The sequence below is a fragment of the Callorhinchus milii genome, unplaced genomic scaffold, assembly GCF_018977255.1.
Source record: "Callorhinchus milii isolate IMCB2004 unplaced genomic scaffold, IMCB_Cmil_1.0 Scaffold32, whole genome shotgun sequence".
NCBI lineage: Eukaryota > Metazoa > Chordata > Chondrichthyes > Chimaeriformes > Callorhinchidae > Callorhinchus > Callorhinchus milii.
In genome coordinates, this window is record NW_024704773.1 from 95,518 (window position 1) to 217,413 (window position 121,896).

A 121,896-nucleotide genomic window follows, 5' to 3' on the forward strand; every position below is an offset into this window, starting at 1 on the left:
GGCTCAGGGCAACAGCCCATCAATGTAAACATTGGCCCTGTCTCTTTGCCCAATCCTACTGACCCGGATGAGATAAAGAAACTGCCATCACACCACATGTGTTTTATTCAGTAACAATGTGAATTGTTGTAAATTTGTTGCTGTGTTATCTGTTTGGTGCAATAGGTGAAGTTGTGTTGAGTGGGGGAGAGGGGAAATAACCACATCATAAATGACGTATTTTTTCCCCCTCGCCATAGTGCCCAGAAGGTTAAAGGCATCCACTTTCACCTATGAGAGCCTTTCCCTGTGAACTCTGGACGAGTCTGGCTGGAAAGACCTGATGCTTAGTGCAAAAGTCCTAGTTTTTGCCTCCAGGTTTCGTGTCATCTGGTCTTAATGCAGGCAGCTTGAGGAGCTACCCACTCTGACTTCCTGTTTTGTTTTGAATGAATGAAAATTGCCCCACTTCCCTCCTTGCTGTCCAGACCCTAACCTTTCGAACTTCCTCCCCCTACTATTCTATTGGACTGGCTCCCCGAAAGGACTAGAGATTTTCAGGGAAAATGGAGGCCAACTCATGGTAGGGGAGGCACTAATTTACACCGGTGCCTAATTTGGTCTTAAACCCTCTGTGCATTTAAAAGCTTTTTGAGGGCTTAAAGAGGAGGACAGGATTCAGGTGGTGATTTGGCTATCATAGGCGAGGGTGACGCCTGGTCGATGATTTGCTGCTCGGAGCTTTCGCTCAACCGATTATCAGGCTCTGGGGTGGTAAATTTTGAGAGCCAATTATGGGGGAGCTCAAGAACCATTCACAGGGTCATTCAAGAAATGACCTACTTTCCCACAGAGCCAGTCCATCCGTGTCCCTGTCTCACCCTGTCTTTATTTGCCTTCAAATCCTGCCTAAAAACCTACTTGTTTAACCGCACCTACGGTCACTTCCCCTTTCCCCCTCGCTGAGAATCTGACACCGTCATTGGGAAGTGCTCCAAGACTTTATGCTACACGAATAAATACTTGTTGTCGTTGTTCAGTCCATTTGGCATGTGGATAATTGCAAAGTATGTGTCAATACTGTTTACTAATGTGGTATTAAATAATCGGTGGTGGGGAAGGGAAAGAAAGAGGACACAGAGGGGGTAAAATTAAGAGCTTTCCACCTTCTCCCCGACAGAGTTTATAAATACTCATCTTGAGCTCATTTGCAAAAAGTATCAAAATTTGGGTGATGATAAATTACAGAAGAACAAAATAAAACGAGCCATGTTGCAGGCACTGTATCCACTCCGTTCCGGTCTTTCCCTTCCTCCCAAGCAGCATCCTTGTCCGGGGAGCAACACGTAATTTTATTTTCATGCTGCTGCTGCTGCCGCTACTTCAAAAAAAAACCCCTGCTGTATCATTTGTTTTTATTCAAACTGTGGTTTGAGCCAACGTGTGGGTTTTTTTTTCAACGTTGCTCTTGAACTTGGCCAGTGATAATGGATTAATCAGCAAATAAAATTCTTGTTTCCTTTCAATTTGAATCAGTCACGTGGTTCCAACTGTCTTTTGGGTAGCCCTGATGTTGCTACTGCTTCACTTGCTACTTGGTGAACGTCTCTCTCTCTCTCTCTCTCGCCAAATTGTGAAAGACATTTATGCCAGTGGTTTAATTCTGGACAATTCCTTGAAGAAAAGCAAAAGCCAAGATTTTACAATCAAGATGCAAAGGTAGAGCCCTCATTGTCTGAATGCTGTCCTGTTTTCAATGTCTGTATACATTTATTTATTTATTTTTTTGGGGGTGGGAGGTGGAGTGCGGATGGGTCTTATGGATTTTTGATGTGTCTTCCCTCCCCACCATGTGCCCCCCACCCCCCGGCCCCCCTGATCCTCCTCACACCTCCCAGTGCATTGGCACAGCTGCTCGCTCCTCTGAATGTCTTAACTGTCCACAGGGTATGTGGGGGGGGCATGGGAATGTTCAATAAAATAACTATTTTGATTTAAAATTAATAACTGCATTCGATAGGATGATTATGCTTTCTAAGATAGAATATACTCTGTGCATCCTGGCACACTGTGTACTTTACCACATAAACTAGGGCAGCTGCAGTTGCAGCTGAAGCGCTCAAAACCTCAACTGCAAATGCCCTCAAGAAACCATAAATAAAGCAGGGTTCCGAGATATGTCTAAGTGAAGTGCACTGTTATGGTCTGGATAATGGTCAATGACAGGAGCTGTATTAAAAATGACTGCCATCAGAGGTAGAGGTTGTTTGATTGTGATTGCAGTTGTGTGGGAGGAAAGTGACATCTTTATACACAATGGATGGGACCAATGCTCACCTAATGCCATACAAATAATGAGGTGTAATTTGCAGGTTAAGCTAACCATGTGCAAACTGACTTGTAGAGAAGGGTTTCACTTGTCCTTAATTCTGTTATAAGAATAAATGTAAAGGGATACAGAATCTCCTGAAATTCTTTTCAGTGGTTGTTCACTGCAGAATTAATAGAAACCCCCACTATGCACGTGCATTTACATATGGTTAGCACAACACGCAAATTAAATACCAATTTCCATATAGGTGTACAAATGCAACATGGCATTAACAACGGCACGTCGCATTTTACAGGATAGTTTGAACTATGAGCAAACCTTTAGCCCCGTAAAACCAATTCTTTGGGGACAGATAATTTTAACAGGAACAATTCTCATCTAAATAGTGCCTTTTAGGTTAGGAGGACATCTCAAAGTTCATCACACAGCTGAGTGATAACCAAAACTTGGGAGGAACTGAGGAGAGTGGGGAGAAAGGTAGCTGAAAGTGTGGTTGAAAAGTAGGTGTGGTTTGAAGGAGGGGAGGGAGAGGCAAGGAAGAGGGACCCCATGTTGGAGACCCAAAGAACGAGGGCAGAATGGCTGAAAGCTCACCCACCAAAGGGGGATTGATCAGATGGAGGACATGAAGCAGTCCAATGTTTGCTGAGCAGAGAGCGCGGCCTGAGCAGTGGGTTTTTGAAGGAGGTTGCAGAGGTACAGTGGGGATTGGAGAAACTTGAATTCCATCTGCTGGGGAATGGGAAACCAGTGGACCCCAGTGAAGATGTAAGTGATAGGCCCACAGAGCCTGGTGTATGGGAGAGGACATGGGTTGCAGAGTTCTGTATAGTCTGCAAGCGTGTGTATCTGAAGTGTTCAGTAACAGGGTATTGGAATATTCGAACCTGAACGTAATGAAAGTGTGGATGGTCTTGATGCTCCAGGTAACACTGCGGTAACACTGCAATTCTTAAATCATTACAAGGCATCCTCAACCCGAGTAAAGTCACATCCAGTCCATGACTTAATCAAATGGTGGCTGGCGGTGGTAGAAAGTCAATGGCGTGAAAGTCAGTCGTTGTATTATGCAAAATTCTGCACTATAAAAAGTAACTGAGCTGTACTGATACGGATGCAAACATTATGAATATTCATTGTGAGAACACAATGTTGAATACTGTAGTGTGTTCTACAAACCAGTTGTCCATTATTGGAATATAGTTGTGCAATATTTTGAATGATGTTCATCAAATGGTATTATGTGTACAAAAGGGATGTAAATGCATTTTTGTAAAGGCTCCAGGAGAAGACATCATCCACATGATCATTGTTAAAATTTCTTGCCTGCCTCCAACCTTGAAGCAAGTTGGTGTTGCACCCTTTATGTATCTGCCAGGCTGAAGAAATATAAAATGCAAATGAAATGGGTTTGAAGGACTCACTGCAAGGAAGAAAGGAGGACACTGGAGACATAATTGAGAAGAATGTACATCTTTTACTTTGACAACTAGAAAAATATTGCAGGTAAATAACATTATTTAGTGTAAAAAAAGTAATAAGATTTATAATTGTACTTATGCCTGCTGTAATCCACTGTAATTTATGCAATTTTACAGGTGATGTGGGTTCAATGTGCAGCAATGTATAATAGGATTCCTTAATAAGGAAACCAGATATACAATACACTGAATGATGGGATATCCAATTCAAAGCAATCACTTTTAATCTACCGGAGTTTTTGTGGGTTGGTATAACATGGTGCTGCAGACTAGAAGGAAATTTCACTTGGATTCTTTCCTAAGGAATTTGTCGAGTAGGGCATTGAAATAATTGAGCCTGAACATAATTAAATGTTCCTCATTAAGGAAACCTATAGAAATCACCAGATATTAGACTTCAATAATAATCATAACCCTTGCATTTGATAGAGTGCCTTATCACAGCTTCGAGACGTCTCAAAGCGCTTCACTGAATATACTGTAAAGTGTAGTGACTGTTTGTTCCATGGGCGAAACGCGACAGCCAAAATAAGTAGAAATATCTCAAATGTCTGCCTTAAATTTGTGATTCCGTGCAAAGAAATGTACAAAATAGAGTACAGGATGCATGGCTCTAAGGAAAACACTAATACTCTTCTATGTTTCATGTTTGAGAGGTTCGCCTTGCCAAGCTTTGGGAGGATGGTTCTCAGCGGGGTTCCTCCCCAGCCACAGATGACATAATTTCCTGGCCCTAAGCCGCCACACAACGATTTCCAGATGACCCCAAGAAATTCAGGCCGGGTGTATCCCAGAGCAAGATGGAGGAGTGATACTGGTGTGCTTATACCAGTGGATGTGATGGGACAGAATCACTAAAGAGCCCCATCAGCTTTGTCAACTGTGCAAAGCTCAACTGCATGCTATTAAGCAGGTGACCTATTTCACTGGGTATCTGGTAGTTGCGGAGGCACATTGGCATAACAGTTATCTATATTCTGCTTCAGAAGGTCTTTGGCCTCCTCTGCAAAGCTCTGGTGCATTGGAGGAAGAGATATTCCAGAGGCTATATCTATTTTGTACAAATGCCAGATCCTCAGCGAAGCATGTGGTACCTCCAGCGAGGCACCGCAAGGCATGATCCCATTCGCTTCGGTCACAAAGTGGTGAATTCCCTGCCCTGGGTGGCCACAGATAAGGTCTCATCACCAACGAATTCCTCTTCCTGATGTCTTCTAAGTATACAAAAATGGCTCTGGTCACTGCAATGCACAGGATGGAGCTGAAAAAAATTACGACTCAGCTGTAAAAACAAAGAGAACACAACAGAACCTAATGCCAACCAGCATATGTACACTGAAAATGGACATGGTTGTTGATTCCATTTTAATAATATAACAATAATCCTTGCATTTGATATAGCTCCTTTCAAGTCTGGAGCATTTCTCAAAGTTCTTGACATGATTTACTGTAAGCACATTTTGGAAAAAAGTTGCATACCCAAGTAATGTACAACAATAAACTACTGTACTTATATAAGATGGTTTCTTTTTGTTTCTGCATAATTTCCATTGAGGTGCTGCTAAAGTTACATTTATGCCTAGTGCTATTCACAAGATCACAAGATAAGTCTGGATGAAGGAGGCCCTTTGGCCCATCCAATCTCATCCTTCTAAAGCACCCACCATATCGTCTCCACAGTATCAAGCTGCTTTTTAAATGAGCCCAATGTCGTAGCTGCATCCACCATTCCTGGCAGCCTGTTCCAGCTGTTGATTATCATCTGAGTAAAATAATTTTACTGTACTGGGAAATACATAAATGAGAGAGTGAAAAAGGCACAGAGGCCCATCAAGATTCTCCCCAAAGATTCCCTGCACTGCAGCAACCACACACACACATCTGCTGGTGCTGGCTATGGAGTGGCAAACCTCCCCAGAGAAAATCAAAAATTTTTACGTGAAATATTCCTCCTGACTCTAGGCAAGCAACTCCAGGAAAGGACCAAGCTACCACTGTCACAAGAGCATTGCTCAATATCCCCTTTGCCCTGCAAAACAGATAACAATATCACTTGCAGATTTGGTTTCCAATCTGTGAATACTGATATTATTCCAATAATAATCCTTACATTTGATAAAGCACTTTTCATGTCAGGAGGATGTCTCAAAGCAATTCACAAGATTTACTCTAAAGTGTAGCAGTTGTGTAATTTGTACACAAATACGGCAGCCAATTTTGCGCACAGCAATGTCCAACAAACAGCCATGAAGTGAGAATCCTCCTGGCATGTTCAGGATCTCAACAAAATTGGTCCTCAGTCCCCTCAGCTTCAGTGTGAACATGCCATTTTCTTGTCTCTCTCAGTGCATTGCATCGAAGGAGAAATAAAGTCATTTTTATTTTGTTACACACAGGGACCAGGCAAATGGATAGCAATAGTTTTTCCAGTTCCGAATGGGATTCACCAATAGTGGCTCAGGATCACCAACAGGGAATCCTGTCTTGTAATATGCCACAGCCAATTCACAAGAGCCCTGGTCCATAGCACTATAAGTAGATGCCCAGGATCCCTATTTCTTCCACTAATGTGCCAGTTACCAGCAGTTTCCTGATGCAAACTCTGAATTATTACAATACTGTATTAATGAATCTCACTATAACCTTTGCTTTTTCAATCTGTGCCTAAGTAACTATTTCTAACAGGATGTTCATAGTTCCCCCAACGAGAGTTAACAACATACTATATCACACAGTTTGTCACAGTTCTGTGTTCTCGCTGATTGAGAAAATGAATCCAGAAGCTATACTTTCAGATACACCAAGGCAACAGGACAAGCAAGCATGGATTCAGGGTAGTGAAGGACAATTTTAGCAATTCTTTATGCAGAGAGTAATCCATACCTGAAGTTTGTTACCTGAAAGAAAGCAGAGGCCAGGAAACTGGACTTATTTAACAACTAACTAACTGTCATGGAATGTGATAGTATGGTGTTCGGGAAGGATGAGATCAAATGAGTCCAAAAGGCTTCATTCATCGGAACCTCTCGTGATTTTGTGAAGATTATATGGAATAGCAGATAGCTGACAAGTGCTGTAATTCAATCAAGGGCCTTTGATGAGATCATAAGCCATGAGTGGGAAAAAAACATTCAGCAGTTTATGAATGTCAGCAAAACCCTGAGGTTGAATTGCAGCTTTAAACTCACTGCCAGCCATTTATTATTGTTCATGCTATCTACTAAATCACTAATATTTTTGTTTTTAAAAAGGAGTTTTCGGCTCTTCATGGTGTCATGTGTTGCGCCCACAGTGTACGTTAGCTGTTTCGTAATTTAGGTGAAAGAGCAATAAAGCTTGTTGTGATGTTTAACCAGAAGGTGTAGAGCATCACATGACTGAGTGTTTTCTTTTTAGCAGCAGAGTAATAGTATATAAATTGCTCAGTGTGGAGAAAGATGACTAATAGTTTCACAAGACAGTAACCTCATAGAAAGGTTCAGACCATTCCATACATTGTGTGGGAAATTCCCAATTAATTTGTAGCCCTTATCTGTACCAATAAGCAAAATTCCATCTTTGCAATGACATTGTCTGTTTTCCCCCAGTGTCCTGGCCAGTGATCCTCTACATTAATTGATGATTCACCTCATGGCTGTTTGTGGGACCTTGCTAGCACAAGAATCATAGAACCTTATAGCACAGAAGGAGGCCATTCGGTCCATTGTGTCTGTGCCGGTTGTTTGAACGAGCTATCCAACTAGTACCTCTCCCCTGCGTATTCCCCATAGCCTTGTAATTTTTTCCTTTTCAAGTAAATCCAATTCCCTTTTGAAATGTATTATTGAATCTGCTTCCACCACCCTTTCAGGCAGTCCATACCAGGATTGTAACAACTCGCTGGGTAAAAAATTTCTCCTTATCTCCCCTCTGGTTCTTTTGCCAATTATCTTAAATCTATGTTCTCTGGTTACCGACCCACATGCCTATGGAAATAGTTTCTCCTTATTTACTCCGTCAAAACTCCGCATAATTTTGAATACCTCTATTAAATCTCCCTTTAACTGTCTCTGCTAGAAGGAAAATTAATGTTACAAATGAGTGCTATTTTGATCCACAAAAACAGTCACTTACTTGACAGTAATTACCTGTGGAACACTTTGAGATCTTTTGTTATGATTAGAGTGTTGTAAAATTGTCAGCTCCTTTTTCTTTTACTCTGATACTTTTAATGGGGTTTTAAAGTTTATGTTTGTACATATTTTTGGAAAATCCTTATGCATTTTGATTCCATTCGCTTATGGACGCCAAATCCAGCCAAAACCCTCATGACCTTAAGGTGACCTTATTTGTCACCTCTTATCAGGATTAGTAAAACACACTCCTCGCCGGTCTCCCCAGCTCCACTATTCAAAATATCCAGCTCATTCAGAACTCTGCTGCCTGCATACTGACCCGGACCAAACTCCGTACCCATATTTCACCAGATCTCACCAGATTTTGCCCACAAATATACGGTCAATTTACTTTACAGTATAGTTTGTGAAGCGCTTTGAGACATCTAGAAGATGTGAAAATCGCTATATCAATTGCAAGGATTATTATTATTATCTGACCAGGCTCTACTGGCTCCCTATCACTGAACGGATCGACTTCAAGATCCTCACACTCGTGTTCAAATCCCTTCACTCCCTGGCACCTTCCTACCTCTCCAACCTCCTCACTCCCCATTCCAACTCCCGGCGTCTCCACTCGACTGGCACCGGCCTCCTGCTTGACCCTCACATCCTCTGTTCCGCAATCAGAGGTCGCGCTTTCAGCCGCTATGCCCCCAAACTCTGGAAAACTCTCCCTCTATCCCTCCGCCTTACCACTTCTCTCCCCTTTTTCAAGTCCTGCCTGAAAAGCTTCCTTTTCGCCGTAGTTACAGCCACCTCCCCCCACTGGCTCGGAATCAGGCTCTGCCACTATTAAGCTCTCTGAGACGCTACCCTGTGTGGAGTGCGCTATACAAGGGCAAGTTGTTGTTGTTGTCACTCCACTTTACACTATATCTTGTGAAGCGCTTTGTGACATCTTCCAGATAGGAGAGGCACCATATCAAATGTAAGAGTTATTATTATTACTTGATGGCGGAGGGAGATGATATTGGTGGATTAAGTTTGTTGGTGTCATAGTAATGTGTTTTGAGCAATATCTTCAAGTATTGGGATTCAATTGAACCCCAAAAAGTATTTAATGAGCCAAATTGATATTGATGGTGGGTTGTATACTGGGATTAGTCTATTTGCTTTGTTGGCAGTGGCATGGGAGGCACTTTGTGTAGCTGATGTAGGATGGCATCTTTAATGGAGGATTAAACATCATGACATGATTGCCGCATACTTATTAAGAAACAAAGTGGTCTGCTTCCAGGGAAGTTTTTTTTCAATAAAATAGTGTCCAATTATTTTTCAACTTTTCTTCCACTAACGTATGCTTCTCTGCTCCCATTCTGGCCTCCTCTTGCTGGGTTGTGGTTCTGTGGGCTCTGTTGTTCTCCAAAGTAGCTATTGTGTGAGTCATATTATGGGGGTTTGCATTTCAAGGCACTTTTTCTAGCAGCAAAGCACTAACTGGTCATATTATCACTTTCTATAGGAGTATTTTTACAATGTTTAGCAATCTGCTTTTTGAGTTATGAAGATCAATGCAGAGATAAATCATTTCATATTGTGCATGATGCAGTATAAAACATGTCGTGTTTTTACTCTATTAAAGAAACTGTATTTAAATTACCGTGGTTGTGTGTCTTTCTTTTTCCAATGAAGAGACATCAAATATCAGAGAGGAGAATAACACTTTTGCTTTGGCAAACAACAACAACAACAACAAGATTCCATTTATAGAGCGCCTTTCACGTCGGGAGGACGTCCCAAGGCGCTGTACAGTTGGGTCAGGACCCGAGTNGGGGGGAAATGGTCAGGGTGAGGGGTGGGAAGGGAGGGAGCGAGGAGGGGGTAGAGAGTCGAGAGGGGAGCTGAAGGCACGGTCAAAGAGAAAGGTCTTGAGACCGGCCTTGAAGGAGGAAAGGGAGGAGGCAAGGCGAAGGTACTGGAGGATAGAGTTCCAGAGCCTCGGGGCTGAGAGGCTGAAGGCCCGGCCACCGATGGTAGGGCGGTTGGGGCGGGGGATGTGGAGCAAACCGGAGCCAGAGGAACGGAGGGTACGGGCAGGTAGGTAGGGGGATAGTAGGTCAGAGAAGTAGGAGGGAGCAAGGCCGTGAATGGCCTTGTAGGTGAGGATGAGGATCTTGAATTCGATCCTCTGGGGGATGGGGAGCCAGTGGAGGCGAGCGAGGGTGGGAGTGATGTGGTCCTGGTGCGGGACAGTACACGAGCTGCAGAGTTCTGAATGACCTGCAGCTTGTGGAGGGAGGTGCCGGGAAGGCCGGCGAGAAGAGAATTCCTATAGTCCAGCCTTGAGGTGATAAAGACGTGGACCAGAGTTTCAGCAGCGTGAGGGGTGAGGTAGTGCCGTAGTCTGGCGATATTCCGGAGGTGGTGGAAGGCGGTGCCAGTTGTAGCGCGGATATGAGGGAGAAAGGACAGCTCAGGGTCGAACAGAACCCCGAGGTTCCTGACTGGCTTTGAGAGGTGGAGAGTGCAGCCTTGGATGCTGATGCTGTCAGCGCCTGAGGTGCGGAGTGATGGTGGCAGTTTTTAAGAGAATGGGAATAGAGCCAGAGGAGAGGGACAGGTTGACGATGTCTGTGATATGTGGGGCAAGGAGGTGGAGCTGGGAGATAAGGAGTGGAGTGGGGATGGGGTCAAGAGAGCAGGTGGTGGGTTTCAGGGATAGGATGAGTTTGGTGACAGAGGGTGGGGAAACGGGTACGAAAGTGTGTAGGGGAGGATGGGTAGGAGTCGGAGTGTGGGAGGGAGGGGGTGGGTGGATGTTGGAGGGGAAGTGACCGCGGAGCGAATTCCCTTGATTTTGGATTCGACAACCTCAACCTCAATTAAAGACAACTCACCTTGATTAATGACAACATATCACCTTGAGATGAGCTTACTAAACATGCTTTTCAAAATCAAACAAGCTTTGCTTTCATCTTTTCAAATGAATTCAACAAACTATGATACTGCATAATTTGATGAATCCTTGCCACAAAACAAGTTTTTAATTCAGTAGTTCATGAATGGGACCTTCTCTTCCTTTAAGCTTCTCTCCAATCTATTGCAGCCGTTGATAAAATATTACAAACCCAGGTTTAAGTCTATATTACACTGAACTCAACAAGTTCTGAATAAAATATTACTCTCTATGTAATGCTGCAGCAGCTTCTTTTATACACAGTGACAGTCTGATAAAATCAGAAGGTCCAGGCAGGATGACTGTTTGTGGGACACTCCTGTGCGGTATTGGCTGCCGCATTTCACGAACAAAATATACAGTCAAGTCATTTTACAGTAAACTCTGTGAAGCACTTTGAGATGCCTCAATGATGTGATAAGACACCATATCAAATGCAAGGATTATTATTATTATTAATGTGCCTTGCTCAGTGATAGCACTCTCGCCTGTGGGTTAGGGGTTGTGGGTTCAAGCCGCACGTTGGGACTTGAGCTCATATACTGTAAGCGGACCCTCCAATGCAGTGCTGGGGAATGTTGTGTTGTTCGCGGTGCCATTCTTCAGATGAGCCATTAAATCGACGGCCTCATCTGCCTAATCAGGTAGACCTTTAAGATCCCATGACACTATTCCAGAAGAGAAGGGAGTTTCACCTGAAGTCCTGCCAACAATCCCCCAAATAAAATTGGTAATTTGTTCCATGGCTGTTTGTGGGTCATTGCTGTGCACAATTGGGCTGCCCCATTTACTTACAAATACGCAGTAAATCCTGTGAACTGATTTGGGTCATTCTCCTGATGAGAAAGGCTTTGTATTAAATGATTATTATTATTATTTTGAAATGCTTGTGGAGATAAAGATGTGTGGAGATAAAATAAAACATTTTAGCTTTGGTATAGAATCTGGTTTGTAAGATTCATTGATCCCAGGTTATGACTGGAAGGTCAGGTCAACCCTCCACATAGAGGGTTGTAAAGATATGGACTGCTCTCTCCAGAAAGCAGTAGAGGCAGAAACACTAAGGATGTTTAAAACGATATAGACAGCCAGTTGGGTAGGAGTGGTATAAGGTAGTGATCCTCCCGACGTGAACGACGCAACACAAATGTAATTTGCTGTTGTTGGTGAAAGGGCAGTGCCAAGCTCTGCCAAGATTTAATAAACTGGTAGAACGGAGTTGATTGGTAGAACAGTAGGACTGAATGACCTTTTCTTGTTTTCTGTGTTTCTTTGACTGTACTAACCACTTTGCAACTTGACTCAATCTCACCTGGAGATATGACATCATCTGGAATCCAGCATCACAAGCTCCCTACACTTTTCTCCCCGTACAAATGTAGGCAAGTTGAGACAAGGGAGCAATCTTGCTTACTTGGTGAACATTTTCTAACTTTGTCCAAGTGAAAGATGTTTATTGTTTCTGTTTTGAAAAATAAATTCTTATGACTAAAGCTCCATTAGGATATTAGTATGGGGCCTAACAACAATAATGAATAGAAGTTATTGTCGATGATGATGTGTGTAACACTCAACAGAATGTTTCCCCACTTGGCTGATATCTTATATTAATACATTAATTTATTAACTTTGATTTAATATAAATAGCTTTGAACTGATACAAATCAAAGTTGATTAAGAGTAAAGTATTTGTAATTTACTCAGTTATAAATCTAATCTCATTGTTGCGATAAGTTATAATTTTTCCGAGGTCAGTCCCAAGGAGATCCTACTTATTCCCCCAAAAAAGAACGTGAATAAAAAAATGAGAGAGAACCTTATTGAGAAAGTAAGCACAAAACAATACTCTCAGATACTCCAAGGCAACAGGACAAGAGTGCACAGATTGCAGGTTGTGAAGGAAATGTTTTAGGATAGACATCTGGGAAGTATTTATTTATAGAGAGGTAATTGTGGAGTCCTGCAGCTCAGTGGTTAGAGCACTCGCTTTGCAAGCGAGAGACCCGAGTTCAATTCCAGGCAGGGCGAAACCTTGGGCAAGTTTCCTTACTCCAAATGCCTAATAATAATCCCTCCAAAAAAAAACAATAATAAATTGGTCATTTTCAATCTACGACTGTTTGTGGGACATTGCTTTGCGCAATTGGCTGCCGAGTTCACCCACAAATATACAATCAATTCACTTTACAGTGTGTTCTGTGAAGCGCTTTGGGACGTCCTCCCGATGTGAAAAGTGCTATATCAAATGCAAGGATTATTAATTAACAATTGAGTGGCTACTGGGAAAGAATGGTGGAGACTAGGTTGCTGAACATATTTAAGAAACAGCTTGATGCTGTGATGGAAGTCAGTAAAATAGATATTATGGAAAGTTAAGGTCAAATAACAACAACAAAATTACATTTTTATAGCATGTTTCACGTCAGGAGGACGTCCCAAGGTGCTGGACAATCAGTGTTTAGGACCCGAGCTGGGGGTTAGGAATGGAGAGGGTGGAGGGCAGAGGAGGAAGGAGTGTGATCGAAGGCACGGTTGAAAAGGAGGGTTTTGAGATGGGTCTTGAAGGAGGCAAGAGAGGGGGCAAGGTGGAGGTATTGCGAGATGGAGTCCCAGAGGTTGGGGGCAGAGTTGCTGAAGGCTCGCCCCCAATGGTGGGGTGGGGGGGATGCGAGGCAGAGGATGTGAAGCAGACCGAAGGCTACTGAGTGGAGGGAGTGGGCAAGTTGGTAGGACCTTAGGAGATCACAGAGGTAGGGGGGAGCAAGGCCATGGAGGGTATTAAAGGTGAGGAGCAGGATCTTGAACTGTATTCTCTGTGTGATGGGAAGCCAGTGGAGTCGGGCGAGGATGGGGGTGATAGGATCACAGGGCCTGGTGCAGGAGAGGATATGGGCTGCAGAGTTCTGGATGGTCTGCAACCTTTGGAGGGAGGAGTTGGGGAGGCCGACAAGCAGGGAGTTTGTATAGTCAAGCCTGAATATTATGAATGCGTGTATGAGTGTCTCAGTGGCCTGCGGTGTGAATGGCGGAGCTGGGCAAAATAGACAGAAACTCTGTTTTGTCCATTCCTCCATTGTCATTTTGTGAAGTGTGTGATGATCATTTTTTGGGCTGTTTAATGGTAATGAGGCTCCAGTGAATCTTCTAGTTGGGTGTCCCATTGTGATGGAGCAATACTCAGCTTATGGGTAAATTAGTTGTGAGGAGCTTTCAACTTTTATTTTTGCAGAATAGTTTTTTTTGTTGAACCAAGTGAAACATGTGGCAGGGCCAGAGTGCTGTCTTCAGGAGTGGGAGTTTTCTGTTTATTTTCAAAAACATTCAAACTAGATTTTCTTTTGGTTAGCCAGGTGTCAGGCACCTGCAGAAACCAGATCACCATGCTTAAGAGTATGCAAGTTAAGCAAATTTACACATATGTCACTTACCCATGGAAATGTCAATGTCTGGAATGGAATGTGTTCTCTCTCTCCCAAAGGGATGCACCCTGCTTATCTAATGCTGACATATTACCTAATGCCAAGTATTAAACACAAGTTGGTAAGAGGCCAAGACTTGATGGGATATTACTGGAGTTTGATCAGCTAAATCCAACCAGCTTACAATTGAGAGTACTGGCTGGCAAGCTTTCCTACTGCTTGTCCAGCTAGAACCACCCACAACCTTTGGGTTATGACTTGCTGGGTAAACAGGAGCTGAGTGGGAAGAGTCCCTGAACCCCCTGGCAGGTTTGTTCTGCCAAGTCCTGGAGATGAGCCAGTCTGACTGGACTGTGGTCCTCCCACAGGGAGACCCACCTACCTCAGACCGAGCTGAGGAAGCAGACTACCTAGACCACCACAGAGGGTTGACTCCATTCCAATATTTTGTTACCAAATGCATCACTTTGGAGCCAGCTCAGCTCCAAGGAGATCCCAATTTTCGTCCACAAAATATACGTCCATTAACTTTACTGTGAAGTGCGTTGAGATGTCTTGAAGACGTGATAAGGCGCTAAATCAAATGCAAGGATTATTATTATTATTGGCATCTCACACCACAGGAGGATAGTTATTTATTAAAGAGCACACTGTATGTTTCAAAGTAACTATTTATTATGTGTGCTTTGATCCATTGGTTCAGGATTTGGGGAGTAAATAACATACTTGGTAAATTCTGCATCAAAATATTGTGATTAACATAATCTAGTCATGTCAAAAATGTAGATGCTTTCTTTCTTAAAGCAATGGAAAAAAAGGCAATGATATTACAAACACTGATCCATAATCTTAAAGGTTCATAAGAGAACCTTGTATTCCAAAACTATATTTGCTTTAAAAAATCAGAAATCTGCCATTCAAATTTTATGTTTGGGAAATTTAGAATATTGAAACAGGGATCTCTAATATTTTGCATCAATGACAGGTTGCATCACCACTTTTTCAACAAACTATATTGCTCGGGAATCTGTCCTTGAACAATTAAAAGCAAAGTTATTTAACAGTCCCGCACACACAAGCATCACCATAAACCCTGACATTAATTGTTATAATTTTGCTTTTTGAAATGAGGCCGAGGAAGGTAACCTATCTCTAATCTCTACTGATATGAATGAGAATTGGTGAATCATCAGGGTATCACAGTGCCTTGTGAGATGTACGTAAAGATATCATTCAGATCAGGCCACTCTTGTTGATGTTTAACTGACAAATAAAAAGCCTTCCTGTAGTTTACAGTTCCTTTCTTGCAATGACATTGGACATTGGTTTGCTGGAATAGACAAACTTCTGGAAATGCGACCAAACTCCCCTTCCCTCTTGCACTATGTGTCCAATCTTCAGGATCGTGTGATTCAATTGAATATTAATATAAATGCTACACAACTATTACACACTGAACACGCCAGTCTTTAGTTTGTAGCACGATTTTAAAACACATCTCATCACGATTCATTTGCAAGGTTCTTTTTTTAAAAATGTGCATAAACCCCCTGCCCTATGAGCTATATTTTTGATTATTTGTGCTGACTGCACATTATGGTTTACTGTCTTGTGGGAGAGGGGATAATGCAAATATGAATGGACAGACAACTTGAAACATGATATATTTCGCTATCAAACAAGCAACGGTCCTTTTGTTTGACAAAGGCGATCGCCCTTTGTGGACCTTTTGCACCTTACTCTGTTTTATTTTAATTGGCAAATAAAGCCAAGTCCAGATGTTGGCGCGAGTGTTACTGACTGCAGGTCCAGGACTCATCTTCTAAATGTTAACAAAATAGTGCAATTTCAATTTTGAATTACAAATTTTAAAAAAAAAAAACGAGCCTGTAATCGATTGGGTGTTAATTTCTAGCCTGGTCTGGTTATTGTTTCGATAGGTTAATGTTAATTTGTTTTCTCTGCCAGTCTGCAGCCTGGATTCAAAAAACAGGAAACCCCTTACTTCCTTCAGAAGCACCGCTAGAGGCAGCATAAACTATCCATTGAGTATCCAAGTCGCTTCTGTAACTAAACATTTTGGGTTACAATAGTGTATTATTTTTAAGCATGCTCGAACCCCTCGCCCTCCTTATTTCTGACGTGCTAGAGATCAACCCAGCTTTACGGTAAGATATTATGTACATTGCATTCAATGCAAAACAACTTTAGCAGGAAGTGCAATAACTTATGACAATAAGTCAGTGTCAGGCGAAATAGTATTGTAACATATGTGCATATGTAAAATAGTTTGCAAATAATATATCAAAATAGTATGTGCTATTATTGATTGATCTGATTTCGGTATAAAATGAACCAAATGAATCATCTGAGATACTGAATTGAATGTTCCCCACCACCGAGAGCGATACTCTTATTTGCTGAAATTATTTAAGTAAGTACAGATCGGCAGATAGAGAGACAGAGAGATCATTAATCCACTGAAGCAATAATCAGACCAGGTTAAGTCTCACAGACATTGACGTCCAGTCTATTGCTTCCACGTTTGTAGAAAAAATACATCTCGGCGGTGTTTAAAATCCAAAGTTTAATTTGCGATATTTCTTTAATGCATAAATGTCCAAAAAAAGACACAATCAGCAATCCTGTAATTATTTTAAATAGATGTCTTATTTCCCTGCGGTAAATTGCATAAATGTGTTCGTAACTGTGTTAAATCGAGCACAAATCGCGTGCTATAGTGAAGCACGCAGGAGAAATGTTTTCCCCCGTCTGCAGGAGTAGGATCATAAAGTTACTGCTCAGTGGAGGCAATAAACTACCATCTACTGCAGACTGATGAGAAATCGGGATTTTCTAGTTAAGTGTTACATATTTTTTTCTGAGTGGAAGAATATTTCGTAGGAAACAAATGTATTTGGGACAGTTATTCCCCTGGCGTCCTGTAGCTTAGTGGTTAGAGCACCTGGGTTCAATGCCCTGGCAAGTTTGCTTAATAATAATAATAATCCTTGCATTTGATATAGCACCTTATCATGACATCTCAAAGGGCTTCACAGAATATAATGTAAAGTGAACTGACTGTATATTTTGTGGGCGAAACATGGCAGCCAACTGCGCACAGCAGTGTCCCACAAACAGTCATGGATTAAGTAACCAATTTATTATTTTTTTGGGGGAAGAAATTATTACCCATGGAAAAGCTATCTGCCAATTGACTAACAACCGGGTTCCTACTTACTGCCCGGTAAACAGAGGCGTGTGGAGTAAGGAAACTTGCCCAACTTTTCACCCTGCTGAGAGTCGAACACAGGTCCCTTGCTTCTGAGGCAAATTCTCTAACGACTGAGCTACAGGACTCCATATGCCTCTGTTTTCCTAGCAGTAAGTAGGAACCTGCTCATCAGTCAACTGGCGGATCGCTTTTCTGAGGGTAATAATCTCTTCAATTAAAAAATAATAATAATTTGATCACTCAATCCACGACTGTTTGTGGGATACTGCTGTGTGTTTCCCCCACAAAATACAAAGTCACCCCATTTTACAGTATATCCTGTGAAGGATACGTATCCTTTGAGATGTATGAAAGACATGAGGTGCTATATCAAATACAAGGATTATTATTATTATTCATGAATCACACTAACTATATTATTATTATAACTATGCACTACATGGAGAATTTTTTGTGATAGTTTTTGTGATAGGCATTTTCTCCTCCTTTCAAAATCACTCCTCTCTAGACACTTGCTAAATGCCCTGAAGCCATTGCCACATGATGAGTGGGTATTGTTCCACTGGTCACTATTTGCGGGCTTGCTCAAGTGGCCATTCTTCATGTGTTACACTACATTGTATAGATTGTGGAGCACCGAAACAGGCCATACAATTGCTGTGCGCAAATTGGCTGCCCCATTTTGCCACAGAATTGAGTAATTCCATTTTACACTATATCCCGTGAAGCATTTTTGGGACGACTCAACATTGTGATAAGGCTCCACATTGAGGAGTCCTGTAGCTCAGTGGTTAGCCCACTCGCTTCAAAAGCAAGAGACCTGGGTTTTCTTCCCGGGAGGGCAGAACATTGGGCTAGTTTCCTTACTCCACACACCTCTGTTTACCTAGCAGTAAGTAGGAACTCGGTTGTTAGTCGATTGGCGGATCACTTTTCTGGGGGTAATCATTCCTTAAAAAAAAATGGTCGCTCAATCCATGACTGTTTGTGGGACACTGCTGTGCGCAATTGGCTGCCGCGTTTCGCCCACAAATATACACAGTCAATTCACTTTACAGTAAATTCTGTGACGCGCTTTGAGACGTCTCAAAGACGAGATAAAGCGCTGTATCAAATGCAAGGATTATTATTGTACAGCCCAACTAGTCTGTGACAGGAGCATCATCGTGAATATGGCAGTCATTTGATTTTGGGTTCATTGGAGTCGAGCCTGGAGGATATCAGCTTGGCTCAGTCACTGGCAGTCTCACCTGAGTCAGAAGGTCGTGGGTTCATACCTCACCTTGGAACTCCAAACACCCATATGGTCCAGTCTTTTGGCCGCTGAGGGCCAGTTGCCGGACTTGAGAAATGTCCACCGGCCGCATAAGCAATATTTTTGTGTTTCCCTTCCAGAAGCATAACCCGTAAGAACACATAGAACTACTATGTTTTAAATGGTGTAACTGTATTACTTAAGTTCACGATATTTCAGTGACAATGCAAACTTTAAATAGGCAATGTCAAAATTCATACGCATTTTAAAACAGTAATACGGCCAGCGATGAGGTTTCTGTGTCTCTCTCTCTCTGCCTGTATCTCTCTCTCTCTCTCTCTCTCGGTCTGTCTGTCTGTCTGTCTGTCTGTGTCTCGGTAGCTCTCCCTCTCTGTGTCGGTGTGTGTGTTTCTCTGTCTATGTGTTTGTGTGTTTATCTGTGTGTGTGTGTGTCTCTCTCTCCCTCTTTGTACGAGTGTGTCTATCTGTCTATCTGTCTCTGTGTATCTCTATATCTGTGTCTATTTTTGTATCTCTGTATCTGTCTGTCTGTATCTCTCCTTCTGTGTGACTCTGTATCTGTGTCTCTGTATCTCTATCTGTGTCTCTGTCTGTGTGTCTCTGTATCTGTGTCTGTGTGTGTGTGCCTCTGTATCTCTCCCTCTGTGTGTCTCTGTATCTGTGTCTCTGTGTGTGCCCTGTCTGTGTGTGTCTCTGTATCTGTGTCTCTGTGTGTGCCCTGTCTGTGTGTGTCTCTGTATCTGTGTCTCTGTGTGTGTTGTCTTGTTGTCACTGTATCTCTCCCTTTTTGTGTGTCTCTGTATATGTCTCTCTGTACCTTCTGTGTCGGTGTGTGTTTTTCTTTGTTTGTGTGTTTATCTGTGTGTGTGTCTCTTCTCTTTGTACGTGTGTGTCTCTGAATTTGTTTATCTCTGTATCTGTCTCTCTGTGTATTTCTATATCTGTATCTGTGTATATCTCTGTGTCTGTATCTCTCCCCCTATGTGTCTCTATATATGTATCTGTGTCTCTCTATGTATCTTTGTATCTGTCTCTGTCTGTGTCTCTATATCACTCCCACTGTGTGTCTCCGTGTGTGTCTCTGTATCTCTCTCTGTATCTGTGTGTGTCTCTGTATATGTGTCTGTATGTCTCTGTATCTCTTCCTCGGTGTGTCTCTGTATCGGTGTCTCTGTGTGTGCCCTGTCTGTGTGTGTCTCTGTATCGGTGTCTCTGTGTGTGCCCTGTCTGTGTGTGTCTCTGTATCGGTGTCTCTGTGTGTGCCCTGTCTGTGTGTGTCTCTGTATCGTGTCTCTGTGTGTGCCCTGTCTGTGTGTGTCTCTGTATCTGTGTCTCTGTGTGTGTCCTGTCTGTGTGTGTATCTGTATATGTGTCTCTGTGTGTGCCCTGTCTGTGTGTGTCTCTGTATCGGTGTCTCTGTGTGTGCCCTGTCTGTGTGTGTCTCTGTATCTGTGTCTCTGTGTGTGTCCTGTCTGTGTGTGTATCTGTATCTCTCCCTTTTTGTGTGTCTCTGTATATGTCTCTCTGTAACCCTCCCTCTCTGTGTCGGTGTGTGTGTCTCTCTGTCTATGTGTTTGTGTGTTTATCTGTGTGTGTGTCTCTCTCTTTGTACGTGTGTGTCTCTGAATTTGTTTATCTCTGTATCTGTCTTTCTGTGTATTTCTATATCTGTATCTATGTATCTGTCTGTGTCTGTATCTCTCCCCCATGTGTCTCTGTATCTGTGTATCTGTATCTCTGTGTGTATCTTTGTATATGTCTCTATATCACTTCCTCTGTGTGTCTCTGTATGTATCTGTGTGTGTGTTTCTGTATCTCTCTATGTTTCTGTGTGTCTCTGTATCCGTGTCTCTCTGTATCTGTGTCTGTGTATTTGTGTCTGTGTGTGTGTCTCTGTATCTGTGTGTGTGTCTCTGTATCTCTCCCTCTGTGTGTCTCTGTATCGGTGTCTCTGTGTGTGCCCTGTCTGTGTGTGTCTCTGTATCTGTGTCTCTGTGTGTGCCCTGTCTGTGTGTGTCTCTGTATCTGTGTCTCTGTGTGTGCCCTGTCTGTGTGTGTCACTGTATCTGTGTCTCTGTGTGTGCCCTGTCTGTGTGTGTCTCTGTATCTGTGTCTCTGTGTGTGTCCTGTCTGTGTGTGTCACTGTATCTCTCCCTTTTTGTGTGTCTCTGTATATGCCTCTCTGTAACCCTCCCTCTCTGTGTCGGTGTGTGTGTCTTTCTGTCTATGTGTTTGTGTGTTTATCTGTGTGTGTGTCTCTCTTTGTACGTGTGTGTCTCTGAATTTGTTTATCTCTGTATCTGTCTCTCTGTGTATTTCTATATCTGTATTTGTGTATATCTCTGTATCTGTATCTCTCCCCCTATGTGTCTCTGTATATGTATCTGTCTCTCTGTGTATCTTTGTATCTGTCTGTGTCTCTATATCACTCCCTCTGTGTGTCTGTGTGTGTGTCTCTGTATCTGTCTCTGTGTCTCTGTGTGTCTCTGTATCTGTGTCTCTGTATGTGTCTCTGTGTGTATCTCTGTATCTCTCTCTGTGTCTGTGTCTCTGTGTGTCTCTGTATCTGTGTATTTGTGTCTGTGTCTCTGTATGTGTCTCTGTATCTCTCCCTCTGGTTCTGGAACTCTATCCCCCAGTGCCTTTGCCTTGCTTCCTCCCTTTCCTCCTTCAAGGCCGGTCTCGAGACCGTTCTCTTTGACCGTGTCTTCGGCTCCCCTCTCGACTCTCTATCCACTCCTCGCTCCTTCCCTTCTCTCCCCTCACCCTGACCATGTCCCCCCTGCTCGGGTCCCGACCCAACTGTCCAGCGCCTTGGGACGTCCTCCCGACGTGAAAGGCGCTCTATAAATGAAATCTTGTTGTTGTTGTGCATCTCTGTATCTATTCTCCCTCTGTGTATCTCTGTATCTGTATCTCGCTCTCTGTGTGTCTCTGTATCTCTCCCTGTGTGTCTCTGTATCTCTGTGTGTGTCTCTGTATCTGTGTGTCTCTGTATCTCTCCCTCTGTGTATATCTCTGTATCTGTCTGTCTGTTTCTCTATATCTCTTCCTCTGTGTCTCTGCATATGTGACTCTGTGTGTGTCTCTGTATCTCTCCCTCTGTGTGTCTCTGTATCTATATCTCGCCCTATGTGTGTCTCTGTGTATGTGACTCTGTGTGTATCTCTGTATCTCTCCCTCTGTGTGTCTCTGTATCTATATATCTCCCTCTATGTGTCTCTGTATATGTGTCGGTGTGTCTCTGTATCTATATCCCTCCCTCTGTGTGTCTCTGTATATGTGTCTGTGTGTGTCTCTGTATCTCTCCCTCTGTGTGTCTCTGTATCTATATCTCTCCCTCTGTGTGTCTCTGTATCTGTGTCTGTGTGTCCTGTCCGTGTGTGTCTCTGTATCGGTATGTATCTGTATCTCTCTCCATCTCCTGTTACTGGTTTGAAAGTGATAGGTTCTGCTGCTCACTGGTGCTCGCGCTGCTGTTTCTCTGCACCAACATCATTAACAGTGCCAATGGTATAAATGTACCTTATAACTCGGATCTAGGCCAGACAGACAGGTTGTAGGTACTGCATTTCCGTTGATGGTGAATAAGAGACTCACACAATCATTTTGGGGGCAGTGTCACTTAATTCTCAGTGGAGTCCACGGAACATCACAATCCTCAGTAGGATTAAGCTAAAATGGCACCAACTGGCCATACTGAGAGGAAAGGCAGCCCTGATGGGGTGAAGTAAAGATCTCTCAACACTGAGGTCGAAGGAAATTGTTGAAAACTGGAAAACTGTTAATTTCCCAGTCGACCGATAATCCTTGCACACATGGGTTTATTCTGACGGGAAACAAAAAGATGTATAATATTTATCAGAGCTAAAACTGATTGTAGAAATAAAGTCTGGGAGGGGGGAATGCAGCATTCAGATGCCATGTTTACCACCGGTGAGGTCAGCATCCATGATTCAACAAAGTAAAGCAAGAATCAGCTCCTCCTGCACCATATCTGACAAACCCGAGAATATTAATGTTCAGTTCCCTCATTATTTATGATCCATGCCTGGAATTCTGTCCTACCGTATTCATTTTCATAATTTGGAAATCGTGCTTCAAGCCTCGCATTTTTAAGGTAATTTATCAACGAGTTTCCCTGAATTGCGTCATGTGCCATCAGATCATCACCGAAATGTATGAAATATAGAATTTTCTTTAAATTGTTGAGCACTATTGTACATTAGAAAGACATAACAGCACATCGAAATGGATATCCTCTCCGCTCGTGGATCAAATTGGCCTCCAGCCCAACAACAAAAATCACATTTGTACAGCGCCTTTCACGTTGGGAGGACATCCCAAGGCGCTGCCCAGAAAAATGAGGCTGAGTCAAAGGATGTTAATTGCAAATTGCAGCTTGTAAACCAAGCCAAGATACCCAATGCACGTCCCGTTGTGTAGCTGACAATCGTAATAATACGATCGCTTTACCCATACATAAAATAAACACAATGTCCATAATTTTAGCGCTGGGAAATTAACACCAGGTCTTTCCAGCGGTGTATTTTCGGTCTTATAAGATAGGATTATTCTATACCCCTTAGAAAATAAAGTACAATTCGGGGATATCAGACTTGAAGCTGCTTGAGACTAGTGGTTCCGTTTTCCACTTTGACTGATTTGTAAGGCAGTAATAATACAAATGCTGGGCTCACCATATTTTCGGGTTATTTTTCAAGGATACGAAAGTTACGAAACTCGGGGAAATTATAAACTTATCTTCAGTCCATCTGCGCGAACGGTTAGAGCCCTTCTGCAGAAGCGCAATGTATTGGTGTTCTTAATAATTTTCCCTTTTTTTGTCAATTTCATGCCCATTTATTAGGCCTTACAAATAGGCTTCTTTATATTGGAGAGAATGATTTTAAGATCGGTGCAATCATTCTCCATTTGATTAAACCTATTTTTTCTTACCAAAAATATTTTTAATGACAATTGTTCAGGTTCAAAAACCAATTGGATGCGCTGCCAGTCACGATGTGACGAACTGGGAAGGCTGGTGCGATCACACTGACCTGAAAGTGACTGCTTTTTAATTAAGGGAAGAAACTTTCTTGTTGCCTGCGGTATGTTCCCATGTGACATGGCATTGTGCAAAGAAAGGGTGAGGGAGAGGTTTGCTTGTGCCACGAATTTTACTGCATAAGTGTGCAAATGTCGCTGCTAACAATAGAACATAGACACATGTGTTTTCATGTGTCTAAAGACTAAACAAAAAAGTTCGAGAACAAAGCTCGTGTCTTCCCGGCCGAAGAAGGCTGATTCGGATAGTAATATTTAAAAGCAACATCCTCTGAATAAGAAACCGTAATCTAATTGAACAGATCCAAATCATTTTATTTTTCAAATATCGGCGAGCAGGTTGTGTGTTGGTTCTTGAGTTTCTTCCCATTCATCTTCCTGTCAGTGACCCATACAGGGGGTGTGGATGTAAACGCGGATCTTTAACACTCGTTAAATTCACTAAAGTAGCCATATTAACTTTTAAGGTAAAATTTTATTAAAAAGATTGTGTAGAAAATCATTTTACGGGTAATTTCAGATCCTCACCAACCCCCACCCAGTTATCTCGTTAAACTTCATTCGTATTATGATTTCAATAAACCCGCTAAATAGTACTCGTAAATACCAAATTAGTATTTCGAATCGGTATCTCAAATACAGACAGGGCTATGGAAGCTTATATGGCAATCTTTACAATAAAATACAAAAGTGGTACTTATACTGAAATGTCAACCCTCGGTTTCAGATTCTGAACAAACAGGATTACGTTTGAATGATTAACAAATACTATCAGCAAACTAAAAATGAAAAAGTCCCCCGATTTCTGATCTCTACTGTGTACATTAACGTTTAATGGAACAACTGTTCTACAGAATTTCCAGATCAGTTAATAATATTCGGGGTTGGAACTCAAGATAAAAGTCGCTTCTGCGGCTGCAATTCTTTATCAATGTCAAGTTTACTTAACACTATTCTACAAGCATAAAGTACATAGTTTCCCTTTGATCATTTGTACATGATTTTTTCCGCCTCGAATCTCCTCATTCGTGATTCTATTACGCCCATTATTATATTTTTTCATTTTGAATAGAGGACCACTATCCTTCTACAGTGCTTTTCAAAATGGCCATTTTAATTTACCGAATTTCTAATCATCAATGCGTTCTATTAATAATTTAATTAATGGATTCATACAATTGCAAGTGTTTACAATTTATGAAATATTTTGTCATTTCCTTCTTTTCCATTTCAGCCTGATAAAAGGCCCACTTGTCCCTATTCGGGCAGTAAATAGGTAAATAGTTACAGATCTGAATCAGCAAAATGATTGTAAGAATTAGATTTCTCCTCTAATTATTGTCTCAACGCAGATAACATTTACTGCTGGGCTGAATAGACCATTTACATTTAATGCCGTTTGCCTTCCCAATACAATCGATTATAAAAACTATATTTGTACTGTGAGTAAAGGTCATTCGGCCCGTCAAGATTTTGTATGCTAAGGCGGATACATGCATTACACTAAAATTACAATACAATTATTAACGGGGGAAAGAACATTGGGAAAATACTATCTTGTTTTGTAGATCAGATTAGAATTTATTGCACAGACTATTCGGCCCATCGTGTCCGTGTTTCAAGAGCAATCCATTCAGTCCCGTTCGCCTGCATTTCTCCTACACCTTTTCTAAGTACACCTTTTTACAAGATAATAATAATGATCCTTGCATGTGATGCAGCGCCTTGTCACGTTGTTGAGACATGTCAAAGTGCTTCACAGAAGATACTGTAAAGTGAATTTACTGTATATTTTGTGGGCGAAATATAAGTTAAACTGTGTTTTCATAATTAATATAACAGTGTCAAAAGAGGTAAAACATTCTGCATAAGGGAAAGCTGTACAATTTGTTTGTTAATACAGACTGTATTAACTAAGCTGTGTAACGTATTTAGAGTTTGTATTGTGATGATTAGACTCCATATAGCCTATGGGAAATAAATTAGTACCGAAGAGAATATTATTTTAACAGTATTTAAAGAGACTGGTGAAATCCTACTTAAAATATCTATTACATTTAGAATAGGCTCCCATAGAAGTGAAAGGGAGCCATTTTGTATGTAGGAGAGGGAGATGCATGCACACAGAAGTTGCAGACTATAAAGATAGGTTTAACCAGTGCAAAATACCAGACCGGTAAATCGAGTACTGACACTAAAGATATAACAGTTGTTCTCCCTTCAAATGTATTTACAGTAAGGACTACCATGTTTTAGATCACAGTACAATACAAGCAGAACAAGTTATTCATTATTGGGACGCCCTACCGACGTGAAAAACACTATACAAATGTAATTTTGTATTGTAAATTCAGATTTATATTTCAGAAATTTAAGAGGCAACCAATCCTAGATCTGTATGGAGGGTATAAATGAATATTTTGGCTAAAATAGCCTTCAAAACGTGTTTTATTCCTCCAAATGAATTCAGCATATAATAGTCTTATTTTATTCTGTCATTACAGTAAACCTTGCATTTAATATAACGCTAATCACATTGTGGTATGTGAATTGTAGGCGAATGATTAAGGGTTAACTTTAACAAACCAGAAAAAAGCAGGAAAGTGGGGGTACGTGATGGGGCGGGGTATACAGTCGAACTTGCGTACAGTTAAAAGAGTACGACTTTTTACGCGTGATATTTCTAGGTTGAATCCAGGAGAAGTTCGTGGGACCTCAACTGTATTGTCAAAGGATAAAGCAGATAAAATAAATAAAATCCCTCCGTAGAGCGATTATAATCCCGAGTGAACTCACCAGCAAAATTGCTACTTTCATCCAGAGGGGATCGAAAGCAAGACGCTTCCAAGAAATTACCAGAATCACAACCAAATTAGCAGCTGTGAAGGTAATACTCATTTATTTCGGAACAGTAACTGAGTCAGTTTGACCGAATAACAATGAAAATCTATTGTGAATGATATAATTGATGTGAGAATTACTCTGTGAGAACAAAAGTGATAATATAAATGAATATTCTCTTTTTTTAAAATTAAATTGTACAAAGGAAATGGAAGATTTTTCTTTCGTGTCGATGTGGCTATTAAAAATGTACATTTTTTAAAAAAAAACAATCCCGAAAGGTACAGAATTGCAATCAATGAATCAATTAATCAAGAATTAATTCCAAGCAAATCTACAGCAAATGGCATCTTTTATTGAACATCTGTTGAAATCTGACGAGAAACAACAAAAAAAAATAATGGGGGCTGATTAATTGCTTTTAATGTTGTTTTTGTTTACAAATTATTATGCTGCAGGAATTATGTATACCGATAATAACCACTTCAAAAATTGATACGCGCGACTGCCTTTTAAACGTAAATGAAACCCATTAAATTAAAATAGGCACAGAACAGCTCACGCTCAAGAAATTTTCCCCACTGTAAAATGCTGTGATCATTTCTTTTTTTAAAAAAAAACGTTACCCCGTTATTGTTATGTGCATCTTCGAGCAGATCCGATTTGACCTCCCCGTCCGTTGTGGTATTTCACGTTGCTATAAATTGATCGTCGCGGCGAAAAAAATAACCCTATTTATTCGAATCCAATTCGCTTTCAGTGACGGAAAGTCCCCGATTTCATCATCAAACAGGTCGTTTGATTTCTGAGGGCGACAGCAAACGGACTGAAAGCCGCATCTCTCCCCCTCTCTCCCTCTCTATATATAGATAGATATCGTAAAATAAAATAACACGAAAAAAACAACCAACAAATTTACGAACAACCGTTCGGAGACTTATAAACGTTTTTTCTAACAAAATAATTTTGTCCCGCAATCCCCCCCCCCCCCACCTCCCGCCCCCCCAAAAAAATAGTATTTCGTGTTTTTGGCCCTTTTGTCGGTTTACGTGGATTTTTCTTTTTTCTTTTTTTTAAAAAAAACAGAAAAGTGCGTTAAGAGAAGCACCGAGTGGTCTGCCCGCCGGCCCTTGGGGCTACGTCATGACGCCGGGACGCGCCCCCAACGTCATGACGTCGGCGGCATCGCCAGTCGCCCGAGCCACGCACAATGTGGGCGGGTTCACGCCCCCTTTGGGCGGGTTGTGCGCGATTAAAACCGAACCGCTTTGGGCGGGCGCCTGAATTTTTTTAAAAAAAGATAAAATCTGCAAACCACTGTTTCCCCGTTTGAGAAGACCTTTCCTGACGCAGTTTCAAAAACACTCGACCAAAATCGGCCGCTCTACTGGTTCCCCAACCGGAGGCGGCGCTTCATATTGGGCCACTTTCTAGGGCGAGTGTTTTGGTGGACTTTGGGCTACAAATGTTATGTTTGATTAGTTTCTGGCCGAACTCCCTGAGACTCGCGCTGCGCTCGGTCCGACGCACCTGCTCCTCTCACGGGGCGAGAAAAAACCGCGCGATTTCCCAGGGACCGTCCGCGGCTGCCCCTTCCTCCCCCCACCCACGCCCACCACCCCCTCTCCGTCGTTGTCCTTCTGAATGGTTACTTTTCCGACTCATAAAACAAACCGCCCCCGCCGCTCCTTTGCCTCTTACACAGCCGTATTTCCTCTCTTACTCTCGCCTTACCTACGGGAGCTCCTGGAGCATGCGCACTGCGGGCCGGCCTGATGCAGTTGCTATGGTCGCATTCCCCGGCGCAGGCGCACTCTCAGTCTGTCCGGCTGGACGCGGCTGGTTCGTCGAGAACGTCACGAGCCGGACGCGGTTGCTCGACCGCCCCCCCCCCCCCCACGTGAACTGTGACGTCAAGGCTGAGCAGAGCAGAGCGCGAGCGCCTGTCACTCACTCACTCACTGCCGAGCGGCGCTGTGCAGACAGAGCCGCGCCGAGCACAGGGGACCGAGTCAGCCAGTGAGCCCTCCCCTCCCCAACCCCACCCCCCCCCCTCTCCCCAACCCCTCCCCCACCTCACCCCACTCCTTATCAGCGCCGCCCCGACCGACAGGGGCTGCATCCACACCGCCGATCGGAAAGCAATTCATCTGATTCACAGAGCAGGTTGGAAGCTGAGGGAACCAGTCATCCGAATTCACCTTCTGTTGCTTACTTTTTTTTCCACAACACAGTCCAGCAGGAAGAAAATATATATATATATATATATTTATATATATATTCCCTTTGAACTATGGCTAATAACGACGAACTTGCAAATGCAGCGGCTCAAGGAGATATGCACAGGATGAGGGAGTTATTGGATCAAGGAGCGGACCCCAATGGTATAAATAGTTTTGACAGAACGCCCATCCAGGTACTGTGAACGCCGCTTCCCTTCTGTCCCGTTTTGTTGTCTCCTGTTGACGCATCGGGTTTCTGCGTTAAAAGCGACATTAACAGTGGCAACGGCTGGAATGATGCTAATAACATCGTTGAGTAAAGAAGCATTTAACCACCGATTCTGTCCAAAAAAGCGCCGCTCAACCCAAACCCAATCCATCAATGTTCACCCGATTGTACATCACGAACATCTGCAGCTCTAAACTGCGGTGATTTCGATACTGAATTTCGGAGAGAATCTAATCTTAAAAAAAAAAGTGAAATCTTCATTGGCGGCGATGTTTTTTTTCGATGCAGATTGAAACTTAATCTAATTATCTTTGCAATCCCGGAAGTATGCATTAAAAATAACGCACCATTTGTTTTCTAAAAAAACGAGGCCATAAATAAACCAGAGAAACTTTCTCTGTAAAAGTCATTGTCGCGCAGTTTATTTGTCTCCTCGATTTGCTTTATGCAAAAGAATGTACTCCTCCCCCCGCCCCAAAAAATGACGAGTATTAAGTTGTTTTAAAGTTTTTGATATTCGTTTTAATGTGGGTGTTCGCTTAAACGTTGCTTTCATTTTGACTTTCATCCGACACGTTTAAATCACTCAAACAATTAGAAACGATTCGCATTGTTTTCTACTATTTTCGGTTATTTATTTGTGTTCCATTGTTTTGCGATGCACTTGGGGGCGAATTTCCTTCAGAAATATTATTTTCAATGGTACTTTCTCGTTGAGTTTTTTTTTATTCCTTTTCTGGGAAATGTTATTTCATGCAACTGATGAACGTTATGTCATTCTGATTCCTGCAAAACTCCTGAAAATACCGAGATGACGTTCCGTTATTCTTGAAATAGCACAGCTCGATTATTCTTTAAAAAATAAACGGTGGTGATCTACAGATGTGCTTATCAACTTGTAAATGAAATGGATAGATTCAAATATCACATTTTTAAAAAAATAATCAGAATTTGTTTCACATTTTTATGTTATTAGAACTATTCCTAACGGTGAAATATGATACGAGGATAATGCACGGGGACTGCATCTCTATGGTATTAAAGAGATGTACATCCCATATAATTGAATGGTTTGATCTCTTTGAAACCGTTTTAATGTTACATAAATCGTAATGAACGTTGTCAAAATCTGTTAGTCCCATTTAAACAATTTGTTGCTTCCATTTCGCAATCACCAAGTTTTGAAATGGTTACGTTATTGTATCGAAACGAATCTAACCCACACACAAGAGCGCTTTCTCGGATTTCTAAATTATTAGGCAAAGGTCTAAACTGCAATGTAATTTAATACCAGGCGGACACACACATATATATATACATAAACCAACACGGATAGAAATCAGATACAATGCAGATAGTTTCACCTACAAAAATACATAACTTTTCACCCACAAAGCACTCAGTCAATACACTTTACAGTGCATTCTGTGAAGCGCTTTGAGGCGTTTCGAAGACGCGATAAGGCGCTATATTAAATCCAAGGATTAGTACTATACACTACATTTCGCAGTGAATTATGTGAACCGCTGTGAGACATTTCGAAAAGTGATAAGACCTGATATCAAATGCAAGGATTATTGTTATACTCTAGTTTGGGGGAGAATGGCTTTGAAACATTTTTAATCTTACATAAATCGCAATAAATGTTGCCCAAATCCGTCCCTTTATTAATGTTGTCCAATCGGTTGTTACAATGTCTATTTGGATTTTTACTACAGTCTAAATACTGCAAAATGCAGTATTTTAATGGCAAACAGCAGTATCTTAGGGCGTTTTTCTGTAAATGCGACGTTTGCATTCCTCATTTATTAAAGGATTTTCACTACAATAAATAAAACAAGTCAATATTTTGTTTAAAAAATACTGTAGTAAAAATCACTTTTTGATTAAATATTCGGTTAAAGTGTACGTTGATCGGTGTTATTAAATCACTAGAAATCTTAATAAGGAACGGATCTTGTAAAATGCAATATTGTTATATTCCGTTCTGGGGAAGATGGTATCTTTGAAAATGTACAAGATCCGTTTCTGTGAAATGTTGTGTACGTATTTTTGGAGGTGAAAGTATCTGCACTGAACCTGAGTTGTAACTGTAATTATTTATCTTTATATGTATGCGTCCGCCTGGTATTAAATTACATTGCAGTTCAGACCTCTGCCTAATAATTTAGAAATCCGAGAAAGCGCTCTTGTGTGTGTGGATTAGATTTGTTTCGGTGCATTTCAAAACCCAGTGATATCGAGAATGGAAGCAACACACAAATGCTGAGTGTGTGTGTGTGAGAGAGAGAGAGAGAGAGAGGCTGCGAGTTGAATTATAAATATAATATTATATATAATATTTTACTCCGATGCGATGTGGGGACTGTTATGGACCGTGTGCGATGATATGGTCCGGACCAGAGTAGACCAATTATCTGACCTGGTCTGGAGCGGGAGCGGTGAGAGAGTGGATCCCATCTGCACCGCAGCACTGACACTGCTGTCGCCTTCTCCTGTTGTTGCAGGTCATGAAGATGGGGGTCCCAGCAGTGGCTCAGCTCCTCCTGGAGAGAGGAGCAGATCCCAACCGCCAAGACTCGATGGGCATGGCATTAATTCACGATGTAGCCAGGGAAGGTTTCTTGGACACCTTGCAGGTCTTGGTAGGGTTTGGCCATGCGAATCCGAGCCTCCGAAATGCAAGCAACCACCTCCCCGTGGAGCTGGCCAGCCAGAGCGGCCACACTGACGTGGTCAGGTATCTGGATAACCTCCCCAAAGCCGAATGAACGGAAGCCTATTTATTCCTCAGACCTGAACCAGAGTGAGGTTTGAAGTCCTCATTCTTTCTCACAACCGAAAAAAACAAACAAAAAACATTTGGTGTTTGGGACATTGAATTTAAAAGCAAATAGCCCAGTCCTCAATAGTTCAGGGACTATTATAAACAAATGTTCACCTTCTACAACCTACTGGTTTTGCAGTGTTCTCGAAACTCACAAATCGCATCGAAGTTACAGCATGGTGTGCATTCAATATCCGGGGGCATCATTACATCCGATGGAAAGATGTAGTCAGCGTGAAAACAGCATTGAAAACCCCACAGAAGGAAGTGATACCCCCCCAAATAAATTTTAGATCGCCGACTTTTAATGTATGTTTTTTTCGAAAATGCTTAGTGTTATCGTACATTTAGCTGAACATACCTAAGTACGCCTTAACCTCTTCAAATTATGAATCAATATCTTAATTTTTTAAAAAAATATTTTTTATATTTTTAAAAAATATTAAATGGTGGAAATTTGTATTACAAATGTAATATAAAATAATTGAGACAATACATAAATTAAAAATTACCTAATTAAAATGAATATTAATTAATAAACAAACAAACGGGCTACTTTTTCCCATTTCAGAATATAATAATAATACCTCCATAACTCAATCGCTGCTAACTTTTGGAGTCCTGTAGCTCAGTAGTTAGAGCACTCGCTTTGCAAGTGAGAGACCTGAGTTCAATTCCAGGCAGCGCGAAACCTTGGGCAAGTTTCCTTACTCCACACAGAGCCTAATAATAATCCCTCCAAAAAAAAACCAAATCAATAATAAATTGGTCATTTTCAATCCACGACTGTTTGTGGGACATTGCTGTGCGCAATTGGCTGCCGCGTTCGCCCACAAATATACAGTCAATTCACTTTACAGTGTGTTCTGTGAAGCGCTTTGGGACGTCCTCCCGACGTGAAAAGCGCTATATCAAATGCAAGGATTATTATTATTATTATTATTATTATTAACTAATTCCCCACTGTTGGATAAACTACATACATTGGATATATAAATATAACAGGAGATATCAAATCCTGCATAAATAATGATTCTTGGAGTCAAGATAACCATCTTCTATCCAATCTACAGTGACTGCCTTCATGTGTTGGGGAATGACTGTGAATGTGCTTTCGGTTAACCACTGCATATCAAGTAGTTCAGGAAAAACTGACGAGAACTGGTTTCTCAAGAATTGATTCTTTAAGTATGACAATTGTAAATTTTCACTGATTTCCGGACAGTTATTTTGTAGACTACGTGGATGGAGACACTGTAGTTTTAAAAAGTGGGCGTACTAACCCATAAGCTGCTTTTTTAAATTAAAGATTGGAATTATGTATTTTTTTGATCAGTTCTGGTGTCTGACACATGCAGAAACCCACCAGGGGTAGTACCAAGGCATCGGGACCCCAAACTGTGCGTTGGAGGTACTACTGGGGTCTGACGAGCTAAAATGTACAGCACCGTCTGACGAGCTTTCCCGACGCTTGAAAGGCACTATGTAGAGATACAAATTTGTTGTTGTTGCTTATCCAGTTGGACCATCTGTCTGGGTTGCAGGGTTAACACGAGCTGAGTGGGAGGATTCCCTGCCCCCACTGACTAGTCTCCCCTTCTTGTCCTACCGGTGAGGCAGGCAGGCAGGCAGGCTGGCAGGCAGGCAGGCTGGCAGGCTGGCTGGCTGGCTGGCAGGCTGACTGGCTGGCAGGCAGGCAGGCTGGCAGGCAGGCAGGCTGGCTGGCTGGCAGGCTGGCAGGCTGGCTGGCAGGCAGGCTGGCTGGCTGGCTGGCAGGCTGACTGGCTGGCAGGCAGGCAGGCAGGCTGGGCAGGCTGGCAGGCTGGCTGGCTGGCAGGCTGGCAGGGCTGGCAGGCAGGCTGGCTGGCAGGCAGGCAGGCTGGCAGGCTGGCTGGCTGGCAGGCAGGCTGGCAGGCTGGCTGGCAGGGCTGGCTGGCAGGGCTGGCTGGCAGGCTGGCAGGCTGGCTGGCTGGCTGGCTGGCAGGCAGGCAGTGCTGTCATCAGCAGTGACCTGGAGTATTGCGGACTTCACTGGCTCAAGACTTGTACTGAGACCCGCACAGAGGGCTGATTCGCTTCTGAGACTATCACTTTGAAGCCAGTTCAGCTCCAAGAGACCCCGCTTACCTTCCTCTACATGACTTCGAATCCACCAGAGAACATCAAAATATCAGTTAGTTGCAGAAATCTATACACTTAAAATAAATATGCATTTATTTGTGGTACATTTTTGGCTCATCTAGTTTACAGCATGATTACCAAATGAAGATGCAAAGGTTGAAACGTAGAGTTGGCTTTTTTAATTCTGTTTTTGTATAATTTGGCTGTTATTGTACATTATTCTCTTGAGAGGATGCCACAAGTCGCTGAAAGGATGCCTGATTTCTTATGCATGTACATACATGTAGACTGTATTTTTTTTTAAAGTTAATTTATCACAATGTGTTATCGCACTGTTTGTGAATGGATTACCTCTCGAGATGGTGATGGGGGAGGAAGAGCAGTGGGACTGCTCTGAGAGTTGGCACAGACTCGATGGGCCTAATGATCTCCTTCTATGCTGTAAATTTCCACGATTCTGCTTATATCCCATCCCTTGAAGATTTTTTTTTATTCTCGAAATATTTCCCCTTTTTTAAAAAAAAGGGAGCACCTGCAATTTGACGGCAGTGCCCGTAATTACCTATAAAAATAGTAAATACTGCTATTTTCAATTTTCATTGCACTTTTCCTACAATTTAGGATCCCGAAAGTTTAGGGCTTCACTTTTTCAGTATTTCCAGTTTAATAAAATGGATACAATTTGTCCACCGCTGCTAAACATGACAGTTGTAATTTCTTTAGAAACTGCATGGGTAGGACTGGAATAATTATTAACTGCCATATTGTGATCTATTGCACTCGATTTAAAAAGCACTTTGAACGTGTTTTTCTAACAAATAACTTTAATGCATTGTTGCTTTCAACCTCGTATACGGCGAACATTATTGACAAAAACTCAATTTAACAAAGCCAAACCACGTTCATTCCGAATTAACTGCTTCGTATTTCTTAACGCTCAACTTCAATTCATCCAAAGTATGAATATTGTAAAGCAAAAAAAAATCATGTAGAAGAGTAGACGTAATACTTTGTCTAAATTGTGCATTCAAAACATCTAAGGGGAATCCATTCTCTAACTGCAGTGTAGATCAGCAGTTTGTGGTATTTTGTAAAATCTTTTGCAAACGTTAAGATAAATACAGTCTGCTCTAAAGTGTGTGATTGTGTTCCGCATATTCAGTGGTGTAGTGCAGATCAGAATCATTTGCATATGTTTGTGTGTGGCATGGATATTAATAAAAATGTCCAATACTTTATACGATTTTTATGCCGTATGATTTGTCCATAAGCTCCCAATCTTCGTATTGATATCTTATGTATGTTTATATATGACATACCGTATGTTAAGCATGTCTTAGATATTAGATACGTTTGAGAAATATCCTCAGTTCACTCGTCAGTCTAAATTGACTGAATTATTAAAACATTTTAAACGAATATTTTAAACGAATGTATAAAGGGAGTACAGCACTTCGAGTTAAACAACTGGAGTACAGCTGCAAAAAAAATCTCAAGTGAGACCTGAACTACTCGGTTTTCAATCGTCACGAATCCAGCGAAAAGGAATTACGTTTCGAGATAAATAGAGGGACATCGGGTGATGTTATAGCATCAGTGAAGCAAACCCTAGTGGTGCAAATTGGGTCGGAAAGTGATAATAAGCGCATTATTGGGGGGCAGTTTGCCCAGAGAAGCCCACAGGCTGGCACAGGAGGAGGGAAGGTCAGGGTTAGTTAACATCAGCGCACATTCCCTGCAAAAATGCCCACGACGCTCTCTCCCATCAGCAACATTTCAGTGGATTATTTCGCGATCGATCGGGAAGAGTCTGTAACGTGTGGAAACCCAACTCCCGACCCTCTCGAAGAGTCTCCATTCCACTTCCGCACTGCCCTGTACTAACCCGCTCTGGTTCCCGAGCTTCCTGAAAGCCCGGTGTTTTGGGGGAATACCCCATAGGATATTTCCCCCAGTTAGTGAACCGAAATGGTTCTGTTTTAGTTGATTATTGTGTGCATGTGTGTGGGTGGGTCTGAGAGGCAATTTAAACTGATGAGTAACTAAGGATATTTCTCGAAAGTTTTTAATTCTCCTGATCGAGGAGTCCACGACCTGCAATGGGTTTATTTCCAGAGTGCACTTTGAGGACACTTGTGTTCTTGGAACAGAGGCAATAACCACCAGTCTTGCTCCTGTGATTTCCCATCATTTGGAAGTGGATGTAACATAATTATTATATTATTCACAGAGTCACATTAACATATTCATTGCAACAACAATGTTGTTTAGTAATGGGAATCTGTCCGTATCTGCACACGATCAGCACAGCCCTGAGCAGTTTTGCACGTGGATAATTAACCCACCCCGCAAAATACCTCCCGACGATCACTTCCTGGAAGCTCTGCGGAACCCAAGTTTCTAACCGAGTTAGAGTTTAGGCTTATTTCACGCCTCTTCAGACCTGTGAGTTTTCGGATCTCCTCACTGCACTGCACCACTCCGCACGGCACTGCACCACTCTGCACTGCACCACTCCGCACGGCACTGCACCACTCTGCACTGCACCACTCCGCACGGCATTGCACCACTCTGCACTGCACCACTCCGCACGGCACTGCACCACCCTGCACGGCACTGCTCTGCAGCACCCTGCCCGGCCCGGCCCGGCTCTGTGGGCTGCTGCTCCCGGGTAAGAATTCTAATCCAAACCACACGGTGTTTCCTGAACATTCAACCACTGCTTCTATTTCGCCGCCTTCATAACCACAATTCCGAAAATAAAAAACACCCTCAACCCCACCCCCCACCCTATCCTCACCCTCACCCCCACCCTCACCCCCACCCTCAACCCCACCCCTATCCCCACCCTCACCCCCACCCTCACTCCCATTCGAAAGCGACTGCGCTTCGCCAGGATTCCGTAACACCGACGTTTGCGAAACTTGCAGCTACCGCTTATTGCAGGTTTTGCTGAAGACATTCAGCACGTGTACCTTTATATATTTGTTATAAAATATATAAAATTGTTATAAATTATTTGTTATAAAACCTAAAACTATATCGGTGCTACTGATTATAAACAGATACATTCCGCAGCGAAATGATGTGTTGCAACAGAAAAACGAATTTTGTTTTCCCCAAATAACAAAAACTGCAATTCTTCATCAAAGGAATCGTTGCTATTTATAATCCGCGGTAATTCAGAGCAATATCAGAAGCAAAATCGATAGCCAGAAGAGCGCTGTACTACAAAGCACTTAATAAGGTTGAACAGTGATAAAGGCACTTTCTTTACTGGAAGATATTAATGGAAAATGGAGTGAATACCAATGAGATGTGACCCAATGCATAACAAGGTGACAGCACACAGGGGACCACAGTCACTGCACATGTCACCTTAATCTCTGAAATCATCTTCATTTCAGTTAACTCTCACATCAGGACAATACTACCGATCCATTGGCAAAATTATTATTATGAGTCAATAATTCCGAGATTTGCGGCTCTGGTTACTAATGTCATTAGTTACTCTGTGAGTCGGTCCTGTTTCATCCGTGGTTCAGATGAAATGTTAAACGAGGTCCTACCCCCCACCCACCCCCCCTGTTGTGTTGAGGTGGACATTAAGGTAACTCGGGGCTCTATGTGAAATGAGAAGAGCTCCTGTCCTGTGGCCAACAATCTTCCAAAATAAATTAAACGCAAAATGCTGCAGATGCTGGAAATCCGAAACAAAAACAGAAGTCGCTGGGGAACACTCAGCGGGTCAGGCAGCATCTATGGAGAGAGGGAAGTGAGACGACCTTTGGGGTCCAGGACCCTTTCTCACAACTGACCAAGTCCAAAATAAATTGGTCGCTTCCTTCTCTTCAAATACAGTGGCTGTTTGCGAGTCACTGAGATGTCCTCCAGACCTGAAAGGCACTTTATCAAATGCAAATGCAGGTATGTATTATTTTCCTGTTGTAAAGGAATGGTCTGCCCCTGTGACTCACAAATGGTTGTGGACTCACAACCACTAACTAATTGCACCCAGTCAGTCACACATATTGACTAAGGTTGACAGCCACCCCCGCATGCATGAAGAAGCAAACCCAAGTTTGCACGGAGTTGAATACCAGCTACACCGCTGCACATTCACACAGTAATGTCACCAGCCCTGCATTTCAAACTTAAATTATAATGTTCTGCAGTAGGAGTCAGCAACTTCACAAATAATGTGTATTACTTGAGGAATATAATCACAGTCAAACTTGCCTTCAACAAACATTCAGGGGAACTGGGTCAAAATGGCCTTAAAAAAAAAGTGGCCTCTCAGTTAGCATTTGTTGGTGGGCACTGAGATATCCAGGGCTGACCTACACATGGAATTTTGCACTGGAAGGTTCCACACAATTACTTTGGGATTGCAGTGGTGATAATTATACAAACTCCTCCAGGAAGGGTGGGGGCAGGAGCAGAGTTTGCTTGGAAATGAATTGGCTTCAAGGTGACATGCCTGGCAATGGAATGCCAGAATTGAGCCAGCCCGGTAGTGTCGGTAGCCCAGTTCCTGAGCCAGGCGGGTCTGCAGTATTCCAGGGCAGTGCTGATGCCAGCACAGTCTGTCTGGCTCATCAGCAGGACTTGGAAGCGCAGACCAGTCACCGGGGGCCGAGAGTCATCCCACTCAAATCCTGTTAACCCTGCAAGCCAAAGCCCTAAAGGGTAGGATGGTCCTAGCTGGACAAGCAGCAGGAAGCTTCCCAGATACTGCTTTTAACAGCAAGCTATGTTTTAGCTAGTTAACCTCCAATAGTTCCCCAATGCACACTCTGCAGTCCCTAAGCCTTGGCACCTGCCAGCTTGAGCCCAATAGTCTCTGGAATTAGGGAAGCAGGGAGGGTAAATATTCCATTCTAATATATGGGAATTTCCATGTGAAGGTGGGATGCATGGAACTCTTCAAAATGGTCATTGGTTTTTGCTTCTGTCAGACACCTGGCTGACCAACNAAAAAGATTTAGATAAACAGGTCAGTTACCCACCACTCTGTTCAGTATTATATGCCACTGGAGTCTCCACCCACTTCCAACTCTCTCCCATACCCTTCTATCTCATCATATGTACATTTAGCTTCTTCTTAAGTGCATCTATAGTATATGTTTTAACCACCATTTCAGGCAGCAAGTTCCAAATTCTCACTACAATCTGCATGAAGCAGTTCCTCCTAAATTCTCAGTATCACCTTGGAGTCCCAGAGAACTACGGCAGAATGGCAGAAAGTTGGCCCACCGGTAGTGCAGTGGATTGGATGGAGGAGATGAAGCAGGCCTGTTAGCCGCTTGAGAGGCAATAGTTCAGTAAGTACTCAACTGCATTTTCTCAGCTACTGCTATTTTGGAAAGGCAATTATAATTTATCTTTTGCAACCAGTATTACTTGGAATAATGGCTCAATTAACTCTTCCATTTTCATCTTGTGTCAAAATGAGTACTACAACAAAGCCATAACAATTTACATTTATATAGCACCATTCATGCAGGCTAGTATCTGAGAGTGCTTGTGTTGCACTCCAATAGTCTTTACTACAATGAGGAAAGATAAGTTCCTTGCGATTGCAGGCACCAATGAACTTTCCTTACATTGCACCTTGGTATCACTTGTCCAGTGGAAACTCATCTAATGTGGTCAGCTAAAACTCAAGTTTTTTTTAGTCTTTTTCATTTTTAGTCTTTTTCAACTAGTGCAGTTATTAGAGTAGTTACAAACTCACTAGGAGGTCAACATTCCTTAGTCCATTTGCTTTTTTTAATTTGGAGGATTGTTGGCCATAACAGTGGGAAAAACTTCCTTTATGGGTACTCCCGTCCATGGTGATGGATTTTCGCATGTGTCAGACACAGCGGGCTGGTCAAAAAATTAGTTGGAAGAGACAGTCAATCCTAACTTTTATAAACTGTTATGTGAGTGATAGTATTTGGTGCAGCTAGGGGGACAATAGTGACAGGTGTTACCACAAAGAAGAAGCTCAGATTCAGTTTTGGAGACGAAGGGGCTCTACTTTTGCACATTAATCTTCACAGAATGAGAGGTTCAGAATGTGCAATCTGAGGTGTAGAACTGTGCATAATGACTATGCATAACATGTAAAGTCATTGTGATGGAATTAAAAACAAGCAGAAATTGCGTAAGAGCAAGAGGACTTGAGGATAAGAAACAGCTCCAAGAAAAAACACACACTATTCAGCCTTCAAATACTGGAGGGCCTGGTAACAATGGTGTGGGAAATAAATAATAACAATACTTGCCCTTGATATAACTCTTTATCACATTTTTGAGCCATCTCAAAGCACTTCACAGAATATACTGTAAAGTGAATTGGCTGTATATTTTGTGGGTGAAATGCAGCAGCCAATTGCGGACAGCAGTGTCCCACAAACAGTCGTGGATTGAAGTGACCAATTTATTATTATTGTTTTTTTAAGGAATTATTACGCCTGGAAAGCGATCTGCCAATCGACTAACAACCGGGTTCCTATTTACTGCTAGGTAAATAGGTGTGTGGAGTAAAGAAACTTGCCTAAAGTTTCGACCTGCTGGGAATCAAACCCAGGTCTCTTGCTTGCGAGATAAGCACTCTAACCATTGAGCTACTATATTTTATTAATTTATTGGTTTAGAAAAGCTAGTTCAATCTGTTGGTGTGTGTACATGAAGTTGCAATATCAATTAAAATCAAATTTGTAAGTTGGAGTTTGTTTCAACATGTTATGCCTAATCCTAAAAGTGTCATTTTCTAATGTGCATTCATCCAATGATTCAAAAGAAGTAGAAGAAACCAGATTGAACAAAGTAACTTAACTCCAAAATACAACAAAGGTCATATTCCACTTCCATAGTACAATATCATCAGAGTCACCAATCAAACTGAAATCAGAGAAGAGTCTTGTATCAGGTAATGCAATGCAAGAAATAGGTGAGAATTCAAATTTTAAGATGGCACCACACAAACATATCAGTCTACAAAAGGAATTAGGAAGAACAGCACAAAGAGCCATTCATGTGTTTCTTAGACATTACAATAGATAGACTAATAAAATAAACAGTGAGAAGTTATCTCATTGGTCAAGTAATCTAACTAGAAGCACAGGTTAAAAGTAATCACCAAGTAAGAAAGAGGTTAAGAATAAAGTCTCCTTCTGGATCCGGGGTCTCAATGGCTAGAGCACTCGCCTCGCAAGCCAGAGACCTGGGTTTGATTCCTGGTAGGTCGAAACCTTGGGCAAGTTTACCTTACTCCACAAGCCTGATAATAATCCCTCATAAAAAAACCTCCAGTAATAAATTGGTCACTTCAATCCACGACTATTCGTGGGACACTGCAGTGCGCAATTGGCTGCCACCTTTCGCCCACAAATATACAGTCAATTCACTTTACAGTACATTGTGTGAAGTGCTTTGAGACGTCTAGTAGACGTGAAAAGCGTTACATCAAATGCAAGAATTATTATTATTATTATTATTCATTACAAACAGATGAAGGCATCAAGCACGGCATGGCCAGATCTCCAGTATTACTTCACACAAAATGTTCAGCCTATGTAACATATGTGACAAGTATTCCTTAATCTTTTACAATTTAACCCATGTTAATATCCACACTACAAACTTGTTTTGATGAGACAATCACAGTTGCATTAACTGATCCGAAATGCACTCCAGAAGATCTCACCTGTATTTCTCCAAATTAAAGTATGATGTTTGCACAGCTAGTATTGGTACAGCCACACCATTGTATAAACCGGTTTAATCTGTGCACACTTACTCCGTGGAGGAAAATTCAATAGCACGTGGTTTAGGAACAATTTAAGTACAGCGAATTGCAAAACACTGAAGTGACAAACAGAAGACAAAGGAATCTTTATCTAGCTGACAGTTCTAAACCTCGGGCAAAGTTGGGAGGGTGCAACAACTTGAGCTATTATTGTAGCAGGAAAACATAGGACTGTACTCACTTATTTTGAATATCATTTCATCTTTTATTGTGAAACTGCTCTTTAGGATTTTCACCCTGTCCTTGTGCCATGGAAGCATTCATTCCATGGATGAAGAATACGGTTGGATGGAACCATCGTGTTATCGGACTTCTTGTTAGACGGATTTTCAGAGTTTGAAAATTATCTGGGCACTTCTGAGTTAATAAACTATTGAGTCCTGGAGTCCTGTAGCTCAGTGGTGAGAGCACTCTCTTTGCAAGTGAGTGACCTGAGTTCAATTCCAGGCAGGGCGAAACCTTGGGCAAGTTTGCTTACTCCACACACCTAATAATAATCCCTCCAAAACCAAAAACAATAATAAATTGGTCATTTTCAATCTACGACTGTTTGTGGGACATTGCTGTGCGCAATTGGCTGCCGCGTTCACCCACAAATATACAGTTAATTCACTTTACAGTGTGTTCTGTGAAGCGCTTTGGGACGTCCACCCGACGTGAAAAGCGCTATATCAAATGCAAGGACTATTATTATTATTATTATTATTTTCAATCTACGACTGTGTGTGGGACATTGCTGTGCGCAATTGGCTGCCGCGTTCGCCCACAAATATACAGTCAATTCACTTTACAGTGTGTTCTGTGAAGCGCTTTGGGACGTCCTCCCGACGTGAAAAGCGCTATATCAAATACAAGGATTATTATTATTATTATTTTATCTGAATTAGTTGCAAAGTTTCATTTTGGAATATTTTTGTGATCCAATTACACCGAAGCTCAAAAATACAAATGCCATATTATGCAGTTTTCATTTGATTTGGTGTTTATAATCAATATAATAATCTTTGGAATTTGATACAGCACCTTATTATTTTATTATTATTTCCAGACACGAAAGGCGCTCTACAAATGTAATCTTATTGTTGTTGTTATCATGTGGTTCAAAGTGCTTCAAAGTGTAAAAATGTAGTGACTGTGTATTTTGTCGGTAAACGTGGCAGCCAATTTGTGCACAGCAATATACCACAAAATCGACTGACTAATATTATCTTGGTTGCTGGCCAGAACATCAGAAGAAATTCCTTTTGCTTTTCAAATCGTGCTATAGGATTTTTAATGTCCATTTGAATGGGCGATCGGCACCTCTGACAATGCAAACATCCCCCAACACTGCATTGGATATCAGTTACCTGAACATAATAAAATATATTTATTTTGCCCACAAAATATGGTGAAGTATATAGTGAAGCATATTTCACCTACAAAATATAGTCAATTCACTTTATAGTGTATTCTGTGAAGTGTTTTGAGACATCTTAACGACATGAAACACGCTATATTAAACTAAAGGATTATTATTATTTATTATTATAAATAAAATGAAACACGATGATGCATGTTTAGGAGCAATATTACCACAGAAATACATGCTCTTAACTAATTCATTGGTAGATGCATAAATAATATATCACAATATTGAAGGAGTAATAAGCGCCTGAGATAAGGATATTTCACCAGAACAGATAAGGGTAGGGGAGAGATTTAATCGGCTTTTGAAATTACAAATCACATGCTGAAAGGATATTGAGGAGCCACAACGTTCAATTACATAGGTTAACTGACTGTGATAACAGGCACATTTCCAGGTAATAGTATTAGATAGACAGACTGAGAAAGATTGATATGAATAATGTACAGCTCAATACCACCATTTCTAGTTCTTGTTTCAACTTTTACTGGGGGTACACATGCAGATAATTCAAACACTGTGCTGTATAAATGATAACCTTGAAATACTAAGATAAACTATAATGATGAGAACTCGATCACAGAAGGATCATCTTCCAGGTGGTCAATCTCTATTGTGGTAACATAATGGAAATCTGCAAGGAGTCCTGGAAAGCAAAGAAAAAAATCCTCCTTAAAACACCTCACATTAAAGACTGGAGGAAAATGGTTTCCTCTCACTGCAACATCTGTTATACGGTGTGTTTTGGAGGAAGATGATCACATTGATAGGCAACCGACAGACAGGTTTAGAGCAAATGTCAGGGTTTACTATTAAAACACGGTCTTTGTAACCCATCTTCATTTGAAACTGAAGGTTCACCTAAAAACACAGTAAACCCTGTAAAGTGCTTTGAACTGTCTCAAAGATGTGATAACACAATACAAAATTACATTTGTATAGAGACTTTCATGTCAGGAGGATTATTATTACAGTACAGCATTATTATTTTTGTGGACTAAATTATGAGTTTGGAATAAAGTTCAGTTAATCACAAATCTTGGATGTACTTGGATGTGACTCACTGAAACTTCGCTCAGTTGCCAATGTCAGTTTCACCTTCCGGATTGTGGCCCGGCACGAAATAGGGATCTGAGCATAGTTGCAAATTCCCTATTTAACAATTCTATGACGAACCTCACAATTTTACTCACTCCAACGAGTCAGAGATGGTAAGCAAAATCTCTTGTGCAGTCATACAACAGTACACATTCGTACACAGAAAGAGACTCTTGGACTATCATGAATCCTCTACATTCTCGTGGTAAGGATCCAGAAATCAGAAGCAGAGGGTTCCCATCATGTATAAGAAGCTCATTTGTACTTACAATTTACTCAAGCACTAAACAAACACTCCACCTGGCCAGACTAGAATGTCTAAAGCTCAACAATGTAAAGCGAAGGCTGCCACTTTTACCCAGGAATTAAGAGCTTCAGTTAGCAGCTCAGCCACCTTGTGGCAAGTTTGTTAAATTTCTTTTCTTTTTTTTAAAGAAATAAAACATTGTTGTTGTGTATTTACCGGCAAATACTCCAGCAAATAACTTTCAGAGCTTTACCCTGCAGTGTTCCTCTAATGATTCACTTGAGAGAGATTTGGTTCCAAAAACAGCATTTTAGAGAGCCCATTCCAAAATGGATTCGCATTATAGAATATTGTAGGTTAAAGGGTATAAAATGCCATCAGGGAGGAGGCGCCGAGTGATTGATTCAGGAGTGAGGAGGTCAGAGAGATAGGGAGGTGCCAGGGCGTGAATGGATTTGAACATCAGTGTGAGGATCTTGAAGTCAATGTGTTCGGTGATGGGAAGCCAGTGGAGCCTGGCCAGAACTGATGAGATCTGGGTACGGAGTTTGGTCCGGGTCAGTATGTGGGTGCCAGAGTTCTGAATGAGCTGGATGTTTTGAATAGTAGAGCTGGGGAGACCGGTGAGAAGTGCGTTGGAGTAATCCAGGCGAGAGGTGACAACGCATGCACGAGGGTTTCAGCTGCACTTATGGTAAGGTACGGTCGGAGGCTGGCAATGTGGCAGAGGTGGAGGAAGGTGGTCCTGGTCAGGGACCGGATGTGGGAAGGAAGGACAGCTGGGGATCAAACCGGACGCCTAGATTACACACTGGTTCATGAGTCTGAGGAAGAGGCTGGGGAGGTTTAAGACGTCAGATCCGCAGGAGTGAAGATGTTAACGGGAATCAAGGAGTATGGCTTCCGTCTTGTCCACACTCAGCTGCAAGAAGTTTGCACTCATCCAGGCCGTGATGTCCGCCAGACAAGCTGATGGAACATTGGCGGACCTGTAGTCGCAGCTAGAGGAGACAAAGTAGAAGAGGACGAGGAGGCAGAGGGAGCCCTGGTCATAGAAAGAGAGGATGTTGTTTGTGATTTTGACAAGCGCTATCTCGGTGCTGTGGGCAGGGCAAAAAACAGACTGCAGGGGCTCGAGGAGGGAGTGGAGGGAGAGGTGTGACCGAAGCTGACCGAGGCAGCATTTGATGAACTTCATGCAGGTGATTGTGGTTGAGAGGGAGGAGGGAGAAATGGGGGCAAAGGAGCGTAAGTTTGGGGCAGTGGCAGCAGCTGTGGTGGGGGGAGAAGGTGGTGTGGATGGTCTGGGTGTGGTGAAACTGAAAAGAGTTAACACTCTCTTGACCAGGTTTTTCCTTTTCAATACCACCACTGCTTTATAATTTGCATAAAGAAAAATGTTCACCTTCCTAGAAAAACCCCCTATTGGTTGCAGATGTCGAGAGCTGCTAACGTTCAGAATGTGTTTCTGAATATCAGCCTGAGAACTTATTGAACTCATAAAAATGTACTTTAGTATTTCCTTCACAAAACCAAAATAATAAAAAAGAATATCAAACAATAACAATTTGCATTTATATAGGGTCCCTCACGTTAGTCAGCATCTCAGAGTGCTTAGGCACTCATGGCGTTATTTACCAGTTGCCCAACCTGGCAAAAATTCAGGGAGGGTTGGAGCGAGAAGTTAGAGAGGACAGGAAGAAAATGAGATAATAAAAATAAAGCTATACTAAACCTGATACAGCATTTGAAAAAAGTGAGAACTAGAAATAGAGAACTAGAAGCCTATATTGTACACAGCACTCCTGATATTCTAGTAGGTAAAGGCATTGCCTTGTAGTAGCACTAAGCCAATAAATATGAGAAGGTCATGGGTTCAATGCCTGATCTGTACTAAATGTGCCGATTTCAGGAGGGGCAGTAAAATAGAGTTTTTCAAAAAAGAAATCTGAGTTGGATTCATAATTTTCAATGAGCAAGGATATCGTGGGCATGTACATTATCAAAATTGTTTAGCTAGAACGACAGCTGTTGAGCTATAAAACGTTTACAAATGGGAGCTACACCAGATGGAAGGAACCAAGCTGAAAATCACTCACAAAAGAGCAGTGAGGCCTTTGTAATTTTAGGAACTCGGTAGTTTCCGAGGTGCGGGCAAACCTTGACTGACGTAATTTTCCTGCAATTGATGTGTATGTGGGCGAAGTACTGAATAGCTTTAGGGCATCTTTGGAAAAGACTGCTTCGTTGGGGAAAAAGCAAATGTCAGAAGAGAATTCCTGACACTTCTGCAGGCTTCTGAAGTGCAGAATTAAATTTCCCACTTAGACACTAAGGGTGACCCCACAAGTCGACAGGCATTTAGTGGGTGCTTTGTATTGCTTAGTTAAAGTACCCTGCCTCGACTAACATGACTTGAACACATATTTTTAAAGCTCAGTCATAGAATCTATTGTGAGGGAAAGAGAGAGAGAGAGGAAGTGAAACTGGAATAATTTAAATCAAAAAAATCCGCCCAGTGTGTGTCGTAACAGTTTTTCCAGAGAATGTTTTTCCCCACAATCCAATCCATAGTCAATCCCTGGACAAGCTCTTCCACTCCTGTGTCCCTCGGAGAAAACTGCCTGAGAAATGTGAAGCTGTTTCCAACAATATGATTGGGATAAGATTATTTTATTTTAAATTCACAGTTTGATTATTCATCAATCCTATCCTTTTTCCAATCCCCATTTTAGCTCCCTTCAGCATCCCCCCTACCACCACCCTTCCAGGTAAAGAGGTTAAACAGGCATCATTCCACTCAGCAATGCAGCAACAACAAAAACAAAATTACATTTCTATAGCGCCTTTCACGTTGGGAGGATGTCCAAGGCGCTGGACAGACATGGATCCGAGCTGAGGGTCAAGGTGGGGGATGGTGGAGGGCAGGGGGGGAAGCAGGGAGATCGAAACCACGGTTGAAGAGGAGGGTCTTGAGGTGGGTCTTGAAGGTGGCGAGGGAGGGGGCGAAACGGAGGGCCTGAGGGATTGAGTTCCAGAGGGTGGGTGCAGGGTGGCGGAAGGCCCGCATGCCAATGGTGGGATGAGCAGGCCGGAGCCCGCTGAGCAGAGGGAGCAAACAGGGTGGTAGGGGGTTAGGAGGTCGGAGAGGAAGGGGGGAGCAAGACTGTGGAGGGCTTTGAAGGTGAGGACCAGGATCTTGAACTGTATTCTATGTGTGATGGGAAGCCAGTGGAGTTGGGCAAGGATGGGGAGAGGCACGGGTTGCAGAGTTCTGGATGATCTGTAGTCTGTGGAGGGAGCAGTTGGGGAGGCCGACAAGTAATCAGTTTGTATAGTCGAGCCTCGATGCAATGAAGACTTGTCTGAGGGTTTCGGCGGCCTGTGGTGCGAGACAGTGTCGGAGCCGGCGATGTTGCGGAGGTGGGGGAAGGCAGAGCGGGTCATGGCGCAGATGTGGGATAGAAAGGATAGCTGAGGGTCAAACAAGACCCCAAGGTACCAGACTGGCTCCGTGAGGTGGAGTGTGCAACCATGGATGGTGATGTTGTCAGCGTCTGAGGTGAGGAGGCACTGACGGGAGCCAATCAAGAGAACCTCGGTCTTATTGACGTTCAACTGAAGAAAGTTAGCTCTCATCCAGGACTTGATGTCTGACAGACATTCTGTCAGCACAGCAATGGTCTTGGAATCAAGGGTAGAGGCAGAGAGGTAGAGTTGGGTGTCATCCGCATACATGTCCAAGTTGACCCCATGTCTGCGGATGATGTCACCAAGGGGGAGCCTATAGATATTGAAGAGGAGGGGACCAAGGACAGAGCCCTGAGGAACGCCGCATGAGACGGTCCGGGGTTAGAGGAGAAGCGGTTTGAGGAGGTGAAGTGCAGGCGGTGTGAGAGGTACGATCTGAACCAATCAAGGACAGCGCCGTGAAGATTGAGGTGAGAGGAGAGGCGGTGGATGAGGATAGAGTGGTCGACGGTGTCGAAAGCGAGCAGAGAGGTCAAGGAGGACGAGGAAGCAGAGGAAGCCCGTGGTCGCAGATGGACAGAATGTCATTTGTCACTTTGATCAGGGGGGTTTCTGTGCTGTGGGTGGCACGGAAGCCCGATTGGAGGGGTTCGAGAAGGGAGTGGCGGGAAAGGAAGCTCGCTTCAGAAGCGAGTGGACCCTGGTTCGATTCTTGGGCGGGTGAAACCTTAGGCAAGTTTCCTTAGGCCACATGCCTCACTTTACTAGCAGTAAATAGGAACCCGGATGAATTGCTTTCAGGAGGTAATAGTCCCTCAAAAATGTTTTTTGGGCTCACTCAAACCACGACGGTTTGTGGGACACTGCTGTGCGCAATTGGCTGCTGTGTTTTGCCCACTAAATATACAGTTTTACTTTACAATTTATTCTGTGTAGCACTTTGAGACATCTCAACGGAGTGATAAGCCACTATATCAAATGCAACAACAACAACAAGATTACATTTGTATAGCGCCTTTCAAGTTGGGAAGACGTCCCAAGGCGCTGATGCATTGCCAGTCCCAATGCAAGCGTTATCATTATTCTTAGACCTCCTAATCCCACAAAAATGTGTTTACGCTCACTGCTGGGCACTGCCTTGGGCAGAGGCTGGTGTCTCAGCAGTGGTGAAGGGGTTAAAGGAGCTGCGGAAATGACAAGACTCTACGGGGAAGGAAGCAAGATAACAAAAGGTAACTATGTTATCGAAGATATTTATAGTACTTAGTTACATGGAAGTGTCTCCACTGAGATTTTGTTGTTCTATAGGCTAATGATCAAAAGAGCAGACTCATCCTTCCTTTCAGGGTTCACCAATACCCACAATGTACTGCAGAAGAAGCACTTTGTACTTGCACCCTACCAAACTGACAGCTGAACCCACCTTCAAGTTCTTGATAGTGTCAGACCAGTCCATGGAAGCAATCTGTGGAATGACATCGAGTATTATGTTCACAGCCTTCTCTGCATTCTTCTTCATTGTTTTGAGGACTTTTTCCACAGATACCTGGAGTTGAAAGAGAGGGGTGGGAGCACATAAACAGTTATTTTGTGCATAAATAATAACATTATAACAAATAAAAGCAGCCTCTGCATTTGATACAGCACCTTGTCATGTCGTCAAAATGTCTCAATGGGTTGCACAGTATTTTTTCGGTAAAGCATGGTGACTGTACTTTGTGGGTCAACAAAGCAGATAATTTGTGCACAGTAATATCCCACAACCAACCATAAAGTGAATAACAAATTTTATTTGGTGGATTGTTGGCACGTACACCTGGAGAAACTCCCCTCTCTTTTGAATAGTTCCATGGGATCTTTAACGTCCACCTGACAGGCTAATGGGACCTCAGTTTGACATCTCATCCGAAGGACGGAAACTCCCAACAACAGTCAGGCTTATACCTCCAGTTACTCCAATTACTCAATGGGAGACAGGAACTAACTTCCCACAAACCTGGTAAAGGGGCAGGGGCACTATAGGCTTGGAATTCTATCTAGTGTTAATCTGCAAGACTATTTTGTCATAAAGGGTCCATTAGAACTGTGATCACCAGGAATTCAGAAAAATATCTAAACTTCAGTCATCTTGGACTTTTTAAGAATAACAGAAAAAAATGAATTTAAGAAATGTATCCAATTCTTACATTTTAAAACAAAATGGTCTGATAGACCAAGCTTAGGTGAAATTTAAAGCCCCACGTTTGTTATTCAAACTGAGTGAAATCCTCACAGCAAGGGGGAAAGAGTGAATAAGCTGTGCAACAGAAAGAAATGCACATTCGCTGCTTTAGACAAGTCAAGTTAGTCACTGGAATTTGATTTCCTCTACTGCTCCGAGTGATCTAGTGCAGTACTTTATGGGTTACGCTTGCCTTATTAAAAAAATAAGACAAAACGCTGTAAGGGAGATCCACACAAAACATTTCTAGCATGGCATGCGTCTCAATGTTTATTTTGTATATCCCCTTCCATTATATCAAATGAACTATTAAAAGAAGCTTGCCTGGAATGCATTTTCATGATTTTTCAAATAGAATGGTTGCTATAAATTTCTGGGGAGGTAAAGAAAACATCAAACTGAGGCAGTTTGATATTGTCATTATATCCATTTCACATTTTCCTAAAAGAATAATAAAAATAATAATCTTTGCATTCAATAAAGCTCCTTATCATGCTGTTGAAACATCTAAAATGGAGTGACTAGAAGAACTATTGATGGAATTTGTTTTAAAAAAAAGGTCTGGATGAAAAGAGTATTTAACGAAAGTGCTTTTTTTGATCAATGAAAGCAAAACTGGGGAATGGATATCTTCCACATTCAAATGAAAACTCAGGTGAACAAAAAGTGTTCCATTATTTAATCATTGGCACTAAGAAAATACACACAGGCAACCGCTAAATAACATGAAGGTAAGTTGGAGAAGGAAATAAATTAGTGACTCAGTCGCATTTCCCTTCAAACACTTGTTTCCACTATGTAAGGTGTTGTGCATCAAATACAGAAACTCCATAAGTACAATTCTAATAGAACCGACAATTCCTTGTGAATGAAAGCAACTTCTACTCAAATGAAACTAGAGAGAGAGAAATACCTCGATTTTCAGCTGTTATAACATGGTGGAGAGCTTAAATCCAGAATTTACAGAGGGTCAATGCAAAAGAAAATTTTTGTGGACAACAGCCACAAAAACAACTTGCCTTTCATGTGCCTTTCATATGGAGTATCATAGAATAGAATCATAGAATTATACAGCATAGAAGGCGGCCATTCGGCTCATCGTGTCTGTGCCGGTTCTTTGAAAAGAGCTATCCGAATCAATCCCACTCCCCTGCTCTCTCCCCATACCCCTGTAAACTTGTCCTCCCCAAATAATTATCTAGTCTCTTAAAAGTTGTTATAGAATCGGATTCCACCACCCTTTCAGGCAATGCATTCCAGATCCGAACAACTCACTGTGTGAAAAAAATTCTCCTCATCTCCCCTCTGTTTTCTTTAACAACTATCTTAAATCGGTGCCCTCGGGTTACCGACCCACCCGAAAGCGGAAACAGTTTCTCCTTGTTCACCCTATCAAATCCCCTCATAATTTTGAAAATTTCTATTAAGTTTCCTCTTAACCTCCTTTGCTCCAATGAGAATAATCCTAGCTTCTGTAGCCTCGCCTGATAACTGAAGTCCTCCATCCTCGTAAATCTCCTTTGCACCCTCTCCAATGCCTTGACATCTTTCCTAAATTGTGTTGCCCAGAACTGAACACAGTCTCCAGCTGAGGCCCAACCACTGTTTTATAAAGGTTCATCATAACTTTCAGACTTTTGTATTCTATGTATTCTAAAGCCTAGTCTCCCATCTGCTTTTTCAACAGCTTTAAAAAGCTGTTCTGCCACCTTCAAAGATTTACTTATATGAACCTCCAGGTCTCTCTGTTCCTTCACCCATTTTATGATTGTACCATCAGATTATTTTGCCTCTCTTCATTCTTCCTCCCAAAATGCATCACTTTGCATTTCTCCACATTAAACTTCATCTGCCACGTGTCTGCCCATTTTACTAGTCTGTCTATGTTCTCTTGCAGTCTGATACTATCCTCCTCACTGTTTAGTACATATCCTAGCTTAGTATCATCTGCAAACTTGGAAATTGTAGTCCATACACCCAAGTCCAGCTCATTTATATAGATAAAAAACAGCAGTAGTCCCAATACCGACTCCTGGGGGACACCACTGCAAACTTCCCTCCAGTTAGAAAAACAACCGTTCACCACCACTCTCTGCTTTTTGTCTCCCAGCCAGTTCTGTATCCATGCTGCTACTGTCCCTTTAATACCTTGGGCTTTGAGTTTCTTATGTGGCACTTTGTCAAACGCCTTTTGAAAATCCATATAAACTACATCAACTGCAATACCTTCATCCACCCTCTCCATTACTTCATCAAAAATCTCTGTCAGGTTTGTTAGATACGATTTGCCTTCAACAAATCCGTGTTGGCTGTCCTTTATTAACTTATTTCTAAATTAAAATTTATTTTGTCCCAAATTATAGTCTCTATAAGTTTCCCCACTACTGACGTTAGGCTGACTGGCCTGCAGTTCCTGGGTTTATCCTTCTGCCCCTTTTTGTACAGGGGAGTAACATTTGCAACTCTCCAGTCCTCTGGCACCAACCCAGTGTCCAAGGAGGATTGAAAGATTGTGGCCAGAACCTCCGCTATTTCCACCCTTATTTCCCTCAGTAACTTAGGATGCATCCCGTCTTGACCAGGTGACTTATATACCTTGAGCACATCAATCCTTTTAGTACCTCCTCTCGGTTTATCTTATCCAATTTCTCTACCCTCTCCTACGATTCTGTGACATTCGCTGCATCCTCTTCTTTTGTGAAGACAGATGCAAAGTATTCTCATATTCTCATTCAGTACATCAGTCATGCCCTCTGCCTCCACACGAAGATTTCCTCTTTGGTGCCTAATTGGACCCACCCCACCTTTGACTAACCTTTCATTCTTTATATGCTTATATAATAGGTTCCTTTTTATGTTATCTGATAACCTTTTCTCATTTAATCTGTTTGCCCCACTTATTTCCTTTTTCAGTTCACTTCTGTGCTTTCTATATTCTATTTGATTATCTTCTGTATTTTGGACCTGGCATTTATCATAAGCCTTCTTTTTCTGTTTTATTTTAATCCCAATTTCCTTATTCACCCAGGGAGGTTTGGATGCCCTGCCTTTCCCCTTTGTGGGAATGCATTTATTCTGTCCCCGAACTACCTCCTCCTTGAAGGCTTCCCATTGCTCGTTAGCTGTTTTACCTGCCAATCTTTCTTTCCAATCCACCGTGGCTAGGTCCCTTTTTAACTCACTGAAATTATCCCTCTTCCAGTTGAGTATCTTCACCTTTGATTGCTCCTTGTCCCTTTCCATAAGTACTCTAAACCTAATGATGTTGTGATCACTGTTGTCCAGATACTCCAATAGTGTCTCGGAACAATGACAAATAATCTTTGGTGATCTATTCCTGACCCTTAGGGCAACAGTTGCAGAACAATCTGCCCCAACCATCAATACATTACAATACATTCTTGTTCCTTGCTAATGGCCATGTGAGTAAGACACCAAAGGGTATCCATATCTCAGGATGAGCCAATAACTTCAAGCGAGGAGAGGAAATTGCAGATAATGGTTAACACACTCGTGCAGTGCTAAGGTGTCATTGCATTGTCGTTGGCATCACCCTTTGAATGAGATATTAAACCAAAGTCATGTCTATGTGCCCTCAGGTGGATGTTAAAGATCGCACCACACTACTCAAAAAGAGAAGGGAATTTCTGCCAATGTCCAACCAACAATCCAGATTAAATTGGTCATTCAGCTTCTGACTGTTTGTAACTGCCACATTTGCTTTCAAAACCAGTTAGTTAACAGTAATTACTGTGATACATTTTAATGTAATATGGCACAATAAAGTGCCATCCTTCCTTCCTTCCTTCCTTGCTAAACTGGTTCCAAGATGTGATCATTAATAATAATAATAATAATAATAATCCTTGCATTTGATGTAGCGCTTTTCACGTCTTTTAGACGTCCCAAAGCGCTTAACAGAATATACTATAAAGTGAATTGACTGTATATTTGTGGGCGAATGCGGCAGCCAATTGTGCACAGCAATGTCCCACAAATAGTCATGGATTGAAAATGACCAATTTATTATTGTTTGGGGTTTTGGAGGGATTATTTATTATCATTACGCCTAAGCCATTTCACGTAGTACTTATGACTGCACCTGCATTGATCTGACTTGCAATTTGTCATTTTTTATCTGTGAGTGGTGATCCTAATAAAGGGCACAGAATGCAAAAGCCAAGCAGCAGGCAGTATATCCAATTTGCCCTTTCCTTGGAAGATCCTGTCTGGGAAGAAATCCTTCCCCAAACATAAATCTATGAAGGTAAAATAAATGCAACTTTAACCACAACAAAAACTTCTGCTAAATAACCAACATTCTGCCTCATATCATCTGCAGCTACACGGAGCCAACCCAGATAAAATGTGGCTGTTTTACTTTATAAAGATATATGCTAAATGCAGATCAGCTAAATATAATGAACAGAAATGTAAGCAATGCAGTAAGAGTTATACAGTAACCAATGCAACTTTACTATCCTGCTTGTAATCACCAGCCAGTCCCCAACCTGATCTGCCCCACTGTTGGTGAGCAAGTTTAATGTCATTCTGACCCACCTTCCTGGATCACCATCCCAGAGACTGTTCATCTCACTCGCTCCCTCCGTCTTTAAAACCCTTAAGATATACCATTTTGACCGCATTTTCAGTCTTTTTCTAAGATGCTGTGCTGTCTAACAGGATTCCTTAATGAGGAATGCAGGTAGAGACTCCTTCCAACAAAAAGATATACATCTCATTGACTCGTGGGGTCTGTGGAGTTCCGATTGACCTATTTCTTATTGATGAATCCTGTTCGTAATCACTGGGAATCAGTCCTCAGTATCATCCCTGCTAGGTACTCATCAGTAAAATGATCAGCATTACACTGCAGAGCATAGGTTCATAACTGTACACACCCATTCCTGACCCGATAAGTCTATGGGAATTCCTTAGAGGAGACAGATTTTATATTCTGAAGCATGATTTTACAATGCTATTTTCTGATGAACACTTTGAAATGTGCATTTCTCCAGCTTCCTGATTAACTATAGTCTTCAGCTCAGTGTAAAGGGCAAAGCTCCCAGTCTGACTTCTCAGAGTACAAGTGAGTCACTTTGCTCAATTTTGGAACAATAAGCACATTGACTGAAAAAAAAACTGCTACGGCGGAAGGAAGCATTTGTATTTGAGCAGAAGCTACATGAAAATATGTTTCCAAGCTTTATTCTTTGACAAGGGAGAAGAGGCTGTATTCTGATGAGTTGGGTGGGGTTAGGGTAAGAGTGTATATCCTTCAATCAACTCCAGAATAACAATATGTTAACAGGCAGTGTACAAAGGAAAGCAGATAAGGGAGATGTTTCACACTCGGCACACACACTCTCTACCAGGACATGCTGCTCCTGTTCACAGGATTCCCTGTAAAGTGATTCTGATAGAAATTACATCAGGAGAAAAGCTGGAGTGAATGCTGAGATGTGATTGTGCTGGGATATCCATTTATGTTTGTGTTCATTTGGTCATTCACTTCATGGCTGTTTGTGGGACAACGTGGTGTACAAATTGGCTATCCTGTTTGTCTATAAAATACAGACACTACATTTTACAGTATATCTTGTGAAGTGCTTTGAGATGTCTTGATTACATGATAAAATTGCTCAATCTAACGCAAAGATTATTATTACCTAATTGTTACTTAGAGAATCCCACCCCCATTTATCTCAAGAGTATTCCTCTGTTCCGTCCAATACTGCACCAGTTTGTGATGGTTGGTTTGGCCAGTTTGAAATACAAATGGAAATATTTGAAAAGACAAAGAAATGTGCTCCTGTTCAAATTTAAGGTGACTAGATATCCTGGGGACATGCTTGGGATCGGTCAGACAAGCTTCACTACAACACACTTCATTTGATCGTGTCTTGATACTGCAACATCTATTTGAACTAAAACCTCAGCCAAACTTGCTATAGGTGCCTCCTGTAATGGTACGTAACATGATACAGATCCGTGACAGGAACCAGAGTGTTTCCCATCCCGCCCCACCTCTTTGTGCAATTTTTTTTGTGGAAAACCGATTGCCAACTGAAAAATGAAGTTAATTATTTTCCAACATTTTGCACAATCTTAGATTTCAGGTGTCAGCCTGGCTCAGGTGGTAAATAGCACTCTTTCCTCCAAATCAGAAAATTGTGGATTCAAGCCCTAGGTCAGGATTTGAACTCACAGTCTAGGCTGACAGACACTCTTAACATAGTGCTGTGGGAACGCTGCATTGTTGGAGGTACTGTCCTTCAGATCAGACATTAAACCGAGGTCTTGCCTGCTTGTTCAGGTGGTTGCTAACAGTCCCATGGCACTATTTGAATAGAGAAGGAAGTTTCTTCCAGTTTCCTGGCCTACAATCCCCTAATAAAGTTGTTCATTTACTTCATGGCTGCTTGTGGGACATTGCTGTGTGTAAATTGGCTGCTGTGTTCACCTACAAAAATATGGTCACTACATTTTACAGTAAATCCGTTCCGAAACATCTAGACGACATGATAAAACGCAATATTAAATGCAAGGATTAATATTATTATTATTATCTAATTGTTATTTCAGAGAATGCCACTCCAATGCTCCATCCAATATTGCCCGACAGTGTGTGAAGATTCCAAGACCTAGTTTTACAACAGAATATATTGCTGATGAGCAGCTCTACAGGAGATTTGGAAGCTACACTAGGTCCAATCCAGCATCAAGTCTCCAGCATAAAGAGAGTGGAGGTGCAATACGAGATTGGAACAATTCCAGAGGAAATAATAATAATCCTTGCATTTGATATAGAAGGTTAGTTTGGCCACTTTGAAATATAAATGGAAATATTTGAAGAGACAACAAAATGTGCTCCTGTTCAGCTTCCAGGTGACTGGATTCCCTGAGGCCATGGGGAGCCCTCTGAAGATCTATCAAGTTAAATGTCACTTCAAAACACTATAATCTTCATTTGACCTTGTCTTGAAACTGCAGCATCTATTTGAACTAAAACCTCAGCCAATCTTGCAAAATGTGCCTGTTGTAAGGTGAATAGTACTCTTGGCTCCAAATCAGGAATTGTAATAATAATAATCTCTGAGCCGATTCAAAACGCTTCACAGAATATACTGTGAAGTAAAATGAATGCATTTTTTGGGCGATACGCGGCAGCCAATTGCACACAGCAGTGTCCCACAAACATTTGTGAATTGAGTGACCACATTTTTTTTTGAGGGGTTATTACCCCCGGAAAGCAATCCGCCAATCGACTAACAACTAGGTTCCTGCTTGGTAAACAGAGGTGCAAGGAAACTTGCCTAAGGTTTCGCCCTGCTCAGGAATTGAACTTGGGTCCTCTCACTTGCAAGGTGAGCGGCTAACCGCTATGCTACGTGAGTCTGTATGTTTTGACCTCATCGCAATAATCTCGAAAACAACCGTGCAGGCACCAACATTGACATATCTGCGCGCTCTGCCTTCACTGTCCAGTTGGGTCACCTCTGCACCTAGGCAATGGGAGATCAGACTCAATGTTGGATCTGAACAGATCTGGAGCAAGAAAACAAGCAACCATTACACTGGGAGACAAGTTTGCCCCTGGAGACAAACCAGTAGTGCAAAAGAGGGACGAGTGATATGTCTACAGCGTCCAGCCTTTCAGGTAGGCAGCCTTCACAACAAATGACATTTGTATAGCACCTTTCACCTAAGGAGGATGTTCCAAGGCGCTGGAGAGTCAGGAATCTACACCCGAGCTGGTGGATGAGATCAGGGTAGGTGGAGGGCAGGGAGGGTAAGGGTAGGAGCTTTGTAACAACACTTCCTCCTTAATTACTGTACTGCACTTTGCAATACTCCAAGTCAGAGAGAAAGCTTGATGGCTTAAAGAACATGTTATGTTGCAATTTGTCTCCTCACCACCGGCTTCCTCTCCTCCAGAACTTCCTTGTCAATAAAGTTCATTTTGATCCGGGTGATGTGCATACTAGATATCCGGCAAGCGGAACATTGCTACTATGATTCCGGAGGATGACTAAGCTTTTTCTGGCAGACTGTAAACTAGCAGCTGGCTTAGCAACTACTCAGGTACAGGAAGTGGGAAGGATGTGGTATCTTTATTGACAAAAGAAGATTTTTCAAAAAAAGAGGCAGGCTCTCAGGGACTGCTCACTGGGTCAGTTAAAAGAATGGGAACATGTATCCTTCCCCACACAGCACCCGAACTTCAATGTGGGCCGCTTAGGTTTGGCTTCTCATGACCACCTCTGAATGAGCACTTAAATGAATTGCATTAAATGAGTGCAGAGTAAATAAAAATCACCCTATATCGCAGCCAAAGCCCGAATGGGCAGGATGATCCTAGCTGGATAAACAGTGGGAAGCTTGCCAGATAGCACAGTGTGCGGTTTTAGTTAACTTGGTCAGAAATTGGGGTTGAGATGGTCATAATCTTGCGAGGTCTTCAGTCCTCATACCAACTGGAATAGGTAGTTTCAGAAGCAGCCACAATATGGCCCAACTATAGTATAAACGCTTTAAAAGCATTGCACCCCGGTTGGTGCTGCCCCTCTAGTCCCTCTACCAGCACCTCCCGCTCCCCTTCCAGCCCTCCCCCATACGTTTGACCCTGTCTCCGCCTCTTCACTCACCTCCATCATTTCCCGTATGAACCTCACCATCTGCTCTCTTGACCTCATCTCTACCCCTCTCATCACCTCCCAGCTTCAACCTCCTTGCCCCCCTACTAACAGACCCCTGTTAACCTCTCTCAATCCACTGGCACTGTACCCATCCCCTTAAAGACAGCCATCATCACCCCTACCCTCAAAAAACCTTCCGTTGACCCATCTCTGCTTTCCAAATGCCGCCCCATTTCAAACCTTCCTTTTCTATCAAAGGTTGTGGAATGAGTCTTTGCTTCCCAGCTTCGCTCTTTCCTCTCCCAGCATTCCCTCCATGTACCCCTCCGATCTGGGTTTCTGGCTGCTCACAGCACAGAGACAGCCCTGGTCAAAGTGACAAATGACAGTCTGTCCACCTGCGATCAGGGCTCTCTGTCTCCTTATCCTTCTCCACCTCTCGGTCACTTTCGATACTGTTGACCACTCTATTCTTCTCCACCTCCTCTCCTCTCACCTCCACCTCATTTCCGTCTGCACTTTGTGGCCATCAACGGCTTCTCCTCTAGTCTCTGCACTGTCACGTGTGCTGTCCCTCAGGGCTCTGCCCTCGGTCTCCTCGTCTTCAATCTATACATGCTTCCACTCGTCGATGTCATCCCCAGGCATGGGGTCAATTTCCACATATATGCGGATGACACCTAACTCTATCGACTCCAGGAACGTTGATGTCCTGACTAATTGTCTGTCCGACATCAAGTACTGGACGAGAGCCAACTTCCTCCGGCTCAATGATGGCAAGACAGAAGCCCTCCTGCTTGGCTCCCGGCAGCGCCTCCTCACCTCAGCCGCTGATGCTATTACCATTCATGACTTCACTCTTCACCTCACCGAGCCAATCCAAAACCTCGATGTCCTTTTCGACCGTCAGCTATCCTTCAAACACCACATTCGTGTTGTGACCCGTTCCGCTTTTCCACAGCTCCACAATATTGCCCGCCTCTGCCACTGCCTCTCACTGCAGGCCGCCAATACCCTGATCCACATTTTCATTACATCCTGGCTTGACTACACCAACCGCCTGCTCACTGGACTTCCCAACTCTTCCCTCCACAAGCTGCAGATTATTCAGAACTGTGCAGCTCGTGTCCTCTCCCACACCAGGCTCCGGGAACCTATCACCCCTGTTCTTGCCCGGCTTCACTGGCTCCCCATTCCACAGAGAATCGAATACAAAACCCTTATTCTTATAATAATAATAATCCTTAATAATAATCCTTGCATTTGATATAGCGCTTTTCACGTCGGGAGGACGTCCCAAAGCGCTTCACAGAACACACTGTAAAGTGAATTGACTGTATATTTGTGGGCGAAAGCGGCAGCCAATTGCGCACAGCAATGTCCCACAAACAGTCGTAGATTGAAAATGACCAATTTATTATTGTTTTTTTTGGGGTTTTGGAGGGATTATTATTAGGCTGTGTGGAGTAAGGAAACTTGCCCAAGGTTTCGCCCTGCCTGGAATTGAACTCAGGTCTCTCGCTTGCAAAGCGAGTGCTCTAACCACTGAGCTACAGGACTCCACTTATCTTCAAGGCCCTCCACTGTCTTACTCCCCTGACCTCTCCGACCTCATAATGCTATATGAGCCTCCCCGCTCAGCGGACACCAGCCTGCTTCAGGTTCCCTGCACGTCCTGCCCCACCATTGGCGGTCGGGCATTTAGCATCTCTGCCCCAACACTCTGGGATTGTATCCTGCAATCCTTCTGCCTCACTCCCTCCTTTGTCTCCTTCAAGTCCGGTTTGAAGACCTTCCTCTTCGATCATGTATCCGAGCACCCTCCCCCCACACCCCTCCCTACTCCCCTTCTGACCCCAACTCCCAGCTCGGGTCCAAAACCCAATTGTCCAGCACCCTGGGACATCTTTCTGATGTGAACGGCACTACACAAATGTAATTTGTTATTGTTGTTATACCTAGACAAGTAGCGTGAAATTTACCAGTATTTCATAGTACAACTACAGTGGGAACATAGGTGGTGAGCTCTGTGGGGTTAAGTCAGCTCAGACCCAAGACAAACAGAAACACTGGCATCCACCCCCACATCACGCATAATGTAACTTCAAAGTGACCAACGACAAGCTGCCAGTTTAGAAGTGACAATCGCTTTTCGCGGCAAGCCTTTTGAAGTGGTTTCTCCTGATTAATTTTCAGCCTGCCTCAGTCGATAACACTTTCATCTCGAGTCAAAATGTTGTGAGTTCAAGTCCTGTGTTGAGACTTTGAGCTTGCAGACTCGGCCTGCACCGCAATGAGGGAGTGCAGTGCTTTTGAAGGTGGCGTTCTTTGGATGAGATATTAAATCAAGGTCTCGTCTGCCTGTTCAGGTGGATGTTTAAGATCCCATGGCACAAAAAGAAAAGGGAGTTTCTCTCGGTGTCCTGGCCAACAATTCCCCAGGTAAATTGGTTATTCACTTCATGGCTGTATATAATAATAATAATAATAATCCTTGCATTTGATATAGCACTTTTCACGTCGGGAGGACGTCCCAAAGTGCTTAATGGGACATTACTGAGTGCAAATTGCGTTTGCCTACAATACAGTCACCCATACTTTATTGTTAAGCGAAGTGCTTTGACATGTTTCGGTGACGTAATAAGACATTACATTAAATTTAAGAATTATCATTATTTATTATATCTAGCCTCTGTGATAATATAGGTTGGTGTGGTATCAGGATAACATTGCCTTTTCCAAAATTGGAAACAGAACTTTTTTGTTGTTTGGTTTTCTTAATTCATGAATTTTGGGATCAGCACTTTGTTTCGCCTGGTTTTTTTTTAAACTTTAAAAACAACAACTTGGATTTATATAACGCCCTCCACACCGGACGGCGTCTCAGAGCGCTTCACAGTAACAGATCCCGGGGAGTTTTGAACAAACATATTTCAATGTCTATGGAATCGAGTGTAATATACAGTGATATTGGCTGCTGATAATCTTGCTGACATTCCTGTAACCAGAAGATCATACTGGAGCGGCGTTCCTGGTGCTGCAGTGATGTATTTCTGGTAATGAGCATCAGCAATTTCCCGTTAAAAATCGCTGCATATTTAACTCAGTCTCGTAGTATAGTTGTTAGAGCGCTCGCCTCTGAGGCAGAACAAAACATCAGGCAGCTTTCCTTACTCTACACCTGGTTGTTTCTCTTCAACCGTGCCTTCAGCTCCCCTCTTGACTCTCTACCCCCTCCTCGCTCCCTCCCTTCCCTCCCCTCACCCTGACCATTTCCCCCCTCCTTGCTCCCTCCCTTCCCTCCCCTCACCCTGACCATTTCCCCCCTGCTCGGGTCCCGAACCAACTGTCCAGCGCCTTGGGACGTCCTCCCGACGTGAAAGGTGCTCTATAAATGCAATCTTGTTGTTGTTGCTGTTGTTGTTGTTGTTTACCTAGCAATAAGTAGGAACCGGGTTGTTAGTCGATTGGCAGATCCCTTTCCAGGGGTAATGGTTTCTGCCAATGTGGTTAGCAACTGGTCTGGTCTTCTTGGATATTCGTTGACACCGGGTTACACTGCTTGCTACCAGGGCGTGTGGTTGCTGTGCGGGCAGCAGCTTCTACACTATAAACAAATTCACACGCCCAGGTGTGTGACACATCCATATGTGGATACGAAAGACAACCATTTCAACTGAACCAGGGTTACACTCCAGTGAACATTCTATTCCCCTTCCCTACCCCCAGGTGTAGGACAGTACAGAAATCCTTGTCAGTATTTGCAGTAAGCCTCCAGCCACATTCACCCCAGTTCAGGTTTACCAATCTTAAGAAGAACTGTGAATAAATGGCTTGCAAATTAAGACTGCATTGAAAACTTTTCCAATAGGCTGCACAATCTTAAATGTTAAGACAATTTCTGCAGCCTGTTAACTGGGTTCCCTGTCTGCCTTCTTCTGTGAAGAAACAGACTGCACAAAGTCACCTGCTCAGAGGCTTCTGTACAATTTATAATTTTGTTTGTCACTACAGTGGGATGTTTATCCAAACACCACTTGTTTGAACTAACCAGTCAAGCCAGCTGTACCTCTCAGAATGATAACAAGAACATTGAAGATAAAGAAGGCCTTCTGGCCCATTTAATAATAATAATCCTTGCATTTGATATAGCGCTTTTCACGTCTTCTTGACGTCTCAAAGCGCTTCACAGAATATCCTGTAAAGTGAATTGACCGTATATTTGTGGGCAAAATGCGGCAGCCAATTACGCACAGCAGTGTCCCACAAACAGTCGTGGATTGAAAATGACCAATTTATTATTGTTTTGTTTTGAAGGGATTATTATTAGGTGTGTGGAGTAAGGAAACTCGCCCCAAGGTTTCGCCCTGCCTGGAATTGAACCCAGGTGTTTCGCTTGCAAGGTGAGTGCTCTAACCACTGAGCTACAGGACTCCACAAAACATACAGTCACTACACTTTAAAGTGTTTATTTGATCTCATCCTTCCAGAATACCCACTGTACGGTCTGCCTATTACAGTATCAATCAGTTTCCTAAACGACTCCAGTGTCCTGGGCTCAACCATCCTTCCTGGTAACCTGTTCCAGCTGTTAACCACCCTCTGTGCAAAGAAATACTTCCTGGTGTTTGTCCTAAGATTGCCTTTCACAACATTGGACCCATTTCCTCTTGTTCCACTTCCTTGGCGTATGTGAATGTATTGTTTTAGTATGACTTTCTCTATTCTATTTAGCATCTGATCTATGCACCCGTCACAGACTTTGAAATACAGTGACACAAATCACAGAAATTCCAGCACAGCCCATTGAGTTTATACTGGTAATTGCTCCCTTACTGGAGTAAACTACTTTAATCCCAACCCCCTGCTCTTTCCCTGTATATTGCTGAAGTGTAAATGTTTGTTACAGTACAGAATTACAGGTTCTCTGTATGATGCCAAAAAAAATTGAATCATGGTCCATTCGTAAGCCCATTACCCACATTGGAGCCAGCGAAATGAGATTAAGATCGTAACAAAGTTCAAAGTTGACTGCACCTTTTGGCATCTCCCTGCTGCCCCCAACTCTCACTCTGACTTTATCAAGCATTTTCAGATGTCTTCTCATGTGAAAGAGAAACATAAGTGGAAGTTTCCGTTGCTGTTGTTGTAGCCTATAGCAATTCTGGGTGAGAAGTGGAAGTGTCCTAAGTTACTTCTGGTAATTGGAAGGTGATCACACTGGAGCAGAGTGTCATTGGTCATTTGAAAAAACAAAACCCTTGCCCTTTCTGTAAGGCTCACTTCTCACCATTGCCAACTGAGTCTATATGTGCACTGTGAACACTCTGAAGCAGTTGGAGAGATTCAATATTGCCAGAACAGAAGGTGATAATTCAACCCATCATGTCTGTTTAGCTCTCTCACTGGAGCTATCCATCGACACTAAATCCATCACCCTCATATTAAGCTTTCATTGAGATTGTGCCCATTTCCCTTTTAAATGCTGTTGCGGACTCAGCTTCAGCCACGTTTTGAAGCAAGGCAGTGCCAATTCGAAGGGTGTGCAAAACATTCATCTATGCACCCTTTCCTTTCTTCCGGTGTTGATTCTCAACTCACCCCTTTCATCACTGACTTAGTGGAAATAATCTGCCTCCATTTGTCCCATCACAACCACTCACAATTTTGGTTTGTTTTACTTGAGCGCCACATCAACAAATCAGTTGGGAGAGGGAAACAGGATTTGATACTAACCGCCTCTTCGTTCTCCTTCCAGCAGTCATAGTCGGTTGCCATAGCAATGCTAGCGTAGCAAATGGAGGCTTCCTTAGCCAGCACCACCTCGGGGACAGTGGTCATGTTGATAACGTCGGCATTCCACTGACGAAAGATGATACTTTCGGCCCGGGAGGAGAACCGGGGTCCTTCGATTGTAATCATGGTCCCCTTCATGTGGTGTTTAATTCCCAGCTTCTTTGCACTGTTAACCAGCAACTGACAATAAAGGTTTGGGGAACATAAAAGACAAGAGACAGTTTAAAGATCTGTCACTTAACAATGTCCTGATCATCAGGGCAAGTTCAAAGCATCGGTGATTAATGTGTCCTGCAACTTGCATTAATTCTTGCAGCTAATCACTTCTTTATTGGTGTACTCTCTTGCTCACAATGGCACATTGTGCAACTTTAGATGGTTAGACTCCGGCAGTGCCTCCAGTGCACACTTTAATAACAATAATAATCCTTGCATTTGATAGAGCGCTTTTCACGTCTTCTAGACGTCACAAAGTGCGTCACAGAATATATTGTAAAGTGAATTGACTGTATATTTGTGAGCGAACGCGGCAGCCAATTGCACACAGCAATGTCCCACAAACAGTCGTAGATTGAAAATGACCAATTTATTATTGTTTTTTGTTTTGGAGGGATTATTATTAGGCGTGTGGAGTAAGGAAACTTGCCCAAGGTTTCGCCCTGCCTGGAATTGAACTCAGGTCTCTCTTTGGGACAGCACAGAAAGAGGCCATCAGTCCCATCGTGTTCGTGTCGGCTCTTTGAAAGAGCTATCCAAATAAATCCCACTCCCCCACGCTCTCCCCATAGCCCTGCAAATTTGTCCTCTCCAAATATCTATCTACTTCTCTCGAAAGCTGTTATCGAATTGGCTTCCACCCCCTTTCATGCAAGAGTGTATGAGATGTTAAACCGCCTCCTGTCTCCCTGACCCTCAAAAGAGAAGGGAGTTTCTGCTAGTGTCCTGGTCAATAATCTCCTGAATAAAATTGATCATTCACTTCATGGCTGTTTGTAGGTCATCGCTTTGTGCAAATTGACTGCTGTATTTGTCTACAAAAAAATCCTGTGAAGCACTTTGAAAGGACCTTCATCGTTGGAGAGTCAGCATAGATATATGGGTTCCGTGTCCTAACATGGGACATGAATCCATAATCTCAGATTCAGAGGTGAGAGTGTCACCAACTGAGTCAGGATAATGCACAGAAAACGAATTTGCACAATGCTACTTGGCGCGCAACTGCAAGACAGCCAGCTTTCATGCTAAAATGGCCCAGGTCGAAATGTTCCACACAATTGGAGCTGAATGAGAAATTTCTGAAGAGCACCATACCAGACCCCCGCGCAGTCACTGAATGGTTCATGTGGCAGGTAGTCGAAACAGTTAGAAAGGGGGAGAGGGCAGACCAGATCGGGAGGTATCCTGCGGGGACTGCCAGTCATGTCTGGCAAAATGCCTCGTCACCAGCCCTGACCAAAAACTATCAGGACATTGCCTGGCTGGCGTTAAAAGAGGCCCTCCCCCTCAGGGCTTTCATGCACGGTCAAGGTCTGGGCCGGTCAGCGCTGCCCTCGGGCCGGCTGCAGAGGCCAGGAGACTGTGGACCACCTGCTCCTTAAGTGTTGTTTCGCGAAGGTGGTTTGGAAAACAACAACAAAATTACATTTGTAAAGTGCCTTTCACATCGGGAGGACATCCAAAGGAGCTGAACAGTCAGTGATCAGGTACGAGCATGGGGGGTGGGGTGGGCACAGGATTGGGATGACGGAGGCCAGAGGGGATAGGAGGGCGGCTGAAGGCATGGTCAAAAAAGAGGATCTTAAGACGTGCTTTGAAGATTAGATGGATACTCCCTCAGTTCGTCCCTGGGGACCCTCTGTCATGGCACTCGGTTCTGTACAGGCTATTCCCAGGCACCCACAACGAAACCAACATCAAGTGTGCCTGGAGGATCATAAACTCGGTAAAAGAGGCCCTTTAACCATCCATCAGGAGCCGCTCCGGCACAACCCGCACCCACCGGGTAGCTCACGAGTGCATCCAAAACTGACTGAAGTAAGGGAACGCTTGAGATGTAACCAAAGAGCGTCCCGTAAACATGTGCGCGCACGGTGCACATCGGGGAGCCTTCCAAAAGCGGGAATTGTGCCTTATCAGGGTGTGTGTGGGCCCGCACATGGATGCAGTGACACAGGGGCGACTCCTGACTGTCTTAAAGGGAGCGTCCCAAAAAATGTGTGCACAACCTATGTGCGGTGAGGAAATGTACCGTAAACAACGGAATGTTTTTTTGTATCGAGTGAAAGGGAAAAATTGTAACAGAAGATGTTGTACATTGTGTTTGTTTTGGATTTATGTTGTACCAAATATTATATTTATAAATAAAGATATTTTTATTCAAAAAGTGCATATACAGTGAAACTGCTATCATCCCTTGCTATGGATTTTATACATCCCAACCACCAAGTTATAGCAAGGCTCTATTGTATAACTGATTAAGACACATCCTTACTAGTAGGATTAGCACAAAAATCCAATAACTTCAGCAGACATCTTATGTTTGGTTATCATAGAGAGTAAACCTTCTCAACAGAGAATAGAAACTCCAGACAAAAGTAAAAAAAAAGGGAACTTCTGTATCCATGTTACTGACACACTTTGTTTCAACCACATTGTGTCCTAAGATGTTTAGACAAATTCTTACAGGATCAGGCACCAGTTGTGACACTGTAACTGGCATGTGATACTGTTATCCTCCCATGGACACACACTGTTCTCTCACACATGCATGCACGCACACTCACAAGCATGTGTGAGCCATAATTATATTCTCCTTTCATTTTTTCTAATATTACACAGAAACATACACACACAACACACACAGTGCCAAGACTTGTTAGCTTCTCACACACACACACACACATACAGAACCAGGGCTCGCTCACTGCTCTCTCTCACATGCATACACACACACACACAGCCAAGACTTGCTCACTGCTGTCTCTCTCTCACACACACACAAACACAGAGCCAAGGCCGCTCACTGCTCTCTCACACACGCACAGCCAAGGCTCACACATGAATGATTTCTCAAGTGAGGAACCAGAGGATGCCCATGGAACTGCAACCAACTATGAAGGAAAAAAACAGTTTAACATATTCAGGAGAAGGAAATATTGGACCATCAAGCCTGCCTTCACTATGCTGAGGAACAATTGTTCCATGGAATACGTAAATGCAGGAGCCGCTGTTTTCCCAAACAAGGATGAGAATGTCACATTCCTGCTAGACGCGAGTGAGTGGCAAGGATATTAAATCCTGAGATACAATACTGACCTCTCTAGTTTGGCTGCAGAAAGGATCTGCCATTGGAATGTGACAAACTCCCATCTGGCTCTGAGGACACCCGTCGTAGAAAGACTGCTGTCTCTTTGTTGTCCTGTAATAAAACAATAATATAACAATACAACAATAATGATCTTTGCATTGGAAATAGTCTTGTACATCATGTCTCAAAACACTTCACGGGATTTACTACAAAGTATAGTGACATCGGAGGCGAATATGGTGGCAGTTATAACAAGAGATCACATATCTAAACTGAAAAATTGAACAGCACAACAAGAATTTATATATATGTATATATATATAATCCTTACATTTAATATATAATATATACTAATATATAATATAATAAACAAAAAATGTTCTCAGAAGAAACCTTTCTGTTTGGTGGATCTGGCAACTCCATTCTGTGTGGGGTTTCAACAACAACAACAACAAATGCCTTTTTTTTATAGTGCCTTTCACATCACGATGACATCTCAAGGCGCTGGACAATCAAGGATTTGGACCTGAGCAGGAGGTTGGGATCAGGAGGGGTGGAGGGTGGGGAGGGTAGGGGTAGGAAGGCCCGAAGGAGCGGACGAAGAGCATGGTCATGAGCTGGGCCTTAAAGGAGGAAAGAGAGGGAGCAAGATGAAGGGACTGTGGGATGGAGTTCTGAAGGGTGTTTCACTTGTAACATTAGGAAAAATGAAAGGAGAATATAATTGTGGCTTATCAGTTGCACTAAATCAAATTCCTACTTTAAATTGGAAAAGGAAAACGGTCGTGCTCCTGGCATTTTGCCATGTTTTCTGCAGAAAAACCCCAGGATTACACCAAATCCTAGGAATGTGTGGTCAATCCCATTGACTCATCAGTATATTGGAGTGAAAATTACAATGTTTAACATTACAATTTGCATCCCAGTGTCTTAACAATTGGGCTATAAATTGCAATGTTAACAGATTTCATGTGGTTAAAACTTAGTGTGTGTACGTACCCTCCAAATATTTATTTTTGGAAATAATTACTATGAGTTCAATTGTTAAGATGAGATCCTGTGCCTTAGCACAAGTATGTGGCACCATCTGATCAGTTGGCAAGAACTTAATATGCATTGCAGGAAGTAGTGAAAATATCACATAGGATTACATGCCGGATTTCTCCAAAACAACGGTTCAAATGCTTCAAACACTTGGCAGTCATGTATTGAAATGTGCCATTATAAAGAAAAGAAAGTTCCGCTCTACAGTTTGATCTGTGCTCTTTGAATATACGTAAAGGAAAACTAGCAAAGTGATTCAAGAAAATAAAATACACAAACAGCGATTACTAGCCCCAACCAGCAGCACTTTGGCCACCACACTAATCCTATTAATCTGCTCCTTTCCCATATCCCTGTGATTTACTCCTTTTTAGGTATTTGTCTAGTTCCCTTTTGAAAACTGATATAGATTCTGCCTCAACTATAGGTCATGGCAGGGCATTCACTTCCTAATTACTCTGTGCATGAAACATTTGTTCCAACCTTTCCATTTGCTTGTTTGCTAACTATCTTAAATTGATACCTTTCCTTCCATTCCAGACACAAAGAAATTTCCATGTGTAGCTGGCATACATACTTGGAACTTGCAGTCTGATTTGCATACTCTTAAGCAATGGTGTCAGGGATTCACATGTTGATCAAAAAAAAATCTTGGCTTGAAAGAGAAAACAAATAACTTTGAAAAAACAATCAAGTGCTTTTCCTACATGTGCTTCTGGATTTACTTGTAATCACTGAAAATGCCCATTTTCAGGGTAAGTGTTAACATTCCTTCATTTAAAAAATCTGTGCTCTGGGAGCGCCTACAATAAGTGTCACTATTTTATTTGATTCCAAGTTGATATTTTAGAACTCACAAGGCATCCTAACAGGCACGTCACATGCTGAACAAGTCTGGACACATCCGAGCTCACACTTGTGCTGTGAACATGCCCAGACATGTACCAAAAGCTGCTCTCGCAGTTCAGAGCATGAGAAAAAAGTTAAGAGAAATGACCTAACTGATATAGCTCAGGGTGAAATACAGCAGGAAGCAGACTGGCTTTTTTGTACACAGTAAAAAATTTTTAATTAAAGGTGTCTGGAATTTTACCGTTAATATAATATACACAAATTAATATTTCCCCCTTTCATTAAGACATCCATAAGAGTACTGAATCTTCTCATCCAAACAGTTGTAGCTTGCAGAAAAGAGGAACATCAAGGAGCTCACTTATGGATTAACTTAGAATTAGAAGAATCCCAGTGTAAACAGTGCATCAGGAAGTTATAATAATAATCGTTGCATTTGATATCGCTAGAGACTTATCGTGTCATTGAGATGTCTCAAAGCACTTCACAAAATATATTGTAAAGTGAATTGACTATATTTTGTGGGCAAAATGTGGCAGTCAATTGTGCGCAGCAGAGTCCTACAAATAGACGTGGGGCGGGCGACGGTGGGGCAAGCGAGGCAGGGGAAGTGAAGCAGGCCAGAGCCCGCTGAGCGGAGAGAGCGGGTGGGTTGGTTGGGGGTTAGGAGGTCGCAGAGGTAGGGGGGGGCAAGACCATGGAGGGCTTTGAAGATGAGGACCAGGATCTTGAACTGTATCCTCTGTGTGATGGGAAGCCAGTGGAGTCGGGCGAGGATGAGGGTGCGGGAGAGGACACGGGCTGCAGAGTTCTGGATGACCTGCAGCCATGGAGGGAGGAGTAGGGGAGGACGACAAGCAAGGAGTTTGCATAGTCAAGCCTCGATGTTATGAATGCGTGTATGAGGGTTTCATCGGCCTGCGATGTGAGACAGTGGCGGAGCCGGGTGATGTTGCGGAGGTGGGATAGAAAAGATAGTTGAGGGTCAAACAAGATACCAAGGCTCTGGACTGGCTTAGCAAGGTGGAGTGTGCAACATGGATGGTGATGCTGTCAGTGCCCGAGGTGTGGAGGCGCTCACAGGAGCCAATCAGGAGAGCCTCGGTCTTGTTCAACTGAAGAAAGTTAGCTCTCATCCAGGACTTGATATCTGACAGACATTCTGTCAGGACAGCAGTAGTCTTGGCATCGAGGGTGGAGGCATAGAGATACAGTTGGGTGTCATTCGCATACATGTGGAAGTTGAACCCGTGTCTGCGGATGTTGTCACCAAGATATTGAAGAGGGGACCAAGCACAGATTCCTGAGAATAACTTTTGGGAATTAGGTAAGCAGGATGCTTCCCTCCAAGAAGAGAGTGCGCACTCCATTCCAACAATCTTATCTTTGGAATTTCCATGTGCGCATGGATTTGTTTGTTTGATACTCTTAAACATGGTGATGGGTTTCCGTATGTGTTAGATACCCAATCGACCACAAACAAAACTCTACGTCTTAAGATAGATGGAAAAACAGAAATTGTTCAGCTAATGGGCTCATCATGTTTGTGCCACTGGCTGCCTGCTTTTCTAAATAGCCCTTTCATTTTATTAATCCGACTTTCCGGCTCGCCCCACATTGCTCAATAGAAATGCAGAAACAGCTGTTTTGGGTCACTTGGTTGGTAAATTCCTCAAAATGAAATGAGCTGGGTTACAGCTGGGAGAAATGTGCAGAGACGATTTATCTAAATTGTATCTAACTTGTGACATTTTTTAACAGGATTTCTTAACAAGAATTCCCACATTAATTCAACACAAAGTTAGGTAGGGTGGTAAACAGTGAGAAGGATAGCAGCCAACTGCAGGAAGACATAGACAGAATGGTAAAATGGGCAGACACATGGCAGATGAATTTCAATGCGGAGAAATGCGAGGTAATGCATTTTGGTAGAAAGAATGAGGGGAGGCAATATAGGCTGGTAATACAATCAATCTTACGGGAGATGAAAGAACAGAGAGACCTGGGGTGCAGGTAAATGAATCCTTGAAGGTGGCAGGACAGGTAGTTAAAGCTGTAAAAAGGGCATATGGGATACTAGGCTTTATAAATAGGGGCAGAGAGTACAAGAGTCAGGAGGTTATGATTAAGCTATATCAAACACTGGTTAGGCCTCAGTTAGAATACTGCGCCCAGTTCTGGGCACCACACTATAGGAAGGATGTTAAGGCATTGGAAAGGGTGCAGAGGAGATTTACGAGGATGGTACGAGGAATGAGGGACCTTGATTATGAGGAAAGGCTAGAGAGGCTGGATTATTCTCATTGGAGCAGAGAAGGTTACGAGGAGACCTAATAGAGGTCTTCAAAATCATGAAGGGATTTGATAGGTTAGAAAGGGAAAAACTGTTTCCACTGGTGGGTGTGTCGGTGACTCAAGGTCACAGATTCAAAATAGTCTCTAAAAGAAGCAGAGGGAAGGTGAGAAGAAATTTTTTCAGGCAGCGAGTTGTTAGAATCTGGAACGTATTGCCTGAAAGGGTGATCGAAGTCGATTTGATAACTACTTTTAAAAATGTGGTGGACGGGTATTTGAGGAGGACGGGTTTGCAGGGTTATGGGGAAAGGGCTGGGGAGTGGGATTGACATTACATTGCTCTTCTCAAAGAGCCGGCACAGACTCGATGGGCCGAACGGCCTCTTTTTGTGCTGTACGATACTATGATTCTGCATTGTCAGAGATATCGCCCTTCCTGGTAACTTGTTGGTGCCATGGAATTATCTCTGACACCCCCACCTGCACACACAACCAGTAGGACCAGGACTAGTTTGTTTTAGCTGATTTCATCTTCCTAACAGGGAAAGTTGGGGCTAATTTATCCTCTCCATGAGACCAGCAACTCAGCACAGCCTGGGAGCAAGCCCCTGGAATTCTTTGCATGTTTGTATCCCACTGCACTAGTGGGTCTGCCACCACTTACAAGATGTAAGAACAATTGAAAAGTAGCACAAAGCAACTGACATAACATTGACATAATAATATCAAGTTATTTGCATGAAACTGCCTGAATTACTAAAATGTAAGGTAACATGGCTGATCTAAAAGATTTAAAAACACCCTATTACTCATCAATAGGCCAAATGAATGCAGGAGGTGGGAGGGGGGGATGAAATCAGTCAGTACTTGGTGAAAGCTTCCCCTTGAAAAAGCAAACCTGCCTCAAATCATCCCATCCCCATTGGGTCTCTTTCTTGCCCTAGTTTCCTGTAACTTCAACCTCAGAGATCTGATAGGAAAAGTGATGAACCCGCAATTAGTAGACACTGGCAATGATTGTAGACATGCAGCATGGGGATGTTATGATCTTCACACTTGTCGCCAGCAGTTTAGAAATAAAAACAAATAAAAAGAAATAATTTAGAGTTAAAAGAGTTAATTTTTTTTAAAGGAGTCTATTATACTGCATTTCAAAAAACAATCACTGGAGAGAAAGGGGGAAATGGAATGGAGCTTTAAGAGCCTAGACCACAAGAGGACAACATTACCTTTCATTACCTCTCTCCAATGATAATAATGAACATGCCAATAGGAATTTATGAATGAATTGGGGACCTCAGGTTGAATAGGTCCGTTGGCTGCAATCATACTCTGGATCACTAATAAAATGTCCCGGAGCCAAGTAACAGAGTGATCGTAAAGTTGAACATGACAATAATAATAATAATAATAATAATAATCCTTGCATGAAACTGCATTTGATATAGCGCCTTATCACATCTTTGAGATGTCTCAAAGTGCTTCACGGGAAATATTGTAAAGTGAATTGACTGTATATGCTGTGGGTGAAACACGGTAGCCAATTACACACAGCAGGTTCCCACGAAGAGTCATGGATTGAGTGACAACATTTTTAAAGCATTTTTTATACACAATGTCTAACTGGTTTTAAACAGAATGCAATCGAGTTGACTGATTGCAAATTGCCTCAAAGGTAATCATCTGACTGGTTGAAAGGTGAAGCCTCAGCATTCCTCCTCCAGGGTCCTTTCTACCACAGACATGGCATTTCATACCAAAGTGGAAGTAAATTTCCCCGCTGCAATCCCTGCAGTTATCTCAGCGCCCACCACCTTTCTTTGAAAACGCACAGCCAATGTTATTGCAGTTATGGCTGGAATTTATTAATATAGGCAGACAGACTTAAAGTCGAAATTAGGCCGGGAAAGGTTAAGCACGGCTTTAAAAAGCACGAGACCTTTTGTCCATTCGAATGGGGGAAGATCACCTCATCACACAGAAACTTCTTAAAGGGGCAATGTCTGCAGAAGGGACATTTATTCTTCCTCCCCCTTATTATTGTTATTATTCTCCCCCCCCCCCCCCAGGCTCAGTGTCCATCAGTGTCTGTTTAAAGCACTGTGAAGGACTCAAAACGAAAGTTGTTACGTTTTCCATTCTGCTGTCCTGATCAAACATTCAAGTTTTGTGTTTCTTCTCTTTACTGTTTCAAAAACAGCCGACTGTCAACACTGTTTCCACTTGTAAATTAACACTTCCAAGGAACAGAACTGAAGACTGAGCCTGAGCCGCCAACAATTAAAATGGTGTAACTTGCTGCCCAGTACCATAAAAAATCCACTTTTCAGGTAAATTAATAACATAACTGATAACTAAACTTTAACATGAAGGGGATTTTTACCAAGGAAATTATTAATTTCCTGGATTTACTTTCTCCTTCAACCAAAAACACATTGTTTAATTATCTCCTAACGGAACCCCTAACTTGGAATGGACAGACTCTATCAAAAAGTCGATTCAACAAGTTTATAAAAATAATAATCCTTGTATTTGATATAGCGCCTCATCACGTTGTTGAGACGTCTCAGAGTGCTTCACAGAATATACTGTGAATTGACTGTATATTTTATGGGCAAAATGTGGCATCAAATGTGCACAGCAATGTCTCACAAACAATTGTGAATTGCGTGACCAAATTTTTTTTTGAGGGATTATTATCTCCAGAAATGATCTGACAATCGAGTAAAAGCGGTTTTACCTAAGAATGTGTGACTATTGTACTTTGCAACATGGCCTTACAAAAATTTGAATGCATTTTGTTTCCTGGTGTAATCTTGCTGATGGAATAGGTCGTCCATACCAGATGAGTGTTTACTATATCTATCTCTATATATCATTTGAGTACAATACAGTAATTTACACTCAGGCTCGACTATGCCAACTCCCTGCTTGTCGGCCTTCCCAACTCTTTCCTCCACAAGCTGCAGATCATCCAGAACTCTGCGGCTTGTGTCCTCTCCTGCACCAGGGTCCATGACCCCATCACACCCACCCTCGCCAGGCTCCACTGACTCCCCATCCCTCAGAGGATAGAATTTAAAATCCTCGTCCTCACTTTCAAGGCCCTCCAGGGCCTTGTCCCATCCTCTTGGACCTGCTAACCTCTTATTAACCGGTCAGTTCCCTCCACTCAGCAGTCTCCAGCCTGCCCCATGTCCCTCGCCCAGCCCGGCCCACCATCAGCGGTCGGACGTTTAGCCTCTCTACCCCCACCCTCTGGAACTCCATCCCACATTCCCTTTGCATCGCTCCCTCTCTTGCCTCCTTCAAGACCCTCCTCTTCAACCGTACCTTCGGCCACCCTCCTACCCCCTCTGCCTTCTACCCTCCCTGATCCGAACCCCTCCCCGTTGCCCCATCACCCTGCTTGGTTCCTAATCCCTGACTGTTCAGCCTTGGGACATCCTCCCGACGTGAAAGGCACTTTAAAAACGTAATTTAGTATCATATTGTATTGTAATGCCCACAAGACAAGGAATTGACGCTGCCATTAAGTGGGTACTTGATGTTCCTCATAGTTGGTCTGCATTTTTTTTAAATGTTTATTTCTATTTACAGTACGCTGTTTTGCGTCACGTCACCAGCACAGGTTAGTGAGTGTAGCTGGAGGCCAGCACATGCTAAGGAACCCTAAAGAGGTGATACAATCTTGACAGTGCAGCAGGAATGCAAAACTATTCCGGGTAACTGAAAGTGAAAGCAAATTGCATTTAGAGCAATACCCTCAACTGCTTTATTTTTAGAACCAATGCTGATTAATGAAGAGCTTGTGTTGTCATGCAAGGGTATTGCAGAACGCAATAATAGGCTGGTTGGAAGTGCCTCTTCACTAACAACATTTATTTTCTTGCAGTGTTTCCACCTGTTATGAAGGGAAAAATAAACCTATCCTATTGGGGACAGGACAGAGCCAGGCTGTGAGGTCAGTGTCATATTATACTAAGCCCACATTCTCAGCTCTCTTTGTCCATTACTGTCTCTTTGGCCATCACTGTCCTCTTTCATAGTAATAGGAAAAGGCCATTCAGACAGATGCACCTGTTCTGCCAGTTTATTAGATCATGGCAAGACCTTCAATCCAATTTCTCCACCGTTTCTCCATAAATAACCCTAAATGTCCTTATTTTCCAAGAATCTATATTCCCAGTATCATACTCGCTGAGCCCCTCTTCCTTTGCTAATTTTGGCCATTTCCCCCTTATGTACACTCATTTCTTTCAGCAATTTTTAAATTCTTATGCACTTTTGCTGTCTTACTACCTGTGCCCTTTCTGGCCCACCCCACATCCCCTTTGTCTATTACTGTCCCCGGAACATTCCTGCCTTCACTTGTTTTTTCTTTAACACCTCCTTCAACAGGCGATACACTCAGTACTTCAGTGTCTTGGGCTCACTCATTGCCCTCCTCAGTTGGGGCCTCATGGCCAGTTGTGCCCAGTTTCAATATTGACCTCTCGTTCATCTGCCAGTCCTGCAATCCTCAGCTGCTCTCTCCAAGCTCCAGTCTGCATTTACAGTCAGGCCATCAGTCACATTACAGCACTCAAGCACTGTCCTTTCAGACAATACTAGACAGCTATATCAATGGTAAGCTATGTGGTTTTATCTGGTTAGACTTCAGCACTAACCCAGCATACACTCTGGAGTCCCCCAGCCTTGGCTCTTGCCAACCAGCGCCTAATACTTTTCGGAATTAGATAATAATAATAATAATAATCCTTGCATTTGATATAGCGCTTTTCACGTCGGGAGGACGTCCCAAAGCGCTTCACAGAATACACTGTAAAGTGAATTGACTGTATATTTGTGGGCGAACGCGGCAGCCAATTGCGCACAGCAATGTCCCACAAACAGTCGTAGATTGAAAATGACCAATTTATTATTGGTTTTGGAGGGATTATTATTAGGCGTGTGGAGTAAGGAAACTTGCCCAAGGTTTCGCCCTGCCTGGAACTGAACTCAGGTCTCTCACTTGCAAAGCGAGTGCTCTAACCACTGAGCTACAGGACTCTACAATAAGCAGCATGCATCCCTCCAGGGAGAGATTGTACACTTTATTCCAACAATCTGTCTCTGGGATTTCCATGTGAAGGTGAGCTACTTGGAATTCTCAGCTTGGTTTAGTTACTCTAAAGCGTGGTGATGGGTTTCTGCATGTGTTAGACACCTGGCTGACCAAAAAAAATGCAAACAATGGGAGCAGAGTAAATGAGCACAAATTGTAAACAGGATTGCTGGCCGCTCATATAACTACATTCATATTACTGCAATGTGATATATTCAGATTACAGTATATTACATTCATACATAATTTCTGGGCAAATGCTAAATAAAGCAGAGAATGTGCTGTTCTGAACCTTGCGGCTGTGAGGGAAGGATTGTGTTTGGGATCCCGTGGATGGCAGCCACCTCTTCCCTTAGTTGCTCCTTATGGTCAGCCTAATAGATGGATTTACCCTTTAAATGCACGCTCCTGGGACTAGGGAATTCAGAAGATTATCCGGGTGTTTCCTTCCCAGATTGAAACAATAATGGCATTGGCCAAAGAGAAAGTCGAGCAAACAAATTCACGTATGATACTGGAGTCCAAAAACAATTCATTTCTACTGCATCAAACCTCAAGTCTTGAGAAACTTCTATTCTGTTTTATTTGCACCCAAAGGGGTTAAACATTTTACTTAATTATGGATCAACATATTAACACCAAGGCAAACAATAAACCAAATAATATACTTGGCTGTCAGAGGTATTCCAGGAGAACAAACATTATAATCGAAACAGAAAAGACACTAAACGAGCATCCAAAGATCATAACTACACACACTTGAGGGAAAGGGAGATGTGGCTAAAGGCTTCACAGTCTTACTGAAGCTGTTAAGAGGCAAGAGACATAATACTCAAGCTATATTGAATATTATGAGATCCTGTAGTTCAGTGGTTAGAGTACTTGCCTTGCAAGCAAGAGACCTGGGTTTGATTCCCGGCAGGGTGAAATGTTGAGCAAGTTTCCTTACTCCACACGCCTCTGTTTACCTAGCAGTATGTAGGAACCCGGTTGTTAATTGGTTGGTGGATCGCTTTTCCGGGGGTAATAATTCCTTCAAAAATAAAATAAATTGGTCACTCAAACCACGACTGTTTGTGGAACACTGTTGTGCGAAATTGGCTGCCGCATTTCACCCATAAAATATACAGTCAATTCACTGTACAGTATATTCTGTGAAGCTCTTTGAGACATCTCGAAGAAGTGATAAGGTGCTATATCAAATGCAAGGATTATTATTATATAATGCTCTGGTTGGGTGACACCTAGACTATCACATACAGTTTTGATCTCCGTGACATAAGGGAGCTCCGTAGGTTATAGGAGTGCATAGGAGGCAACTAGAATGATCACCAGTGTTAGATAATCTTCAGTCTTGAAAGGAGGCGTCTCAGAGTGGCCTTATAGAGGTATACCATTTTTTTTTAGTGGGATTGAGAAAGTAGAAAGAAGGACAGTGCTTAATAAGCTTTACTGTATCTGAGTACACAGTTAAGATTATTTTCATTAGAGCCTGTAAACAATTACAAAGCACCAGTATATTTAATGTGCACAAGAACAGTGGTATGAGATTTACCCCACAGGTAATGCCTCCTTTCTATTTTCTCAAAATTCGATAATTGTTAACTTAGAAAACTTAGCTTAGACACAAAAGAAGCTTTTATAACTGCACCAGTGCAGTTATTTTCCCACAAAGTCAAGATCACAATTGCTAACGTGGAGCCAATCCAGTGTGCCATTACGGTAAAATGATGTGTAAATGGCCTTTCTGGTTTTCTTGTGAAACACGGTTAACATTCATGGAACCCACCAAGCACAAACTTCAGAGTAACTAAGGTTACCAATAATCATCTCTATGGCATGATGACTGATACCGAGACTTAATCAATTTGCCTGAGTGATTCCTCAATCTTTGCAGATCAGTTCATCAACTTTCCATGTATTCTCTTCATTAATAGCTGTTGCCAGCCGCTCGCTGCCAGACCTATCTTGAAGTTCAACTTCTCCACTTTTCACAGGATTTATTCTGCGCCTTACAGTGCTCGCACCAACACATAACTGTCCATAAACTTTCATCATGCAATTGTGAATCTCAATCGCTGAAATCCCCTCAGGTGTGAGAAATTCAATTACTGCGCTCTGCTTAACACGTGTATCAATGCTAGGCGCCATTTTGAACTGCTATCATGTGCCTCCATCTAGTTAGAAGTAAACAAAACTTACACAGTATGGGCAGGATCTATAAAAGTATTTTGTGTATGTTTTTCGTTACTGTACCATTTACCATTCTTCACAAAATAAATAGGAGCTGTTACTTTTAGGATGTCCCTTGTATGAAGATTTTAGAAAAAAAGTTTGGTGAACATTTTTTGTGCTCATCAACGCAAGAGGCAGCAGTATTGGGAAAGGAAATCATTTACTCCTTTAACAGGAAACTAAGAGCATTTATGTTCTTAATTAAAACATTCACTTATGATCCTTCCTATAATGCAGAGTGACAGCCCACTTTGCATCAACAAGTGGGGAGAAATTCCATCTGGGTCTAAATTTACTCCTCTTGGGCAACCATTTAGAGAGTCTAGAATTCAGTAATTTGTTAACTATACTTTCAATTTGTTAACTATAGCAATTTGTTAACTATAGTATTACTTTCTTAGAAACGTATAAGATTCTTAGAAACCTATAAGATTCTTAACAGTCTTGACATAGAAACCTATAAGATTCTTAACAGTCTTGACATAGAAACCTATAAGATTCTTAAAGGCCTTGACATGGTAGAGACTGTTTCTCCTGGTTGGAGAATCTGAAACTAGGAGTCATAGTCTCAAGATTAAGGGTCAGCCTTTTCGAACTGAGTTGAAACATTTCTTCACTCAGAGGGTAGTGAATTTGTGGAATTCTCTACCCCAGAAGGCTGTGGATGCTCAGTCCTTGAACATATTCAAGACTGAGGTTGATAGATTTCTAAAGGATAGAGGGATTAAGGGATATGGGAATAGGGCGGGTAAATGGAATTAGACGAGAAGATCAGCCATGATCTTATTAAATGGCGGGTCAGACTCTAGGGGCCGAATGGTCTACTCCTGCTCCTTCGCCTTATGGTCTTTACACTTAATTTTTTGAAGACAGTTTTCCGTAAGTTGATTTTAACAACTAGAGAAAATCGACATCAATGTTAAGACTGAATTCATCAATTTACCAAATTGATGATCAAAAAGACAACGTAAGTAATAGAGTGGGTCCACACTTGAGCGCATGGCTAAAAGAGTGGTGCAGAACTCAGGGCTTTTTATGGGCCATTGGCACAAGCTACACGAATTAATAGGGAGGTAAATAGGAATTTAAACTAGTAAAGGGGGGGGGAATATATAGGTAAGAGAAACCATAAGTTAGCACTAGAAAAAGTAAAGATGACAGTGCAGAGTAGCGGGCCAGATAATAGGAATATGTTAACTAGGGGTAAGAAGCTTGGCAAAGCAGATAAGGAATCAAGAGAGTAGAGGAAATGGTAGGAAATGAAAAATGTTAGAGAGTCTAGAAACCTCTGAATGCGCGAAGCATTCGGAATAAAACTGAATTAAAAGCACAGATGGACACATATAGGTACGATCTAGTAGCCATCACTGAAACATGGTTACAAGGAGATCTAGGGTGTGAGTTAAATATTCCAGGGTTCTCAGTTTACAGGAAAGATAGGCACTGTGGAAAACAAGTTGGGAGGGTAGCCCTGTTAATTAGGGATGAAGTAAAAGCAGTGGAGAGGAAGAATCTGAAATCCGATGACCAGGAGGTAGAGACAATATGGGTGGAAATGAAAAATAATACGGGGTAGAAAATATTAATGGAAGTGGTTTCTAGACCCCCAAACAGTGATCACAATATAGCACAAGGTATTGAACTCAGGTCTCTCACTTGCAAAGCGAGTGCTCTAACCACTGAGCTACACGACTCCACTTTCTACAGGTAAAAATGGAGACCAACAGTGGCAAATATTTAAGGATGTAGTGCATAATTCTCAGTGGTCGCATATTCCCTTAAGGAATAAGAGTACCACAAGGAAAGCAATTCATCCGTTGCTACTAGAGCAGTTAGGGAAACATCAAATTAAAAGAAAAAGCTTATAAAACTGCCAAGAAAAGCAGCAAATCTGAAGATGGGAGAGTTTTAGAAACCAGCAAAAAAAACTAAAAAACTCATTAAGAGCGAGAAAAAGGAGTATGAGGGTAAGCTAGCTAGGAACATTAATTCAGATTGTAAAAGTTTTTACAAATACATTAAGAGGAATAGGCTAGTGAGGGTAAATGTAGGTCCACTTCAGACGGGAGAAGTTGTAATGGGGGATAAGGACATGGCAGAGTCCCTGAATGGCTACTTTGCATCTGTCTTCACCCTAGAAGACTCAAGTCTGCCAACAATAGAGATGCACGAAGAGGATAAGGACAGGGAGCAACTTAGGGAAATTTTCATTAGTAGAGAATTGGTGCTAGGGAAACTGTTAGCACTAAAAAGTGACAAATCCCCTGGTCCGGATGGCTTGCATCCCAGGGTTTTAAAAGAGGAAACTTATGAAATAGTGGAGGCCTTGTGTCTGAACTTCCAAAATTCCTTGGATACTGGAACAGTCCCCATGGATTGGAAGATCGTAAATATCACACCACTATTTAAAAAAGGTGGAAAGGAAAAGATGGAGAACTATAGGCCAGTTAGTCTCACATCAGTGATAGCAAACATTCTAGAATCATTGATTAAGGATGTGGTAGTGCGGTATTTAGAGGAGCACAATATAATTAAGCCAAGTCAACATGGCTTTACAAAAGGGAAGTCATGTTTAACAAATCTCATAGAATTTTTTGAGGATATTTTGAGTAAACTAGATAAGGGTGAATCAGTGGATGTGGTCTATTTGGACTTCCAGAAGGCATTCGATAAGGTGCCGCATAAAAGGTTAGTCCAAAAATAGGGGCCCATGGAATTGGGGGGAGCATATTAACATGGATTGGGGAATGGTTAGAGGATAGGAAACAAAGTGTAGGGATAAATGGGTCCTTTTCAGATTGGCGTGATGTGACTAGTGGAATGCCACAAGGATCAGTCCTTGGGCCTCAGCTTTTATCATCTACATCAACGATCTAGGACATCAAAGTTAATATATCTAAATTCGCGGATGACACAAAACTAGGAGGAAGTGTCAACACAGAGGATGACATTAAAAAAATGCAGCGCGACATAGATAGGTTAGGTGATTGGGCAGGTAGGTGGCAGATGAAGTATAATGTGGAGTATATGTGGAGTCCTGTAGCTCAGTGGTTAGAGCATTCGCTTTGCAAGTGAGAGACCTGAGTTCAATTCCAGGCAGGGCGAAACCTTGGGCAAGTTTCCTTACTCCACACGCCTAATAATAATGCCTCCAAAAAACAAAACAATAATAAATTGGTCATTTTCAATCCACGACTGTTTGTGAGACATTGCTGTGCGCAATTGGCTGCCGCGATCGCCCACAAATATACAGTCAATTCACTTTACAGTATATTCTGTGAAACGCTTTGGGACGTCTAGAAGACGTCAAAAGTGCTACATCAAATGCAAGGATTATTATTATTATTAATGTAGGGAAGTGCGAAGTCATCCATCTAGGTAGCAAAAACAGTAGAGCGGGTTATTTTTTAGAAGGGGAGAGATTGGAATATGTTAGCGTCCAGAGGGACTTGGGTGTCCTTGTACACCAATCACAGAAAGTTAGTCTGCAGGGGCAGCAGCAATTAGGAAGGCGAACGGTATGTTCGTATTCATTATGAAAGGATTAAGAGTATAAGAGTACGGAAGTCTTGCTGCAACTGTATAGGGCCCTGGTGAGACCACACCTGGAATACTGTGTGCAGTTTTGGTCTCCTTATTTAAGGAAGGATGTACTTGCCTTGGAGGGGGTGCACCGTAAATTTACTAGGTTAGTACCAGGGATGAAGGGGATGAGTTACGAGGATAGGTTGACCAATTTGGGCCTATATGCTCTAGAATATAAAAGAATTAGAGGGGATCTTATAGAAACCTATAAGATCATCAAAGGGCATGATAAGAGTAGATAGTGGGAGATTGTTTCCCCTGGTTGGAGAAACTAAAACCAGGTGTCACAACCTTAAAATCAGAGGCCAGCCCTTTCGCACTGAGTTGAGGAAGAACTTCTTCACTCAAAGGGTGGTGAATGTATGGAACTCACTACCCCAAAGGGCTGTTGACGCTCAGTCCTTGAACATATTCAAGACTGAGATAGATAGATTTCTTATTGCAAAAGGGATTAAGGGATAAGGCAGGGTTATGTTATTAGCTGGAGTTAGATTAGAAGATCAGCCATGATTGAATGGCAGGGCAGGCTCGAAAGGCCGAATGGCCTACTCCTGCTCCTACATGTTATGCTATGTTACATGCAGACAGAGATTCTATCCAAAGATGCTTAGCTTAACCTTCAACCTCAAGATTGGCACTTCAAATGGGCAATTTTCAGAAGCTTTAAGGTGATCAGGTCATTATTATTATTATTATTATTATAATAATCATTATCATCCATTGGCAACCAGGCTGTGAATGCCTGTGAATGCCCAAGTTCATTGCAATTGGCAAAGTTATAAGACTTGAATCCTAGCACTTTACGACTTTTGACTTTGAACTGGGGTTCCAAAGGATAAAGGGCAGCTTGCCAACAATTTTACCACAGAATCGCACACCTGCACAACAATTTTAATGTTTGCTTTGATTCATATAAACAAAAAACAAATTTAGGTATATTTATCTTTGATCTTTTATTGACGACATAAGTACTCGGATTCTCAGTCCCACTACCAAGACTATTATGTCGCAAACAACAAATATTTGTTGGGAGACTTCAAAAAGAAAGCCTCTGATCAAAACATTCAGCAAATAGAGTTCCTGCCTTCATCTCCCACTTTGAAAATCCTTTGAACAAAAAAGCACAAAGCTGTCCAACAAAGAAAAAAAATACAACTCATCAGATCAGGCAACAGTCACTTGGCACAATATCACGAAATATCCTATTCAAATACGGAATTATTTACTTTAAAAAGATGAACCCGGACGCCTTTATATCACAAGACATTCTCTTCAGTACTCCCAAGCGTTCAAACTCTAGTAAACAGTGCAGCAAAAAGCCTCTCTGCCCCCACCATCTGGAACTGCATCCCCCAGTCTCTCCGCCTTGCTCCCTGCCTTGCCTCCTTCAAGACCTGCCTCATAACCCTCCTCGTCGACCGTGCTTTCGGTCACCCTCCTACCCCTACGCTCCCCGCCCCCCATTCCTCCTGATCCCAACCACCAGCTCGGGTCCCTGACTGTCCAGCGCCTTGGGACATCTTCCTAATGTGAAAGGTGCTATACAAATGTAATTTGTTGTTGTTGGTGGTGGTGGTGTTATTGAAACTGGTATTCTAGATAACTTGAGGACTGAAAATAGAATCTGGCAAACCTATCATTTTAGTCATTCACTTTTCCTCAAACACCAAAGTAGCTGAGAAGTCACATTAAGCAGAGATACCCTTCCTCGCTCATTGCACAATAACATTTGAGAAATCAAGTGAGGTCTTGTTTTGATGGGAGTCAGCAATATCTTGGTTCTATTGCAGTTTTAAGAAGTCATAAATCTTAGAAACCTCAATCCTAGAGGCTGAACCCACTCCATGATTACAACTTAGAACAAACACAGTGTTCTTGGTGTATAACGCTCGGCTGAGGAGGGGGGACAAGACTGATGATCGCCAAGATGTTGTGCCTGGTAATGGAATATTGAACCGAGACTTAATAGTCCTGCTCCTTAGCCGAGCAAACCTACAATACTCCAAAGAAGTATTGATGAATGATCAGTCAGCCTCTGAGGAGCAATCCCACAAACAGTCATGAAGTGAACGACAAAATTTATCTGAGGAATTGTTGGTCAGGACACCAGATTAAATTCCCTTTTCTTTTCAAACAGTGCCACGGGATCTTTAACGTCAATCTGAACAAGCTGATAGGATCTAGTTTTAATGTCTCATCAGAGAGGTCGGCATCTTCAATGAAGTGCACCTCCAGCACTGTCAGTCTAGACTATAAGGTCAGTGAAAAGCTTGCAGACAGTGATCTCACTAAACAAGCTATACAGTGTTGGCTGGTTAAAGTGCAGCAGTGCCCTAATGCACACTCTGGACCCCAAGCCTTGACTCTCACCAACTTGTGCTTAATACTCTCAGGATTTTGTAAGTAAGATGCACCCCTCTAGATAGAGAATGCACATTCCATTCCAGACACATGGAAACTTCCATATGTAAGTGGCATACATATATGTAACTGTCTGGTTTGGATACTCATAAACATGATTTTCATTATGCCAGACACCAGGTTGACCAAATCAAAATGAATCTTCTCAGCACAACTAGAGATGGGCCATAAGGTGCTGGCAAAAAGCCAACTTTAAAAAAAAATAAAAAAAGCTGCTGCCATATTTGATGCTGAATATTTTTGAGACAAGCACAACCCTGATAAGAACATTATAATAGTTTTATATAATCTGACAGCCATGGTGCAACGCTGGTTGGCACAAATCTTTCAGAAATCACTAAATACTGCAGAGGTGTCGGGAGAACTGCAGAAAGGCAGACGTTACTCCTATTTTCAAGAAAGGTAAAAAAAAGTGGAGTCCTGTAGCTTAGTGGTTAGAGCACTCGACTCACAATTGAGAAGAACTGGGTTTGATTCCCATACATGGCGAATCGTTGGGCAAGTTTCCTTACTCCACATGCCTCTGCTTAACCAGAGATAAGTAGGAACCCGGTTGTTATTCGATTGGCGGATCGCTTTTACAGGGGTAATAATCCCTTCTNAAAAATAATAATAATAATTTAGTCACTCAATCCACGACTGTTTGTGGTACACTGCTGTGCGTAATTAGCTGTTGTGTTTTACCCACAAAATATACAGTCTTTCCACTTTACACAATATCCTGTATATTCTTATAGTAAGTCTCCAGCAGTATGATCAGAACAATGTTAACAGGAATAGAAATGAACAGAGCAGTTTTCAAAAATATCATGACACAGACTATAAGCAACATTAAAAGATCAACTGTGTGTAGTCAAGGGCACCTGATAAATCTTTCCCTGCGTTTGCCCACCACCTTTAGTAGTTCATCAAATTAAATAAAACATCTCACAAACATCATCTCATTTAAAATCACTCTCTCCCAGCACCTCCTTTAGTGCAAATGTACATTTTTAAACAAAATCCTGACTCATCTCAATTTTTTAATTTTTAAAAAAAGGTCTGCTTCACTCCTGGATTTCCAGTGGGCAAACTCAAGTAAATCAGATCTCGACGTGACACAGTCATTGAGACAAATACTGTTTAATTTCTAGATTATCAAGCAAAAATTTCTCAACGCACTTTAAAGAAAATTCAAAGGAAATTCTAGTCAAGCATAACCACTGTGTATTGCATATAGAAAGCCAACTGCAGCAGCCAATTTTCATTCAGGAGTATGCCACATCCCAGCCATAAAATGAACGTCAAAGTTATCTAGACAGAGGACTGCTTATCACAAATAGAGTCAAAAGATCTTTAATATCCACCTGGACCAGCATACAGGACCACAGTTTAAAGTTACACCTGAAGGACAGCACCACCAACAATGCAATTTTTCCTTCGGTACTGCAAAGGGGCATGCCAGCCTTGCTCAACGTTACAATTTTGAAATTGCTTTGAATTCACAATCTTCAGGTTCAGAGATGAGAGTGCTATCAACTGAGTCAGATTGACAACTTGATAACATGAAAGTACATGAAAGTACACTTTCCTGGATGAGTCACGGTGGTTCTTTTTAAACTGGGGTGAGATTCGGGTTGTAATGCTTCAATGAGTTAGTCAACGTGGTGGCCTTCCTATATACAAGCTTCCCATGGACGAAGTCATTTTGTGAAAAGATTTGCAAAGTGTCAGCAATGATTATTAGGTGTTTAGAGTGCAAGTTTGAGGTCCAGTCCCAAGCTATTCTCCCCGCTCCCCTCTCTTCCAAAAACGTAGCCAAGGACTCGGGTAAGTGTGTGACAACCACACAGGCACTGGATTATAAACATTCTTTCTCACTGGTGGATCCAAGAGACAAGAATTCAGTCCACCTCGATACTTCTGCTCTTCAAAACTACTGAATGCACAGGAAGCGAGCTCCATAAATCTTTCTAATGGGGAAAAAAAACTAGAGAAAAAAAATACTTTAAGACACTATTGCAGTTACTAAAGAAGCCCTTTAAATAAAAGATTTTATAATAGTTTCTAAGAGGAGTAGGTGCAAGGTGGAGGATGATGAACTCTCCCTGTTAATAACCACAATAAGGGATACACCCAATCAGGACGTTAACACCCATACCCAGTTTTGTCTAACAACCTTCCAAACAATGTGTAATCATAATTACCGGTCAATGAATTGGTCTAAGATGACAATATCCCCAGGGTGGATTTCTTCCCGTAAAGAGCCACAGGCGGTGGTAGCAAGAATATGGGTGCAGCCCTCTTCCTTCAGTGCCCAGATGTTTGCTCGGAAGTTGACGTTTGTTGGCATAATGGTGTGTTGCCTCCCGTGCCTGCATGTAAAAGCACACATGATAGATATCCTTTGTGTGGGCACAAGGAAACATATTTTATATTCTTGAAAGAGAAGACAACAACAATTTACATTTAGATAGCGCCTTTCAATCATGAGGTTGTCCCAAAGCACCTTATCACATCGTCGAGACGTCTCCGAAGCTTCACAAGCTGCACTGCAAAGTGTGCGAATCTGTATTTTGTGGATGAATGCATTATTACAGCACCATATCATGTGAAAACATCGCAAAGTAATTACTATCAAGTGTAGCGACTCTTCTCGTAGGGAAATGTGGAAACCATTTGTGACATCAAGGTTCCACAAACAGCTGTCAACTGAATGAACAATTGATCTGAAGGAATCTAGAGAAACTCCCTTCTCTTTTCAAAAAGTGCCAAGGCATTTTTAACCTCCAACTGAACAGGCAGTTGAGATCTTGATTAAGCGTCAGAAGTAATAAAGGATGTTGGTACCTCTGACAATGTAGCGCTCGTCCAGCACTGCAATCTCAACCACAACCATGAGACTAAGTCCAGATGTGGAGCTTTGATGTGATAATGTGAAATATCAAATGCAAATATCAGGCTCGGAGGCAAAAGGTTTGCAAACTGAGTGAAACTGACACAAAGGGCTCATTGCTCAACAATATTTCTTCAGGAGAAAGGGAGCAGTGAAAGCTGGCAAGTTCTCCTGCAGTTGTAGTGTAGCCCTTTCAGTCACTATGCCCCGAATCTCTGGATACTTCCTGCCTCAATCCCTCCGTCTTACTCCCTCTTTGCCCTTTTTCAGATCACAACTTTCCTCTTTGACCGTGCCTTCGGTCACCTCCCCTCTATTTCCAGCTCAGTGACAAACCACACTGTTATTAAGTGCTTAGAGCTATTCTTGTAAAGAGGGCTAAATAAATGCAAGTTGTTGTTGTATGAATTTGCCCTTTTTATTTGAGCTGCATAAGGAGTTCCGCAAATTAAACCTGCAAGAACTTTCTTAGAAACAGCAATGTGAAACTAGCAGCTGACTTTTAACCACATATACTACTTTTATGTCTGGCAAATTCCAAGATTATTAGACTCTATTGGAAAGTACAAGCATTTATTGGATTCTCATTTAAGTTCCTCCAAGCTCTCCTCTTTGCCATTACATTCTGTAGATTCAGGCTATAACAGAATAGCTGGGTAACACAGAAGGTTTACATTTCACAGCTAAGCTTTGGATCCAGCAAAGTCTCTTGGTGAAATTAAACCAACTGTGCTTGGATGAAATATCCCATGGCACTATTCAAAAAAGGAGGGAGTTTCTCCTGGTTTTCTGGCCAACAACATGCTCCCCCATATCCCCCTCCCCGATAAAATGAATCATTTACTTTAACACTGTTTTTGGGACATTGTTGTTTGTGTGCAAATTGTTTGCCTACAAAACAGTCACTACACTTTACGGTGTATTCTGTGAAGCGCTTTGAGACGTCTCAATGATGTGATAAAGAGCTAAATCAAATGCAAGGATTATTATTAGATTATTATTATATCAAATTATAGAAACATAGAATTATATAGCACAGAAGGAGGCCACTTGGCCCATCATGCCTGTGCCAGCTCTTTTAAAAAAGCTATCCAAATCAGTCCCACTCCCCCGCACTCTCCCCGTAGCCCTGCAAACTTGTCCTCCACAAATAATTATCTACTTCTCTCTTAAAAGTTGTTATATAATCGGCTTCTACCACTTTTTCAGGCAATGCATTCCAGATCCGACCAACTTGCTGTGTGAAAAACAAACACACAAGGATTATTATTATATTATATTCAAATTAATCTACAACAATTTTGCAAGCAGTGCAGAATCCTGCTCCATCCTTAGCTTTGGATTGTAATGGTATTTGATTGCACATGGGACATGCAATAAACTGGTGGGGACAAGACAAGTCAACTTGTCCAGTTGTCAGCTGAATATCGCACTGGCGAATTTGTGAATTTTTATGAAATTGTTGTTACTGTACAAACGACTTTCTAAGAAGAGGGTGGTAAAATGTGGGACTGTTTCCGGTGGAGATTACCAACTGTAGACTCAAAGACAATTACTGAGAAGTGTTTATATCACACCTAACCACAAGATACTGTATTCTGAAATTCTGCAAGCAGTTGATATTCAGCTGTATTTACATGTGACATTCCAGGCTTGCATATAATACAATAATGTTTTGTAGTGGTGCACGGAAAGGTAAGAAAAAATGGTTAATCAGGCACTTGATGCCTTTTCACTGACATGCAGTAGTAGAGACTGCCAGCAATAGCAACTCCATCTTGTTGAGTCAGATTAAATTCATAATGAGAGATTAAAAACCATGGCATTATCCACGCAGGGCACTGCAGATAACTGACCAGCCAACCCGGTTCATCATTAGGACTTGGAGGAACAGACCAGCCATTGCCAGCAGGGATCCTTGGGCTTTGGCTTGCAGAGTTAACAGGTCCTGTTAACTCAGCAAGCAAAGCCCAAACGGATAGGGTGGGGTCGGACAAGCAGCAGGAAGCTTAAAAAGACAGCGTTTTCAGTGGCAAGGTTTTAAATCACGGAAGAGTGGGATTGATTTGGATAGCTCTTTTAAAGGTAGCAGTAACTGTGGTATCCCCAAGCCTTGGCTCTTGCCAACTTGCTACCAATACTCTCCAGAATTAGGATGTGTTCCTCCGTGGAGACAGTGCCCATTACATTCTAGAATAAATTTGAGGGGAAATTTGAAATTTCCACATTCTGGTGGCATACATATCTGGAACTCTCAGTCTAGTCTGAATACTCTTCAACATGATGATAGGTTTCCAAATGTGTCCAAAACGTGGAATTTATTCAGCAGTAGTAAAAAAAACAGTGATAATTTAAGTAGTAAAAAGTACAATACATACCTGGCTAGTATGACACAATCTACATTTTTGATCTTCCCCAGTATCAGAGCATCTGAAGGCTGCATATTGAAGAAAAAAAATTGTAAAGCTTCATACAATCTACTGCTAAGAGCTGAACCATGAACTTTCTGCCTCCCACCCACCCACCTATTATTTCTGTCAATATTTCCTGTGTTACTTTCTTGAAAGTTCACTTTCAATTCTACAACACTTATCAATTGCACCACGAAGAAACAAGACAGTCAGCTCACCAAAAGATATAAGCTTTAGTTTGCATCAAAATTACTTATTCTTTAACTTAAAGGTTTGTGATCCTTGATAAATCCGCTCATACTTAACGCACAATATTATTTAGATGTACATTATTTCATTACAACAATACCAGATGCTTTTAGGCAGTCACTGAAAAACCAAAACATGTTAAAAATAGCAAATTATGTTTGATAATTCACAGACACTTCATTGGAAAACAAACAGACTGACTTCAGAGTCCCCAACATAAAAGTAAACTCTCCTTGGTTTTACCCCAGCAGACAGTGAATACAGTGATCTGTTTTAGGTATCTAGGGTCTTTAATATATTAATATATTCTGTGAAGCGCTTTGGGACGTCTAGAAGACGTGAAAAGTGCTATATCAAATGCAAGGATTATTATTATTATTAACAGCGCATCAATTATAACTCACATATATATGGCACCTTTCATGTTTGAAGATCGTCTTCAAGCGCTTCACACAGCTGACTAGAAATTCAAGTTGGGGAGGGGAGCTGAAGGAGGGGTGAGAAAGAAGGCGGCCAAAAATGTAGTTGAAAAGATGGTTTAAATGGTAAAGGTTACAGACCAAAAATGGTGCTATAAACCCACCTATAGTGGCAAATAGTGCTTTGAATGAATTCACCTGCCCAAATCAAACATTTAGCTTGTTGAATGAATGGGTACAACAACTTGCATTTATATCGCGCCCTTCACACGGGGATAGCATTCTGTAATATAAATTGTAGTTAAAAACAGCATGTGGTATTAATCACGTGTGTATGTCAAAAAAACCATTGCTCAACAACGTACACGAAAACTCTACAATTTAATAACGATGCTAAATTCACCAAATGTTTATTGTGAAATGTAGTATTACTGTAATAATGGGGGAGGGGAACAGAAACTCTCAAGCAACTAATCTGTGGTATCTTGTGAAATGATTAGCCAATTTTTAACATGATGTAAAACAGCTCCTTCTTACTCTTACACAGACAGACCTCTACTTTGAGGAAGTGCCAGAATTGACGATACTGATGGCCACTGCCTTCAGGTGAAAAGGTTTGCATACAAGACATCATGGGAGTTACTTCAATGCATAAAGACAATTTTATATCCTGGTTTAGACTACCTCAAAGATAGAAGAAGGGAAAACAATTTACCTCTATGACCCTGCTCATGTGAACCACCCAGCTACAAGATATAGACATAGAAGAGGATTCATTTGATCGATTCTGGGCCTAGATTATTCACCAAGTGAATGATCTGGGATGTGTCATGGGCCATTTATTTCTTTAATAAGGGGGAATACGGCTTTGGACTGACAGAGCAGAAAATAAAGTTTGGAGTTTGAAGCTCTTACATTTCTTGCTACCTCTATTAGCGTTTGGCAAGTAATGTTTTAAGACAGTACCAGCCCACCCCCACCTACCACCATTTACACAACAGTAAAGTTAAAGAACAAATTTATGATCCATGGTATTTTTCCTGACCAAATGGCTCCTCTCTTAAATTGTATTAGGCTTCTTTCATCTTCTACTGCTATGTGAGCCTTGCCAAGATAGGCTAGCATGGGTGGGGTATAACAATATAGCTGAGCCCGAGCTTCACTAGACATCCATACAGTTTGCTCCTTTCAGCAGGGGTCTCTGGATAGGGTTCAGGAGAGGAAACCCAGCTGATATGCCCTTCTCACACCTCAGGTTCCCCCAATTGGTGCGCTGGATGAGTTCAGTTAACTCAGCACTGAGTGGAATTGACCAGCAACTTTCCGGTTTATGTGGTCACCTCCATACTTACCCTTTATTTTTAGAACAAGCTGGTTTGCATAATTAATGTTATTGAAATGTTGAGACTTTATGCACAAAGCCATGGGAAACACAGCACAAAGACGGAAAACACAAATCGGAGGCAACCACTCAGCCTGTTGAGCCAGTTACACCAGTTTATTGCATCTTGGCAGATCTTATAATCTCAACATCCCGCCAATGACCAAATGATATAATTTTACTTAGCAATCAAAGGGCTTGTTACCATTCTGAAAGCTCAAGAAAATAATGTATTCTGGGCATAATTTAGTTTTTTTTTCCAGAGGAGTTGGTGGTCAACATTAATTATTGAAGCTAAACTGTTCAAAAAATAAATGGTAAGTAAGGAGGCGATCTTTGATAACTGAGCAAAACATGAGAGTGGGGGGGTGGGGGGGAGTAGAAATAGTCAAAGAGAAAGGTCTTGAAGAACATCTTCAGTTGGGAAGTTATACCTCACTTGGAGGAGTACAATTTGCGGCGAATGTTTTTTTAAAGATGTGATTAATCTTCAGAGGTACCTGCAGGGATAGAGGTGGCTGCCTAAGCTACAAGCATGCCCACCTGTCTTTTATTTTCAGGTGACGCTTGTCTCAAAAGGAAAGGGAAAGCTGCAGTAGTAGGAAGAAATGCGTGTAAAAAATCAAAATGAAGATCAGGAATAGTTGCAGATCAGGAAATCCTCCCACTCAAAAGGGAACCTGTTCGTAAGTGGACTAACCAGTAAATCGAACAAAACGACAGCAGGTTACTATGAAGTTACATCAAGTTTGTTTATAAAGCGCTTTGGGATATTCTCTTGGAGAATTTTATTTCTTGTCCCATCGCTCGGACCACCCAGGAGTCCTTTAGATTGATAATCATCCAACTTGTACGAAGGACTGAGATGTTTCTATTGGTTTATTTTTTATTATTTTATTTTACTTTCCCTTCTTCCTTCCCCCTGCGCCAAATTTTTCTCCTCAAGATTCTGACTTATGCTGTGCTTTCAATGGCACTAGCCAACTCTCTGGTACTTCAACTAATTTTGTGAACACAAACAGTTAGCATCAGCAGCCTATTTGATCATAGGAGGAATCAAAGACAAGACCAATCCTGTTATCACCAGAGAGGAAATGCGAGGAGCAGTGTGACTCACACCCGCTGCAGCAGAAACACTCATGTTGCAAGTGGGTTCACTCCCAGCGTGGACTTTTGAAAACTGCCAATTATGCAAACGTTTCTTTAATAATACTGAAAAATGAACACCTGATTCAAAAGTTCACTTCCAGTAGTAAAGCCAGCATTCTTCTAGATATCCTAGACATTGTGATTTTCAGAATGAATGAACTTACATTTATATAGTGTCGAAGAAGTAAGTCTTAAGGTGGAACTTAAAAATAGATAAAGAGGGGGTGAGGCAGAGGGATAGAGGCAGGAAGTTTCGGAAGTTAGGGGTGTAGTGACTGAAGGCACGGCCACTGTTGATGTCTTGGAGGGATCGGGGATGTGCAGCATGTCTGTGTCACTTAGCAAAGAAGACGGGAATGTGTTTGAGAAATCAAGGCTGGAGGTGACAAAGCCAGAAGAATAGTTTCTGCAGATTTTAGGTGAGATAATAATAATAATAATAATAATAATCCTTGCATTTGATATAGCGCTTTTCACGTCAGGAGGACGTCCCAGAGCGCTTCACAGAACACACTGTAAAGTGAATTGACTGTATTTTTTGTGGGCGAACGCTGCAGCCAATTGCGCACAGCAATGTCCCACAAACAGTCGTAGATTGAAAATGACCAATTTATTATTGTTTTTGGTTTTGGAGGGATTATTATTAGGTGTGTGGAGTAAGGAAACTTGCCCAAGGTTTCGCCCTGCCTGGAATTGAACTCAGGTCTCTCGCTTGCAAAGCGAGTGCTCTAACCACTGAGCTACAGGACTATAGGAGATAGGATCGGAGGGTCGAGTGATGTGGCGGAAGTGGAGGAAGCAGTAGTCAGTAGTCATTAACTGAATGTGGGGTAGGCAAGACACTTGGTGATCGAACCGGACGCCAACATTTTGCACAGGTTGCACAGGAAATTTGAGAATTAGCCAGTTTATAATGACATTATCTTCTGAACACATAATAATCCACCTCACTTCACTTCTGATGGTTATTTGGCTATCGTCAGGCTGTTACTGTTTGGAGCATTCTTTGTTTCAGAATATACAACTGAGCAAGCACTGAAAGATACTTCTTTGATTACATCACCCAAATAGCTCAATGCAATGAGACTCCCACACAGGCAAACACCAAGTAGCTCGCACTTTGTCTCATCTTTGGACAACACTTTGCAACAGATCAGTGCATGCAAGTGCTGTGCAAACAATCCCCCATCCAAAGTCTTTAAATGTTTCAGCATCTTGAGACATCCTTCCGAAGTGAAAGGTGCTATATAAATGTAATTTTGTTGTAGTTGTTAATTAACAGTTTTAAAAACTAGCAATCTGAACAGCAACTAATTTACTCATTTCTTTATTCACCAACAGTCTTGACTAACAGTTGAACGATGTGAACATTTCACAGAGAAAAAATCAGACTTCCAAGAAGTGTGGCTTTCACACAGTGTCAGTCAATTAACATTTTAATTAACATTTAAAAAACAGTAATGTAAGCTATTTGGGTTATTAGGCTATGTTTTGCACAGGAGTTGTACAAAGCAGGAATGAAGTGATGTAATATAATGGAATTCTATGCTTGCATCAGCTGAGGTGCACTTGGTGCCAATTCAAACAGACAAATCTCCTCAAATGTACAATAACTGAAAATGATAATATTGTAGAAAATGATATGGATTAAAAACCTATATGCAATATCTGTATATACACAATACAATTTACATTTTTATAGCACCTTTCATGTTGAGAGGACGTCTCAAAGCTCTTAATTAAATATTCATACACTAGAGTAAACAGCATACAATACTAAAGCATATGCACATACGCCCCTCTCTACATACAACTCAACCCTGGCTTAACTTGTCACCACCACTTAAGTCATCATGCTGTCAATATCCTGGTCGCATTTATTTATGTGTGTATACATATGCCCCTGACCCCAATCCTGGATGAGGGCAAACTTCCCACAGTTGAATGTGAACAAGACTGAGGCCCTCCAGATTGGCTCACGCCAGCGCCTCAGCACCTCAGGCTCTGGCAGCATCAGCCTCCATGGTTGCACACTTCAACTCACCAAACCAGTCAGGAACCCAGGTGTCTTGTTCGACCCTCAACTGTCTTTTCTTTCCCACATCTCAGCCACGACCCGCTCTACCTTCCCTCACCTCCGTAACATCGCCCGACTCCGCCACTACCTCACCCCTCAGGCCAATGAAACTCTTGTTCATGCCTTCATCACCTCCAGGCTCGACTATGCAAACCCCCTGCTTGTCGGCCTTCCCAACTCCTCCCTCCGCAGCTGCAGATAATCCAGAACTCTGCAGCCCGTGTCCTCTCCTGCACCAAATTCCGTGACCCCATCTCCCCCATTCTTGCCCGACTCCACTGGTTTCCTATCCTTCAGAGGATCCAGTTCAAAATCCTGGTCCTCACCTACAAAGCCCTCAATGGTCTAACTCCACCCTATCTCTGTGACACCCTAACCCCTTCCCAACCCTCCCGCTCCCTCCGCTCAGCCGGCTCCGGCCTGCTCCACGTCCCCCGACCCACCTGCTCCACCATTGGCAGGAGAGCCTTCAGCCACTCTGCCCCCAACCTCTGGAACTCCATCGCCCAATCACTCCACCTCACCCCCTCCTTAGCCTCCTTCAAGTCCAGCTTCAAATCCCTCATGTTCCCTGCTATTGGTCACCCATCTTCCCCTCCACTCCCCTCTCCCCCCTGACCCCAGCTCAGGTCTGAAATGCTGTACACTCTCCAGCGCCTTGGGACATCTTCCCGACATGAAAGGCGCTATGTAATCTTGTTGTTGTATGCTTAACTCGCCAATCCAGATAACTCACCACTGAGCCCTTTTCCGTTGCAGTGACGAGTTATCAGGACTTTACTGTTTTATAAACTGGGGAGAAAGAAAACTCAATCCTCTGTATGCTGGCAGTTAGGCTGGGACTCCTGCAGCACATACCCAGATGGAGCGAGAATCTCTCTACCACTTTGGGTAAAATATGAAATGAAAGGGGCAATGCTCCTTGAACAACAAGTGCTAACTGAAACAGAAAATCAATAGAATCAAATTGCAGATAACATCAGGTAAAATTTCATGGCATATTGTATACTAATGATCCACTTGCACAGAATAAACTATTTCTGTATTTCTATTAGGTCTGCATGTGCAAAGTAGGCACAATGGCCTTGTAAACCATTTCAGAGCTCCCACCTTTGCTCATTGCATAACAGATACAAGATTCTTCAGTTTCCTGGCTATGTGGAAGGATACACTGCTAACCTATATACAAAATTTTTTCTTTCTCCCAGTTTCTCCCAAGTGCTCTGAGACGCTACTCTGCGTGGAAGGCGCGATATAAGTGCAAGTTGTTGTTGTTATAAATGCAAATCCCAAACTGGTCCTAACACACACATACACGCACCACCATCCTCCCCACCCCATCTAACCATCCATCCAAACCTATTGCACATAAGAGGATTTCACTGTATCCTCTTTACATTTAAGAACATAAGAATTGCTAGACGAAAGAAGACCAAGGTTCTTCCAGTTTGCCTTCCACCATCTTGGCAGGCACATGTCATATCCCAAACTATATGTTGGATTCTGAGATATTATTTACTCACAGAAATCTATCTAATTTGCTCTTGAAAGAATCAACACTTTCTGCTTCCGCCATCAACCTTGGGAGCCTGTTCCATACATTTATTACTCCCTCACTGAAATAGTGTTTCCTTAGATTTTACCAGAAATTAACAACACTTTTGGGTTTGCACTGGCCTCTATGGGAAAGCATTTAGTCCCTGCTACCAAAGTCAACTCTGCTGACAAGCACTCATCTTGGTATTCTGCATGGCAACATCATCTCCTGCTCTTGGCAAACATCTCTTCTGTTCTTGGTGGGCACAAACAGCCTCAGATGGCATTGACACTACCTCTTTGTTTTGCCATTGAACAACCCCAATCTCACTCTGCGCATAAAGCAGATATGTAGTTTTCCCATTAGGACATATGAAGAATTAGGTGGTGCCTAAAATACATATTTCCATCAAATGACCTTTGCTATGTACTGGATTGATGAGAACAATATTACAGAGCTTGGCTAAACAACAAAAATCTATGAGGTGAGTTAAACAAAGTCTGTGAAGTTTATAGCCTGGCTGAAGTACAAAGGAACTTTATCAGTAGGTGCAGGAATAAAGGATGCGTTGTTATCCATTATACTTCTAACTGAACACATTCCATACTTGTTACCAAAAAAAAGCACGCCGAGAGAAGGGCAAGAAAATATTTTGATAACAGGATGCGGGTTAGTGGCTTTATTTAGTGGTTTTACCGAGATGCTCTGGGAAACTGGTATGACTTCAGCTGCACCTGGTTTTTTTTACTCCCATTTGATGACTAACTGGTAGGGGGCGTGAGTGAAATCAATATCGTTACTCGCTAATATTAGAAGAGTTGAGTTTTATTTAGGCTGAATAGTGTGTCCCACTGGTTTGGATCCATTCAATTGCAATGAACGCTGGAGTTATTCTGAGTGGCTAGAAGGTTAAAAGAGAGAAATTACTTGACTGTATTACAATACAATGGTCCCTGTGGTTTATCAACATTCTTGTTTAATTGAGTGTTTGGACTTCCTCCTTCACTCACTCTGGCTTGCAGGATGAATACATCACCAAGTGACAACAATGGCTTAGAAAGAGGAAACTACAACCTCTCTCTGATTATTCACCACTGTGTACGGAAAGTGACAAAACGGCCAGTTCGCCAAAACCAGGAAAACAGTACTTGCAAAACGGGTTGAAATATTAAAAAATTATGGAAAATCTTTAAAACGCAAATCCTTTCAGAACATGCACTTTCTCCCTAAGAGAGGCATACCCTGTTTGCCCAATTCAAGAAAGTGTCATATCAATAGAACATAAGAATTTGCTAGGTGAAAGAAGACCAAGAGCCATCTAGTTTGCCTTCCACCATCCTGGCATGCATGTTGTGTCCCAAACTATATATTGAAATATGAAGTTATATATATATTGATAACTTTATATACAATATATTGAAATATATATAAATGCAAGAGTTATTAATATTCTCACTCACTGGATCTTAGCAAAACCAAATGCTCAGACAATGGCATGGCAAGAAAATACTGCCTGGAGGGAGAGAAAAGAGAATGGAAAGCCCTGGGTAACAATAACATCTGAATTGACTTTCTCAGCATCAGCAGGTGAAATATGAGAACTGCAATGATGACATTTGTGGAATAATTGACAGTTTACATCAGCTATCCCTTTTCCATCTGAGGGTCAAATCATAGAAGGGGAGTAACATTAATAACCATTGCATTTGATTAGCACCTAAAACACTGAAGAATCAAACAGCGCTTCACATGTAATTGCTGTCATGTGTAGTGATTACTTTTTGTAGGCAAATGAGGAAGCTAATTAGCGCACAGCAGAGCCCCACAAACAGCAATGAAGTGAAGGACCAATTTTCTAGAGGATTGTTGGCCATGACAACGGGAGAAACTCCCGTTTCTGTTCAAAAAGTGTAATGCAATCTTTAAAAGATAGGCAGGCCCTTTGGCACTGCATCTCTGGCAACGCAGAGCTCCCCCAGTACTGTTATTGGAAATATAGTATTATAAGAGGGCAATTGTTTCTCTAAAATACTAGGCACTGTAGAATAAAGGGGATAAAGGCAGAATAAAACCAATCATTCCAAAGAGGATTCTTTCTTTTGAAAGTGGCGGTATATTAATATTAACTTCTGTACACCAGACCATACATAAGCAACAAAACCAGGAAAACAAGTACATAAAGCAACAAAGTGTTGCAAATAACAGACCTTTCCATATGGAGTATCCACACACTTCTCACTTCTTTTCTCCAAAAGATCTGGGTTGTCCAATCCTGACCCGCCGATAATTCCAATCTGCAATTCAATGGAAAAAGTAAAAAGAAATTGTTTTCACGTTTTTAAAAAAAGACAAAAGGCAGTGTCAGGGTACAACAGTAACAAATTACATTTGTATGGCGCTTTTCACCTCGGGAGAATTTCCCAGTCAAGGAACACCACTTTATCCACAATTTTCCCAGGCTTGCTCAGCATTTAAGGCAGGCACCATCTCATCCAATTATTGAGGGTCACCGCTGTGTGCAAATTGACCTCTGCATTCATCTACAGAATACAATCATTGAACTTTACAGTATATTCTGTGAAGCTTTTTAACACATCCACCTGATGTGGAAGGAGCTATATCAAATGGATGGATCAATTATTATTTTATTCCTTACACTTAAGTATGAAGTGCCAGTTTATTTTATAGACAGATCTGCATGGTTGGTTATCTCCCTGTCAGAGATCTGGATTCATGTCAAAGGCCTATTTGCTACAACAACCATGACAGTCAAATATCAAAAGGAGACAATTTTGTACTGCTGACACTTTTCCACCTCAGCTATTCATTTGACATCCTCCACACCTTCCAATAACTTAAAAGGCAATATTTAACTGTATTACCCAATACCATGAATGAATTGAACAAAACAGAATATCAGATTACCTCCATAAAACTGGATGTATACAAATTCATGGTAAATTGATAATATTCTTTGCTCATTTACTTTGTTAACATTTTACAGCTATTTATACTAATAAAGACAAATGTCTCTCTGTGTGTCTGTCCGCCAAGATTGCAATAACCAACTGACGTAGAGATATGATTTATACCTCATCGGAAAGATCTTGCATTGGGGAGTGTCATGGGCATATTTTTATCAGGGATCTCCTATCGTCAATGAGCTATATTAAAAACTATATTAAAAAATGCTTTAATTAAGCCCCCCAAAAGGTATGCAGAGTATTCTGCAACAAAGTAGCAACAGGGGTGACACACCCTTCTAGAGAGATATATCTATCTATATCAATAAAGATAAAATGTCTGCCTGTGTGTCTGTCTAACCAATTGACATAGAGACACCAAGGAGAGTCCTCTCAACCAGGAATCCTCCTACTGAGTCTTCCCACTGAGTCCTCCCAAAAGGATATGTGTGCAAATATGTGAACAAGGGATGCTAACAAGTTCAATAGCACAGTTTCTTAATCTTAAGGGATAAAGATGCCTAAGAAGCGAAGATCAAGCCTTTCAAGGGTAAATAAAAATGCCAGACAAAAGAGAGAAGGCCGATTAAATGAAACTGTTTGCAAGCGTAGCTGTAACATATACAGCTAGTACATCATAATTTGGGATTTTTGATATGAAAGACAATCCAAATCTAAATTTCTTTTACAAGAAATTTGAAACACTATTTGCTGTGACAAACATTTTTGTGCCCCAATGGCCAAATTACTGCCAATACTGCGTTGCACCCACAAAATATACAGTCAATTCACTTTAAAATATATTCTGTGAAGCACTTTGAAATGTCTTGAAGGTGTGATAAGGCGCTATATCAAATGCAAGGATTATTATTATAGGATTATTATAATAGACAATTTTATACTACCATTTGATGCCCTCCAAATCCAGTTCCAAGAATTAATAGGTAATATTTTAATCCATTGCATTACTCTATCCTATGCATTTCATGTATAAATGCAATCATGTTGTTGTTGTTGTACACCGGAAAACAAATGCAAATTAATGAGGAGCCAATTGTCCCCAAGAGTTGTGTATTGAAAACCAACCTGCCAGTTACTAAGCTTTGAACTACATTTCAGCAGCACCAGGATCAGCAATCAAGGATGGGAAGTATATAAATCCTCACTTACATCACCATCACCTGGACTCACACAAATAAAAATAGTGCTTCTTACCAAAGGCACATCTAAGAGTTAATATTAAATATGTTCCTGTTGTAAGTACTTCAGATTGAAAGTTCTTCCTCTCCCCACGCCTACCCCATCTAAACGATATTCCCCTTTAAAATATCCATTCCATGATAAAATATATAGCTTTTTCAACCAAGCCAGTAGTAAGCATCAGGTCAATACTATACAGTAGCAGAAGTGGCTTCAAAACACTGAATGCAGCTAGTTTTGTCTATACTCAAAGACTTGACTTTGGTTAAATCACTTATTCTCAATGGCAATAATCAAATACATATTTTTTCGGTTGAAGGTTGCACTGCCATTTATGCACAAGTTAAGAAACCAATGAAAGGTTTCACCCACAAAATACAGTCAAATCTACTTTACAGTATATCCTCAGCGATTTGAGACGTCTCAATGTCATGCTAAGTTGCAGTATCAAATGCAAGGATTATTGTCTTTTATAAGAATCTCAAGCTATCTCACATACAAGATGAAATTGATGAGATACAGAAGTGGTTGTGCTAAATGGCCATACTACACATTGTGCTTGAATACGCTGACTGCAAATTTAAAACATTGTTTTTGGCTAAAGATGCCAGGATTTAGACAGATGACCCAATAATTATTCTACAGAAGTTACCTATTAATCTGAGCAAGCATACAATACTCTATACTCTGTCTGCTACCTGCTGAAAGACTTCAGATTATTAAAATTCCATTGTGGGCAGACTGGTATCTGAACACGTAATACCAATAACAGAGATGAATCACGCTGGAGCATTGCAGCACACCCTTCTATCCAGGATAGCAACCAACAGTCTAGTATTAATTGACATAAAATCATATTGAATGCCACAACACAGAAACACACTGTTCGGGTCATCAAGTCTGTGCTGAGTTCTTCCTCAACATTGAGTTACTCCAATTCTCCTGCTCACTCTCCACACCCTTTAATAATCCCTTTTGTCCAAACAACTATCTAATTCACTTGTAAGACATTTACAGACACTGTGTCAACAACAGTTTCTGACAGAGAACTACATATGTTGACCAACCTCTGTGCAAAGGGCTCTGAGATGCTACCCTGCGTGGAGGGCGCTACATAAGTACGAGTTGTTGTTGTAAAGACATTTTAAAGACCTCTACTTTAAATTCTTTTGCAATCTTCGCAACAAATAACTAAGCTTTTCTTGAAAGTGTCAACAGTAATGCGAGACCATCAGAATGTCAAATCATCAGTGACATTTGAACATCCACCTTGTTCTCCCCACTCCCCCGCCCCCCCCACCACCCAAAAATACAATGGATGATAAATGTCAAAATATTTGTGCAACATATGTGACATAGCAATATATCAGATACAATATACAGCGTGTGACACCACTATATCAGACACAACATGTGAAAGAAATACATCAGAGGCAATGGATATATTTTTAAACTAGCAATTGAGCATTAAAGAAAACATGTGAATTACTTCTGACATGGGTCAGACTGTCATTCAAAGCATCTGAAGTAGCTGGTTTTCATACTAATAAGTGTCATCTTATCATCTAAACGGTAATGAACATGAAAAGAGATGACCAGATTAAACCCTGAATGACCACAAACCCAAGCAATTGTGAACATAATAAAAGCTGAAAATATTGACTTAACATGTGATGAATCAAATTCCTTGTGCAATGGAGCAAGGACATTAAAATAATAAAGTTAGAGTTGCAGGAGTAAATGGGTGCTGGAATGTTAAAGGGATCCAGAATGGACTGGGAACGTTTGAGCAATGAAGACAGACCTAAAGAATTATCCTTATTGAAATGTGAGTTGCACAGCTGATTGAAGCTGTTATTAGAAGTTGTTCTAAGATTGAAGCCAAAGTCGTTGTAAGTTAACAACTTCTTATTTTAGAAGTTATTAAGTTACAACAGCTCAACTCACTGTCAGATATCCATGAATCACCTGGACTGTTTACCAGCACAGAGATAAGACGTCTGAGTTCAGTAGCGATGAGGCAATCTCTCATTTGTTCAGACTCAGCTATTCTTTTTAAATCAGACCAATATATATGTCCAATAAAAAATAAATTCACAAACAAACTTTCTTTTTGGAAGAAAATTATATTGTTTTCTACTTTTCTCCACACTGGCATATTCTATACTGAAAAATTACACCTGGGTTTAAATTTACTCTATTTATGTACCATTTCTCCGACCTACTATACCCCTACCTACCCGCCCGTACCCTCCGTTCCTCTGGCTCCGGTCTGCTCCACATCCCCCGCCCCAACCACCCTACCATCGGTGGCCGGGCCTTCAGCCTCTCAGCCCCGAGGCTCTGGAACTCCATCCCCCAGTGCCTTCGCCGCCTCCTCCTTTTCCTCCTTCAAGGCCGGTCTCAAGACCTTTCTCTTTCACCGTGCCTTCAGCTCCCCTCTCGACTCTCTACCCCCTCCTCGCTCCCTCCCTTCCCTCCCCTCACCCTGACCATTTCCCCCCTCCTCGCTCCCTCCCTTCCCTCCCCCTGACCATTTCCCCCCCATGGTTCGGGTCCTGACCCAACTGTCCAGCGCCTTGGGACGACCTCCCAACGTGAAAGGCGCTCTATAAATTGAATCTTGTTGTTGTTGTTTAGAAATTGGCAACTTCTTAAACACAGGAAACCTTTTTCATAGTCAAGATGAATTTGCCAAACTCTGGAAATTCTGAAATGGTAAAAGTTTACACCGTTGGTTTCTTCCCTTCCACATTTCTAAATAGGTCTGCTCAAAATAAACACATAGAATGGAAACAGTGGTTCTATTCCATGAACAGCCAGGAGGCGGGGGCGGTTATAATGATTATACTGCTTATACAATGTAGACTGACTATTAAGCTCTCTGCATAAGCAATTATAATGAATTATAATGTACGGCCCACTTTTTGGGGTTAATCAACTTCAAATCATCAATAAACAAACATTAGATCCCAACCATTAATCCTTCAATGAAAAGATCTGCAGGCATTACCTAAGATCTTAATCACCATCAGGATAGAGTTTAAAAAAAATATGAAATAGAACCCCTCCCATGAATCTAACATATTTACACCGTTGGAATTCTCATAAGAATCCTTGTAATTGATATAGCACCTCTCACTTCAGGAGGATATCTCAAAAGCCCTTTACAAGATTTACTGTCATCACTGAGTATTTTGTAGGCAGAACGCACAGCCTACTTGCATGTAGTAATATCCCTCAAACAGTCAGAAGTGAATGACCAATTTTATTTGGGTAATTGTTGGTCAGGACACTGGAAGATGTGGTCAACATTCCTCAGTCCAATTGCTAATCTTATTAGTGAGCTTTTCTAGTTAATGGAGGAATTAATGTTTATAGCAGTAAATAGGTCATCCTGTTGCATAACTATTGATTTATATGGCAGTAGTCTGCATGGGTGGAAACTGATAACCCCCTGAGTCTGCTCAAAATAAACATAAACAAAGAAACAGTGGAACCGTACAGCTGGGCTGGGGGAATGGGGGGGGCATGATTATAAAGCTTTTACCCTGTAGGCTGACTGTTACACTCTCAATGCAAAAGCAATTATAATGAATTATAATGTACAATCCAGTTTCATGATTACATCACAACTATTATCCTTCAATGCAAAGATCTGCAGGCATTACCAGTAGTGCCACAGTGCTAATTGAGTATTAATAATAATCCTTACATTTCATATAGTGCCTGCCACGTCAGGAGAATGTAAAGTAACCTTGATCATAACCAGGACCTTACAGTAGGATATGCTGTAAAGTGTAGTGACCATGTATTTGTAGGCAAATGCAGCAGCTAATATCCACACAGCAATATCCCACAAACAATCACAGAGTGAACAATTTTATTTGGGGGATTGTTGTCCAGGACACTGGGAGAAACTTCCTTATCTTTTCGAATAGTGCCATGGGATTGTTAACGTCCACCTGACAGGAATTTCCAATTATGGTCTGATCTGAAGGCCGGGACTACTGACAATATAGTACACCCACAGCTTTGCACTACAGCGTCAACTCAGACGATGAGCTCAAAGTCCCAATATGAACAGCAACCTACTGACTCAGAGGCAAGCGTCCTGCTATCTGAACCAGGCTGAGACCTGTTGAAGCATGTCCCCACACCAGAGGACAACCATTGCCTAGGGAACCGTAACCCGGTGTCCCCTTGTTCTACACTTTTGACCATGATATGATCATGTATTATCAGGGTATAGTTATTGGCTGCTGAGTTTTGCCCACAAAATATAGTCAATTCATGTTACAGTATATTCTGTGAAGGCGCTATATCAAATGCAAGGATTATTATTATAGTTATCTGTGTTCTTTGGGATCTTGATTATTTCAATTAGATCTTCCCTTGAGTTTGATGTGCTTTAGAGCAAACATTTGCAGATTCCACAGCATCTGCTGGTAACTCAGGTGCCAGCTATGAATCTAGCTGCCCTTTGCTGTACCCTTCCAATGCCAACAATATAATACAATTTACACCCTCCACTCTTCGCTTCAGATTAAAAGGTCTATTTGATAGCGGAGTTACACTCAAAATGGACTGTGAACCTCAGGCGTGTCACCAGAGGACCCATGGAACAAACTTGGGATGCTTGTTTACAGACAGGAAGCAAACACCTCGCAGTCCTGTAGCTCAGTGGTTAAAGCACTCACCTCACAAGCGAGACCTGAATTCAATTCCTGGCAGGGCGAAACCTTGGGCAAGTTTCCTTACTCCAAACGCCTGATAATAATCCCTCAAGAAAAAAACCAATAATAATTTGGTCACTTCAATCCATGACTGTTTGTGGACACTGCTGTGCGCAATTGGCTGCCTCGTTTCACCCACAAATATACAGTCAATTCACTTTACAGTATATTCTATTCTATGAAGCGCTTTGAGACGTCTAGAAAATGTGAAAAGCACTATACCAAATTCAAGGATTACTATTATTAGTACAATCAAGGCCAGCCTGCTCTACACAGCTCTTATAAATCAGAACCAAGCCCGTCAGACGCTTGTGTATCCTGTTAGCCGGGGAACAGCGCATGACACAAGATGATCAAAACAGTATGATTTACATTTATAATAATAATAATCATGGCATTTGATATGGCGCCTTAACACGTCGTTGAGATGTCTCAAATCGCTTCACAGAATATATTGTAAAGTGAATTGACTGTGATTTTGTGGGCGAAACATGGCAGCCAATTATACATAACAGTTTTCACAATCATGGATTGAGTAACCAAATATTTTTGAGGGATTATTACCCCCGGATAACAATTCGCCAATCGCCTAGCCACCAGGTTCCTACGTACTACTAGGTAAACAGAGGCACGTGGAGTAAGGAAACTTGCCTAAGGTTTTGCCCCGCCAGGGAATCAAACCCAGGTCCTCTCGCTTGCGAAGAAAGTGCTTTCTACTACGCTACAGGATTCCACATGTTGCACATTTCACATCTGGTGGATGTCTCAAAGCGCTTAACATAGCAAACTGGTCACCGAGCACTGGCGGAGGTGCTGTTGGGGGAAGGGGTGAGGTGAAAATCAAGGGATGCAGAAGATTTGATAGCTAAATAGATAATGCTGCTTTTAATAATTGAACATGAACTTTACTCTCAGCAGAACAGTATTCAGAAATAAATAATCAAAACTCATTAGAATAAGGATTGATTCCAGCCAGCTGGGTTGGCACCAGTACCTGAGAAGCTCTAAAGAGTTCAGAATGTCCTTGGAGCAGTGTTACAAACATCACTCTTATTTATTCTCGACATTTTTTCACATCAGATTCCTTCCACAGTACATGTATTGCAGGTGTATTCCACAAAACAATTTCCATTGTTTAACAAGTAATTGTGCGATGGACTGGAGAACACATTAAATCAGATAAAATGGGAACGCAAGATAACATGTACCTGCATTCCACACAAAGTTCAATGTTCTCCTCTGGTCATACCAGCAAATATTCTGTCCAAATTTTATTCAATCCCTTAACTGAAGCTGCCAACCCTTGGAGGTTCACTGCACACGAGAGTCCTTGTCCATTTGACCTTTCGTCTTGTATGAACCCAGGCAACAGGCATCAGGAAGGAAGGTATGAAATCCTCAAAAATATATCCCTGCTCTCTCCACTCAGTGTCCATCATCATTTCTGCATCAGGCATTTGGAGTAAGGAAACTTGCCCAAGATTTCACCCTGCCGGGAATCAAACCCAGGTCTCTCACTTGCAAAGCAAGTGCTCTTGACACATTACTCTAGGTCATGGTGCGACCCCCGGCTCCAACTGATTTCATCCGGCCCGCCAACCATTTCCAACTTCAATGTCCGATGAGCAAATATAGGCAACTTGTAAGCTCCAAGCCAATCAGGAGATGGTCACTGGCAATTCAGACTCTGCGTGGCAACAGGACTGGTGTAACTGGCCAAGCAGGATATAATATTGTCTCCTCGGCCAGCGGTTTCTCAATTCGGGTATCAGGCCCTCAGCAGCCAAAACATGTGACCGTATGAATGGCACTATCTAAATGTAATTTGTTACAAGTGCATGTGTGCTCAACTATGCTCATGGGGAATTGCTTTCGTGTATAGTGATTATGCATTTGTAGGCGAAGGAAAAAATAATAATAATAATCCTTGCATTTGATATAGCGCTTTTCACGTCTTCCAGACGTCTCAACAGGCTTCACAGAATAGACTGTAAAGTGAATTGACTGTATATTTGTGGGCGAAATACAGCAGCCAATTGCGCTCAGCAGTGTCCCACAAACAGTTGTGGACTGAAATGACTAATTTATTATTGCTTTTTTTTGAGGGATTATTATCAGGCATTTGGAGTAAGGAAACTTGCCCAAGGTTTCACCCTGCCGGGAACCAAACCCAGGTCTCTCACTTGCAAAGCAAGTGCTCTAACCACTGAGCTACAGGACTTCACATAGCCAATTTGTTCACCCAACAGCTTCTTCATGGCTGTGTGGGGGACATTGCTGTGTGCAGATTTGTGCATCAGTCTGGGTCAGTTGGTGGCACTCGCTCCTCCCAATCAAAAGATTGCGGGTTCAGGGATCACGTCAGGATTTTGAACTCATGTAGTCCAGGCTGACATTCTAATGCAGTGCTGGGGGTGTGCTGCATTGTTCAAGGTGCCGTCCTTCGGATGAGATGATAAAACTGATATGCTGTCTGCCTGTTCAGGTTTGTATTAAATATCCAATGGTGCTTTTCAAACAGAGGAAGGAGGTTTCTCCCAGTGTCCTGGTCAACAATCCCCCAAATATAAACTGGTCACTCACTTCATGGCTGTTCGAGAGACATTGCTGAGCACCTATTGCCTACCAGATTCACCGACAAAAATACAGTCACTCCATTTTATAGTAAATCCCGTAAAAGCTTCAAAACATCCTCTTGGCATGAAAGGCACTGCATCAAATGTTCAATTCGCTGCCTTGGTTACCTACAAAAAATAGTCACGACACTACAGTGAATCCTGTGCAGCGCTTTGAGGTAGCCTCAAAATATGTAAATTATTATAGAAACAGGAAACCGATCAGTCCATACTCCTGTTCCACATAAGATATTGTCACAATATCCAGAAAGAGTGTACAGTGGAGAGATTCATGGTATCCATAAAGTACTCTTAACCTCCCCGCCCCTGTTACAAGACAGCGATATGAGACTACGGAGGAGCTGAAACAAGCCTCGTTATGGAAGATGTCGTACCGAACATGTCGATAGATTATTATCTGCCATGTAAATGATGGCGCTCACATCGATCCTCTGGACGTCTAAATAGAGTTACTTGTACTGAACACAATTAAATACTTATAAATACAATTATCATCATTCTTCCACATGTTTCAGTTGTTCATCAGTACACTGTAGAGAGAGAGAAAAAAAGATAACAGATCTTTGTGGACACCCTGCTTATTCGACACTTCTGTGTGAAGGCAAACAGCTCCAATTAAAGTGAACCAAGAGGAATCCCTCAATTTTCACTTTAACAACTACTTGCATTTGTGTAGTGCCCCTCACACAGGGTAACATCCCAGAGTGCTTGACAGCGGCAAAGCACGATGCCGAGTCAAGAGGGTGAGGTGACTGTAGACACAGTTGAAAAGGAAGCTCTCCAGGCATGACTTGAAGATTGGGAAGGAAGGGGCATGGCGGAGAAATACAGGAAGAGTGTTCCAGAGTTTCGGGGCATAGTGGCTGTTTGAAGAGATAAAGTGAAGGCGGTTGGTTAAGTAGGACTCGAACCAGACCAGTGTGGTCCCACTAAGGTGGATAAGAGAGGAGAGGCAGTGGAGGAGGATGGCGTGGTCGACTGTGTCGAATACGGCAGAGTGGTTCAGGAGGATGAGGAGGCAGACAGAGGGAGCCCTGGTCACAGATAGAGAGGATGTCATTTGTCACCTTTACAAGCGCTGTCTTTGTGCTGTGCGTAAAACAGACTGGAGAGGCTCGAGGAGGGAGTGGAGGGAGAAGTGAGAGCAAAGCTGGTTAGCAACAATGCGTTCCAGAGCTTCGGCAAGGAAGGGCATGTTGGAAATGGGATGGTAATTTGTGAAGTTGGAGGGGTCAAGAGTGTTTTTTTTGAGGGGAGTGATGACAGCGGTTTTAGGGAGGAGAGGAACAGAACCTGAGGAGAACAACTGGTTGACTGTGTCGGATAGCAGCGGGAAGGAGCGGGTGCTGGATGACCAGAAAATGGGTGGAGAGTGGGTCAAGGCAGCAGGTGATCGGCTTCATCTGGAAGATAGTGGTTGAGAAAGGGGGAGTAATCAGGGCAAAGGAGTGTGGGGGGGAGAGGAAATTCACATGAGATTGATTGAATCATTTGTACCTGCAAGTACATTCATCAGGCCTCTTTCAGAAATAGTATTTCTAGTGCTGATTTCCAAAGTTGCCATATGAACAGCCTTTCAAATAGCTGTTTTCTCAACGCAAAACTTGTTTCAGCAATACAGTACAAGTCTCTGAACATCCCTCTCCCATTACTACCACCCACACTCACCCCTTGCAATAAATAACTCTGCAGCAAAAAGGCTCCTCTTAAAATGAATAACCTCAATTTTCTCCCACTGGCATATGCCTTGAATAGAACTTGTTAGCTGGATCACCATTTATTATAAATGTGCGTTTTTCTTGGGAGTGCAGACCTTTGTAAGAAGATCCAAGTTCATGTGGTCTGAACCTTTTGACCAGTGATCTCTGGGGATTCAGATAGATTGTCCAGTGTAAGCACTGCACAGTGGATTATTGCACTTTTGTGAAAAAAACAAATTATTTAAAAGCCAAATCGCTGAAAATAAAATTTTGGCCACAGGTGGGAATGACTCGTGTCAGAGAAAGAAAGCCTCTCATTTTACATAGCCCCTTATCATGTCATTGAGATGTCTCAAAGCGCTTCACAGAATATATTGTAAAGTGAATTGAAGTGTATTTTGTTGGCAAAATGCTGCAGCAAATTGCGCACAGCAGTGTCCCACAAAGTCGTGGATTGAGTGACCAGATTTGTTTTTGAGTCGGGATTATTACCTTCGCCAATAGATGGGGGGGAAAAAAAAGGAAAATAAGAGCTGAAGTGTATGCTTTAACAAATGGGGCTGAAAGAAAAATTGGTTGTATAAAGTACCCCGACACGGCAGTTTGCATGGCCACCTTTGAAACTGAAACCAACAGCTGCATGGGTGAGCAACGATCGCCTCGCACCAACGCACCTTACATTCCCATCTTCAATGCTCGTCAAAAGCTGGATCCCAGGAAAAAAGCTTAATTGCATCTTTCCTCTCGGTGGGAGGAAATGTGCTTGTATGTGTGTGTGTGTGTGTGTATGTATGTATGTATGTGTGTGTATGTGTGTGTGTGTTTGTGTGCATGTATATATTTTAAAAAATACAAGGAAAATGTTTACACTTCATCTTTTCAGTCGAGTTTATTTGTTTCATTGAGATAATAATAATATTCCTTGTATCTGACATAGAGCCAGAGATGGATTTATGGAATTCCATGTCCCTTAAGATTTATAATCGTAACGAGGAGATTGTTCTATTGCCAAATTTTTAAATAAAAAAAAGGAAACGGTTTGTCATCGTTAACTCTGCGATGCTGTAACTGGCATCTAACGCCACCGTGTGGCCAGAAATAATAATCTGTGTCCTCAGATTATCCCTTTTCTAGAACAATGCTCGAGAAAATGGCGGCCGTTAATACCATTGGAAAATGGAGGACCGTCCAGATAAAAACCCGGATCAACGGCGAGCACGATGCTGCAGGAGTGGACGGGAAGGCACACATCCTTTAAATATGCAAATTGATCAAGTATTGACATAGAACTACTTCACAACTGCCTGTAACTATTGACACTGACAGAACTATAATATTTCACTCCATGTTCATACGCACTTTTCCCATAATTTCTCTGCTATTCCGATCATGGGCGGAAACCTAGATTACCATTGTATTCTAAACAGAAATAATTGGTTTAAAAAAAATGGATTCATATCTGATCTCAGCATCACGGTGCAGTTCAACACAGGACCAGTGGCAGTGCAATGCAGCACTGAGACCCAGGGTTGGATCCCATGAGATACGTTATTGTGGGGAGATACTAAGGGAGGCTCCTAGAGTGGTTGAGGCCAGGACACTTCCTTCATTTAAAAAGCAGCTTGAAATTGTGATGGGAGAACGATAGAGTGTGTACAATGGATGGTTGCGATTAGATGGGCTAAAGGGCCGACCGACTTCATCCAAACCAATCTTGTGGGAGACTGCGGGAAAATTCACAGTCCTCTCACTGAGCCGCTCTTCCACACCCCCAAGTGGCCAATCAAGAATCTCTCAGCTGCAAAAAGCAAATCAGTCAAATCACCAACACATTCAAAGTTGGATTTTTCCCAGTGGTTAATTCACATAATAACTTGAAATTTATATACTGGCTTTGACATAAAAAAGTATTCTTGAAGCCCTTTACAAAACAATATTGATAAAGAATCAAAGTGAATGTTGTTCTAAAGGCAAACACAGCAACCAATCTGCATCAAATTTGAAAGCTGAACTACTCTTTGGGGAAGATAAGTTCAGACTTAATATTTGGTGCAGATTGGTGAAGAGAACTCTCTAGTTTACTCAATCAAAACTACAAACCGCAATACTTCATCCACTGCCATTGAAGGGCCTTTCATAGGTTGTGCTGAGTTACTGGGTATGGTTTCACAAGCACTCAAAATCTTTTGTTCTATCCCTCAAGTAGCCATTGTTCATGGATAAATCTACTCAGTGACTATCGACTATCAGATTTTTCAAGAGCATCAAAGTCAAACCCAATTCCATTATCTTATCTATATATTGCCAGCAGAATTCACTGGATAGCAATGAACAGTAAAAATGGTAGCACATTGTCTCCCATCCTCCCAACCTATGCAAAGCTGAGATCAATCGGAATCCCCATCTCAGTACCCCCAGTTCAGTCTCATGTAACCACACAAACCTATTGATATGACTCTGCGGCCATTTCACTTCTGGCATTCAACCAATGAAACAAATCTCAAAAACTTCATTAATTTGGCTTCAAATTCAGAAACTCTTTCCCACTACATTTTTTCTGGTTCACAGCCTCTTAGAAACTTCATCCCAGCTCAACCGTCCTGTAACAGTTTTCAACAGCATAAAAGGTTCCCAATTGTCTCTCGCTCTAGAGCAATACTTTGACAATAAGTGTTGAGGATAAATTTATGCTCAAAGCTTCAGTGAATAAGAACATTTCCCTTTTGTGGTTTACACAAATTTCTAAATGAATAAACTGAAAATACTCCATCACCTTGTGGCTTTTACAAAGAAATAACAGTCAATACAAAATATAATTGTGGAATGCATGGTACAATGTTTGGTCAATACTGTGCAATAAGTGTAGGTTGCTGTGGTGTTCAATACATAAATATATTAATTCACTACTACCTCAATGCTTAATCAAAATTCACTGCTTATTTTTTAAGTTGAATAAAGAACATAAAGGATTTGCATTTGTATTGCATCTTACAGCATTTGAAACGTCTCCAAGTGCTTCATGAGTTATTACTATCCAAAGGGATAAAGTCTGGGAATTCCCTGATCTTTTCTTGGGAGCGTTAACATCACCCAAACAGGCAAACAATTTCTTACATTTTACATACTGTTCAAAGGAAGTCATCAAGCATTCAATGAGCAGTCACCCAGTATAGCACCAGCATGGCAACCTAGACTACAAGTTCAAATCCTGACATAGGGCTTGAACCCATCAACAACAACAACAACAAAATTAGATTTATAGAGCGCCTTTCATGTCGGGAGAACATTCCAAGGCGCTGGACAGTCAGATGTCGGGGCCCAAGCATGTGGAGGGGTGGGGTAGCGGTGAGGGAAGGCAGAGAGATGGGAGGGCGACCAAAGGCACAATTGAAGAGGAGGGGCTTGAGACCGGCCTTGAAGGAGGCAAGGGAGGAAGCGAGGTGAAGGGACTATGGGATGGAGTTCCAGAGTGTGGGGGCAGAGAGGCTGAAAACCCGGCCACCGATGGTAGGGCGGGTTGGGTGGGAATCATGGTGCAGGCTGGAGCCTGATGAATGGAGGGAGCGGGCAGGTTGGTAGGGAGTCAGCAGGTCAGAGAGGTAGGAGGGGGCAAGGCCATGGATGGCCTTGAAAGTGAGGACGATGATTTAGAATTTGATCCTCTGGGGGATGGGGAGCCAGTGGAGGGTGGGAGTGATGGGGTCATGGAGCCTAGTGCGCGAAAGTACACGAGCTGCAGAGTTTTAGATGATCTGCAGCTTGTGAAGGGAAGAGTTGGGAAGGCCGATGAGGAGGGAATTTCCATAACCGAGCCTTGATGTGACGTGGGTGGGTGAGGGTTTCAGCAGCCTGAGGGGTGAGGCAGTGGCGGAGACTGGCAATGTTGAGGAGGTGGTGGTAGGTAGTGCCGGTCATGGCGCGGATGTGGGGGAGAAAGGACGGTTCAGGGTCAAACAAGACACCAGGTTCCTGACTGGCTTCGTGAGGTTGAGTGTGCAGCGTGGAGGCTGATGCTGCCAGCGCCCAAGGTGCGGAGGCGCTGGCGCGAGCCAATCAGGAGGGCCTCGGTCTTGCTGACGTTCAGTTGGAGAAAGTTGTCCCTCGTCCAGGACTTGATGTCAGACAGGCAGTCGGTTAGGACACCAGAAGTCCTGGAGTTGAGGGTGGAGGCAGAGAGGTAGAGTTGGATGGCATCTGCATACATGGGGAAATTTACCCCTTGTCTGCGGATGATGTCACCAAGGGGGAGCATGTAGAGGGTGAAGAGGAGGGGACCGAGGACAGAGACGGTGCGGGGGCTGGAGGAGAAGCAGTTAGCTGAGGCAAAGTGGAGGTGGTGTGAAAGGTAGGACCTGAAACGGTCAAGGATAGAACTTTGGAGGTTGAGGTGGAAGGAGAGGCGGTGGAGGAGGATTGAATGATCCACAGTCTCAAAAGCGGCTTAGAACTAGAGGCAAACGTCCTAATACCTGAGCTAGGCTAACACATTCCTATTAAAGCTGCATTCCACTTTCTTGGTACCATTTTTTCTCTGGAGTCTATTGGATACAAATAACTATCGTCATCGTCATCAACATTTGCTTCCCATAGTCCTGAAGTCCCATCAAGTCTCCAATCCAACATTGCTACGTTTCATACACAATCTGTAATCTGTGGAATACTTTTAGACATCTTGACGACTATGTCAAATGTGATGATTTATTATTATTATTAATTATTTTTCACAGTGGATTCTGTGAAACACTTTTAGACATCTTGATGACATAAGGCCCTCTATCAAATGCGATGATTATTATATACTTTTTTCAATGCACATTGCAGTGTAAATGCTCACTAGGGACAGAACTTTTGTGGCTTCTTGTGGAAAAAGTTTGTAATAACGATACTCTAATGTGGTACTTATACGTAACTGTTTCTTTGTAGGTTCATGTTCTTTCTTCACCTTCCACCCTTAACGCCCCCCACCCCCACCTCTGCCCCAACCAATGAGACGATGGGCTGATCCTCGTCTCCCAAACCTCTCTTGGTCTGTCTCCATATTCATCTGGCTCCTTCCCCTCCTTTGAGTACACCTTGCTCTGTACCATCCCCCCTTTCTTTCCTTCAAAATCCTCCTGGTCTACGCCCCCAAACCACCTGGCTCTTTCATTTCCTTCCTCCTCTCTTCCTTCTGTCTCTGCACTGAACGCCTGCTCACAATGGACAATTTTAACCTTCACCTAAATTCCACTTGCCCCATCTCCTCTGGTTTTGCTCCCCTCTTCTCCTTAAACAACAACAACAAAATTACATTTATAGAACGCCTTTCACATCGGGAGGACATCTCTAAGTGCTGAACAGTCAGATGTCAGGGCCCGAGCATGGGGGAGGGGTGGTGTAGGGGTGAGGGAAGGCAGAAAGTTGGGAGGGAGACGAAAGTTGCTTGGTCTCCATAACTTTCCATTCCTCGCCACGGTATCTATAATTTTTTGCGCTAACCTTTCCAATTGCTAGCTTATCTTTAGTTGCCCTCTGGCCTGTTAGCTCAGTTGCACTACCTTTGGCTGTCTCGGTGTCATGTTGGCTCGGTTGGTAGTACTTTCTGAAACGATGGCTGTGGGTTCACGACCAACATCGGGACTTAGAAATCAGTCTAGGCTGACTCTGCAATGCAGTGCTAAGGATGTGTTGCATTGTTGGATGTGCCATCCTTCGGATGAAATGTTAAACCAAAATCTTGTCTGCCTGTTCATGAGGATGTTAAAGATTACAAGACACTATTCAAAAAGAGAAGGTAGTTTCTCCTGGTGTTCTGGTCAACAATATCTCAGATAAAATTCACTTGTTGGCTGTTTGTGAGACATTGCTGTGCTGCTGCTTTTGCTTACAAATACATTCACTACCTTTTGCAATATATCCTGTGAAGCATTTTGAGATGTCTTTACGACGTGCTAAGGCACTCTATCAAATACAAGAATTATTATTATATTCTGGAATCCAGAGGGGAATTTTTCTTGGTGTTCTGACCCACAATCCCCCAGATAAAATTGGTCATTCACTTCATGGATGTTTATAACATTATAGTCGGCTGATTAGCTGTTGTGTACACCTACAGAATACACCGTCATTACAATTACAATTGTGGAGTTCTTTAATAATAATAATCCTTGCATTTGATATAGCGCTTTTCACGTCGGGAGGACGTCCCAAAGCGCTTCACAGAACACACTGTAAAGTGAATTGACAGTATATTTGTGGGCGAACGCGGCAGCCAATTGCGCACAGCAATGTCCCACAAACAGTCGTGGATTGAAAATGACCAATTTATTATTGTTTTTGGTTTTGGAGGGATTATTATTATTATTATTATTAGCTCAGTGGTTAGAGCAATCACCTCGCAAGTGAGAGGAACTGGGTTGGATTACCGTTAGGCAAATTTCTTTACTCCACACACTTCTGTTAGTCAATAGGTGGATCGCTTTTCCAGCGGTAATAATTCCTTCAAAAAATAATAATTTGGTCGCTTAATCCACAACTATTTGTGGGACACTGATGTGCATAATTGGCGGCTGCATTCCGCCCTCAAAAATACAGTCGATTCACTTCACAGTATATTCTGTGAAGCTCTTTGAGACTTCTAGAAAATGTGATGAGGCACTTTATCAAATGCAAGGTTTATTATTATCATTTATAATTCACAGTGGATTCTGTGAAACGCTTTTAGACATCTTGATGACATAAGGCCCTCTATCAAATGTGATGATTATTATATACTTTTTTTCAATATCACTGCAGTCTAAATGCTCACTAGGGACAGAATTTTTGCGCCACCTTGTGGAAAAAGTTTGTAATAATACTCTAATGTGGTACTTATACGTAACTGTTTCTTTGTAGGTTCATGTTCTTTCTTCACCTTCCACCCCTAACACCCCCCACCCCCACCTCTGCCCCAACCAATGAGACGATGGGCTGGTCCTCGTCTCCCAAACCTCTCTCGGTCTGTCTCCATATTCATCTGGCTCCTTCCCCTCCTTTGAGTACACCTTGCTCTGTACCATCCCCCCTTTCTTTCCTTCAAAATCCTCCTGGTCTACGCCCCCAAACCACCTGGCTCTTTCATTTCCTTCCTCCTCTCTTCCTTCTGTCTCTGCACTGAACGCCTGCTCATAATGGACCATTTTAACTTTCATCTAAACTCCTCCTGCCCCATTTCCTCTGATTTTGCTGCCCTCCTCTCCTCCTCTCCTCACCCTCCACATACACTCACTCGGCCCCAATCGTGGCTATCCCCTCAACCTCGTTATTATCCACAGCCTTGATATTTACAAACTGTCCATGACGAACAAGGTCATCTCTGACTATTTCCTCATTTCCCTCTCCCCTCGTATCCTCCTCACCTCCTTCAAGCCCTCTACTATTCTTTTCCGCCCACGGACATCCCCCACCACCCACCTCCCTGAGTCCCTCACAAATGCCCTCTTACACTCGGACCTTCTCTCCCTCTGGCCTTCCACTTGCAGCGATCCCGATGCAGCTATTTAAGTGCTCCATGACACTGACCCATGTGAAAGGTGCTATATAAATGCAAATTGTTGTGAAGCACTTTGAGAAATTTTCCAAGAACATGATAAGGCACCATATACCAAATACAAAGATTATTATTATTATCATGTGCATTTTAATTGCACTGTATAAATCTGCATTGTCTCAATCTACCATTTTCAAGTACAGCAGTTGGTCCTGTAGACAAAAAAAATTGATATAGCACTTTCCACATTAGGGCGTCCCAACGTTCTTTACACTGATGGCCGGGCACCCTAAATAATAAAATAATAATCCTTGCATTTGATATAGCGCTTTTCACATCGTGAGGACGTCCCAAAGCGCTTCACAGAACACATTGTAATGTGAATTGACTGTATATTTGTGGGCGAACGCGGCAGCCAATTGCACACAGCAATGTCCCACAAACAGTCGTAGATTGAAAATGACCAATTTTTATTATTGTTTTTGGTTTTGTAGCTTGGAAGGGGGAGCTGAAAGGGGGGAATTATGGATTGACCAAAACGATTGTCAAAGCAGCTAAGATTTAAAACAAAATTACATTTATATAGTGCCTTCCACATCGGGAGGACATCCCAAGGCATTGGATGAGGGGAGTTGGCACTACAATTGCCATGTGTCTTTGGGTACCAGTCAGATATCCTGTCAGTGCTCATGTCTAAATGACTCATTGGGCAACTTACTGGAGCACCTCCAGTCTACGTACCTGGGAAACATGAATCCACTACTACTTATATTAAAGTGGGGTGGATGTTGGTGAATCAGTGGGACTCTAGCATGAAGTTCCAGAAAAAAGGCCAGACTGCCTATCAATGGTGACACAGATTGGACCAGGGACCAGAATTGGCTGAGCAGCTGCAGGAGCTGACAGAGGCAGGGTGGGTGGCGGTGGTGGAAGCATTTGAAAGTAAAGACAAGGATCTTGGGACGAGTAGAGGATATAAAGTGGGGCAACAAATCTTCTCTGGAGTGCTATGGCTTAGTTGTTAGAGCACTTGCCTTGCAAGTGAGACCTGGGTTCGATTCCCGGCAGAGCAACATGTGGTTCAAGTTTCCTTAGTCAATTGGCGGATCCTTTTTTCGGGGGTAATAATTCCTTCAAATAATAATAAATTGGGTCACTTTAATCCACGACTGTTTGTGGGACATTGCTGCGCGCAATTGGCTACTGCATTTCGCCCACAAATATAGTCAACTCCTTGACAGTATAAGGCACTATATCAAACACAAGTATTATTATTATTGTATTGTATACATTAATTGTATACACATGTTTTTTTTGGGGGGGGCGGGGGAAGAAAAGCACTAGCCATGTGTTGTTCTGTCTCTGCCCCCCTCTTCCCTTGTGTATGGCTTCTGAAACAGAAAGACTCCTTTACTGAACCGAAAGCAGTGGTGCAGCCGGTATTTATCCTCACTCACTCACTCCCCTCTCTCTCCTCACTCCCTCCCCTCTCCCTCACTCCCTCTCCACCTCCCTCTCTCCACTTCCCTCTCTCTCCCTCCCTCTCCACCTCCCTCCCCCTCTCACTCCCTCTCTCTCTCCCTCCCCCTCTCTCTCTTCTCTCCCTCTCCCCTCTCTCTCTCCCTCCCTCTCCCTCACTCTCCCTCCCTCCCTCTTCTCTCTCCCTCCCCCTCTCACTCCCTCTCTCTCTCCCTCCCCCTCTCTCTCTTCTCTCCCTCTCCCCTCTCTCTCTCCCTCCCTCTCCCCCTCCCTCCCTCACTCTCCCTCCCTCTCCCCTCTCTCTCCCTCTCCCTCTCTCTCCCCCTCTCTCTCTCCTCTCCCCTCTCCCCTCTCCCTCTCTCCCCTCTCTCTCCCTCTCTCTCCCCTCCTCTCCCTCCTCTCTCTCCCCTCTCTCTCTCTCCCTCTCCCCTCTCTCTCCCTCTCTCCTCTCTCTCCCCTCTCTCTCTCCTCTCTCTCCCCCTCCTCTCTCCCTCTCTCCCCTCTCCCCTCTCTCTCTCCCTCTCCCCCTCCCTCTCCCTCCCTCTCCCCTCCCTCACTCTCCCTCTCTCCCTCTTCTCTCTCCCTCCCTCCCCCTCTCCCTCCCCTCTCCCTCCATCACTCCCTCTCCCTCTCTTCTCTCCCCTCTCCCCTCTCTCTCTCCCCTCCTCTCCCCCTCTCCCTCAGACACTGAAGCGCCCCTTCGCCCGTGACACACAATCAACCCCATCAGGGCTGACCTCCTCGCCAACCAAACCTGCTGCGAGTGACACCGACAGCCACCAATCAGGACCGCCGCACCCGGAGGCGGGGGAGGGGGGTGGTGGTGAGGGGGACCAATCAGAACTGCCCGCGGTGGGTGGGTGGATGGGTGAGCGGGAGGAGGAGGAGGCGGGACAACCGCTCGTTCAAGTTAGGTTGCGGCGGCGGCGGCGGCGGCACCACGTGCCAAACACAGAGGGGACAGCGCGAGCGGCCCCGCCCCCTCCCCCCCCCCCCCCACACACAGCACAGCACAGCACAGGGGCAGCGGCTGCTCACCCCCCCCCCTCCCCCCTCCCCCTCACCCCCTCACCCCCACAGCCCGGGCCCCGCGCTCACCTTCACCTGCACCATCTTCCTCTGCGCGCCGCCTCCTGACTCGAGGCGTGTCCTGCACCCCGAGAGCTGCCGAATCAGCAGCTCAGGCGGGAGTGGGAGGGGAGGGGGAGGGGGGGACTGACTGACACTGACTGACTGACTGGTGAGTGAGTGAGTGAGCAGCAGAGGGGTGTGTTGTGTGCTGTGGTTCCCCCCTTCAGAACAAAACTAAAAAAGTGAAACAAAATAAAACCCGAACGCCTTTTTTTCAGTTTCGGAGGCAATTGCGGACCGAGTCTGGGAAAGTACCACAGCGCGCACAGCCCACCCCTCACTGGGCACAAATCGCCTGCCGTACTTCACCTCTAAATTTAAATAGTCACTACATTTCCCAGGAAACCGATAAGTACTTTGAGATAATAATAATAATAATAATAATAATTATCTTTGCATTTGATATAGCGCTTTTCACGTCGGGAGGACGTCCCACAGCGCTTCACAGAACACACTGTAAAGTGGATTGACTATATTTGTGGGCGAACGCGGCAGCCAATTGCGCACAGCAATGTCCCACAAACAGTCGTAGATTGAAAATGACCAATTTATTATTGGTTTTGGAGGGATTATTATAAGGCTCTGTGTGGAGTAAGGAAACTTGCCCAAGGTTTCGCCCTCTGCCTGGAATTGAACTCAGGTCTCTCACTTACAAAGCGAGTGCTCTAACCACTGAGAGCTACAGGACTCCAAAAGTTATTTTGATGTAGTAAGTGCTGTATCAAATGCAAGGAATACTTTCAATTAAAAAAAGTCTGCAGCTGCTCATTGTACTGCACAATTTCAGCGTCGGCAGCTTAACCGTATTAGCATTATTGTTGTCGGCTCCGCTTCCACAAT

The 121,896-nt window shown here is 42.4% G+C and overlaps 2 protein-coding genes and 1 long non-coding RNA gene across 4 annotated transcripts; 2 read left to right on the forward strand and 1 right to left on the reverse strand.

Annotated features, from left to right (window-relative positions):
* The first annotated feature begins 1,522 nt into the window (after positions 1–1,522).
* LOC103182847 lies at positions 1,523–5,307 on the forward strand. The gene is made up of 3 exons (XR_488358.2): positions 1,523–1,698; positions 3,590–3,817; positions 4,447–5,307. It is a non-coding gene; the product is annotated as an uncharacterized LOC103182847 (long non-coding RNA).
* A 23,640-nt stretch (positions 5,308–28,947) lies between these two features.
* cdkn2a/b (cyclin-dependent kinase inhibitor 2A/B (p15, inhibits CDK4)) lies at positions 28,948–32,030 on the forward strand. The gene is given in 2 exon segments (NM_001292099.1): positions 28,948–29,099; positions 31,642–32,030. Coding segments are annotated over 2 exon segments (387 nt in total). The 5' UTR covers positions 28,948–28,976; the 3' UTR covers positions 31,906–32,030.
* Positions 32,031–43,563: 11,533 nt separating this feature from the next.
* On the reverse strand, positions 43,564–121,099 carry LOC103182849 (methylthioadenosine phosphorylase). Of its 2 annotated transcripts, none has more exons than XM_007900007.2 (8): positions 121,024–121,099; positions 99,912–99,998; positions 90,860–90,918; positions 87,793–87,960; positions 68,076–68,178; positions 64,701–64,940; positions 49,528–49,650; positions 43,564–43,934 (listed from the first exon to the last, which is right to left on the reverse strand). In XM_007900007.2, the coding sequence occupies exons 1-8, from the start codon at positions 121,036–121,038 to the stop codon at positions 43,899–43,901; spliced, it is 831 nt and encodes a 276-aa protein (XP_007898198.1). In that variant the 5' UTR covers positions 121,039–121,099; the 3' UTR covers positions 43,564–43,898. The 2 variants fall into 2 exon arrangements, with proteins under 2 accessions (XP_007898198.1, XP_042201116.1); XM_042345182.1 differs by lacking the exon at positions 121,024–121,099 and adding an exon at positions 107,812–107,939.
* Positions 121,100–121,896: the final 797 nt, after the last annotated feature.

Bases quoted from the DNA above. Each gene is read 5' to 3' on its own strand.
- LOC103182849 (XM_007900007.2), bottom strand. The intron at 90,919-99,911 runs GTCTGTTATTTG...TTCAATATGCAG, and splicing joins TGGATACTCCATATGGAAAG to CCTTCAGATGCTCTGATACT. The intron at 43,935-49,527 runs GTGGGTTCAGCT...TTTGCTTTCCAG, and splicing joins ACACTATCAAGAACTTGAAG to GACTCCTTGCAGATTTCCAT.